The 144,179-nt window shown below is 45.5% G+C and overlaps 1 protein-coding gene across 1 annotated transcript; it reads left to right on the top strand.

Annotated features, from left to right (window-relative positions):
* The first annotated feature begins 22,791 nt into the window (after positions 1-22,791).
* LOC119172553 (group 10 secretory phospholipase A2) lies at positions 22,792-120,170 on the top strand. The gene is made up of 4 exons (XM_037423710.2): positions 22,792-23,767; positions 93,947-94,238; positions 115,890-115,999; positions 118,529-120,170. Exons 1-4 carry the CDS (start codon positions 23,677-23,679, stop codon positions 118,696-118,698), a joined length of 663 nt encoding a protein of 220 aa, XP_037279607.2. The 5' UTR covers positions 22,792-23,676; the 3' UTR covers positions 118,699-120,170.
* Positions 120,171-144,179: the final 24,009 nt, after the last annotated feature.

The following is a 144,179-nucleotide window of genomic DNA, read 5'->3' as shown; positions in this document are numbered from 1 at the left end:
ACATCAGAAGCCGCATTCATCAGAGCAAGCTGCAACAACAGAGGAACAGCGGAACTTGGATAAGCAAGTGATTGCTCTTCTGCGACTCATAATTAATGCCATTCGCACGGTCTTAAACAACATGCGCACAACGTCAGCCAAAAGTGCACTTCAAGTACTGGACGCTCTGAGTCCAGTACTGACGGCTCTTGAGTAGATAATGGCCCACCAGCCACTGTCTTTCAGGGAAGAGGTCAAAAAAGCAACAATTTTTCAGTGGAATGCACGGGGACTGAAATCACGCATTGCAGATTTCCGTCGGTTCGTTTCCACCAATATGTTTCCCATCATCGTCATCTGCGAGCCAAATTTATCGAGCGCTATTAGACTCTCCGGATACGAATCATTTATGTCGGCTTGTTATAGTGGAAACAGCAAGGTCCTGCTGTTTATTCGACGTGACCTGACCTATATTATTCGGCCTGTACCACCTGACAACGATAACCAATACATATGCTTAGCAGTGAAGAAAACGGGTCTTACTGTCACTGTTGTCAGTGCATACCTGTCGCCATCAAGTAGATTTGACCACAGAAGACTAGGACACATCCTATCATCCACTCCTGGCCCATGGGTGATTATCGGAGACTTCAACGCCCACCATACACTATGGGGGAGCCCGAAGATCAGCGCAAAGGGTAGAAGTCTGATAACGTTTGCTTCAGACAACGAGCTGTGCTTGTTAAATGATGGCAGCTCAACATTTTTACGTGGATACAGCAGTTGCCTTGACTTGGCTTTTGTTTCTTGAGGTCTCGTCACATGTGCCGGATGGTTTGCGGACATAGAAACACATGGGAGCGACCACATTCCCACATATGTCAAGATCAGAGGATTATCACCTTGCAAAGTACGCGAAACTATCCAAAGAGTGGACTGGACCAAGTTTGAATCCCTCATGGAAGAACGCTGTCAAGAGAACACCTCATTTGACTTAGAAGAGGTGGTCAAGTCCACAGTGCAAGACACAGTGTGCACCCTCACATGCTCTTCGAGAGTAACCGAATTTGATGCGGAATTATAATGACTTCGGGCTCTCCGACGGCGCGCGGAACGAAGGTACCGACGCACAAAAGCAATCGACGATTTATGAATCGCTAGTCGTCTTCAGAAGAAAATACAACGCCGCAAAAACAAGCTAAAGTCACAACGTTGGGCAGCCTTCTGCGCTTCGATAGATCCTCGCAAGCCTTTATCACACTTGTGGAGGACAATAAGAGGGCTCCGGACATCTCCCATTCAGCGGTCTCCATTCAAGGCTCCAGCCCTCTCTCAACAGAGATCGGAGGTCGACGTGGCAGAAGAGTTCTGTGCCAACTTATCTGGTCAACTCACAGATCGCAACATCTCCACGCTCTCACGTGGTGGCACGACATCACACGATCACCACATGGACCAATTTTTTTTCTATTCATGAGCCTAAAGCAGCACTGGCTTTGTGTAGACGGACATCAGCACCCGGGCCTGATGGAATATCATACAGATCACTGTGTTACCTTGGTGAGTGTGCGAGGAGTGCCCTCCTCGAGATATACAACGATTCGTGGCGAGAGGGCACCGTCCCAGTTAACTGGAAGACCAGCCGTTTGGTTCCATTACTGAAGCCTGGCAAGTCACCATTGGTGCTCGCATCATACCGCCCGATTACAATGGCTACTTGCTTGGGCAAAGTGATAGAGAGGATGGTACTTGGACGGCTAGAATGGTTCCTGGAGCATCACAACATCTACCCGGACGCTATGACGGGATTTCGCCGTGGCCGGTCATCAATTGATAGCGTCATAGACCTGGTCAGCTACGTGAGACACGAAAAAGGCCGTAAGCGTCTCTGCGCTTCTTTATTTCTTGATGTTAAAGGGGCGTACGATAACGTCACACATGAAGCTGTCCTCACCGCCCTCAAGGAGGTAGGAGTGGGTGGTCGGATGTTTCAGTGGCTACGCAGCTATCTCTCTGAGCGATCTTTTTCGTGAGAACCGAGGATGGTGACACTTCGCTACATTACAGCCACCGTGGTGTTCTCCAGGGTGGCATACTTAGCCCTGTACTATTCAACCTGACGTTAATAGCTCTCAATGAGCATCTGCCAAGTACTGTCAGATTGTCAATGTACGCGGACGACATCTGCGTTTGGACGTCTGCAGTAACACGTCTACAGCTGCGAGCGCAAATTCAGAGAGCTGCCACTCAAGTTGCTATTTACCTCCGTCAACGAGGTCTGGAAATTTCCTCAGAGAAATGTGCACTAGTGGCATTTACGCGCAAACCAATGCATAACTACAGCGTTCTGATAAACAGCGAAATAATACGTCACCTCCAATCATACTAGTTCCTAGGTGTTATAATTGACAGAGACCTCTCATGGAGCCCACATGTATCATACATGAAAAGGCGATTGACAGGCATCTGTCATTTGTTCAAGTTCTTCGCTGGAAAGAACTGGGGAATGTCCACAACTGCTATGTTCCGACTATACAGGATTCTTTTTTTTAGATTCCTTCGGTACAGCCTACCTGTGTTAACCAACGCAAGTAAAACAAGCATACGAATGCTTCAAAGTGTCCAGGCTCAAGCACTCCGGATATGTTTACGCTTGCCCCAAAGTGCGTCAACAGCGGCAACTATCGCCATCACAAGGGACAACCTGATCAAGACCCACATTAATGTGGAAGTGCTGAGGACACATATACGACACTTTGCTCGAACCCCTCGACATCACCTAGCCTCTCTACCAGTGATCCGACCATGCACATCTTACTGCAAAACAGTGACTGCACATGGTGAGTCGATCCCAACTTCGTTCTTTCCTGCCGCTAGACCTGTGACTTCGCCATGGTGCCTCGCTCAACCAATGAATAATATTACCATACCTGGCGTCCAGAAAAAGGCCAATTTGTCGTCACCGGCTCTTAAACGGCTCACACTACTTCTCTTGTATGAGAAATATCAAGACTCCACACATATCTACACTGATGGATCGGTTCAGCCGGACAGCTCTACAGGAGCAGTAGTGATACCAAGGTTGGCCATGACAATTAAATTCAAGACATCTCACGCAACAACATCAACGGCAGCAGAATTGGCAGCACTTCGTGCCGCGTTGCAATTTGTAGTTGATCAACCTACACGCAAGTGGACTATTTTCTGCGACTCGAAGGCGGCACTGCAGTCTCTACTATCAGCCTTACGCCGTGGACCACACGAGCAGCTGGTACTAGAGATAGCAGAGGTTATACACCACCTGACTGAGAAAGGGCACCAAATTACATTTCAGTGGTTGCCCAGTCTTTGTGGAATCATCGGCAATGAACGGGCCGATCAAGCTGCCCGCTCAGCCCACACAGAAGATCATAAACTGCGACTACCACTTTCTAGGACAGATGCTGCACGAAAGCTCCGCAGACTTGCTCGCCAGCAAACCACATCGCAATGGAATCAGCCACACTTCAAGCATGCCCGACTGTACTCGCTTGACCCTACGCTAAGTCTTCAAGTCCCGTCGAGGCTTCGCCGAGCAGACCAGACCCTGTTACGTAGGCTGTGGTTGGGCGTTGCGTTTACCAACGCCTATGCTTTCCGCATTGGGATGGCCGACACCGCAGCCTGTGGCCACTGTGGCAAAGAGGAAACCATTCAACATATTCTTTGTGAATGCCTAGCGTATAGTAAACAACGACTATGCCTTCGCAAGGAACTCAAGAAATTAGATGATCAACCTCTGTCGGAGCAGAGAATTCTGCAGTATCGTCAGGATGCGACTTCACAGAAGAGGGCCCTGAAAGCACTACTAAACTTTTTGTGATCGACCGGCCTTACTGAACGGTTGTAGCTAGGACGCCCTTCCTGTGTGTGTTTTCGTTTTTTTATGAGTGCGCGTGCGTTTTTTTTTTCTCTATCCAACCCCTCTTTCTTGCCCCTACTTCCCCGCCCCCAGCGCTGGGTAGCAAACCAGATGCCAATATCTGGTTAAACTCCCGGCCTTTCCTTTCTCACTCTCTCTCTCTCTTGACAATTAATTGGACAATGCCGTGGCTGATAGTTTAATCTGTTGGCCATGCCCGACTACTAGTCCAGTGCGTTGAATCTCACCGCTGAAAGCACCTCTGCATTGGCTCAGCGAGCACAGTGATCCCAGGAATACTTGTGCAGTCCCAACACGGATCATATTGGAAACCCGCTTGTGTTTGTAAACACGGCCAGCGTACACGCTGGACACCGGCCAGCTTTCCCTGTGGTATTGGGTCACCTGCCGTCTTCTTCCAGCCGGGCATGAATTCCAGCCTTTCTCGGTCAAGCGGTTCGTCTGAATTGCCGCGAATGATCACGGAAGTGCCGTTCAAGGGGAACGAACTTGTTGGCTCACGTATCCTCTGCATCGCGCCCGGGTGCGCCACTTTCCTTCGTCGTTGCGCGCGAGCTCGCAACGCTGCTAACTCGGGGCTGACGTGCACTGACCCTTTCTCAGAAGGCAGGTCTACGCAACGTGGCTAATGAAACGGGCTCGCGGAACTGTGGAAGGCCGTGGTAAGAGCTGTATTCCGGTGATCGTAGATAAGCCAAAAGGGGAGTCCCCGATGCTTAATTCTTTTTGCCCCGAGGAGAACATAGCGCTCCAAAAGAGCTGTTGCCGAACTCTGCGTACCAGAAATCGCATTTAAATAGGACCATGCGGGATGAGTAATCGAACTTAAAAACAAACGAAAGTAAAATCACCATTGATAGAACTACGGTTGGTAAATTCAGCAGTTTAACGCACTGTGACGCATTTATACATGTTCTATGCCACGTTCTGCTCCACTGCGCATGCCCACCACATCGACACTATGCGTAGGTTCACAATCGAGAATTGGAAAGTTGGGTGGCGTTGTGGTATTACTGGATGACATCTTTCTACCGTATTGTAGCACGTGTCAAAAATTTTAATTGACCTGATAACACGATCTGCTTAAACTTGCACACAGCCAGCAAATATCAGTTCACAAATCTCCGAAGCAGTGAATGTGTTATGCATATGTTAAGGATAACAATGAGCTGAGGTAGTTCGTACGTATTCATTTTAAAATACAGGGCACGTAAAACAGACACAAGAAGGAATTCAGGAGATCGCAAACGTCTACAACTTATGATGTGCACAATGGCGAAAAAGAAAAAAAGCCACGAAAAACTATCTGCGCATACGCGTGCAATATACACGACATGCTTATGCATGAATATGCCCATGCAATCTGGCACACGTGGTTGTTTCCGTGAAACGCATCTTGTTTAACGTTTAGGCTAATTATTCTACGGTTGGCTGACGCGTACGCTACCACTATTATCGTTATGTCGTGCCTCAACCATGAGCATGTGTTTTTTTCTTTCATTCCTCTTTCAGTGCTAACCTACGCAACCATCTCATTTCGGCGTGCACTTATTCTCGGCAACACAAAAAAGTATTGCAATGCTAGCATCCAGTTAGCCTTTTCTTATGATGCAATAATCGTTGGTAATTGCATCGGCCCATACGTCACCCCTTTTGTTATCTCCTGACCATTTTTTTTTTGTTTCCGTGTGTGCACGTCCTGTCTTTTAAAAGGAATGAAAACGTTCTGTCATTGATTTCTCAAATGCTAGCTCACAGAGACATCATCGAAAATTTTTTTCGTGGGCTTTCGGCAGGAGCTCCCGCAATCGTTTTCCCTGTGCCTGTAAAATTAACAACGACATTGGTGTGCTAAAATAGAACCCCCGAATGAGGGGCGTGTATGGCGCACTTGTATGATAGGGCTAAGTCTCTCACGTTGTATAATACAGTTAGGTTACTGATTTATTTTGTTTAAGCTTGTTTAAACATTCAGTGTTGCTACGAGTGGACCTACTGCAGATGCCCTGTGATAATAGCACTCATTTACGGAAGTCATTTACGGCATAACTTGGGTCCGCTTCGTAACGTTGTGCTTCGTAAACTTCCCATGTATAGCAACATTTCACTGAGAATAGCTGATTGATTGAAAGTTTATAATAGGTTGGCAAAAAAAAAACCCTCAATCAGGCACACTCTAGAAGTATATTTTGCTCTGAGAGCTCACTCATACTCAAGACTCACTGAAAGCACCAATGAGGAATCAGCATTCCTCATTGGTGCTTCACATGTCATCGATTTTCATGGAACTTGGGATCTGGATGGATATGTGGGGTTTAACATCGCAAAACGAAAATATGAATATGAGAGACACCGTAGTGAAGGGTTCCGGAAGTTTTGACCACCTAGGTTTCTTTAACGTGCGCCCAAATCTGAGCACATGGGCCTACAGCATTTTCGCCTCCATCAAGAATGCAGCCGCCACAGTCGCAATTCGATCCCGCTACCTGCGGGTCAGCAGCCGAATACCTTAGCCACTAGACCACCATGGCGGAGTGGTACGTGGAATCTGCCTTTTTTTTTGTGTTCTTCCGTCTTGAGTCCCGTGCTGCACGTTTCGATGTGGTTGCCGTTCTTTGCGTGGTATTCCAATTCCTTGCTGTCGCAGTTGTTGCTTGGCCCCTACGGCGATACTATGTGTTTTTCTTTGTCATGACGCCGGCAAGTGTGTTAAGGAAGTTTTGCGGATGCAGTGAAACAATCCTGTTCGTTGACCGCGAGTGAAAAAGCGGCACTTACAATGGCACTAGACCAGCTTGACAACCACCCCTTCAACAAAAGCGTCATTCTGAAGGACTCGTCTGGACGAACAATATAAATACGTCGCTACGCTTCCTTAGAGGCACCGGATGCAACGGCACGCGGTGAGGGTTCTATGGAGTGGCAGTGACATTGCCTCAAAGTTTTCGTAACACATATGTATATCTATGAATGGACTCCTTTCTCCTCATATTGTGTCATTCTTTCACGCCTAACATCTCTATATGTGCACGGTATCCAAATAGAAATCTGCTCTGCTTAACCTTCTTTCTTTTGCCTGTCTCATGCCCTCTCTCATTATTTCTACTCACGAAGATTAGGTAATACGAAGCAGTGAACAAAACTTGTGCCCTCGACACTCGTCGTCACACCGAGTCATTTGCGCCACGAGACACGAAATATGGCCGTAACGGTACCCGGGCTAAGCCTCCCTCCAGCCGCTTCCTTCAGGGGAAATCGTGAAGTAGAGGCCATCGCCACCGGTTCCGCGAAAGTGGACTGCAGCAGCGTCGAGGAAGCGGCGCGGTCCTCTCCCTGCCCAGCCTCGCCGGCTTACCCTGAGTCACGGTCGCCACGGCGGCCTACTAGACGCACGCAAGGCCACTCTGCATTATCGTTCATCACGGCGTGCTCTCGCGGAAACCAACAAGGAAGAACAGCTTGCGGTACGTACGTCACCGCATCCCCGTGGGTCGGCAAACACGTGCGATTACACTGTTGGAGAAGACTCTCATCAGCCACTCTCTCCAACCGGAGCGATTCGTTCGGGCGAGCTTGAATATAGTCAGTACTTCGCCTCACCTCTTGGCAACAGCGTGTCCTGATTAGTATTCCTCTGTGCAAACGCCGTCCTAGTGTCGTGTTCCTCTTTGTTGCGAACCCGTTGCATTCTCAGTTGTGGCTCTGTGATCAAGTTCTTCTTCTCTTGAGTCTGACGCGGCTCGTTTCTTTTACATCCGTCATGCCGTGTTCTCACGAAGGCGGTAGGCTCTAACGTTCGCGCTCCGCATTTAGGTATACTGGTGAAAAAATTCTACCAGGTCAAACTTAACTATGATAACACTGATAGCATTCCTCTTCCCTGGCACTTCTATTTTGTGTTTTTTACCGTTTTAAACATTAAGTCCTGCAATCGAAATAAAGGTCTACCATTCCAATCTTCTTGCAAGCAGTTCGTCATCAAAGCTGATTAGCCAGTGTGTGTGCACTAGCGCACTCGAAGTCGACGAGAAGTTGAAGGACTTGTGGCCTACTACACCAGCCGATAGAAAATTCTTTGCGACTAATGAAACGTTTAGAACACTAAAATTTAAAAGCTACTCAAGCGTGTCCTCTACTACCTTCTTCCTCTTTTCCTTTTTGTCCCCAAACTATTTTCAAATGTCACGAAATGGCGTAAAGCATTACCCTAACGCTGTTTTCGGCGGCTTCAAATCAAACCGAAGAAGTATACGCAGCGTTCCGTACAAGAAACGTCACTGAGCATGGACTTCAAGCAAAAAGCACAGTAACAGTATGCATGCTGAAGTTAAACACTAAATTCTCAACATACAACATCCTTTGTCAAAATCGCACTGTGGTTCACCTGTCGTACAACAACAATCAGTTGGAATTAAGCTTTAGTAGGATGACATGTAACAGTTTCCAAGATACTTTTGAACTTGCAGATACAATCCAAGCCTTATTCATAGCAGACTTTTTCAAACAATCATTGCATTATAAACAGCTTGAATTGAACTCACCAGCTCGCATCCCTTTTATGCCAGGCTTCGTTCTGGACACATATATGTCATCAACTATGACGTGCTTTCGATGGATTGTCTATGATCACTAATGAAAACTACCGAGCGCTAATAATCACCACACTAGTGACCAGGACCATACTAGGCCCTTGGAGTGGCCGTTTTTGGACACACTGGTCAGTTAGATGAATTACCCAGAAAACAGGAGCGGCGATTCTCAGCCACCACAGCATGAAAGCCTCCCTATTTCCCAAATGCTGATTTCCCGCAGACTGAAACGTACAACACGCACGTTAGTAGCGCTATCTTACGGTTGCACAAATCAGTGAACTTCGTTTGTCTGCAAACTCACTCTTGAGTTGACTCAGGATCACTCATACTCAGACCGAGCCGTTAGTCTGAGTCAGAGTGAGTTATAGTGGGTCATTTTTTGGTCAGTTTGTGTCTGAGTGAGTCCTGTTGAGGCAGCGTTTAGTGAGCCTAAGTTCTAGGGGGGCCTGTTAGGTTAAATACTGATGAGCCTCATTTCGAATAAACCTAAAGCGTAACATATACTTCTTGGGTGAGTATGAGTGAGCTTCATATTTAATAGCTGGCTTATGATTCTATCTGAAGCTTTATTATCCTCCCTATTTCGGCTGACGTTGGTGCTCGGGCATACTAACACATATCGCAATTAACGCACCAGTGCTCTTGCGCCACCTCAATGTTTATTGATTAGTAACGGGAGATAGGAGGGGGGGGTACAGAGACCTACCATTCTATACTCTTGCATCGGACGTGTTTTTTTTTTTTTGCATGGGATGTATTTCTACATCTTTACACGAGATAGAAATATCTCGTGTAAGTCATATATTTTTTTAAAAACGTCCTTTTTGCTTCACAACCACTGACAACTTGTATTTGAAGCTACGAGATGAAAAGGCATATCGTAGAGTGCCAGATTATGTGAGGTAATGGCTTTCAAAAACATTGGCATTGGAACTTAAAAGGCTAATTTAAAGCCAGTGCGTTTATTAGTCGACTCAGGCTCACTCAGGCTGAGGTCAAGCTATGAGTCTTCGTCCGTATGAGTTGGCGATCTTGAGTCCACGTGAGTCCGGTTGAGCAAAATGTTACTGAGTCTATAGTTAAGAGGCCGATGGAATCCCGTCTGGTCGGAGACAAACATAGTGCAAAGTAACAAAAACGCCGACCAAGGTGAAATACACAAAAGTTAAAAAGACGTTTCGGGTCCCCACACGGGAGCCTTGTTCACAGTGACCGCAAATGACGTAGTGCGCTCTTCTTATGCATGTTTCATCACGTGTTGCTGACGTCGCGCGTACACAGGGGGGAGTGTCCCGATATTTATATTAAACACATGCGCAGTAGTTTGAATGGCCAGAGATTCCCCGTGCAAACGTGGTAACAACTTTCTTTCCGTGGCAATGACTCAGGTATTATCCCAGTCGATAGCGTGCCCAGTAGACGTAGACGCATACGTTGAACAGAAATATTGGGGCACTCCCCCCTGTGTACGCGCGATGTCTGCAACACGTGATGAAACGTGCATAGAAGAGCTCACTACGTCATTGGCGGTCACTGTGAACAAGGCTCCCATGTGGGGAGCCGAAACGTCTTTTTACCTTTTGTGTATCTCACCTTGGTCGGTGTTTTTGTTACTTCGCACTGTTACTGAGTCTGAGTTCATGGGAACTCTGTTGAGGAAAATTTCAGTGAGTCTTGAGTATGAGTGAGCTCTCAGAGCAAAATATACTTCTAGAGTGTGTCTGATTGAGGGTGTTTTTTTTTCCAACCTATTATCAACTTTCAATCAATCAGCGATTCTCAGTGAAATGTTGCTATACATGGGAAGTTTACGAACTCTATGGGGATAGTAAACACCAGCGAAATTGTTCACGCGTGCATATTTGCGTTGGGAAAGTAGAAATAAAGGAACATAATAAACAGAGCAGAACAATATGGCCATCATCGCTATAGTGCTGTGGACACTCGGTAGCTTTCAAAGCTTCATAAAAGTATTCATAATATTATCTCATCATTTGGTCCCTCTGAATTGCAGGGGAAGTAGCACTGGTACCTAATGATACACACACACTGCAAACTTATCACAAGCCCATGAATGCACGACGCCCTGCAAGTGCTGTGAGCGTCTCCGCAATTCCGAGGACCAACGTCAGGACTGGCCACACGCGCCCACATTGACCATATTGCCGAAGGCGCACGTGCATCGGGACAACAAAGCATAGCGCTGTTCTGCCGCCAGCATCACGAGTGTATACACGGAAAACCAAGCGAAGTGCTTCCGCAGCGACTCGGCAGACACCGGAAGCCGCCCGAGCGTTAAGGGCCACGAGAAAACCAATAGCCTCGTTTCTCCGTCGCGGGAGAGGACCTCTCTGCTTTGTTTGCGAGACGCTTTTTTCGCTGCCCGCCTAGAAGCACTACTTCCTGGTCCTTATTCCAGTCACGAATGATCCGGTAGGGCCCCGCTATGTGGGTTATGCAATCACTCTTTCTGCAAGACTTACGCGACCCTTGGGTTCCTCGCCGGGTAGCTGACAACTTCACCGCAAGTGCGCCAGGGTGGCTAAGCGCAAATATTTGAAAGGCGGTGCAAGTTAGACTCACTGTACCAACAAAAAGTCTCTGAATACTTCTCCCAGAGCCAATTTCCGGAATTAAAGAAGAAAATGATTTTCTATACGGAACCGGCTATTTTGCCCGCGGAGGTGGAGCAGTGGTTATTGTGATTGGCTGTACGCACGATGATTGTCAGTTTGATTCTAGCCCTAATGGTCTCATTTTGGTGGAGGCTAAATGATTGAGGCCGGTGTACTCTGGGCAATGTCCGTGCACGTTAAAGAACACCAAGTGACCAAACTTACGGAGCCCTTCAACATACGGCTGCTCTCATAATAATATCGTGGTTTCCACACGATTAGGAGAGCTGCCAAAAATATTATTACCCTGACAAACCCAGTTATTATTATTACCGTGTAGTCTTTTACGGTTGTTACGGGGAATTCCTTGTAAAGGTGAGAAATCACAAACAACTTTCATCGCCACACTGCACCTCATGCTCTTCTTTATGTCCTTTTGTTTGCGCGCTTTCGTGTCTGGCACGAAAACTGGGTGGTTTCTGAGGAAAGCGTAACAAAAAAAAAAGCAGCAACAAGGCCCACCGCAATCGCCTCACTCGTCGAATTGCTTCCCGGCGTGGAGGATCACCAAAGAGTGCAGTATTGTTGACCGAAACGTTTCCGCTGCGACCAAATGCACACGTGCCTATTTTTAGGACAGAACGGCGCGGGGCTCCGCAATTCTTGTCCTACGGTTTGTCTGTGTTTTCCGGGAAGAAAAACAACAGTCCCAGAAGAAACAGATGCGGCGTCTCGGCAAACAACGAAGGCTGTTCGAGCAGCGCTAAGCATTGCATTGTCACGGAACAGCCTCGGTCATAAAAAGAAGACACCTTAGACGCTGCGACGGACGAAGCTACTATATACGCAATGTCGTCGCAATATAAAGTTCTTGCAGCAAGACTTTTCTAACGCAAGTGAATAGATTGTATGTTTTCGAAGAAAACAATTATAGCAATAATATTAAAACTTATGAGAAAAGCAATTCTTATGAATTTAAGTCTTAAATAATGATATGATTGTGACAGACGCCTTAGTAGAGGGCGTTAGCCAAATCCATAACGTGGAGTTCCTTAGCGTGCACAGAAACCTCAACACAAAGGACCACACAATTCCGCCTACACTGACTCCAGTATACATTCGAGTCTGCAGCAGAACAGCATTTCTCCAGTCGATTACAAAGGGCACTTTACACCTCCCTCGGGTTTTAGTCAATGTACGAAGATCGTTGAATGAAGCTTCCTATATGCCAGTGAGTATTCTGTCACTGGTGCTTTGCGGATATATGTGGATATCCCGATATGGGGAGGAAACGGGCCACGCACACTCGAGTTTATTCTTTGCGCACGCTAGAGACTTATCGTTTTTGTACAACGTGTAAAGCACGCATCAGACCCTGCGTGTTGTAACCAAGTCTGTCCTTTGGGGTAAAGAGAATGACAGTAACTGGCCACAGCATGCGATTATACTCTGATAAAATTGAAAAGATTGTATAATATAGTGACCGATTGAAGCATTGTTTGCACGAGATAAGAGAGATTTGTATTTGTAAGTCCTGATTAAAAGTAGTAAGCCGGTAGGCTGAGCAGCTTAGCGGAAGAGCCTTGAAGCCTGAAATACAATACTTTGCTGTACGTAGTCGCCTAGTCTGATGCTGTCATGTATTTCATAATTAGTCCTCAAAATCAGGGAGCGATAGAAATAAATAAAAGGAAGAGACAGGGAGGTCAACCTAGAAGAACTGGTTTGCTACCCTTTACAGGGTGGGGAATTAAGGGTTGGAGAGAGGATCGACATAGAGAGATATAAAATAAATTAGAAAAAAAAAACCACATGCGCACACAATCAGGGAGTTCCGATCACAGTCGTTTGGACAGGTCGGTTGAACGCAAAAAGCGCAGGAGCACCTTCATAGCCTTCTTCTGCGACATAAAGTCCTGTCAGCAGCGCAGGATTCTTTCTTCCGAAAAAGGCTGGTTGTCCAGTTCGTCTAGTGCATAGCATAGTGACTGTTTCTGCGAGCAGTATTGCGAGCATTCACACAGAATGTGCCAAGTTGTTTCGTCACTGTCGCAATGGTCGCATGCGGCAGTGTCGGCCATTCCTATGTGGAACCCGTACGCATTGCTAAATGCGACACCCAACTATAATCTGCACAGCATTGTAGCGTCTCGTCGGTGAAGTTCCGGAGGAATTCGAAGACTGAGAGTTGAGTCTAAGGTACATATTCCTGCATCGGTGAAATGTGACTTGTTCTATTGCGACGTGGTGCGTCCGCGAGCAAGCATGCCGAGTTTCCGTGCAGCGTCAGTTTTGGAGAGCGCAATTGATATTTGATCGCTTTCAGTATGGACAGAACGGGCAGCTCGATCGGCCCGTTCATTGCCAATTAAGCCACAATGATTCGGAAGCCATTCAAAGGCTATTTGATGTCTTTTCTCAATGAAATGGCGAGTCGTTTCTGCAATCTCGAATACCAGTTGCTCGTACGGGCCGTGGCCTAAAGGTGATAGAAGAGATTGCAGTGCTGCCTTTGAGTCACTGAAAATTGTCCATTTTTGTGGCTGTTGATCGCTAATGAATTGCAATGCGGCACGAAGAGCTGTGAGCTCCGCTCGCGTCGATGTCGTAAGGTGAGAAGTCTTGAATTTGCTTGTTCTGTCTTTTATTGGTATAACAAATTTATTGGTATAACAGAATTAGAGGGCGTACGATACGGTTCAGCTTAAATTGAGGACGACGCAGCGAGCAATGGAAAGAAAAATGATAGGTGTAACCTTAAGAGACAAGAAGAGAGCAGAGTGGATTAGGGAACAAACGGGGGTTAAGGATATCATAGCTGAAATCAAGATGAAGAAATGGACATGGGCAGGGCATGTAGCGCGTAGACAGGATAACCGCTGGTCATTAAGGGTAACTGACTGGATTCCCAGAGAAGGGAAGCGGGTTAGGGGGAGACAGAAGGTTAGGTGGGCAGATGAGATTAAGAAGTTTGCGGGTATAAATTGGCAGCAGCAAGCACAGGACGGGGTTAACTGGCGGAACATGGGAGAGGCCTTTGTCCTGCAGTGGACGTAGTCAGGCTGATGATGATGATGATGATGATGATGACGATACGGTTCAGCCCCTCAACTCTGCGCTGCTAACTATAGTCAAAAGAGCTGCATGGTAAGAAGTAGCGCTGCCTCCACGGCCGCCTTCGACGTTTGCCAAGGCATGGCGTGGGGAGTGCACTCATTCGTTCACTGTTCGCAGCATTCGTTGTCACGTGTACATACGACTTGACAATCACCGCAGATACCGTGACTACAAATGGTTCGCCGTGTTTTCCGCATTACCATTCCATCGTTAAGCAAAGCTTTGCGCCAATTCAAGGGCTCATTTTTCTTTCCTGGACTCATTATAACAGGAACAAACAGACAATGATGCGAAAGATACCTTTTCTTGGCATCGGAGCTGCTTCCTTTTCATTCACATTCCATAATTACTACTCATCAGATGCCGCTACACTCTCTGTTGCTCTTGACGAAGAGGTATCATAAAGGCTGGTCCCGGCCGGTAAATAAATATATAATAAATATATATATATATATATATATATATATATATATATATATATATAATGTATTGCTGATCACGTGCTCCGCGCACTGACTGGTAGACGGAATGATGTTCTGTGCTGCATTACGATGGATAGAAGAACAGTATAGCAATGCTATTGTTCTCATCAAGCAAAAAGTATGCATATAATCACGACCTGCTGCGCCTTGTACAAGCACTGACTGCAGTTCGTGCTTCTGGCGAATATCCCGTACGTCAGCCTTGTGCTCGATTTGTCGGGTCGTCTTGATTTCCGCGCAATCTGGCTGATTCGTTGTCCTTGCATTGTTCGTAGAGGGAAGCCCTTCGTAAATGTAAGGACATGGGCATGGGCATTTGGGGCACATGGTTCACTGTACTGATTACGGGCTCCAGTCGTATCTCATTTGCACTTTTTCGTTTAACCTTTCGGGCTAGAAGGCAGCAGTATACCAAATATACGGCTTGCTTGACCGCTCAATACTAGAAAGGAACGTATATTCTGAAGTTTTCGCAATCGACTGAGACAGCTACCAGGCTTTATGGGCTCCAATGTTAAACATCCTGATTATCGCAAAACTTCTGAAGCGTGACCTCCTTAGACAATTGACATCCATATTCATATCGTCCACAATAGGCTCCTTCTGAAACTAATTAGTAAAGCAGCGCAACTCTGCGCGAGAGGAAACCTAGGTAGCCAAAGTTAATCCTAATTAGAAAGCTAAGGCGTGTCTACGGTGTGCAAAATTTAAACAACGAGCCATTTAGGTATGCTTGTTAGCAAGGGAATAATTTTTAACTATAGGGCTTTCATGTCCCAAAAGAAGAATATTATTGTGAGGGACGCCTTAGTTAAACACTCCGGAAATATAGATTGCCTAGAGATCTTTAACGTACTCCAAAATCTATCTACCTGGCCTATATACTGCAATCGATTTCGACACAGCTCTCGTCCGCGAATGCGGAAAACATTTTCAAGATGCAGGTAATCATTGATGAACTACAATCAAAGGTTACAAAGAGCGATTCCGGGGTTGGGCTCGGTAAATAGAAAGAGATTTCGAGAATTCAACACAAAATAGACGACCTCGAAAACCACTCACGCCGGTCTAACCTACTTTTTTTACGGAGTCGCCGATACTGACAGTTCCGAGCTGTGGGAGGCCTCTTAGAGAATCGAACAATAGCTCTGTTCCAATCATTTTGGCCTATCTGTTTCCTCTATTTCCATAGGGTCCACCCTCTGGGATGTTTTTCACCGGATAAAAAGCGTCCCATCATTGCTAACTTTTTCAACGAAAAAGAACTTGAGTCTATTTTGAGCAAGAGCTTAAAATTCAAAAACACAACACTAAATGCAGCACGAGACTACTCTGAGGCTGTGCATGACAAAAAACGCAAATTACAGCTATTTTCTCAGAATTTAAGAAATGACGGTGACTGTATTTGTTTTGTCTTCAATGAGTTGTTTGTTAATGATGATGGTTACATATGAGAGACGGAATTTAACAGTGCTAAACTACTGTCAAGTCCTAACACCACTTGACGCATCTCAAACGCTCATCCCCCTGTGTTCTCGTATCACCAATAAGTATCTTTATATCAGGCAACTGAAGCAGACGTATCATCAACCAATGCCTTTGACCACGAGTACGACTGTCATCGTTCCCACGCTTACACCGGAGGTAGCCTAAGAAAACAAAACAAAAAAACAATATCCAAAACCTCGGGAGTCAAGGCATTGTCAACCAACCAATCACACGAAATAACTTTTGCAAACGTGGATGCGTGCAGTATAATGAACAAACTAGATGCTTTAGAATTGTTGCTTATCTGCCTCAAACCCGATTTCTTGGCCGTTACTCAAACTTGGCTCACAAGTGATATCGAAGATGCTGAACTAACACCCCCAAACTACGTGATAATACGCAAAGATAGACCAACATGAGGTGGTGGCGTGGCTATCTTTATAAGCAATAGCATCCCTTTCACAATAATACCAGACGCATATGGTGCAGAGGCCGTATTTTGCAAACTAAAATTCACAACTCACGTTATACTTCTCGGGTGTGTATACCGTGGCCCTTCAGCGAGCCTTGATTGTATGGATGTGCTACGTATATACGGCGTCACGCATCAAATTCCTGAGTCATCCTGGTGGGTTACTTTCATCTGCCTGACCTCAACTGGGAATCACTGCAGTATCACAGCGCCTGGTCAGAAATTATTTGCAATGTAAGGCTTTCTTTAAGCTTGTCGCAAAGAGTGACGCAGCCTACACGTGAACAGGACCACAGCTCGAGTGTGATTGACTTAATGTTTGTCACTGATCACTTCCCAATATATGAAGCAAAGATAGAAACAGTAGATGAAATATCAGACCATAAAACAACTTATTGTAGAATACCTATATATGACAGCAATAACACCTGCTTACGTGGAGGTGTTATTTCCAGACTTTAGTAAAGCTGATGACGTAGCAATAAATGACTTACTGTTCGATGAATTCACATCATTTCAGGAATTGGCCTCTGACTACACTGCGACAATAGAAATGTTGTGACATCAATTCAAGAGAATTGTTCTTCATTGCTTGCAAAATCACGTTTATATAAAAAAAGAAGACTAGAAACATTATTCCGTGAATCGCAGGTGACGTTATACATGCAAAAAAAGTGAAGCACTTGAGAAAAAATCTAAAAGAGAAACCAAACATTTACAGCCGACAAAACCAGAGCGCAGGCATAACTGACATGAAAAATAAAATAAAGGCAGCTAAGTCCATTTATTTTAGGAAACACTACCTCAGTTCATAATGACTACCCCACCCAAATTTTGGCAATACATGAATGCCAAGGTCCGTCAAACGACTCAGGAAACGCCCGAGGAAAATGCCCATTCCGCAAACGCATTAAACGGCTATTTCAAATCAATTTTTACAATTGATGACGGTAAACAGCCTCACGTGAAAATTAGAAACGAGAGACCTATTCAGCAATTATTCGTTTCAGAAGCGTCAGTCTTTAACTTACCGTTTAACTAGGATGGAAAAAAAAAAGTTCTGCACCAGACAATATACCCAATGCACTCCTGAAAAAATATGCCGAGTGGACATCAAAATACGTATGTCTGCGTCTGCTTTTTAACCGATCACTTTCGCTGTTTACCGTACCAAAGGATTAGAAAAAATTCAAAGTGATTCCGATACATAAATCCGAAAATAAAAAAGAACCTACTAATTACCGACCCTTATCATTAAAATGCACGGTTGGTAAACTGCCCAAACACATTATTTTTAAGCACATAACGGAACACCTTGAATAACACAAAATACTGTCTTTTTTTCAGCGCGACTTCCACCAGGGCATGCCTAGAGTAACACAACTGCTTGAAATGTTTCATGGCGTCTAATTTGGCACCGATCATCAAAAACAAATAGATCTTATTCTACTGGGTTTCTCGAAAGTATTCGATGAGCTGTCGCATAGCAAACTTATTTCCAAACTACAGCTTACTCTTAGCAACGGTCAAATTATTTTCTGGATCATAGATTTTCTTACAGACAGGTCGCAGTTCGTAGAAATTAACCTCGTCCAATCTTCAGTCGTGCAGGTAACTCCTGGCGTACCGCAAAGTAGCGTGTTGGCGCCGGTATTATTCTTAACTTTTGTTAATGATCTGCCTTCATCTGTCGATGTTGGATGCAGGTTATTTGCAGATGACTGCATCCTGTACAAAGAAATAAACTCGTACGATGACCATATTGCTTTAAATACAGCCTTAGAAGCAGTTTAACTTTGGTGCAGTGATGGCGAATGCACATAAAAAAGTCTGCGCTCTTATCCCTAACTAGGAAAAGGTATTCATCCGATTTTAATTACATCATTATTTCAGCCTCTCTTTCTAAAGTGGCCAATCATAAGTATCTAAGTGCCATTTTGTCACATGACCTACGATGCGACGCTCATATTTATTACTTCACATCATCCACACTAAAAATAATGTTATTTATAAAAAGGCCATTGCACCAAGCACCACCAGACACAAAGTTACGGGGCCTACAATACACTTATCCGCCCCATCCTGGAGTACGCAAACACTGCCTGGTTCTTCTACACCAAAACACTTACCAGCAAGCTCGAAGGTGTTCGACGAAAAGCACTTAGGGTCATTTTCAACAAATTTAACCAGACAAATTCGCCTACAGAATTGCTCAATGCTGAAAAACTAACCATGAAAAACCGGGCGAAATTGGCACGTATAAAGCTAATACATCGACTATTACACAGTCATCTAAACTTACACAAGTCTCGCTACATAAGGCTATCCGCAGTTAGAACTACCCGCCATAATCACTCAATACCCTTGCCCCTTATAAATTTCACACAGACGCTTTAAAGTTCTATGCTTCCCACTTGCGATCATTGAATGGAATAACCTGTCCCCCTCCTTTACGAGTAGCACATTTTTAGCTACTTTTTCAAAACTAATATAAAGCGACTTGTTAGCCTCTAAAATTTCATACGGTGTTACGCTTGGTTGTTTGTTTTTTTTAATGCCCAAGCAAAGTGCCAACATGTTTGAAGTTCTGAAAAATGTGCTGGTATTGTATTTTTCCCCTTTTGACAGTACCAAACAGCTTTCTTACTTGGTTCATCTGTTATAATCCCTCTGATAGTGACAGTATGTATAAATAAATAATAAAATAAATTCAGCCTTTCTGTCTCCATCGAAAATGCGATTATCGCGGCCGTGTTTCAGTCTTGTGATCTTCGGGTCAGCAGTCGATCATTGTTATCACTAGACGACCGTCACAGGTATCCGCAAGGAAAACGAATCAAATTAGCTCATTCCGACGAAATAACACTCAAAGTTATGAAGGCTATGAGTTGTTATTGAAACAGTCAGGTTGTTTCCGTTGACCACACAAATGGCAATGAAACAAATCCGCTACACGTCCAAATGCAAGTATCACGTTATTTATGGGAACCCATTTTATTAGTTGGCTCTCATAAGTAAAAAACATGAAATGTGAAGTAGGGAAATGCCATTCCACATAACTGGAGAATCTTACTCTCAATAAAAATAAAGAGAAATGGAAATTACTCAGGCTTTTTTTTTTAAGAAAGCTTCATTTATTTCTTCAAAATATGAAGGTGGGTATCGGAGAACACGGAGTCTGACAACGCGAAGTGTCTGACTATCTTAAGAAACACCTTTCGTCTTTATTTGTGGTCGACCCGTTCTGTGGCAAAACTTCCGAGGAGCTAACGCAGTTTCTGAAGGAAGACTGTGAGAAGGTATACTGTCTGGTTTCATTATAGATGTCCAGCAATTTTTCTAGTCATTGCCGCATGACAGGCTACTTGTGTGTTTAAGGAACTGCATCAGGGATGACAATAACGAACAGTAAATCCAGCGAAAGTGTGGTGTGTTGATGAACTTCTGTCTGCCTATTTGGCTTCTACCACGATTTGTTGGAAATGTGTTTTTTTTTTCATTAGGAAGGCTGGAATATGTATAGGGTCGTGTGTCGCACATGCATTGCGTCAAACATTTTTCAGCATGGTTGATCTGGAACTTGAATGCGCCTTAGAAATTGTTGTAGTGAAAGTGTTTAGGTGTGTTGATGATTACCTGGTATTGTTGGAGGACTACCGGTGCGTGGATACAAGGGTGGACATCTTGGAAGTATTTAAAGAATTAGACGGTGAGCTTTAATTCACATGCGATGTGCTGAGGACGCATTGTTTTCGAACCTGTCTTAAGTTTCGCGGCGATTTATGTGCGCTAGATGTTTGCTTGTCGTAGCGCAAAGTTCTTGATTGATATCAGATCTGGAAGCTCGAAGGTTGTGAGAGATGCTGTAGTGGTTTCCTGTCTAAAGCCATCACTCAGAAAGTCGTGTATCTGATTGATTAAAGCTTCGTAACATATGTGGAGTGCTTAAGGGATTCAGGGTTTTCGGGGCACCAATTGGCCTTACTTGCAGAAAAGGTTTTTTCATAAAATGAAAAAGGAAAGGAGGCGCATACATAAGCGTTCGGAAAACCAACGCGATCGATTAGTTTGCATTCCGTACCTTCACTGGGTCTCTCACCGTTTGAAGACGGCAGGGAACAGATAAGACTTTGAAGTGTCTTTTTTTTTAATGTGGAATAAAGCATGGTCAGTTTTGTCCGGTGGTGCACAAGAAATTGCATATGCTAGGCAAGGAGAACCCCAAGTGCGACTTCAAAAACCGGGAAAAGTTAGCCGACTGGGGTAGGCAAGTGGATTACATTTGTGTTTAGAGAAAGTGGGTAACGATTTAGAGTACTAGGTGCTCTACATCATGCCTCTGTTATGCGGGAAAAACTACGTTGAGCAGACAGAGCGCTGCATAAATAAACGATGATTTTTCCACAGAGCCTCCTTGAATGGACCACCATGTTCGACCCTTTCGCTGCACAGCAGAGTCAGCGGCTGTGTACGTGCTACAAAGGTTTAAAGAACAAATACAGCCAGAAATCGAAGCGTCGTCCTTTTATGCATGTTATTCATAACGACGGCGCTGCGCAAGACTTGAGTTGTGATCTCGTAGCAGCTTTCGCTGTAAAACGGGACAGAGCCGAAGAGAGCGCTGGCAGACAGCGCTTTTTTTTTTTTTGAAATCTGTTCACGCCGGTAAAATTCTCTTTTTTACAGTGAAAGCTGTTATGAGATCACAACTCGAGTCTCGCGCAGCGCCTTAGTTGTCCACCGCCGCCGCCGTTGTCCGTAACCACATCGCGCAAAATTAGAAAAAAAAAATCTAGCACAAATGAAGCAGTGGGACTCCAACGCGTGTCCGCTGGGTGACAGCCCAGTACCTTATCACTGAGCCACAACGGTGCTCGGAAGTTGTTGGCAAGCTTGCCTTTAAGCAGGCTTGATGTCTGGAAAGCAAGCACGTCTGTACGACTTAGAAAGCACTTTAAAACAACAAAAGAACAAGCAATCATCACACAACATGAATAGCGTACCAAGTGGCTCATCCAATGCTCCAACACAGTTCAAAAGATTCTTCTTGCTCCCCTATTAACTGTGGCACATACCCACTTCAGCCGTAATTCGTCATCGTCGTCAGCCACTCCATCAGCAATTGGCACAAAATTCCTTGCAAGTGTTTAGCGGATACCACGCTTCTCAGAAGAATGACAAAAAATAGCATAGCAAATGCTGGCCCACTACCCCCCCCCCCAAAAAAAAATTAATGCTCTAGTGATTATCGAATAAGTGTGCTTGCAGTTTTACCCAATGAGTGTTTTGAAAGGCTCTGAATTTTGAAAGGCCCCGCTGTGACTGTGTGGCGCCTTGCACGCGGGCCAGGCGTTTTTTACCTTACATGTTGTTCCGCTTTCATAACCGACATCATTGGGCTATTGGTTTCAACAGGTTCTCGTAAGCCGAAAAGGTAAACACCGGGGTTATACAACTGCCATGACGTGATTTGCGCTGAATATAGTATTACAGTCCCGTACTTAATTTCAGGAAAAGCAGCCAGGATGGTGCAGCAGATGAACTGGAATGACAGCCTAAATATTGATGTTCTGAGCTTGGTCGATATGTATGACGGATCAAAATACACATAAATTACCGGACTGCAAAATGCTTCCACATTGAAAAAGTTGTTGGATTGTTGCAAAGCATTGTGCAAGCAACCAAACATTTCTGCGCCCTTCTAGAGACGCGTCGGTTGCTTATAGACCAGAAACACTGTAATCGTCACTTTGTCATCGAGAAATTTACTATAACCAGTATAGGCATTTTCCTTCAGGCATTATGCTGAATTGGCTCTGCCACAATTTCTTCATGGTAATACTCGACTAGAGGAATCTTCTACATATTCATCAGTGCAGTTCAGTGAAAAATTGGAGCCAGAAAGACGGGTGACCGATTAAAATTTGCGGGTGTCCAGAGAGAAAACGCCGGGAAGTCGCGTTCTCATCGCAGACGTCATCATCCCCACCGTAACAGAATCACAGTGGCCTAGGAAAGGGTGAGCGCACCAACCCCGGTGCGGCGAGCGTGAGCAGCGGAGCGAGTCCCGCCGAGGAAGAGGAACCTGGCAGCGTCGGCGAGCGAGTGCGATGCAAACACAGCCCGCGGCCGAATCTGGGTCACTCAGCTGCTGCACTCTTCCACCGGCGGCGTCTTCGGCCCGTTTCGCTTTCGGCTTCTCACTGGTCGCGCGCGCGGAAGGGAACGGTGCAGCAGCGAAAACGGGCCCCCGTCCACCTGGATCGCCAGCGATGCGCTTCACGGGCAGCCGCGGTCACTCAGCCGCGGGTGCGCCGCTGCCACCGGGCACCAACCCGCGCCTCGCTGACCGACGAGTCGTGCATGTTGACGCCTGCGCGCTGTGCCTTTCGAGTTGATCAGCTTTGACGACCAGCTGCTTGGGGGTCGTTACCTACGGCTAGTCAGCAAGGGCACCCTCAATAGTGATTGACGCAGCGGTACCGGGCAACAGGGTGATCAACGTCGTTGAAAGAATCGTCTCGAAGCTTATTGTTGCGGAGATTTCTTGAAGACTGCTGCTGTACGGCCTCCCGATTTTTTCGATAGCACTGGAGAGACTGTTCGTGTTGCAAGTTGGACAGTACAACTGAAAGGCCTCCCAAATGGCGTGCCACTCTTCTGAGGAACTCGGCCGGACACGATTGAACAAGAACCGCTGCGTCTTCAGCCGGCACAAACAGTTCTGCACCAAGCTTCCATACAGATATACGGAGTACTGAATACGGGATATTGTCGCCCGAGGTCAGCTGTACCGGATCACGAGCCTTGAAAGGACGACGTCGGCAAATCTGAAAAAATCGTGCAACACTCGGCATCTTGCTGCTGTAGTGTCGGTCTCGCTCACCGCTGACGAGCGGCGCCTTCTTCGATTATCCGGTGGTGTTGCCTCCTTCTTGTTGTCATCGTCGCGAGCCAGACGTGTGGGTTCTGTGACAGGGCTTCGTCGGCGTCTGCGCGTGGCTCTCGAATGTACCAACTCACGTGGGCCAAGAGGGCGCGCGGGCCCCTGAGGCTGGCCCTGGTCTTGGGAATTGCGCTACTGACGCTCCTAGTGGCAGGTAAGTTTTGGCTTTTTTTAATTCTTTGCTGTCTGGTGTGCAGTGTTTTTTTTTTTAACACAATCAGTTTTTTTATGTTAATGCAAGCGGTAATGCTTCTAAAATGGCCTAACCATTCAGTGACAACCCGTTTTTACCATGATCCAAATGTACAGCCTTTAAATTTTTCTATAGTCGAACCTTTTTATAAGGATACAGGTTTAACGATATATTGGTTATAGCCATGAGAATCTGCTGCACTGTCAACTTTTGTGTGTTTTGTACGGTGAAATAAACCGCTTTTAGCAATGCCCGCATGTCACATTATCGGTTATAACAATGAATTCCGGCTGTTGGCTGTCCACGCCGTAAGGTTATAAAACACGTAATCCTCCAAAATTAAGGAAAAAACGAAAAGAAAATTGGCAGGATATCCACGGAGTGAATGATGGAGAGTGGCGCGAAGCATTCGTCCGTCCATTCGTTCTTGCTTCCGTCCGTCCATGCCTCCGTCTGTGTGACCGTCCATACGTCCATCCGCCCGTCCGTGCGTGCGTCTGTTCATGTGTCCGTCGCTGCGTTCGTCCATGCACCCGCACCTGTGTCCGTTAATGCCTCCATTCATGCATCTGTCTGTGTGTCCATTCGTCCATCTATTCAACACTCCAAGAACCACCATCTCGCATCTTTTTCATCATATATTCCCCATATAGAAACACCGCCATCCAGCGGACATTCCAAGGACTAAACGAGAGGTGGCACGCGCACACTTTCTTACGGCTTGCGCTGCGGGTCTACTTCCCACCTTTAACCACCTCGAGTTCATGGCATTTACTAGTTCATTGTATTCATGGCACTGCGGCCCAACGCTCGCTAAACCTTTCTAAAACCAAGGAGGTTACGCCCAGCGAGTATAACGTAGCAACCTTTTCCTGTCAGATAGTGTTCAATGTACATGCCAATGGCTGCTAATGGGGAATGAGAGACAGGAAAATTCAGCTTTTACTTTCTTACGGCTTGCGCTTCGTATCTACTTCCCACATTTAACCACCTCGAGTTCATGGTATATACTAGTTCATTGCATTCATGGCACTGCGGCTCAACGCTCGCTAAACCTTTCTAAAACTAAGGAGGTTACACCCAGTGAGTATAACGTAGCAACCCTTTCTTGTCAGATAGTGCTTAATGTACATGCCAATGGCTGTTAATGGAGATCGCAGCGTGCGCGTTAACTAAAAGCCGGATGCCCCTGTCTCTCATTCCCCCTTAGCAGTCATTGGCATGTACATTGAGCACTATTTTTTATTGTTCAGCAACACACAGAAGAAATCTCTCACCGGCACCACCTTGGAGGTCAAAATGTTATACTTGTGACACACTACAACGGCCACGAGAGACGAACGGGTGCCGCTATAAGGAGCTTCACTCCTAAAATGCAAATTACGGAACCTCCCTCACGACCCAAACTTGTTCCACGTCCCTTCAAATTGGTGGTATGTTTTGCCACATCGCGTCAAAATTGAACGGCAAAGCTTGCTTTCGAAATTGGCTATTCAGGTGCGGCGGTGGCTTCTGTTAATGCACTTTCGGAAATGCGATTTGACAAAAACGTTGAGACTTGGAAAAGTTTCAGCACCCAAAAAACATCACATGTTGTTATGTGTTGGTTCTACAAGGCTTCAAAAAGCGCCGTGAAAGCATTCGAATTTTCAAGTGTGTTTGAAAAATCGGCAGCTTTGTTCTTTTTGGTTTTTTTTTTTCATTTTTTGGACGCCACGATTGCATTGCCCGCGGTTAAGACAAAAAAAAGGTGGTTTGCCTACTGACGAGGTCCCGCTAGTGCTGGACGTAGCAGTGGTAGTGCTAAATAGACATTCACAACTGAAAAGAACATTGCATATACAATCGAAAAACATTATTACACGAAATATACATATTCATAAAAGCAGCCATTAGCTTGACAACAGAACTCTGCACTACAAGATGACTAGAACAACAAGTAATACTCTCTGACATGGTTACCGCATTTGAACACAAGTAGGTTAAAAAGAAAAGGAAAGATTAATAAGAAAATCTTGCGAATGCGCTTACAGATATATACACATACACACACATAGATATACGTACATACACACCCATATATACATGCACACACACACACACTCACACACACGCATATATATATATATATATATATATATATATATATATATATGTGTGTGTGTGTGTGTGTGTGTGTGTGTGTGTGTGCGTGTGTGTGTGTGTGTGTGTGTGTGTGTGTGTGTGTGTGTGTGTGTGTGTGTGTGTGTGTGTGTGTGTGTGTGTGTGTGTGTGTGTGTGTGTGTGTGTGTGTGTGTGTGTGTGTGTGTGTGTGTGTGTGTGTGTGTGTGTGTGTGTGTGTGTGTGTGTGTGTGTGTGTGTGTGTGTGTGTGTGTGTGTGTGTGTGTGTGTGTGTGTGTGTGTGTGTGTGTGTGTGTGTGTGTGTGTGTGTGTGTGTGTGTGTGTGTGTGTGTGTGTGTGTGTGTGTGTGTGTGTGTGTGTGTGTGTGTGTGTGTGTGTGTGTGTGTGTGTGTGTGTGTGTGTGTGTGTGTGTGTGTGTGTGTGTGTGTGTGTGTGTGAATGAGATCTAACAGACAACAGTGCCAAGGAATGCATAGGGGAAGTTATTAGACCAAATTGTAATGTAATTGTTAAGAAAGGAAAGTGCGCACCTTAAGTGTAGCGTGACTGCTTTCACAAATGCTGAAGCAATGAAGCACTGAACTTCACCCCTCAGGCTGCACAAATGCAACGTGCGGTATGCCATCGCGGGCGTTTCTTCGCATATCATCAATCATTTACTGCGCCCCTTCGCGTCGCCCTTGCTGTTTCCTCTCGGTGCACCTCTGAAGATTCTCAAATGTCCTGTTGGAGCACCTAGCATACTTTTCGCGTCATCGTCAACGCACAACTTTTTGTATACAAGCTGGACCCGCCAAACAATTCCAGCCACATTCTACGAGAAACCTCAACCCGTTAGACGGGCGTGGTTGGAGAAAAGGAGAAAACACCCATCGTTCATTCCCACGCTTTAAAATCCCAGCCAACAGTGCTACCACTCGGCGGGCGTGGAGCCTAAAATAAAGATATCTCATGCTGGGACGCTTCAAAAAATGCAGGGAACAGTAGCCGTGCTTGCAAAGCGAATGATGGTGGTGGTCAAAGTGCTTTTCCTCGACCAGCCCTTAGTGGTGCATGTTTCTTGATTTCGTATCTGTCCCTCTGCCTTTGTCTCTCGCTCCGTTCGCCTCGGATTGCGCACCATCGCCACGAGTGAGTGAGATTTGAAAAGTTGAAGAGGAAGGTGGCCCCAGAAGGGCACCGGCCTGCGGTACACTCTGGACGAGGAAAGCAAGCAAGTTGCAGCGAAAGGAAACAAAATATCCGTGGCAGAAGCGGCGCGCTTGGTCGGGACGTGGTCAGGCAGAGTGGTAGCAGCAGCAGCGAGCCAAGGAAGGGGAGAGACGTGGCTCCGTGAAAAAGAAAGAAATAATAACGAGATATCAGTGTGCGCGTTCCTAGACGCGCCCATGCAGGGCAGCGAACTGCGCGAGTCAGCTGTGGCGGCGAGGTCGAAGCAAGGCCGTCTGCACTTCTCCCTGCGAGGAGGCAGCCACGAGCCGCCCATAACGAACGCTGGCAAAGTAGGATCGCACTCCGTCCGCACGTCAGTCAGGACGACAGCTGTCCGATGCTCGCCGAGCGCTCTTATCCTCGAGTGCGATGCCCCAGCAGCAGTCGGCCGAAGAAGGGAGAGGGCGCGTTGACGAATTCCCGCCGCTCGTAAGCGAAAGTTGAAGGAGGCCTCCGAAGAAGCTCTCCAGTGAAGGGTGGTCCAGAAGTGTCTGCTTGTTTCTTTGCTTTCAGCCAGGCGCACCCGCTTTCTTTCGGTCGTGCACAGGTTGTCTCGTCTTCGTGACCGGTACTTTTGTCACCACACGAATGGGGGCCTCGGAAAGGAAACACGCACTTGTGCATCCGATGATGAGAGAGTAACAAAGTAGATTTCGCTGCTCTATTTCACTTCGATCTGGGTGACGTAACAGCGGACACGTGTAGCGCAACCACAATGCAACATGTCGGCCACATAAAGTGAAGGCTGTGTTCTTCTCAATAGAATTAAAACAATTGTTGGCGTTCAGCGTCCTAAACTCGACGTGCAGCTGCGTTTGCAATAAAATCAAGGTTAGGCAATAATCAAGTGAGGCCGCATGGTTCTAAGAATTGAGCAGTGAGAAAGAAGGTGAAAGCAGAAAAGAATCACTATCATCATCATCGTCTTCTTCTTCTTCTTCTTCACTATCATCATCATGAGCAGCAGCAGCCTGACTATGCCCACTGAAGGGCTAAAGACTATCCCATGTTCCGCCAATAAACTCAGTCGCGTGCTTTCTGCTGCCACTTATAGCCCGCAAGCTTGATCAATATGTGGGGTTTGACGCCCCAAAAGCACCATATGATTATGAGAGACGCCGTATATTGGAGGGCTCCGCAAATCCCGACCACTATGGGGTTCATAAAGGGCGCCCAAATCTGAGCACACGGACCTACAGGATTTCCGCCTCCATCGTAAATGCAGCCGCCGCAGCCGGAATTCGATCCCGCGACCTGCGGGTCAGCACCCGAGTACCTTAGCCACTAGACCACAGAAAGCGGCGGGGCTTACCCGCAAACTTCCGAATCTCTTCTGCCAACCTAACTTTCTGTCTCCTCCTCACCCGCTTGCCTTCTCTATGAATTCAGTCTGTGATCCTTAATGACCAGCGGATATCTTGCCTTCGTGCTGCGTACCCCGCCCATAACCATCTGTTCTTGGTTTTGGCTCTGATGTTCTTAACACCCGTTTGTTCCCTGAAGCTCTTTTCGTGTCCTTTAAGGAACTAGAAACCGAAAAAACAACAGCTGGGTAGACTTACATGGGGGTTTCCTTCTCGAGGTTCCTCTGTCTACTACGGTCAGATTTGCCTAGTGAATATTGTGAACGTGGAATCCAATCAGTGAAGGCAGCGATTGGAAATATATATAACCATATTCGCCGAAAACGTTACTCAAAAGTTATAGCAGTGACACATAATTGCACGCTAACATACACAAGCTTTCACCTTCCCTGCCTCCATTGCTGTGATCGGAGGACTGGCCGCCTTCAAAATCGCAGTGATTGATGTATTGTTGCTAGACCACTCCTCTCTGTGATTCCTTCGTGTGTGATAGTATGGAAATAAATATAATATGTAATAAGTAAATACATAATGGATTAAATATTAGCAATCGCTGGACGCCAAGCTCACCCCCACGGTCCCTACTTGGGACAAGCTAGGTGGCACGTGGTCTCCGCTGCGTCTTCTCAGGACCAAAATAGAGTTTTAATCATTGTTATAAAGAATTACTGTGTTTTATCTACATATGTTTTTGCATTCTGTGCGTTGCGATGAACAGGTCCTTCAAACCAATAAAGGTGCTATCTTTAATAGCCACCATGGAGTCATATTACGTGTGCCGTACCAAATCACGATGGATGTTTCCCCAGTGTCTTAACATAGCGGCGTAGCTGCCAAGTTAATCAGCGGCCTACGCTAATCAGTTAGTTGAATGAGCAGGATAACATCTACTGCAAAAAAACTACCCAGTATTCAGTAAAGAAGTATTTCATCGAACTACAGATAGAGGTCATTTAGCTTGGTCAGCGTCCCCAATGCAGAGCAGTTACCACATGCTCCTAACTTTGTGATTACAAAATAGTTTATGTTCTTTGGCTTCTACTTGCGCATTTTCTGTTCTTCACTATGACTTCTCAGGAATTTGATTGGGGCTGTATTCTTCCGCTATACAACACCCTCACTATTGAGGAACATCCTCACTACATAGGGAGAATAAACCCCCGATCAGTTCACGCAATTCTGAAAACGCAAATTTTGCAAGCTTAGATCCGCCGGCAATCTACAATATACTGAATCCTAATCGCCCCGCTGTGGTGGTCTAGTGGCTAAGGTACTCGGCTGCTGACCGGCAGGTCGCGGAATCGAATCGCGGCTGCGGCGGCTGCATTTCCGATGGAGGCGGAATTGTTGTAGGCCTGTACGTGTGCTCAGATTTGGGTGCACGTCAAAGAACCCCAGGTGGTCGAAATTTCCGGAGCCCTCCACTACGGCGTCTCTTATAATCATATGGTGGTTTTGGGACGTTAAAACCACATATCAATCAATCAATGAAACCTCATCGTAATTGTCAAAAAGAAACACCGTGATTGGGACCTGTAGTGCGGTGCAATGTCCATTTTTGATTACAGGCAATACATCTAGTGAGTTGAGCTACGCCACAAATACCGACAAACCCTTCGGTGCAATGTAATCAAGAAATCTAAGCTAACGTATTGAGCACTACATCGATGCAAACCTTTCAATGGTGCTAGTTGATCATCAGGGCCATTGAGTGCAAAACTCTCATGCACTGTGCAAACGCTGCAGAGATATCCTGAAGATATGGTGCGGAAAACCAGTGGTATTTTTCGTTAGATTGAAAAAGCGCCAGGCCTGCATGGAGGGCGCAGCACAGTCACACCGAAAGCTCGAAGAGCGTCCTTTCAGAGCCGTTTCTAAGCACTCATTGGGTAACTGCTACAAGAATACTTGCTTCATGCCCACTACGTCATTAATAATAAAAAGTTTAGGGTAGTAGGCTGGCATTGGCTATGTTATTTTTCGTCATTCGTCTGAGAAGCGTGGTATCCACTTGTTGATGCAGTGGCTGACGATGACGGCGTGGTATACACTTGTTGATGCAGTGGCTTACAACTATGAGGAATCATGCATGAAGTGAGTATTCACCACATATAATACCTGAACAAAAACAAGCTTTTGTAATCAGTTGGAGCATTGGACAACCCACTCGTTACGCTATTCGCATTGTGCGACGACTGCTTATTCTTTCATTGCTCTTGCCCCGCTGCGGTGGTCTAGTAGCTAAGGTACTCGGCTGCTGACCCGCAGGTCGCGGGTTCGGATCCCGGCTGTGGCGGCTGCATTTATGATGGAGGCGGATGTGTTCAGATTTGGGTGCACGTTAAACAACCCCAGGTGGTCAAAATTTCCGCAGCCCTCCACTACGGCGTCTCTCATATACATATGGTGGTTTTGGGACGTTAAACCCCACATATCAATCAACCAATCTTTCATTGTTCTTTCATTAGGCCCGGTACATTTTTCACTATAAATAAACGATCTTCCCAAACAATACAGTGTTCTGAAATATTAATGTACGCTGATGATACAGCCATAATATTCACAGGGAATAGTCTGTCAACAATGCAAGTCAATTTAATGGCCGAATCGATAAACGTAAGCGACTGGTTTATTCAAAATAAATTGACACTACATCCGGGAAAAAAGTATGTCGTCTTTCGATCGAGGAGAAGCAACATAGACATGTCAGTAATGCGACTTTTCCTGAATAACAATCTTATTAAGCAGGTAACTTCTTTTAAATATCTGGGAGTTATTGTTGACCAGCATCCTCACTGGGAAGAACAAATCCATAGCGTTTGCAGAAAAGTGGCATATGGTTGTTACACACTAATTAAAGCACGCGAATGATTTCCCCCTTGTGTGCTTCGGATGTTGTATTTTTTCTTTTGTCACTCTCATATAAGCTACTATATAGAATCGTGGGGAGTAACATATGCGAAGGACCTTGTACCACTTCTACGACTACAAAAGAGGGCCCTAAACATAACATGCGGAAACCTTAGGAATCCAAATAACATATTTCAGGAGCAACGTATCTTATCAGTCTCGGCACTTCGTGATTATAAGGTTGCCCTTTCTGTTCACAAAATCATAGGTTGCAGCTTTCCCCTCTCCTCCAGTCTATTCACCATACCAACGCAGAATACTGGACACGCATAGAATGGCAATATTAATTTACCAGCTTATTATAACTTATATGGGAAACGTTTATTGGAATTGCATGGAATGAAAATTCACAACAAAAAACCCTTAGAAGTTAAGGTAGCACGCAACTTTAAGCTCAGTGCAAAAATAGTTTGTTTGCAGGATCAATACTCATGAATAGTTCTTTTTTTTTCTTTCCGTGTTCCATGGTGTATCGAACCTTATATGGTTACCTAAGTTGTAAGGATGTGGTTCCGTACCCGACTTATTACATGAATGCTTTATCATTTCTTTTCCTTGTTTTTTAGTTGCGTAAATATGTATAATAGTTCGTTTAAATAAGTTTATACATGCATGAGTGAATATGCATATATGTATATTCATATGTAAGTATATATATATATGTGTCTCCACATGCGTGGGCGTGTAAATATATTTGCTCCGTTAATCTGTTCCTACGTATTCTAATATGGTCCGAACACTAGCCAATGTAGGCTAACGGTCCAGCTAGTTTGTAATAATTCCTCAAGTTCTGTCAATAAAATTGAAATCGATCAAATGGAAAGATTATAAATGTATTAAACCTCTTAAAAAACGCTTTATAAGTCGTATTAACGCGATTGTGTTCCCTACATGAAGCTTGCCTAAGGCAAGTCTGCCGACATGTCCCAAACACCGGCGTGGCTCATACATAGAATACTGTACTGGCACCCAGTGGACCCGAGTTCAATCCTCACCGTGTCATTGATAATAAGGCTTTTTTTTTCAATAGTTTCACCATACGAGAGCGGGAGGCCCAAGCGACACGGCATACACGCACAGCGTTTCTCACGTCTTTAAATGATGATCGATTGGGCGAATTACACGGAAGATTCACGGTTTACCGATGATTCCCTCCGGAGCTTTGCCCACTCCTCATAAATTACCCCATAGATATACAGCGATTGTTTTTTTTTTTTTCAATAATTTCGCGCGATGTGGTTACGAACACCGGCGGTGGTGGCGACAGCGGCGGCGGCGGACAAGTACGGCGCTGCGCGAGACCCGAGTTATGATCTCATGACAACTTTAGCTTTGAAAACTTTACCAGAAAATGCTTACTTGAAAGTATGAAAGCGAGGAGATTTCAGGGGTGAGGCTCCTTCGAGTGTGGGATGTCTCCCTCGTAGCAGTGTGTTGTAGTACTAGCCAGTTCTAGTTAGTTTTATGAATTGCTCACTATAGATGACGATGTGTGTGTATGTCCTTAAAGAATGTTGATACTTAATGTCAATGAAAAATGTTGGCACTAAATGAAGGAAGCGAACTCAAAAATTGTCAAGCAATTATTTAGACAAGAGCAGAATACCAAGCGAAAAGGTAACATCGGTTAAGAAGAAGGAAAAGGAAACGGAGAGGGAGATGTAGAAGATTGGAATGCTTATAAGATCATCACTGTAGGCCTACCGAACTTTCAAGCAGTAAATTGCAAAAGAAAAGATGCACCATGATTCTCGGAGCAGTTCTCTGCTCTTCGAGGCCAGAATGAGAGTATTGCGCATCAAGATGTACCAAACCAAATACGAAGGCACAGACACAGTATGAAGTCCACGTGGAGAGAAGGAGGAAACGGCTGAACATTTGATAATGCTCTCTAAAGGGCTCCACCCTATATTACAAGATAATGATGCGGAATTTTCCAAAGCATTGAGTTTAGTGACAGTGAACGCGAAATAGACTTTAAACAGGTAGAAATAACCAGGAGGAGCCTAACTGATTGGTGGCTACAATCCAGGCGCGAGTGAAATTGAATCATTCAACACATAGGGATAGTACTTAACTTTATGGCTAAGTGGCGTGAGCTGCTGCCCAATCTAAAGGGCACAGCCGGATACATGCGTAAATCTTTGTATCTAACATCACTAAATAGCGTTAGTGGTTTTCATATAGTTGACGGGCGGACGGACGGACGAACGGACAGACAGACAGACAGACAGACAGACAGACAGACAGACAGACAGACAGACAGACAGACAGGCAGGCAGGCAGGCAGGCAGGCAGGCAGGCAGGCAGGCAGACAGGCAGGCAGGCAGGCAGGCAGCAGACCAAATTTTTTTTGCTTCGAAGGTCCCGAAAAACTATAGTCTTCAAAAAACTAGAAGAAAAAGTTCTGCAACGGGTAGTCGAATCAGTGGCCTCGCGATCTTCAGCAGATGACGCTAAGCACTAAGGAGGGAGAACTATCGTGTCTTCAGCATCACCAGCGAGATGCGTTGATCTCCCACGCGTACTTTGCACCGCAGAGGGAGGGAGGGGGACGGTAGACGCTCACGCGTGCCTGTACTTGTCTCGTGGTGGGGAGAATGGTACGCCCTGAGCTTACACCGAAACGATTTTCTTGTAGTTAACAGGTGCACAATTGCCACTGCACTCGCTGCAATGTCTCCGTTTGCGAAAAGGGCACGTTTTTCAGACACAGCGAAGTAACAACTAAGACACTTATTCGCGTTCATATGTACCTGTGAGTTTACGTTTTGTGCGTGAGCAACGCGGGGCACGTTTTGATCTGCTTGCCATTGTGCTTGCAATTCTTCATCGTCATCAGCCACTGCATGAAAAACAAAATGCGCACAAAACTTGTTGCAAGTGTTTAGCAGATACCACGCTTGTGCGAAAAATGACGAAGGCTGGCACAGAGAGTACCTGCCTATTACACAATGAATATTAGCGTTGTGGGTACCCTGCAGGTGTGCTAAGAGAGTTAAAGAGTGTTAAAACATGCTGAAGCAGAATTACGAGTTGGGCAAGTTGGTGGATGTTCATCGCAGAATATTTTACAGCGCAACAGGTTAGATACGGACTTCACTGTCCGTATCTAACCTGCTGCGCTGTAAGATACTCTGTGACGGGGGTTAGAAAAAAAAAGCTTTTAAAGGCCGCTCTTCTATATTTTGCTCTGTCAGCGCTGCGCGCTCAGCACCGGTCTGGCAGTTTTTCTCTTTCTCTTGGTTTTGTAGAAATACTCCAGGACATTACTTTCACTCAAGCAGGAGAGGAAAAAAGAAAGCACAAACATGCCTGAACAATCCTGCATAAAATGAGTATGATGCGTAAAAAGAAGCAGGAAGCCCACTTCGACATCACTAGCACAAACAAAAAAAAAGTGGTGGGTCAAAGCAGCCTTCAAATCATTAAACTTCTGTTTTCCACACCCACCCCTGTTTCGTGAGTGGTTGCGCAAGTCTCACGCCAAGCGAAGCATAATATGGACACACGCTGGAATGATATGTTGCTCTACCTTAAAGGGGTGGTGCCACCTAAGTTTGAGATTATAACAAGCCTGTTCTGGGCTTTCTATGTATGCAAGGACGCTCAACCCAAATGATTAGACATAGCCAATGTTTAGAATTTTTCTTTATTTGTTTATAAGGTGTGCTTAAATGCTCATTGTAACGATTAAAACGAATCTCTAGTCTGATTCACACCGACACACACTACACAAAATGCTGAAACTGGAACAAAGTATTTGGATACGTTACGCTTTAATGAAGTGACCTCCAATTAGCGGGGACTCAGTTTTATTGCACCAGGCAATCCAAGAGAGCATCAGCTCCAAACTTACGCTGTTTTTTTTTTTCAACTTGTTGCTGAAGTAGTGACTTGCCCGTGTTTTGCTACTTGCTTCGAATTGTCCCACGAACCTCTGAATGTGACTCCAAAGAATTTTATTTTGTTTGCACACTTCTAGTCAGTTAGCAGCCTACTCGGTTACCGTAGCGGTAAACGGGACAGGTTGGACAAGTGGGTCCGCCTAGGTGGCCTAAGAGCAGTCGAATGACAGAAGCTGGATAGGTGGGGCCAACTTGCTGTGCTAAGAGGAGCCAGAGACGAGAGGCCAGATAGGTGGGGTCACCTTGCTGTCCTAAGAAGAGCCAGATAAGAGAGGCCAGATAGGGGGTCACCTTGCTGTGCTAAGAGGAGATAGAGAAGTATTGAATTGTTGTTGTGTGAATTTTATGTATTCTACTTCACTGGTTTTGTGAATTCACGGCAGCAACACAGTTCTGAATGCGTTGTGTTTCTAAATAATTTCCCCATTGTCTATCCTCAAAAACAAAGAGACGCGCGTATAATAGCAATTACACGAAGTGTCACAAGGTGTCGATGCCATCGTCCAGTCACCTGAAACTCCTTAAAGAGCTCTGCTTATACCGGAATCCCGTCCACGCTTATATGTTGTATGAAGTAATTTTAGTGAGTTTGGTAGCGTGTGTGTGCGAGAGCAGACGATGCAGCACAGCGTTCTTCAGAACCTCGTTGACCCGCTTGTTCGAGCTTCCAACACATCATTGTCCAACTTGGTGTCCAGAAACTCACACCGATGGTAGCTCGCACAAATAAGGTGATATCAAACTATTTAGGAAGAATGCATGAATCCGGAAGCGTGTACCGTGCCTCCGCAACGTGAAACGTTTTTACCCGTTGAGACTTGGGCAAGTTGGTAAGACATAGGAACATTTCAACCTAGAAATAGTTACAGCGTGACTACGGGAGCAATAAACAAGGACAGAAAAGAGCGCAATTGCTACTTGTGCTTGTTGCAGTGCTCTTTTATGTCCTTCTTTATTGCTTTCGTACTTATGTTGTAACTATTTCTAAGTTCCGCTGTTCGTATAATCATATTACAAGGTTGCGGGTATTACAAGGTTGCGGGTTCGAATCCCGGCTGCGGCGGCTGCATTTCCGATGGAGGCAGAAATGTTGTAGGCCCGTGTGCTCAGATTTGGGTGCACGTTAAAAAACCCCAGGTGGTCGAAATTTCCGGAGTCCTCCACTACGGCGTCTCTCATAATCATATGGTGGTTTTGGGACGTTAAACCCCACATATCAATCAATCAATCATATTACAAGAAACGTTTGACAGGCACGGAAATACGAATATTAAAACCACGACGATAGTTATAGCACGAGAACAAAACGACGACACAGAGACGAGAAGGACACGTCTCTGTGTCGTCGTTTTGTTCTCCCGCTATAACTATCGTCATGCCATACCAACTAGCCCAAGCTGCCACACTTCAAAATTAAAACCACCCCTTGGAATTGGGCGAGCTTGCAGCGAGAAAGCTGTTTGCAACTTAGCTACGTTGTTCTGGGCATAAGAGCTATTTAACGTAACGTACAAACACGCATTCAATGCATTCAATCAATAAATAACTAAATAATATATTTTCTGTAAATGTAACAAAAGTATGTAGAATGCCACTAAGTATGAGCACAAACTAATTGTAACAAAACAAGCATTACACTAACATAAATTGATTTAAAAAGACGGATAAAAAAGCAGTTATTATGAAATGATTATGCTGAGTGCAATTAAGATCGAAGGTTGAACTTGATTTTGTGGGAAGTAGAGAGTCCTAATATGGCATAGTTATAAGTTTCAGGATTGTGCATTCGCCCCGCGGTGGTGGTCTAGTGGCTAAAGTATTCGGATGCTGACCGGCAGGTCGAGGGACCAAAATCGGCTGCGGCGGCTGCATTTTACGATGGAGGCCAAAACGATGAAGGCCAAAACGATGGAGGCCAAAACGATGGAGGCCAAAACGCTTCATACATCATAAGTGCTCAAATTCTGGTGCACGTTGAAGAACCCCTGATAGTCGAAATTTTCGGTGCCCTCCACTTCAACGTCTCTCATAATCATATGGGGCTTTTGGGATGTTAAACCTTACATATCAACCAGCAAACAATGACAATAAGATATTCGCTTACCAAAGTAAATAAAACCGAAGTGTAATTATGAATGCACAAAACATGCTGCATATACCTCTCATTGACATTGTAAGCGGAGTCATCCCTGACTTGTGAAACGCACTTAGCTCCGACGAGGACTACGCCATCTACGCTCAAGATTAACGATTAACGTTGTCTTCTCTGGTTGGGCGGATCGTTGCAACGATGAGTTTTCGAAGACTAGTCCTTTCAATGGTGCGACGAGAGGCCGTTGCTCCAAACGGCCACTGTGCCTGTTGTTTGCTGTCTTTTAGTGCGATTAATTTAAATTTACTCTCTTAACAAGCAATGGGCCATCCAGCAGGCCCACGAAGCGACCGCCAGGTACTCCCTGTCGGTCCCTACGTGGGAGACGCCCGCTACGCGCTAAGCGCGTCCTGCAGGACTGAAATAAAGTTTTTTCATTCCATTCCATTCTCTTAACAAGCATATGCATGTAGAGGGGGGGAGGGGGGAGGGTCTCATGACTTTGATATACGTGTACAAACGCTTATTAAACTACCACCGATAGTCACGGCACAAAGGAAAGCTCATGCATGTGCCCCCTCCCCCCCTCTGTCGTGTCTGTGTCACCCCCCCCCCTCGAAAACTATTTCTGGCTACGCACCCCTCATGCGTAGAACAAAGGAAGTTGAGCTAAGAACGTACAAGCTGTACAGGTTAAATGTTTTTACAAGAGTAGCGGCCATGTCTCAACTCTTGATGTGTATTATTAAACCCTTCATATCCACAAAAGGCAGAAGTTACGATAAGAAGTTTGAAGGGAAGAAAAATTTTTCAACACAGGGTGTCCCTGAAGCTATAAACACATACTATTTACTCCCCCCCCCCCTCGTTACAAAAGATGCAGCTGAAAATTATCATCGTTATCATGACCTTCATTTGAGCTAAATCACTTTCGCTGTGAGAGCACTTCCACGTTGCCGAGTGCCATGCGCTTGCGCTTCGACAAATTAGGACACATGAATTACGGAGGTAATATGAAAAAGACAAGAATTGCCGTAGAAACAAGCAAGAAATGTGCTCCATACTATGAACTTTCGAGTTAAATGCTTAAAATGATTTTCCGATTGCCGAAAGCTAAATATCTGAGACTGCCTTCCCAGCCCTATATACAAACCCGCAAAATTTGCATCAATTGCATGCGATAAGATTCAATCAATCAATCTATCTATACGCGAGTTTTTTAGTGACAGAGAGAAATATTAGGAATTATAAAATATACAGACGAGGGTCCTAAAGTTCGCGACTGCAAATGGACCCTCGGTTATGGTTACAAATGAATAAAACAATTATAAGCAGCAGTCTGAACTGAAATATCAAAACAAAGAGTTGACAACAAAAATGGAAACCAAAAAGGAAATAAACTAAAAACAGAGCATACAATGAGTACAATATAAAGAAGCACAACTCTGGTACAACTGAATAAACAAGGAATGCATAAACGGCAATGAAAAACGAAAATATATGAAACGAAAACGCACATCATAAGTACAATATATGGCAATACATGTCTAGTACATTGGTAGCAAAAGTAACTTCATAAATTTAACAAACATTGTCTCACTGAAATTTTGAATCAGATGAAGGAAATTTTGCATTTCAGTGATGAGGGCACGGCGGGCATGCGAGCGCAGCTGCATAGTCAAAATCTTCCCTAGATACAAACGCACACATAATATGTACACTAATCTAGGCCGTGTACCGTTGTTTTTGCAGCAGTACCACATGGTAAACTTTTCCTTACATGGTACCCAAGAGCACCTTGCACTCAACAGTGTGAACTTATCACTCAACAGTGTGAACTTATAGAAAGAGTTTCTAGAAATTACGAGTAGCGTATCGCTGAAGCAAAATGGAGACATCTTGTAGTGTGCAGCTTTAGTGCACGCTAATGCACTCTTGGTGTTCTAAATTACCCTCAACTATGGCATCTCCCATAGCCTGGGTCACGACGGGACGTTAAACTCTACAAAACAACAAAGCCGTAAAGCATGCACCCGACATTATACCTATATCTATGAGGCCCAGGCCTAATGCGGGCCTGACTCAGGCTCAAGCCCGACTCGAGTCCGGCACGGGCCCGATCACACAATTCTTAATCCGCGGCCCCGCCTAGCCCACGGGCCAGGCCAGGCCGGGCTCTGTGAACTCGTTTACTGATACGATATGGCGGGGCAGACGCTCAAAGCAGCACGACACGTCCCGCCATGTGAACTGCACACCGAATAAGTGGTTTGCAGCTGCTTACTCATTTTAAAGTGCTTAGCCATAATTCAGCGTGACCATTATCACCAAAAGTGTATACAGTACGAAAGGAAGGAAAATAGGAGGAAAAGAACGGCCGGGAGGTTAACCAGTCTATAGGCAGCCGGTTTGCTACCCTGCGCATGGTACCGGGATGGGAGAGATGAAAGATTCTTAATGTGCTGTGTTTATCTCTCTTCCCACTCCCCTCTCTGTCTTTCACAGCGCATATGGTGTGCATATATGCTTTCGAGAACATATTACCTTATAGATGCGTAGTGGGTGTAGTTCGCTAGTTGGAAAAATGATTATGAAATATGCCATAATGGTTGCCTTTCACCTTGGAGTTACCAAGAACCTCCTAGGGAGTTGCCTTGGATGAATACATTTGGAAGCCTGTGAGCTCTAATGAGTTCATTCACTAGTAACTATATCATGAAAATAATCTTATCTTCATGGCCAATGGTTATTATAAAGATATGTGCGTTGTTAGCAAAAATAATAGAGCAAGCACTCCGTATGTCTAATTATAGGCAATAAACCTCCCAACGAGACAAGGCTAATTATGGCAATAAACCTCTCCCCCGGACAAAACTAATCACGAAAATTGTTGTTGCGGTTGATAGAATTGGCATCAAAAAGAAGCTGATTTTATTCCTGTGGTGTACCGGTCAATAAGAAGTCAAAGAGGGTCGTCGGCGCTAAATAATGTAATACCCCCTTTGCGATAAGGATCAGTGTCATAGGCTGGGCTCTGTACACGATGTACTTGGCATTTTGGGGAAAAAATTTAGATTTATCTCGTACAACAGTGTTTATCGAGAAGAATTTCTTAAAGAGGCGAGAAGAGTACGTGAAAGAGATGCTCTCCTTGTGATTGATTGATTGATATGTGGGGTTTAACGTCCCAAAACCACTATATGATTATGAGAGACGCCGTAGTGGAGGGCTCCGGAAATTTAGACCACCTGGGGTTCTTTAACGTGCGCCCAAATCTGAGCACACGGGCCTACAACATTTCCGCCTTCATCGGAAATGCAGCCGCCGCAGCCGGGATGTTAGTCCGAACATGTTCAAGTGAAGTTGGCAAAGTGTGTCATAGCCGCGGCCTTCCACGCCCGTATTATACTGTCCTTGCACTTCGGGTGGTGTACAGGGGCGCTATGCAGGATCGCCCAAGTTTCGGGAAACTTGGGATATTCCCGAGCTGACGAAAACAGATGAAAACAAGACGAAATTTCTAATCCACCCCTCAGTGCGCTGCGTTCTGTTGGTTACGATGAAGCCAGTCATCGCGTCAAGGATGGTCGACTAAAGCGGGGGGTGTTTTTAAACTAGAGGCATCTTCTTTCATTTTTTTTTCTTTCCCCTGAATGCAGAAGTGCACCCTTTCAATAAAAGTGTCATAAAGTTTTTGTGATGATATTTTTTAGAAGCAGGAGTGTTTTATTTATTTTGAAGATTTTAGTGCTTGCACTAAGTCTGTTTTAGAATAATAAGCATGGTGGCATCTGAGATCAGTATCGGCCCAGCGTCTTACAACGTCGCGACTGCAGCTATATCCGAGGCCACGTGTTGGTCTGTACATTCAAGCGAGGCCACGTGTCCACCTATACATTCAAGCGTGCTGTTTGGCTGGTGCGTGTCGTCTTTGTTGTGATCACGCACTAGCCCCCGAGCACGTGCGGCTGGCTAATTAGCTATTTGGCAACACGGTAAACTTGGCTAGTTAGACCAGAACATGCTATGACCAAGATAATTACGCTAAGTCATAGTAAGACCAAGGTAATTACGCCACATCTTAAGAAGACCGTGCTGTTGAAGCCATGTAAAGCTAGAACCGGGCTAAGTAATTCATGCTAGTTGATCAGCTAACTTAACCGTGCTAATTAATGCGACGTTCATCATGAGCACGCTGAGTAAAACCATGCTAACTAGCCCTTATTAATATTATGGCAATTAGTATCCTGCTGATCAGCATTACGTTTGATAGCTTTGTACTGATTACGGTTTTGCTAACTGTGTCTGAGATAATTGCCTTTTAATTGAAGACTTTCTAATGAAGACAAGACAGCTCAGTAAAAGGGTCATTAAGCCCCTGTCAATGTGTTCAATAAAACTTGAGACAGAGCTTATGTGGTCTTCACTTCGAAGCCGATTATGCACATGAGTATACGACGAACTTGAAAAGCTGTAAGAAGCTAGGTTATCTAAATCCCCTCCATGGCTCCAGCCTTGCACAAATAGTATAAGCTTACCAAATTATTTTATATGCAAAGAAGGTGCCGCTTAGCGTTGACCGCATCAAACGCTTGGCAGTCGCACCGACACCATCATAGTCCCGAGCTGAACTCGGGCCTTCTCAGAATCAAGGAGTTTGTAACCGAGTTCACGCGTCAATCAGTTTGATTGAGAGACACCCGCGGCGAAGATCGGGTACGCCCACCTCGTTTGCTCTTGCCCAGGAGCTGTACTCACGTCAAGCGGCATGATTTATCTATGAGCTTTATCGCGCAGGCTATGCGCACACGCACGCAGAAGTGAAAGTGGTATCACCACGTGGCTACGATGTTTCCAATTCAAGTTCACCGCGCTCGTGACGTATCCAATCAGAGCCGCATCGCCGCCATGATGCGAGCTCCCCTGGTGACCACCTGTGCTTATATTTATCGGAAATATTGCCGATAATTTATAGCGCTGCGGGTGAACCCCTGCTGTCTTTGAGAGTGGAAATTTCCATGCTGCAGTCTGAAAGAGGACAAACGCCCATGAACACGCCTGTGAGAGGCGTGGGTGTAGTTGTGAAAAAGATAGCGCGACAATCACGCTGACGTCGCTGCACTGTTAAAATGTTGAGTGAGTTGCTTCGCTGACGTGTTCGCCCGCGGTGTTTCTTTGATAACCGCCGCAAATATCCCACGTGCATTTCTGTAGCCATTTTTATCAATGCTGCTATCCCGCTCTCCGCACTGTCTTCATGCCATGGCCACCGCAGAGCGAGCTCGGAGCAAACTCGTCTGCCCGAGAAGCTTAGGCCATCCTGCACTGCACCCCTGGTCCGAGTCGTGGAGCATGAAGAATTATTAAAGAAAAGAAAACTTGATTATCTTCAGCTATGGTGCTGGCGTAGCACTTTGAGCATCTAATGAAATGTAAAAAAAATGCTTCGTTCTAAGAAAATTTATTCCAAAATACTCTCGGGACACAAAATTTATTGAACTTAAACAATGCTTATTTTGGGTGTGCCATGCGAGCACGATTGAAAGTAGAGCGAGTTGGTCCGGACTCGTTGCTTAAAAGTTCAATGAACCGCAGCTAACCAAAGAGGAGGAGGAATGATTAAGCGGAAGGACAAGGAGGTTCGCCACTTCTCAAACCAGCTGGCGTAGCTAACAGAAAATAATTAGTGACGGGTAGCACGTGGTCTTGTGTTTATGACGTTTCTTGCCTTTTTTTTTTTTTTTTGTGGCCATCCATCCGAGAATTTTTAAACAATGCAATGTGATATACCAGTTAAAAGCAGCTTAAATATATGTTTGCCAAAGCAGTTGGAAAAAAGAACGGATGCTGCTTTATTGCTAAATCCTTAGGGATTTTTTCGCATGGAGACCTCTAAGGAGGCTTTTAAACTGCTGATAAAGCGGCATTAGTCATGCTGCCGAGAGGAGTGGTCAGCGAATGGACTGTAAATAATAATGGGAGAACAAGGATGGTTCAGACTTGTAAAACTATTGCAAGAGTACATGTTCGCTGGTAATTCTCGAAATTTCAAATACCAGTAAAATAACCTGAGTCCATTTTCCTCTATTTTAATTAGCATATTCATGACTAGCAGTTTATAATATCTTTGTTTCTTATATTAGAAAAAAAGCACTCAGTGAAGCCTCAAGCGAGAATTATAGAAACGCATTTGTAAACACTGTTGAACGTTTTCATATTGTAGGAAAACTCAAAAACAGAGGCAAGTCCTTCGCCGCTAGTAATCAAGTAATCCGATGTGCTGTTTGTAACGGCGTTTCATGAATCTGCGCAATAAATCATAAAAAAGTAATTTTTATAAAGCTCGCTCCAGAAAACAACCGCACTTCTTTAGAACTGACAAAGCAATTGGAATTCAATCGATAAGCGAGTTTCTTTCTTATTCTACTTGATTATAAGGCGTAATTATTTGGACAACCTCAACGGACGTTGAACTGTAGACACCTGAATAAAAGGTGTGCTTAATCTCATTACATTTAACAGACCTGAGACCACACTATGCCTACTCACATATAAATAGCTTGTTTGCTTTGTATGGGCGCTAGAAAACTTAAATACGTGCAAAAACGCGCAATGATCTCGTTTGTTTGTTTTTTCTTCGTCTTTTCGTAGCTTTCAGCGCTCTGCTCTCTCGTACAATAGCGTTACGGCAAGGTATCTTCCGTTGTTCGCAAGTATGCAGCCGTCGTTTTATTTTAATTCAGTAGATTCAGAACTGTACAGAATGTGTCACAGCGCAACATAAATATGCCATGTATACTCTGTTCTAACTACGTGCATTCACGTTTGCAGCATTCGCGTTTGTAGGGGAGAAACGAGCGCTAGCGTTTAAGGTGAAACTTCGCCAGCCGACATGTATCGTCGATGAAGTTCTCGTTTCTCACATTCAGTGTCAGTGCCTGAACTATGCTGAGCGTGTTGCTTCCTAGTAATGCGAAGTCTCAAGATTGGAAATACGCTGCCTATAACATCAGACTCTGGAGTTTTGCGGACACACAGCGCAACCTCTCGGTGCAGTTTTGAGTAGCGCAAAGCCCAACTTCCTTGCTAAGTTTGCTGCGCAACCAGGTGCAACTACAGCGTACGAAACAACAATTGAGCTAAATATTAGGTGTATTTGCGCATTGAACATTTGGAAAAAGAGCTACGAATTTCTCTCCGCTAGTCGGACCTGTCACCGAACGCCAAGAAATGCTTGCTGGTTCACTCGCCAGTACGACGACAAAAACGAGAGCAGGCGCAACAGCTCGGCGCTCTACAAAAAAAAAGACCCCAGTCGACGCTAGTGTTGCGTTGTCGATTGCCACGGACGTAAATGGCTTAAGTTTTACTGATTCCGCAACGTTAGCGATGAAGAACGGTGAGAACGCTGGATGTGGGCCGTTGCGAACGTGTGGGGTAAGCGAATTAACGCGTTCTCCACAGCCGTTCGCATGAATAAGTGTGATAATGTAGGTCTCCTGTTATTGTTTTCAGTTGCCTTCACGGAGAACCGTGGAAACTTTGATTGTGAAGCCTAATGAAGCCTCTGGCTGCAGTGCACGCCGTGCAGCCGTAGACAGCCGACGCGCGCGATAAACATCGCATACGCCGCGACCACTGATAATCTGAAGTGTTCGCCACCACACATGCAGCATTACGCACGAAAAGCTTTCCAGGCTCCAAGTTCCAGTTTTAATTAGGAAATGGGAGCACGTATGTCTTACAGGTATATCGCAAAATTATCACGACCACAATCAGATTTTTCTTGCCATTGGTCTCCGCGATGGCCGGAGCTACCTTGGAGGCCTCGGTTTTGCCTTTCGTTGTACTCCGATAAAGTAGACATGCATGTATCCCCATCTGCAGTATATTCAAACGGATGACAACCGTCAACAGGACATTCCAGCATGCGTAATAAAACAGTTCAACGCACAGGAAGTAAGACATTGATGAAGAATGCAGCAGCACAGGCGAAAATCAGCAGGGCTATATTCGTGCCGAAGAAAGCGAGCTTCGTAAAATAGATTGCTCGTGTACGTGCACTTCGTCACTTTAGCACCATGTGTATGCCCAAGTTTAACGCATTTAGGCGTTAGAAAAAGTACATTGGAGTGCTTACTTCGCCCTCGATGTCATGCGATGCTCGCTTACACTTATACTGCCAGTTGCAGTATGCCGAAAAAACTGAAACATTTTTCGCATTGTACCCGCAGTTTGTTTTGATGAGTTTCCTACTTTTCTGAAGTGAGGTTTGATTGACGGAAGAAGCTTGCTAGGTCCTTGATTACCAAGAAACAGCGCCGCAAGATCGATGAAACAGGAGGGCATATGTACATTCGCTTGCGGATGGCTCTCCTTGCACTACCCATTTATAGCCAGTGCGGGGATGGTGGCGGCATTTTTCGCAGCACCGCCTGGGCAGAGTTTGACGTCTCTATACACGTATTGCTGGGTAGTTCGTATTCTGTGTCAATCAGCACCCTTTTATGAAACTCGATGGCTTCGTGAAACGCCAAAAAGTAACGCTTGACGGTTATTTTGTGAAAGCAGACGCTGCTCCCAGTGCACACTTGACAGCTGTCGAAAGAGCTACAACATAAGAGAGAACTTTTGAAAACCGATCGGAGCACGATGCGTGCGTGGAAACCACGATTCCTGACAACGACATTGGTCCTTACGTGTTTAACAAGACAAGATGCCAGGAGTTGCAGGGTAACGAGACTATACGACGATTGCTAATTGCTAATGGCGCCATGGAAACCAGGCGCTAACTACACAGCCTTCCCTCAATGAGTAAGACCAAACTGATGTTCCAACCACACTGGCAAGAAATACTTTCCTGGCTGGTGTATTTCGAATATCAGGAGGAAGCTCCCTGCAAGACATGTGTGCTTTTTTGGAAAAGAAAGTTCAGGCAAGGCAATTCACCAAGTTCTTGGTGCTTTAATCCTCTCTTCGTTCACACGTTGGACAACGCACTCCGAAATTTCACAATCCACAACGAGTGTCACTGTACCACAAGATCGGTGCTCTATACCCGATGAATTCGCTAGAAGCCCTCGAAGGAGAGTCAATCGCTGAAAGGATTCAGTCATCAGCGCAATCAAAAAAGGACCTAAACGAAAAAAACTGATCTCCATCACAGACACCGTGATCATGTGTGGGTGACAAGGTAATCATGAGAGACGATTGTGAGAACTACATTATGATTATGAGAGACACCGTAGATGGGCGCTCCCGAAATGTTTCCACTTTGGGTCTTTAAGGTGCACCCAAATCAAAAGACATGCCTCGAGCATTTTCGCCTACATCAAAAATACTACAATGATTAGATTCCACCACCTGTGGGAAAGCAATGGAGCACCAGAACTTCTGGAGCACCGTGGCGGGTAGTAAAAAAGACGGTTTCGGTAAAATCACTACGTGCTAATTTTTGTCGAGCTGTAAGGGCGCATGTTCAACTGATTGGCATATATTCCTGAAAATCACTTTCGCCCCGTCGCAGAGTGTTTCCGTTCTGTCCCGTTCCGCTCCCCTTGCTTTTCGGTGGCACCTTTAACTAACAGATGTGGTTCGCGGATATGAAAGGTGTGAGCGGCACTACAACAACCCGAGTTTGTATGCACGAGTTCGTAAACTTCGGGTAACATGTGTGGCAAATAATATAGCGTGTATTGCGCCGGATAATATTCGCGCCTATAGAAAAAGATAATAAACAGTATTCCGTTATGTCATGTGTCTGTTTGCTGCGTGTAACATTGCTTGCCCACAGTTATTTTCAGTTCTTGTAAAAATTATGGTTACTATGTATATTGTTCCTAACATTACATGATGCCCCGCCGCAGTGGTCCAGTGGCTAAGGTGCTCGGCTGCTGACTCCTAGGTCGCAGGTTCGAATCCGATGGAGGAGAAAATGTTGTAGGCCCGTGTGCTCAGATTTGGGTGCACGTTAAAGAACTCCAGGTGGTCGAAACTTCCGGAGCCCTCCACTATGGCGTCTCTCATAATGATATGGTGGTTTTGGGACGATAAAACCCACATATCTATCAGTCAATAACTTTACATGATAACATGTCCGGTGATGTTTCTTCATTTTGTGCATTTCCTGCGAAAATTTTCGGAAAGCGTTTGAACCCCACCCCACCCATCCCTCTTCTAGCTACACCACTGCTCTGCAGAGCTCCCACCTGCTTGCGTCGCATAGTTTCGCAATCTGCATAGTTGCTGTATTAGGGACCACAAGAAGCCACATGCACTGCGTGCGACATTTTTGTTTAAAATTCTAAGAATGCACGGTCGAATTGTCTTTAAAAGACAAGTGGTTTTCTTTTACCTCCCACCTGTTTGTTACCCACCATAGTTGCTTTCTTTTTTCCTTTCTGCCCCATACGTCATTTGCTTCCATGGTCTCTGCCGCGAGCGACAAGCCTGCAACCACAGCAGCGAGCCACAGGCAGCCAAAGTTCACTCGCTTCATGACACCAAGACGTTCGGTTATCGCTGACTAGGCAGCCAACTCTCCTGCTTCCGGTTCTTGCGGGAGATCACGCTCCGGACACCCGACACACCGCGTTTGAGGGAGAGCGCTAAAGAAGCCGCCAGCCAATTCACTTCGGCGCTCTAATTGACAGTTTATTTATTTATTTGCATTTCACCGTGAGGCAATACGTAGGGGAGATACACATAATAGTTTGACTACATAGTTTTCAACAGAAACAATAGATTCAACAAATAAAACAGCACTCAAAATTTTAAGAGAAGAAAAAAAAAACACTCGAATATTGGCGAGCGATACAACGTCACAGTCATGCATTTGTAAACACCCACACGTTTCGAGACAGCAAACCATTCTTAGTGGCAGTGATATTGTAGGAGTTGTTACAATAAAGAAGAAAAGGATTCATTATCAGTCTCAATGACTAGATCATCCGGTAGACGGTTCCATTCCTATATTGTTTTTACGAAAAAAGAACTACTGAAAGAGTGGGTTTTGTAACGGTATTCTAATATTTTTCTTGAATGGTCTTGACGATTAGAGACGTACGTTGGTGTGAACAGAAAATCAAGAGGGTTTATGGCATTTCCATTATAATATATACAATGAAGAAATTTAAGCCTGAGTTTCTGCCTTCTTATACCATCAGTGTCTCCCATTTCAATGCTCGTTTCATTTCTGTGATGCTTGCAAAAGAATTATAGTTGTTGCTAACAAATCTGGCTGCTTGGTTTTGAACTTTTTCCAATGCGTCAATCAAGTATTGCTGATGGGGATCCCAGATTACGCAAGTATACTCTAGAATAGGTCTTACATACCTGAGATAAAGGGTTTGTTTCACGGTCTGTGAAGCATGCCTAAAATTTCTGCGTATGAAGTATAGCATCCGGCCTGCCTTGGTCGCAGTTATGTCAATGTGTTCATTCCACTTGAAATTGTCGGGAAAATAGACGCCCAGATACTTTTAATAGGATTCATTGCTAATTATTTAGTTATTTATTTCGTATGATGTGTCTAGTTTACTAATCCGGTTGGTGAATGATACACAGCAACATTTACGGACGTTTAGACTCATTTTCCACTTTTGGCACCACGTTGATAATCGGTACAAATCATGCTGCAGAATTTTAGCATTCTTGTGCGATTTAATCACTCTAAACACTACACAATCATCTGCGAATAACTTAATGGGGGAGTTAATACCATCGACTATGCTATTAACATAAATTAGGAAAAGCAAAGGACCTAATACGCTCCCCTGTGGTACACCGGTCGTAACAGTTGTGTCGAAATCTCTTAGTCCGGTCGTATATTAGGAAAAAAATTGCCCGCAGCTTCCCTCGGGGGAACACTGAGGAGGATGCGGACCATATAATTGGTTAACGGGGTGTTAAAGTGCGACTTACTTGGGTCGATGGCTAAATTGGTTAACGTGGTTGTGAAATGGGGTGTTAAATTGCGACTTACTTGGCTCGATGGCTAAATTGGTTAACGTGGTTGTAGGAGGGGGTGTTAAATGAGTGAACACGTACACACGTATGCGAAAGGGCGGCGCTGGTCGAAGGGACGTCGATCATTGTGTTTGTGGATTCGTTGGAATTCATTTCACCGCGACCTTGGACGTCGACGCGCCGTACAAACCAACCTACGAGCGGCAACTGAGCGAGCGAGCGCCGACCTTGAGTATATATACAGCACGACGGCGCATGCACTGTCAGCTGTTGAATGTTCTCGAAGCGCGACGCCACATGCGCGTCCACTGGAGAATCAGGAGAATTGTAGATGTCGAACACGGTGTGTAGAGGAGGAAGGGTGCACAGATGGTGAAGGAGTGAAGCGCGCGCGGTGTGTAGAGGAGGAAGGGATGCACAGATGGTGGAAGAGTGGGCGACGGCGCGACGGCGCATGCGCGCGCGTCAGCTGTCGAATGTTCGAGAAGCGGTGCGGACGGCGCGGACGGCGCGGACGGCGCACTACAAGGCGCGAGTATAAGATGCTTCCGCATCTAATAAACTTATCAAATAGGGGAGACAGTCACGCCAGACAACAATATAGGCATCTTTAAAGAACAGCGAGGACGGTGGCTCGCACGCTAATGGGCGTTGGCGGCTTCTCGGGAAAAAAGGATGGGGCAAAGAACCGTCTTCTTTCGAGCGCAAAAACATTGTGTACGCTAGCGACAGTTGACTGCTGACGAGTCGACATGACAGTTTTAATTTAGTTTTAATTTATGTAACGCTACCCAGCCTGATGTATTACCCCTAAAAGCTGCTAGAGTTTTTTTCTTTTTCATTGAATTGTGCAATAATAGAAACTTGCTGGAGGCTTGCTACTTTCCTTCAACAGCCCCACTTCGTATGCACTTTTTGTAGACTATGATTTTATATGTCCGCCATTTTTTCCACTTTATGGTGGTAAAATATTTCGCACTCGTTCCTTTAAAATCCAAAAATAACATGCAGTGTAGCACTGCGTACATGAGAGAGCCAGCTATGACTCCATTTATATTTTATATTGCCCAGCAGTTATTTTACAAAGATTGTGGTTATAAGAGGGAAAACTAGAGAAAAGTGAGCCCCGTAACTGTCTGCATCAGCGTGCGACACCTCAACAGCAGCTCACAAGGGATAGGGTGAGGAGGGATTAAAAGGATATAATTAAAGGTATAGAGTAAAGGCAGATGCGCTAGGCCAGCGAGCGACAACATGAGAGAGATAGAAGGTATAGGAAAGACGGAAACACGGTCACGGGAGTCTGAAGACGGGGCACCACTTGCGAGAGCTCTTTGCGGCGACAGGAGATGGTGTAGGGGTAATCCAGTCGGCCAGAGCTACGCTATCGTCGTCGTAGGGGACCGGCGGCAGGAAGTGGCGTAGGACCACCCAGTCTGCCTGCCAGAGCTGCGCTGTCGTCGGAGATCACGAGGACACAACCGGTCGGCACGGAATCCAGTGTGCGAGTGAATTTGTGTTACCGGCGTAATTTATTCAAAGTATCCACAGACCCAGTGAAAGCTGTGACCCTAAAATGTGCTCTCAAAACTTTCTCGATAAACTCTTTTGTAGGCGGCAGACATCTTCACAATAGCTGAAGAATTTCGGTGCCTCGTTTATGCTGAAGGTATAATTGGATTAAACGGGCCGGGCCGGAGCTGGGCTGGACCCAAATCTTTGAGACCCGGGCCGGGTATGGGCCATATCTAAGAACACCAGGCCGAGCTCGAGCAGAAAAAATTGGCTCGTGCAGTACTTTACACCTGTATTCGCCGCAAGGTGGCTTGAGTCTACTGTCGACGAATAAAGCGCATTTACTGAGCATAAGGGTGATCCGTGTGACTTCCACTGCATCATTAATGCTCGAGGCTGGGCTCTATTTTCTCATTACTTGTGTGAGAAGCGCAATCTGCCAATCAATGAGCCACCTGCTTTTGGGCACAGCCGCGCTTTGCATTTTTACTTTATGTGTACGTGTTGAATTATGCTCTGTCAGTACCACAATATAGTGTTGCGCCAGTGAGACAAGCTTTCACTTCTTCATTTAGTGACTACGAAAAACTACTGAGTGTTTCTGCATGAGTAGATGAAGGAGATATTTGTGTTTCCTAACTTAATGAATACGTATGCCGTAAATGCATGCACCGCTATAGAAATGCGTGGCCTGAGGTGTTTTTTTACCGCTAAACGGCCTTCATAGACTATCATGTATGCTTTACTGTATCAGAAGAACTTCGCAAGCACCAAGATTTTACGAGACAGTGCCTCAAAATTTCTGCGTTCACACCTAGAAACATACTATTTTTTCCGTTTCGGACGACGCCAAAGTACTATAGATGTGGTGTGCTTGAACTACAAAGTGCGACACACATTTATGAAAGTTTAGGATATGTACAGTACTAAGATAGCACCTAGCGCCATACCAACACAGGAATTCACTCATTTATTAAAATGCAAACAAGTCTCGGAAGGTGAAGTGTTGGTGTATATTGCATAGGCGCACGTTTGACTCTGTGCTAACACAAGGGGATAAACTGCCCTCTGGGGACGTGCATGACGTACTTACTCGTGCGAACACGCAGGGACTAGCAGACGATGCCGGAATCGATCCACATCACCCAACCGCGGTGGTGTGGTAAGAGTGCTTCTCACAACCAAAATCGAAACTGGAAGTGAAACCGACAGCGGAAAATAACCGACGAAGACGAAAGTGTGCACGGGGTCAGACGAACGTGAGCGCGTGAGCTTCGGAACAGCGACGGGCAGAGGAAGATCGCGGCCAGCTAGCAAGAGCGCTAGGCGTTGGGCCTCAGGGGACCGAACTAACGAGCGGGTGTCACCAACCCAACCGGGACGAGCGTGGCATGTTCCTGAGGCGAGTGGCGGTTCCGGGCCGGGCCTGACATGCTGTTCCTGTGGCGGACGAGCGTGCGGGCCAGGGCAAGCGGCTGATCCTGTCTATACTCGGGTCCGGCACAACCAGTCACCGAGATCGTGGCCACGGTGCCACGTCGTAGCCGGTCCGGCACAACCGCCAATTGAAGGTGCGACCTCGGTGTTGCGTCGGCCGCAGCGTGGGGCCGCCTGGTCCAGCACGAGCAGCTGATGGTCTGCTCGTGAGCTCCCGTGCACTTGGCAACCTTCCCGTGGCGAGGTTGCGTCGTCGACGCCATCGTCTTCAGCGGGAGCGTGAGTGGCACCCGGCGGAATTAGACTTCCGAGTAGTGAGGACGCGTGGGTTACTCGCGGGCGCGTAGACATAAGGACTGTATGACTGAATTACGGAGCCAGTGTGTTGTACAGATAGCCACAGTGTTGTGATTTTGTGTGAAGTCAATAGATGTTTCTCTTGTCCTTGTCTTGGGTTTCTGCGTCTGAGGGCCCAAGAACCACCACAGGTAGTCTACTGCCTAAGGTACTCGGCTGCTGACCCGCAGGTCGCGGGATCGAATCCCGGCTGCGGCGGCTGCATTTCCGATGAAGGCGGAAGTGTTGTAGGCCCGTGTGCTGAGATTCGGGTGCATGTTAAAGAACCCCAGGTGATCGAAATTTCCGGATCCCTCTACCATGGCGTCTCTCATAATTATATAAAGGTTTTGGGACGTTAAACGCTACATGTCAATGAAACGATCCACACCGCTAGGTTTCGTCCGCTCGCCGCTATTCGCCACGAGATTGGGCTGTAGGGGGCAGCACCGTCCCCGTGAGAGTGTGGATAGACGATCGATGGCGCGTATCCAAATACACGCAGCGGCGCTTCGCTGCGTGTGGTTTGAGCCTATTGTTGGCGAATGAAATGCGTTGACTGTCGTTTACTGGTAATATTTACGCTCCTCTCTGCCGAATCGATGCACGAATCCCATGCAAAGTCACTATTACTAGCAGGTCAAGCTCACCCTGGCTGCATGACTGTACGCTTTCGCACTAAATTACGCCTGTGCGGTGTTGTTTGTGCGCGTTTCATTTATGTTCTACCTACTACCCACTTCTTTTGCACGACTCAACTTATTAACATCTGTCTCATTTGAATACTATAATAGAAAGAGAAAGAAAGATATCCTTCACATCGGCGCGACGTGTTCCGTGCCACTGTTCACACCGAATGCAGACGCGCATTTTTAGCGTCAATTGGTTCCCCATAAAATGTGGGACAGTCGATAAGTGAGCCCGGAAAATTTTGTGGCTGACAGCGCTTTTCGTTACATTGACGTTTACTCCGTACGCACACTATCATGCACCAGTAAAACTAATAAAAGCTTGAGAGAGTTCTGCAGAAAGCTCTCATCGAAAGATTACGCGCATATGACAGTGATAAAACAAAAGTTTGCTTATTTCGTGAGGAGAACGTGTTTGATTTTTCATTTTTTTATCGGAAAATGATCATTGCCTTCCGTCAGCCAATAATAAGGCCACATAAGCGCTCAAGGCAGTAGAAATAAAAAAAAGACACTTTCCGTGGAACTGAACAATGGTAGTGTAAGGTACGCTGTCTGAATTATTTTTGACCGTCGCGGTTTTTTTAAGGATTTTTAAACTTAAGCGCACAGGTGTTTCAGCGTAAATTTTGCTGCGTAATTTCGCCCAAGAGAAAAAGGGCCCTCGGCAACTCCATTTTGAGAAGAGTTTATCTACGGAAGTGTCACACTTTACTTTATAGACTGACCCCTCTGTAGTAGTACCATGGGCAGATAAACGTAAGTAAATCTCAACGCATAGTCGAACTATATACAGGGCATTAGTTACATGCCTAAAAACAAAGTGCAAGTGTGGGGCTTTGAGCCTCGTTTTTGTTTAGAACGAAGTCACTCAAACGTTGCATTCACTCACCATTTATTAGTCATCATGTTTGAGACGATGCCAAGCGCATTTGACAATGTATTCAATATTATTTATTTATTTATTTATTATTTTTATTTATTTATTTACTTATTTATTTATTAGGTTTGGGTACATAGAGAACACGAAGAGAGAGGAAATAGGGAGGGTAACAGGCTGACATTTACCACCTATAGGAGCACAAAGCCTGCCTGCTCCTTCGGGAAGGCGGGGAGGGGGGCATAGAGTAAATCTGGAAAGAACGAAGGAGAGAGAAAAGGAAAGTTTTAAAAAAAGGAGGGGAGGAGCACGCACACGCAAAAAAAAATTAAATGGTCACATGAAAAATGTCTAGAGACGTCATGATTGGACATTCCGCTGCAGCACAAAGGGGCGCGGCTTTCGACTCGAAGCAGAAAGCAGAACCCACACTGGTAAATGGAGGGTACGACGAAAATACACAACACTTCTGAAAGTTGTACATCGCGGATCGTATCGCGGTGTATTACCAGCCAAGCAACACAAAATACTTTCATACATCGTTTCAGGCATATGTACAAGCCATACACTGGCGCTAACATATCCGAACAAACCACCCTTTGCGAACGTGTACGACGAACTAGTCCTCCATGTAAACGCGACGTGGCTAGCAAACAACACAGGGAGCAACCCACACTTCACTGTTCCGGCCAGTTGCCGCCAGGCGGCGACTCTGCTTGACCTCGCAGCCAGTAGCTGCCGACTATGTTTGATATCGCGGCCTCTTTCCGGGGAAGTTTCCAATGCTGGTGTGACTCGGCGGCAGATCTAATAGTTTATAAGAACCTGGGCTCAATCGTGGCTCGAACCCTGAATTATGTTTTTCAAAGTTTGCGAGCGCAAGCGGGTTTTTGCTCCACAGGTCATGCTTTTCGTAAGATGAAGTACTTGAAGCTTTTGCTTTAATAATTAAGATGATTTCTGGTACAGGGTCCCATATTACCAGACAACAAGATGAGCCATTTTCAACAATACGCTCTCATCCGGTACCGGCTCAATTTACTCTGCTCGAGATGCGAGACGGCTATCAACCAGTATGAAGCACAAAAGAATGCCTGACTTAAAAACAAAACAGTACCTGCAGACGGAGACCGAAGCATGCATACAGCATTCTGACGCTGCTTCATGGCGGCGTACTCTGGAGAGGCGTCGCGTCGTCGACAATGGGTGACTCGGCTGCGTAGCCTATAATGTATATCCAGTGACGAAGAAGACACGCGATCGCTTTCGCTACTGGCGTTACTCGCGCGTACCGCCCGGCTGCTGGTGGACAGGGACGCGCATCGCTGCGCATGCGGTTGCTCTTCCTCGACTGTTTTCACCGGTGACCGCTTCGGCTACTGCGTCCAGTGACGACACCGCGTGCAGTGAACCCGCTCTATCATCTGGGCCGCAGACAACTAGAGAAGCCGTAGAGGATGCTTGAACTGTGACTGCACGTGAATGTACACGATGCCTGACCATAGAAAAAGACAAGTTAATAAGTGACTGAATAAATTATTTACTGAATTATTGAAAAATGGACGAATGAACTGCGCACACACATATATATTCGGAACCGTACAATTTATTTATTTATTAGAATACCCTCAGGGCCCGTAGGGCATTACAGAGGGGGTGGGTACAGCATTTTATAACACACAAGAAAAAAAGACAAAGAAAAGAAACAAGTGTCAGATGCGCAAATCACGAAGGCAACATAAATCAACTAAAAATGTATATGTAAGAATTCAAGCACATACAAGACAAAGATAGATAATGGAAACTGCGTATAGTTACAAACATTGCTGAGAAATTGCAGTCTTGAATAACAAAGGGTCTCTTATTGTTACAACGGAAGAGGGAACCAGTAAATCCCAAACCAGAAGACATCTTCAAACGCAAGGAAGACTTCGCATTGCTATAGAAACGAGGCACCGCTATCTACCAAACGCACAAAACTAAACACCTGCACTAGCAAGTGAACGTGTAATCCTAAGAAACCAAAAAAATTGCCCGCAGCTTCCCTCGGGGGAACACTGAGGAGGATGCGGAGCATATAATTGGTTAACGGGGTGTTCAAGTGCGACTTACTTGGGTCGATGGCTAAATTGGTTAACGTGGTTGTGAAATGGGGTGTTAAATTGCGACTTACTTGGGTCGATGGCTAAATTGGTTAACGTGGTTGTAGGAGGGGGTGTTAAATGAGTGAACACGTACACACGTATGCGAAAGGGCGGCGCTGGTCGAAGGGACGTCGATCATTGTGTTTGTGGATTCGTTGGCATTCATTTCACCGCGACCTTGGACGTCGACGCGCCGTACAAACCAACCGACGAGCGGCAACTGAGCGAGCGAGTGCCGACCTTGAGTATATATACAGCGTGACGGCGCATGCACTGTCAGCTGTCGGATGTTCGAGAAGGGGGAGAAGCGCAACGGCGCAAGCGCGCGCGTCATCTGTCAATGTTCTCGAAGCGCGACGGCGCATGCGCGCGCGTCAGCTGCCGATGTTCTCGAAGCGTGACGGCGCATGCGCGCTACATTATACAGCTAGCGAATGTTCGTGAAGAGGAGAAGCACGCGCGGTGTGTAGAGGAGGAAGGGTGCACAGATGGTGGAGGAGTGAAGCGCGCGCGGTGTGTAGAGGAGGAAGGGATGCACAGATGGTGGAAGAAGGAGGAAGCTTGCGGACGGCGCCGCACTACAAGCCTCGAGTATTAGATGCTCCGCATCTATAACATACAATCTCCAATTCTCGTTTGTTCGTAACGCAATAACATTCCCTTATCATTGCGCTGCACCCACGGTACATAGCTGAAGAAAAAACACTAGACGAGCGTTTGTGCAGACTTCTAACTGTTCGTTTTTAAATGCACATCAATGAAGCAAAGCGAGTCAAATAAAAGTTCGAGGATTACGCTTAGACAGCGATGAGTAATTCAATGGTTGACGTCTGAATGCGATTAAGTCATAGGTTGCCAAAAAATGTGAAGCTCACTAAGACCACAACCGCTAAATGCCGTAGTTCAGGCAAGCTCTCCCTTGCACAAACGCCTCTCATAAGTCCTTGTCGACGCTCGGCATGTCTTTGTAAGCGCGTTCTATCCTCCGTTACCAATGTAATAACTTGGACACCTCGACGCTACGCACAGGTCCAGAACACCAGAGAGTTTATTCCCACGTCGATCCCTTACAGCTTTATTAACGCCAGCCACAGCGACGTCATGAGGTGACGTGTACAATAGCAGATGCTGGCCACCATTTTAATCATTCTTTTACACTATAACTCCCTAATACTAAGTGACATTCGAACTCACGATAACTTTCCTCGACCGGACCTTCCCAGCCGCACTGAAACGTCTGTCAAACTCAGACTCAATCTCACCAAAACATTACTGACTGAGATTCACTCAGACTCAGGTTTACGGCACAACCTCAATATGAGTGAAACAGGGCTAGTGGATTGACAAGTTCCTCAGCATATGGTTATTTCTCTCAGTATAGCATCCATGTTTTTAACATCAATATATAGCGTTATAGGTGCTATAATTACTACCTTTCAATCTCGCACTTTCAAATATAAAATATGAAAGGCTTCCATCCAGCAAGGGCCTTTTTATTGAAAGAGATGACTCCCACGACAATTTTTGTCAAGAAACTTCTTGTTGGTTGCCCCATCGCAAAATCACGCCTAGGTCAATAAATATTGAACTAACATAACAGCATTTGCACGTTGAAGTACGCACAGACGGGAGTATAGGTTTGAGTCGGCTCAAGGATGATATTTATGCTGAAGTTCAGTAGATAGGATCACAAAACGGGAAACAAAACTTGGAGCTCACTCAGACTCAGGCAGCAGCTATATCTGTTTTGCTTATTTTTATTTTTTTATTTACACAAGCCCCTACAACGGCACGAGGGCAATATTTCAGGAGAGCAACTCAGCAAAAAATCGATAGCAAAATATATGCAAGTTCACATAGAAACTTGACAATATGAGCTAATTACCAAGCGTTGGTCATAGCGTATAGAAATGGCAGCACGTACAAACACGGAAATCATCTTGAATGCTGGCAAAATTTCATCAAGACAAGCAACGAAACCAAAAAAGGACCAGCAAAAGCAAGAAGACCAGTAATTATTATCTCAAAGGTGATTACAATATAAAAACGATTAGAATTAGCACAGTGCTTTATAATTAGGTATACCCTTTGGAAGTCTGTTCCATTGCATGGAGGCGTGATGACAAAAAGAACCTTGAAACACATTCGTGCAGGAGTGCATTTCCAGAACCTTACACTCATAATGAACGCTTGTAAAGTTGGAGTCAGGGGGAATGTCCAAGTTTTCATTCACTCCTGTGAGCTCAGAGTAAACTTGAAAAAAAAAGCTGCAATTTAATGGTACGGCGGCGTTGAGAGAGGGTTTTCCAACCAAGGCTTTCTTAAATAATGAAACGCTTCTTTATTGGTGAAATTCCCTGTGAGAAGCCTCACAGTGTGATTCTGGATACGCTCAAGGTTATCAATAAGGCATGAGGTGTCGGGGTCCCATGCAGCACAACATTATTTAAGAATTGGAGAAACATACAGATTATATAGTTGTTCTTCAACATTTTTGGGTGCACTGTAAAAATTGCGCCTAACGAGGCAATGAATCCTACAAGATTTTAAGGCGACTTGTTCAATATTTCTACTCTACGTCAGAATTTTGGTAAAATATCCCCCACGATATTTATAATGTGGCACCGATTCAAGTGATAAATGATACAAATAATAGTTAGATCTCAGAGGGGAACGTTTGCGGGTAATATATATATATATATATATATATATATATATATATAATGATTCAATTGACCAGTTAGTCTTCGTGAAGGTATGGTAGATATATAAAGATAAGGTATATATCTGGATAAGCACGAAAAAGTTGTTCAGATAACGAGGCATAGTCAGGTAATAATATTATACTTTTCGTGGCTATTTGTGGGCTGCTCTTCGTGATATGATATTGCTACTGCCAACGACGTAGTCATGGTAACTTATACCTGGGATTACATCTACATCGCGGAGCAACGACTCATAGTTGGCGAAACCCAAATCCCAAATGCCGAGAGAAGAATGAATTTTTCTCGTGCAATTAGAAACTAATTGGAAAAGATAATTAGTGATGAGAAGCTCCACGAACAAACAGAATAGTGAACTAGAACTGGACAATTCGGGTTAACCATTTTTCCAGTCTGCTAGAGGCATATCAAAGCCTCCTTCAAGAATAAAGTCGCAGTTTATGGTATTTAGAAATCACGATGATTCTTCAAATGATTCAGGGTTAGTTCAGCTTGGAAGTGGGTATAACAAACCAACTGAAGAACATTTTTCATTGCTCAGTCGGACCTTGCACCTGATGGACTCGGGGAGATGAAAAGTAGCGCACAATTTATCCCTCTGGAAAATATAATCAATCATAATGAAAACAGCGCCATCTTGTGTTTTTTATTAGATCGGTAAACATCGCAACCACGTGGGACAGTTTTAAAGTTAGCAAGGGATCCATGCAACCAAGATTAAGTTATAAATACAATTGAATTTTGCACAGCAGACAGCAAAGCAGCAAATTCATTCAAGTTATTTTCCAGGCTGCGACAGTTAACCAGCATCATGTTTAAAGAGAGATTACGAGAGAAGACACGTTGATGACTTGCGGCTTTTTCATTAACAAGTTGCTTGCCGTGTGTCTGTCTCTTGAATTCCATCACCTTTTGTAAAGCTATATTATGAACAATCGTTTTATTTTCCTTAACAAGTTTATCTAAGTGCAGTTTGTAAGGAAGTTTCAAACCTTGAGCATACTCAGTCAGTTTAAAACGCGCACGCTTGGTAGCAGGGGAGAAATCCTCGCGAAATACATGTTATTTATCCTTCAACTTGTGCCTGAAATACAAAATCTGTTCTTTAACTTTACATCTCGAAAATGAGATGTTACTCGGTCGGTGTCTACCTTCACAGTACTTTCCTATTCTGTGAGTGTATGCTTATCTTGTGCTGTGACAGGCTGATCAAGCTCATCCTTAAAAACACGACAGCAGTTTCTTCGGGTTCATGCCAGCTTTCATTTCCATGGTCAGGTAATCCAAAGACTAGCAAGTTGTTCCTGCAAGACATGGTGCTGCTATCCTCGAGAGACCCCGTAACTTCACCCAATTACCATAGATTTAAGATTAGCTCACTTTCACTGCAAGAAGATAGCCTTGAAGAGCAGCAACAGTATTCTGGAGTTCCTGAAGTGAAGTAGCTATAGCACTCTGCTGTTTCTTTTCTTCTTCTAGCTCTGTGAAAAGAGCGTAGTGGACCCTACTCTATAGCCTGCGAACTATATCATAAATACCTTCAAGACTAGCACTTTAGGTTTTGCATCTGCTAGCTGAACCTGGGCTAGGTTCTACGTCTCCGGCGACTAGTAAGAGCTATACATCAATGGCGCGAGTTGTAAACGCACGCAAATACATGCATTTTCTCAAGCAGGTAAATTGACATTGGAGGCGCGACACTGCTATCAAGCATCGATTAGAATACTGGTAACAAGACGCTGGATTTCGATAACTAACCTGCACGAAAAGGCGAGCTAAGCTTACATCAGCAGTGATGTAACGCCCCAGCAGCAGTAGGTCGAAGTTTTGCCTAAATAGCGCCTCTGCCCCCACAGTATCAGTCGACGAAGGTGGTTGCCAGGCCAAATGCCTCAAAGAATCCAACGCTGGCATTCGACCGTTGCTTTGCAGAAAAAATTGCGTCAGTATGGGCTCGCACGCATTTGTCCACGGCGTCGAATCAGAGTGCGATGATGCGCCTCCTCTTCCAATGAAGAATCCAGGAAACGGAACACAGGGTTCCGCAAAGAACGTGTATGAAGGTAGGCTCATGTGGGCAGCTGTGTCACGTCAGCCATCTTGCGCTTAGGGCTCACTTAAACTCGATACCCTTCAGAATTTCGCTCAATCGTACGCACTCAGACTTGGACTGACTATACTTTTTCACAAGAGCTCGAACTGAAGAAGCCCAAAGTAATACTGACCTGGTGTAAGCCAGTTTTTCACTCTAGGCTTGAATTGAAAGCTCGATCTGACTTCACTTAAGTCTGAGTGAGTAAATTCATCAGTGAGTTTGCTGACCAACGCACAGTGTACAGCCTTAGAGCCCTGTTCACGTGCTTTAATAGAAGAAGTGGAATGAAATCAAGAGTTCAACGAAAACTAGTCTAGCAGGAAGTAATCACGATAGAAAGCAAAAGGTAAAAAGAATGCTTTGGCAAAAAAAAAACTTCCCCAACATCTTTGTTATGAAATATTTTGGGTCGGCAATTTGCTTTTACCTTTTGACCAAGAGGTGGAATACCGAAAGTTTATTTCATGCTTAAATCATGCAACTACGTCTGCGCCAATACCGTTCCAGTAGTAAGGCGACTGCTATTGCACTGACAACAGTTTTATGTGCCCCTTCATAGGTTTATAAATATGGCGGTATATGATCATTTATGTGTCTGTATGGCCAACCTTTCTTTATCCTGCTATTCTAGTGGTTTTTTTTCTTAGAGACACGTTTTTTTTTCTTTTCCTAGTTCGGAATGTGTCTTTTTTGCTTCCTATTCAACATTATAAACGAGACGTACTGAAACCCGAAAGCTTGAAATAAGAATAATGTTATTAGAGAGAAATAAGAAATGAGCTTTATTGGGTGGACAGACTTCATCCCATAAGCATTTCAGTTAGGTAAGGCTCCCTGCTGCCGCTCGAGAGCTGTCCACCTACCATTTTAAAGACGATAGCCTATCTTGGGGTCCTTCTACTCAAAAATATTGGTCTGTCTGTCTGTCTGTCTGTCTGTCTGTCTGTCTGTCTGTCTGTCTGTCTGTCTGTCTGTCTGTCTGTCTGTCTGTCTGTCTGTCTGTCTGTCTGTCTGTCTGTCTGTCTGTCTGTCGGTAGAATTGTCTTTTTGTCCACCCGTAACGGTACTGAGTACTCTAAACGGCACCAGACGATACCCAAAACGGCCGACCCCATCCGCACACCCACCAATGCTGCTCAAGATTCAGCGTTCATACTTGTGCAATTGTCAATTAAATATTAGGTAGATCCCACGTACCTGAGAATCCACGTTATGCGAAGCATTCGGAGGGAAGTTGACCGTGTTAGAATTTTTTTCATTGAGCCACATATCATGAAATGACCCTAAATTTATGTGCAAGTGTTGCACGCCCAGATATATATTCAAGAGCTGTACATGTTTATATAACCATTTCTGTGCTTTTGTGCAACGATGCGAACTGAAACATGTGCATTAGCAACGCCAGAAGCTGATATGAAGCGCTGATGCTCGCGAAGATGATGGCAGCGGACACTGCTACATAAATCACCTTCAGCGCATGTTACCTAACCACAATTGACGTTAACTCGACGTGATAGCTGTATCAAAGGAGTACATATGTAATGTTTATAAAATTGTGCAGGCAACACTGACCACTATTGACGTTTCACGAAGATTAGCGTCTATATTTGAAAAGTAGTTCCGAGACCTGGCGTAGCTCTGTGGTAAAATACCTCAGTGCCACGCTGAATGCTTGGGTTCGATTCCAGCTGGAACTCTGATATTTATTCTTTGCATTCGTTGGGTCAACGCTAGCGATGTCAGGTACTTTTTAACGCTCGCGCGTTATAAATTTGACCATGTGTGTTTTCGTCGTTCCTCGGTAGATACGAAGTGTCAAACGCCTGTGGCACATACCCGCATACCAGCGACACATACCCGCCCGAGGGTATGTGCCACTGACTGGCGGCAAGTGTTTGATGACGTTTGCGACAGGATTGTGACATTATTCATGTCTTGACTAGCGCGTCATATTCGTCAAATCATTATACCCTCCCATGCTAATTTTCGATCACGCCAAGTAAAGGGGGTGACCACGAGGGCGCCCAAACGTAAGCGGATAGATAGATAGATAGATAGATAGATAGATAGATAGATAGATACGCTCAAAGTCGCCGAAGTTCGCCAAGAAATGCTTCGCATTTAAAAGCAAGTATCGCGCATACCTGAGGCACCATAACAAGACGTATATATTCTGTATGTGCTCCTTTGACTATAAAATGCATACATAAGTAATTACCGTAGTGTTTATCACGCTGCGCTGACCATGCAACGCTTGCACGCAAAGGAAGGTGTTTCCAACGCTTTTCTAAGACGACGCGGTGGTGGCACCTACCCGTCGCCATGCGTTTTATTCCTTATCACCTCTGAGACGGGTTTGCAGGCCCGTATCAGAGCCACGCGCTTCGTTTTCCAAGAAAACTGTCATATGGCGCTCATGTCTCATGTGTGACGTGACTTGATGCGCTCGTTCGCCTCCGCTGGACGCTCGGGGCACTCTAAAGCAGTGCCTCCAGAATATCATACACCAATTTTCTTGCGCAGAACATCAAACAAACGTTTTCTTTTTTTTTACTCTCTGCAGCCGCAAGAATATCGTCTTTCAACGACGTTCGCATATTAACATGCAGATACGGCGCAATTTTTTTTTACAAACTCTTGCATCAGCGGCATGACCTCATTCTGGTAATTTAGTTGTTCCTCTTCCGGTTCTACTATTTCCGACCTGTTGCAGCCCGGTAGTGGTGATGTCGGTGGCACGTGCAGGTCATCCTTGCAACACATCAGCATACGGGCACAGAATGTTGGGCGTTGGGCATGCCTGGCGGACAGAACATGCAAAATGCACTTCCGCCTGTAAGTGTCTCAATGTAAAAGCTTTTAAATGCAACTCACTTTTTAGCGAGCTTCGGCTACTTTGACCGTATCTATCTATCTATCTATCTATATATATATATATATATATATATATATATATATCTATCTATATATATATATATATATATATATATATATATATATATATATATATATATATATATATATATATATATATATATATATATATATATATGTATATATATATATATATATATATATCTGTCTGTCTTTCTATCTATATATCTATCTATCTAATTATCTATCTATCCACCTCTAACATTGAGCTCTTCTGGCCGTTTTCATAATGGTATCTATTCCAAAATGGGTATGTCATAACATGACTGTACGACGAGTATAACTATCCGGTCATAACATGAAACTTATGGCGCGTATCTCATGAATGTCATGATTTACACTTCATGGCCCTGCTGCTCTTGCATAGTTACGTTCACATGACATTGCAAAACTGGTGTGGTATGACATGACTGCATGGCGAAAAAAAGTGACAGACTCTTACGTGGAAATCAAAACATGCATGCCATGTAAGTCATGACTACACGCCACGTTCATGGTGTGCTCGGGGTTGTTTCGCTAGCTTTGCATATACCAAATTTGGTATTACGGGACGTGAACGGCTGACGAAGGTATAGGACAGGTGCAAACATGACAGTCATGAGGTGCGCGTCATGTAAGGACATGACTACATGCATACAATAATGATGCGCTCTCAGCCGTTTCGCAAGCTTCACGTTTACTACAATTGGTATTACGGGACGTAAATCACACGTCCAAACGGAATAATCATGAGATGCGTGTCATGTAAAACACGACAACATGCTACGCTCATAGTGCACTCGCGCCTGTTTCGGTAGCTTCACATATACGAAATTTGGCGTTACGGGACGTGAATGGATGACAAAGGACGTGAATGCATGACTGGTGCAAACATGATCAACATGATATGCGTGTCATGTAACATCATGACAACATGCCACGCTCATGATGTGCTCGCGGCCGTTTCGCTAGCTTCATATATACCAAATTTTCGAGTACTTGACGCGAACGGACGACGAAGATAAACTACACATCCAAACATGATAAGCGTGACATGCGTGACATGTGAAACATGACTACCTTATACGCTAATAGCGGGATCGCAGTGGCTTCGCTAGTTTCACATACACCAAATTTTGTATCACGTGACGTGAATAGACAACGAAGGTATATGGTGCTTCCAAACATAATAAACACGGTTTGAGTCATGTAAAACATGACTACATGCTCCACTCATAGCACCCTGGCGGCTGTTTTGCTAGCTTCACATGTACCTGGTATGGCAGGCACTCCTACATGCGACTACTGCAGAGCTGAAGAGACCATCGAACACGTCCTGTGCAGCTGCGCTTGCTACGACACACAGCGATGCCAGCTCCGGATGGTTTTGAATCAACTTGACCCCGGACCATTTTGTGTGAAAAAGATACTAGGACCTTGGGTATTTGCCTCAGTTGCGCAGAAAGCAAATAAAGCACTGCTACTTTACCTGAGCGACCGCCTGTAGACTGTGTGTGCTCCCCGAGTGTGCTCGTGATTGTGCGTACCTTCTCATCTCTCTGCAACCTCTTTTCTCCCCTTTATCCCTTTCCCAGTGCAGGGTAGCAAACCGGATGTGCGTCTGGTTAACCTCCCTGCCTTTCCTTGCATCTTTATTTCTCTCTCTCTTTCTCTAAAGCGATATATCAACCTTCGACGTTTGTGGTTCGCATACCATCAATTTTCTCTGTACATGAGATCTGCCAGTTTTTTCCCGCTGTTCTAGCTTCACACTACTTTAGGTCATTTTTGTGCGCAATGAATTGATGGTAATAACTTCATTTACACGTCCTGTACAGGGTGTTGCCAACTACATGGCTAATCTCTCGTCAGGACTGGGAGGTCAAGCCTCCTAGCCCTGTCATGGGCGTACTGAACAGCCAGGACTTGGGGGATATGGTGTTGAGACTTCATCATCTCTGTAAATTGTCCCCGGAAAATGCCAGGTCCAAGTGACCCGCACTTCCCAAGCATATGCTCAAACCTGCACACATCTTTCTTCAAAGCCTTGCAAACAGCATCCACATTTTTAATATCGTACCATTTTTTTGCCTGTGCCCTGAGCAACAAACTGTATATTTATTTGTCTAATGTGCTTGCTTGGGCTTTGTATAGTCTACTGTGAGGGCACGGCAGACTCTCTCCTCCCCAGGTAGTAATGTTTAGTCATTTCATTATATGTCGTGGGTGTATACTGTTGTAGATTTTCTAATTCAGCAGAATCAAAGCCACATGTGAAAGCGGCCGGGTCCATGAGTTCGCGGGGCGCTCTTGGCAGATTTATTTGGATTAATGAGAATTTCATCGAAAAATACAAGGTGCGCTGCGTATGTGTAAGTGTATGTTGAATGTGTATTATTGGCCTATTTAGGCCATTGTTTCAATGGCCTTTTTTAGGCCATGAATGTGTATAAATGGCCTATTTAGGCCTATTTAGGTCATTGTATCAATGGCCTATTTATTCTAACTGCTTTTGGTGCGATTTTGCCCTCTTAAAGGCTCTGATAGCAGGTTTTGAGTCACTGTATATCTGGGCGTATCAATCGTCTGTCAATGATAACGCGACGGCAACCTGCTCAGTGATTTCCGGTTTAGAAGCGTAAGCCTTGGCGCAGTTCGTACACCTTCCTTGGTGGTCCACTACCACCGCTGCGAACTCAGTTAGGTCATTATATGAAGCTGAGCCAACAAATGGCTCAGGAGCCCCCCTGCCTCCTTTATTGAACTTTTCCCATAAAGACTTAGCCTGGGCTAATCTTCTGGTGATGCTGAAAGTTTGGTGATATTTATTGGCAATGGGACTACGATGGTGCTCTCAGCAACGTCCTGTGGTATCTTGATGTATGTCTCCTGGTCGATAACAGGGTTGATCGTGTATATATTGAAAATAGATCTCCCAGTGCATTTCGTAGTGAGTTTTGCTATTTGCGACTTTTCTGGAGCCTCCGGAAATTTGCCTAGTCTTGTTGAGTACCACTTAATTGAGAAATTTCGAGTGCTGGTGCGAAGCGGGAGACCCTGTGCACTATTCATGACTTTCTTGGTCACCACGTCGAGCTTCTTTTTAATTTAGTTTGAGTCCAGTTATACGTAGAAGCCGCATATAAAATATGACATAACACGAAGGAGTTGATCAACCTGATAAGATTATCCTCTTTCATGCCTTTTTGTCTCCCTGCAAGTCACTTAATCATCCCGTATGCGTTCTCTGTCTTTCATTTTTTTATTTTATTTCAAAGTTTATTTCAGGAATGCATACGTTTACATGAATAAAATTCTACAGTACAGAGGAGGTCCCGAAGTTAGAAAACTGTCGGCGGGACCTCCGTTAGAGAATAAGTCAAGTGCGAAAGCAATGCAGCAAGCAGTGAAAAACACTTTGTACGAATTAAACAAAGAATGGTTAAAATTTCATAACAACAAGGCAAGAAAAGTTCTGTGTAACATCAAGTGGTATAGTGAGTAAAAGAAATACTAAAGTTAGGAGTAAGGCACGACGGCAGAGTTTAGAAAACACGTTTTGTGATTAGGTACTCTTTAAACATTTTGCGAAACGAATAGAATGTGGGACATAACTTTATTTCAAGTGGTATGTTGTTCCATACGGATACACCTGTAAATTTAAGAGTTAGTTTTCCATAAGTGCTACGCACTTTAGGGAAAAGGAAATTGTGACAGGCTGAAAACCTGGTGTTATTAGTATTGACAAGATGTTGTGTGGATAGCCCTGAAATACATAGACCATGATAAATGAGGCGGTACATCAATATAGCTAACTTTAGAGTGAATAAAAGATTAATTGGAAGCACGGAAAAATAAATAGAGATGCGTAGAAGGCGATCAGACGTAGTGCCCGTTTCTGAAGATGTAGAAGGGGCTCCAGGTTACTGGCATATGTATTACCCCAGGATGAAATGCAATAGGAAAGATGGCTATGAATATATGCATAGTATAATGATAAAATAATGCGTGACTGAAAATAAGGGCGGGCTTTAATGAGAACATGAATGCCAAAAGAAGCTTTTTTTTAATATTGAGAGTACATGATAGTTATATTTCAAATGCTTGTCTAGTATTACGCCTAAGAACTTCACATGATCCGATACGGAAATAATATGGTTGTTAAGAGATACGGAAACTGGTGAGGGAAATGTGTTCTGTGCGGATGAAAACACCACAAATGTAGTTTTAGAGGGATTCATATAAAGATGATTGTTAACACACCATTGATAAATATTACAGAGATCGGAGTTTAAGCTACTTTCAAGTTCAGCAGTTGTTTTCTGGGATGTAAAAATAGTAGTGTCATCGGCGTAAAGAAGACAGTTAGTATGGTTAAGGGAACAAGGTAGGTGGTTAATAAAAAGTAGGAATAGAAGAGGGCCTAAGATTGAACCTTGAGGGACGCCCATGGTAACTGGCTTAGCAGATGACGCAATTTTATTGACATAAACTACCTGTGAGCGATTTGTTAAGTAATAGCGAATGAACTGCAAAGCGGCACCCACCATTGCGAAAGATTCAAGTTTACACAGAAGGATCCGGTGGTTAATTGTGTCGAAAGCCTTCTTGAGGTCAATAAAAACTGCCCCAGTAAGTAATCCATTGTCTATGGCTTGTTTAATTCGGTCAGTAAAGCTGACCAAGGCGAGCTCTGTCGAGTAGCCAGGTCAAAAACCAAATTGGTGGGGAGAGAGTAGGTTAAATTTAAGCAGATAGCACATCAAACGCAAGTAAAAAAGCTTTTCGATTACTTTGCTAAAGAAAGGAAGTACACAAATCGGACGGTAATTATTAGTTGACAAACGATCGCCCTTTTTGAAAACAGGTGTTATCTTTCCTACCTTTAAAGCATCAGGAAATGCACCTGCTTTGAACAATTTGTTAATTATTTCAGCTAAAATAGGAGACAGTTCACGTGCCACGAGCTTTATCTTAGACGGGTGAATGGAATCTAAGCCTGGCCCTTTGGTTTTAAGAGATGACATGATTTGAAAGACTTCGTCTGCAGATGTAGGACGTAAGTAAAAAGAGTGAGGTGAACGAGATAGAATGGGAAAATGAAGGTCAACTAGTGAATTGGGGGAGTTTGATGCAAAAGTATCACTGAAAGCATTAGCTATATCGAGTGGCTCGGTAAGGGAACGTCCATCAACCGTTATTTTTGATAAGCATGTGGTCTCGCTGCTGTTCAAGAATTTTTTTATTAACTGCCAGTTTTTCCTGGTATCATTACCGTTCTTATCTATTTGTTTTTCATAATACTCGCGTTTGGCCCTCTTGAGCAGCATTGAAAGTAGATTTGAATATCTTTTTAAGCGCGTTTTTAGAGAGCTGTTTGAAAGCTGAGATTTTAATTTTTTTCGCATGTTTTCCTTTTTAGATATGGAATGCGACCTTGAAGATAATTTTCTTGAGTGCCATGTGGTTCTTGCCATTTGCATGTATAAAAAAGCCCAGTACCCTCAGCGTGTCAAGTCTGGGCATATGAACCCCGTTTTCGGTCAATATGTGTATGTCGCTTTCGCATACCGCCTTCCAGCCCTTAGGTCTTTCCCCTTTCTGTTTCTGTAAAGTAACAACTCGGATTAGTGTGGGGAGCACCTGAGACCAGTGGGCTTTAAGTATTCCTTCACTGCTTGCACCGCTTCTGTAAGTGCACCCGTACTGGTTCTTCACTACCACCAGTACATCAGCATACATGGTGTGGTAAATGTTGATGATATTACTTACTTTCGTGGAAATGCCGATCATGCACAGGTTGAAGAAGACGGGAGAGATTACCTAGTGTTGAGGGGTTCCGCGATCAGCGAGTTGAACCGCATCTGAGTTGTTGTCCCCTACTCTTAACCTCACTCTACGTGCCCCTAAGAAAGACGATGTAGTTATACATTCTTAATCCAAGTCTAATTTTCTTTATCGTTTGAAGGACGTATTTGTCCTTGATGTTATCAAATGTTTTCCCCATGCCTAGTGTGAGGATGGCGTTGGTATCTCTAGGGTACTCCATAATATTGTGCTTAATATACTCATAGCATCTCGAGTAGAGTAATGATCAGAAGCCTAGCATAGTTTTTCAACTTCTGAGAACATTTCGTACTGCTGCATCAGTTTATTTAGTACTATCCTTCGGCCAAGAGCGCGCAATAAGCGTAGGATGTAGTCATGTTGTACCTGACACACATGTCATGATTACCATGTTTGGACGTGTTATTCGTGCGTCTGTTGAGTACCGCCTATTATGCAGCATTTCCACTTCAGAAGTGCTCGCATGATAGAAACAAAAATGTAGAAAGTCTTAGTTAAATTTTTATTTTTACTGGCACATTCAAGTCAAGAATAAGTTGTACCAAATTTTCATCCGTTCATGGGACACAGATGCCCTAACCGAATATAATAAGTACAGAAACGTCTTAAATTCAGAAATAAGGAAAGCTAAAAAATATTTATTATAAAAAATTATTTCAAAGAATCCACAATGATCAGAATAAATTATGGGAGGTCTTCAATGGGCTTATGAAAAAGTAAGGAACAGTATACGATGAACACCTGAACAAATAATGGTGAGACATGCAGTGGTGAAAGGTTGGCAAATGTTATGAATGAACACTTCATGAATGCAGGCTCTTACGTTTCAACGCATGTAAATAGGGATAATGCTCCAACTACTGATATGTCTACTATGCCTTATTCTATTTTTCTCGTACCCACAGACTCGGCTGAAGTAGAAACCTTAATTGGTAGGCTTAAAAAGGTCACAGCTTTGCCGTAAAGGTGAAGCAATGAACGCAATAGCAACAAATTGGAAGGTTATGTAGAAAGGCAAGCAGATCTAAAAGTGTCCCGCATTTCTCACGCACAAATGACGCACAAAACGTGCTCACATGTACAGATGAACGCGAATAAGAGTCACAGTTGTTACTTCGCTGTGTCTGAAAAGCGCGCCCTCTTCGCAAACGGAGAGTGTGCTATGATTTCAGTGACCTTTGTCCGCCCGGTAACTACAACAGAATTGTTCCTGTGAAAAAATTGACGGCAGATCCACGAGGTAAATGATGATGAGATTGGGCGAAGCTCCTGAAAGTAATACCGTGAAATCTTCTTCCGTTAATTCTCCTGGCGATATGCGCGCTTCCTCGCCGCTTCTCATTTTCGAACGTTTTCAAGATTTGCTTCGTGACGTTGACGTGCTGCCTCGGCCTCTCGTTCCCGTACGGAAGGATCTTGCCGACGCTGACGTGCCGCTGCAGCTTCTTGTTCACTATACCGTGGGATCTTACCGACGCTGCCTTGTTGATGTGGCTTCTTGTTCCTGTACAGCAGAATCTTGCCGACGCTGACGTGCCGCTGCAGCTTCTTGTTCACGTACGGGGGGGGGGGGGTCTTGTCGACGCTGCCTTGCTGATGTGGCTTCTCGTTCCCGTACAGCAGGATCTTGCCGACGCTGCCTTGCTGATGTGACCTCTCGTTCCCGTACGGAAGGATCTTGCCGACGCTGACGTGCCGCTGCAGCTTCTTGTTCACGTACGGGGCGATCTTTCCGACGCTGCCTTGCTGATGTGGCTTCTTGTTCCCGTACAGCAGGATCTTGCCGACGCTGCTTTGCTGATGTGACCTCTCGTTCCCGTACGGAAGGATCTTGCCGACGCCGACGTGCCGCTGCAGCTTCTTGTTCACGTACGGGGGGATCTTGCTGACGCTGCCTTGCTGATGTGGCTTCTTGTTTCCGTACAGCAGGATCTTGCCGACACTGCCTTGTTGATGTGGCTTCTTGTTCCCGTACAGCAGGATCTTGCCGACGCTGACGTGCCGCTGCAGCTTCGTATTCACGTACGGTGGGATCTTTCCGACGCTGCCTTGCTGATGTGGCTTCTTATTCCCATACAGCACGATCTTGCCGACGCTGTCTTGCTGATGTAGCTTCTTGTTCCCGTACAGCAGGATCTTGCCGACATTGACGTGCCACTGCAGCTTCTTGTTCATGTACGGTGTGATCTTTCTGACGCTGCCTTGCTGATGTGGCTTCTTGTTCCCGTACAGCAGGATCTTGCCGACGCTGCCTTGCTGATGTGCCCATCTCGTTCCCGTACGGAAGGATCTTGCCGACGCCGACGTGCCGCTGCAGCTTCTTGTTCACGTACCGGGGTATTTTGCTGACGCTGCCTTGCTGATGTGGCTTCTTGTTCCCGTACAGCAGGATCTTGTCGACGCGGCCTTGTTGATGTAGCTTCTTGTTCCCGTACAGCAGGATCTTGCCGACGTTGACGTGCCGCTGCAGCTTCTTGTTCATGTACGGTGGGATCTTTCCGACACTGCCTTGCTGGTGTGGCTTCTTGTTCCCGTACAGCAGGATCTTGCCGATGCTTCCTTGCTGATGTGACCTCTCGTTTCCGTACGGAAGGATCTTGCAGACGCCGACGTGCCGCTGCAGCTTCTTGTTCACGTACTGGGGGATCTTGCCGACGCTGCCTTGCTGATGTGGCTTCTTGTTCCCGTACAGCAGGATCTTGCCGACGCTGTCTTGTTGATGTGGCTTCTTGTTACCGTACAGCAGGATCTTGCCGATGCTGACGTGCCGCTGGAGCTTCTTGTTCACGTACGAAGGGATCTTGCCGACGCTGCCTTGTTGATGTGGCTTCTTGTTCCCGTACAGCAGGATCTTGCCGACGCTGACGTGCCGCTGCAGCTTCTTGTTCACGTACGGGGGGATCTTGCCGACGTTGCCTTGCTGATGTGGCTTCTTGTTCCCGTACAGCAAGATCTTGCCGACGCTGCCTTGTTGATGTGACCTCTCGTTCACGTATGGAAGGATCTTGCCGACGCTGACGTGCCGCTGCAGCTTCTTGTCCACGTACGGTGGGATATTGCCGACGCTGCCTTGGTGATGTGGCTTCTTGTTCCCGTACAGCAGGATCTTGGCGGTGACGTCACGCAGCTTCCATCCGACTTCTGCCTCGCGTGCTCTCACTTCAGGGTCCTGTCTGTGAGCGCACGCCGCCGCTGCCCTGCGTGCCCGCCTTTCGGCATCCTTATCCATGTGACCTCAAACCAACGGCAACGAGCATCGGCAACTACAAATTTGTATTGATATGGTTTTGATTATAAAACCATTCTTTCACAAAACACGTGGCGTTTTTCGTTAAGCAGCTGGCGTCTTCTTTTTGTTTTGCTTTAGAAACATCTGCCGTCTTTTCGGTTTGCTTTTAGACAACATCTGGCATCTTTTGTTGGTTGATTTCATCAATCAACGGCGTTTTGAACAAAACGTTTTATTGTTTAATCACGCACAGGAGAAATCTCACCAGGCACTACCTTGGAGGTAAACAATGGCTGCTACTGGGAATGAGAGACAGCAGAAGTCGGCTTTTAACACTTCCACTTCTACTAACGTTTCCTACTGGAACGTGCCAATGGCTGCTAATGGGGAATGAGAGAAAGAAGAATTCGGCTAACGCGCACGCTGCGAATTTTTTTGTTGTTCAACAACGCACAGGAGAAATCTCCCACTGGCACCACCTTGGATGTCAAAGCGTAGGACTGGTTACACACTACGACTACGACTACGACTACGACTACGAAGGACGAACGGGTGCCGCTATAAGGAGCTTCGCCCCTAAAACCCAACGCCAGGCAAGACGTACTGATCCTCCCTACCGCGAGATAAGGGCACCCGATTTAGCGTTGGTCCCCTCCTTTCCGCTGGGCAAAGTACGCGTGGAAGAAGAGTGCGCGCGCCACCGTGTTGTGAAGATGTGGTGACGGGTGCTCATTGCGCCATCTTGCTGGCAATTCCGAAAACTTGATAATTCTACTCTAGATGCCCATCTGCAGCGGTAAGTGGAAGATTTTAATAGCTTGTCGTTTGAAAGCTGAAAGAGATGCTTCTCCGTGGCGCAGTGGTTCACGCGTCACGTTCACAATTAAGATTTCACGTTTGGGTCCGCGCGCTGGAGTCTTTTTCTCAATTGTATTTTTTTCTTGTGTTCATATATATATATATATATATATATATATATATATATATTGTAACGGAGAGTAAAGAGACAACACCCGATTCTGGGCCAGCTTTTCTTATTCTCCCTTCTTCTTCCTCGCTCGCCTAGCATCTGCGTCTGTGCCAGAGTGCCAGTTTCGGCCTTCGTCGTCACACTCGGCCATGACTGCAAGCATTGTCGATGGGCCACACGACAATGTTCTAGTGTGTGAGGCTAGCTGCAGCAGTTGACATTGCTTCAGGTGGGCGGGGTTGGCTGCATCGTCGTGGTCGGCCCCGACCACGCTGGAAGTTTGTCGAAATTGGCTCTGGCGGCCGACACTGGCTATGTCGCCTGGGTCGTTCGCCATGTCGTGGTGGGGACTGGGTCCTGGTTGGTCCCTTTGTTGATGATGACTCCGTGAGACGACATTGACTGTCGCGTAGCAGTCTACAGCCTCGGCCACGGCGCGACTTTTCAGAGAAAGTAGTTCGACTCCGGTTTTCCTTTGGTGGACCGAGCAGGCATTCTCGTGGTATAAGTTTCCTGCGGTGGTGTGGTTTTCTTGGAGATGGTTCTGGCGGGCGGCCCCAACTGGATCGACATGGTCGCAGGTTGATCACAGAACGCTTTCCTTTGTCCTACCACATTTTAGAAAACAGGGCAGGAAATGGTGGATCCGGCAACGAAACGCGTAGCATCTTATGCAGCCGTCTGCGCAATTTTCTGTGGCGTGGCTCCTGCGCCGTTACTTGCGTAGTCCGTGACTTGCGCAGCGTTGTCACCATGGGGCTCCCGGACGCTATAAAGTCAGCGATTCTTGAAGCCACGCTGCGTACTGGCGGGAGATCCTCGACGGAAGCCGTTTCGAAAATCAGAGACTCTACCGATTCAGGCAGTGCACGCGTCGCACGCATATCCTCTTCCGTCTGGTCAGATGGAATGTTATTCGACTCAGCAGAAAGACCTGTCTCATTAGGTGGTAGAATGTTCAGTAGGATGGGGGCCGGTGCCTCTAAGTCAACCGGACGACCTGCGTTGGGGCCTGTTGCGGAGCGTTGCGCAAAGCTTGCCATCAGGGATCCGCCGGACACAGCTGCACCGTCGGGCCGGTGCTCCTCAGGAGCTCTAAATGCGACAGCAGAAATGTCTGTGCAAAGCAGAGTTACACAATCCTGATTGTTCCCTACATCTTGGTCACCGAGAGATGACAGGATGGTAGCGGCTCGAATCGCATCCTCTAGGTCTGGCTTTTCCCGAGTTCCGTCCTGAGAGAAGGTAGAGTTACATGGGCAGGTGGCATAGGGAATCCGACCGAAAGCAACTATGAGCTTGAAGCTCCACTCCGCCCATCACTGCTGCTTCCAACCTTCATACCGGTGCCACGCCGCTGCACCTTCCCGAAGACGGTCCATGGCCACATACCATTTTAGATCCTCTGTCCAGGCCGCGCGCATTGCTAGCACGTTGACGGTTGCCACCCAGCTGTCGGCGTCGTTCCGGACCCCGTCGAATTCCGGCAGTTCGTAGGTGGACGGCGATGGTGGGACGGCACGTGAAAATGTGGATATCACTGAGGCAACGCCGTCGAGCTGGTCTGAGAGCTGCAGGAGGGTGCCCCAAAGCTGCCTGCTCCAATGGGCTTGCCTTAAGGTCGTGCGACGCAGCTACATCCAACACGGCGTTAGTGGCACGCAATTCTGGCAACACTGTAGGAGCTCGATCGGAAATTGACGCTGTCAGTTGGTTGGTCTTGACGCGGAGTAGTGCGATGGTACGCCGCAGCTTCGAGGCGCTGTCATGTGTGAAGTCCGAAGAGTCCGTGATCGCGGTCTTCGAATGAGTAGCGGTTGCAGCACTCACGCCAGTGAGGTTGACGAGCAGAGAAGCCTGGACGGCGTTCCCTGGCAGCTCATGTGTTGAAAGAGCGTGGCAACGGGAATGTAGACCATGGGAAGCGTGAGCGGCATTCCCAAAGGACAAGAGCTGGGGCGGATCGCTGCCGCGAAACGGTGGCAGGGTGTCAATAAGGTCAAGCCCTACAACCCCAGGGGAGGCCTGGACGCCGTACACTGGTGGTTTGAAGGGTAGCTGAAGTGGCGGGTGGGACCCCATTGCCAAGAAAGCGTGAACGGCGTTCCTCGATAGAGAAGTCCGTGATGCCGACGAACCACGAAGACACGTACCGGTGGCTTCCCGCAGAGGGTTCACTTGTCGGCTTGCCCTGGCGGCATAATCCATAGCCAAGGACGCGTGGACGGCGTCCTTTGTAAAATGGTACCGGTGACGGGTACTGCAGCCGCCGAGGAGGCCTTGACGCCGTCCCCAAACGGTGGTGGAAGTGGCGGCAGGTGAACAGCTGCCAAGGAGGCCTTGATACCGTCCTCAAGCGGCGCTTATCGCAGCTGTCCTGGATGACGAAGCCGGGACGTAAGCCTTCTTCGTCGACTGCACCATTGTAACGGAGAGAAAAGAGACAACACCTGATTCTGGGCCAGCTGTTCTTATACCCCTGTCACACGGGCACCCGTGAAGACCGTTTAACTCCCTCGTCTACGACAACGAAGATGCGGTCGGTGTCACACGGCCACCCTTACGCAAACGAAGGTGAACGGAGCATTTCGCAAAGAACGTTCAACGATCTCCCTTCGCAGCAAAACGAGGTACTCTCGTCCTCAGCAGTCTAGAGGTGAGAGAAAAATTTCGAGCACTAAGTGGCCGCCGTGAAAGAATAATACATTTTAGCAATATTAAACGTTCTTTCGTTGTAGTGCTCATTCACAACGCGTGTTTGTTTACAATATTTACGCCCGCCAGAGTTCACTTGCTCTCAACACCGATGCCCTACACATCGTGCCTCGCGTGTCGGGCCGGCCAGCGCCAGCCGATTAACGTCATTACCAGCGCAATATCGCATCACTTTCTCACGTCGTCCGCTGTGTCACTCATGGCTGAAGAACACAAAATGTGCGCTCACGAGGTAAGGAAGCACAAGAGCTTTCGTACCAGGCATGTACACAGGCAACAAAACAACTAAAAGCACAACGTGGCCAGCATCACTAGCAGCATTGCTACATTTAGCAAATGCGTTTTTATGTGAAATTATTTTTAATGGTTTGTTAGTCGCATACCTACTTAATAGTGCTTTTTTGTGAAAACCGCATAACGAGGATTCACAAAAAAATCAATAGGGATCAAATTACAATACTTTTCCGAAAATCAAACAGCGCCAGCTGAGCCCCCTCGCGGCAACTGTTACAACCTTGTCATTGCCGTGTGACACTGCCACAACTCCTTCCCCGTCGAACCCCCTAGGGGAGATTTACGTTGACGGTGTTCAACGGAGTTTGGTGGTGGCCGTGGGTATTATTCTCCCTTCTTCTTGCTCACTCGCCTAGCATCCGCGTCTGTGCCAGAGTGCCAGTTTTGGTCTTCGTCGTCACAATATATATATATATATATATATATATATATATATATATATATATATATATATATATATATATATATATATATATATATATATATATATATATATATATATATATATATATATATATATATATGTGTGTGTGTGTGTGTGTGTGTGTGTGTGTGTGTGTGTGTGTGTGTGTGTGTGTGTGTGTGTGTGTGTGTGTGTGTGTGTGTGTGTGTGTGTGTGTCGCTGGCGTCGACGCCAACCCGGGCGGATAAATCCAGCGGATATTTTCAATACGATTGCTATCGAAATATAATAATGTTGCGTCATGAAATTGATGAAATAGTTTCTGTCGTGTTGAAATTGCTATCACCGCTTATGTTTGGAGTGTTAGCTTACATTATCAACTTCACCTTCACTAAATGCATATTCCCTGCGCATATAAAATTGGCAAATGTCAATGCAGTATATAACGGTGGTGATATAAATATTTTAGCGAACTATTACCCTACATCTGTGCTTCCAGCAATATCAAAAATTTTAAGGTGCTAATTTGGATAGACTTTCATCTTTTTTGGATAAGCATCAGATAATAATGAAACTCAGTATGGTTTACAAAAAAATTATTAACGCAACAGGCACTACCAAGTACTAAAGATAAGACAATCGAAAATATGGAAAATAAAAAATACACACTTGGGCTCTTTTTTGATTTTCAGAAAGCATTTGACTCCATACAATTCAGACTATTGATTACTTAGTTATCCAGGTACTGGTTGTGTGGAGTAGCAGTACCGTTGTTATAATGTTACTTGGAAGATCGTTACCATTTTGTACAAATCAACAATGCAATATCCACAAAAGTAAAATTAAACCAAGGAGTGCCCCGAAGACCCTACTTAGGCTAGTATTGCTCCTTGCTCATAGAAATGATATTGCCAATATACCTCACTCCACAGAACCTATTATGTAGACTGATAATACGAATGCTTCCTTTACATCATACAGTTTATTATCTCTTGAAGTAAGCATAAATATATATAGGTCACCTTTCGAATCCGTTTAAGAAAAGTGAACTGCACTTGAATGCGAAAAAAAACAACCTGTAATGTATTCCGGCCTATAAACAAACCTATCAGTAACATAACTGTAATATTTGACGGAAATTGAATCACACATGTGAGGGAACCAACATTTTTTTGAGTGTGGTTTCAGGAGCAACTAAATTGGAGCACACATGTAAACCTTTTAATTACCGCACTGGCAAAAATAGTTCTTTGTTTCTATAGAATAATGCACTTCATACCACTAAGGTTAAATATAAGTATGTGCTACTTGCTTTTACACTCTAAAGTGATTTATGCGATGCTAGTTTGGGGAACATTGCAAAAAAACCAGAAGCTAATAACTATCCAAAAGAAAATGTTTTGAAAGAGGAAACATAGAGGATTTGCGAACTGCATCAGTATTCATCCAACAGTCCGTGCTCAAGTTACATCAATTATAAAATTTTAAATTGCTGTAGTTATTTCAAAAGCAAAAGTTACACGAGGCAACTTGTACCGAAACATTATACTACCTGATGACTTTTACAGCGTGAGAACAGAACAATAACTAAGGGACAAGCAGACGAGTGCGACCAGCTGTCATACCAACTAGCCCAAATCGCCACGCTTCTAAATAATTTATTTTATTCTTTGACCTTTATTCAAGAATTACCCCACGTTATTCTTGGGCGTTACAGCAGGAGGGTTTAAACCAGACATACAAATAGGTCTTCATTTGCACAACATACAGTTTTTTCAGCAAGCTTGTTCTATTCGGCTACACACTTCGTAAAAAAATTCGTAAACACGCGCGTCCTGGACCGGTATTCACAGATTAAGTGTTTGTGATCATTACGCATAGAAACATAAAAAGGTGTATTTAAATCATTATTCTTGTTTAAGCCTACCTGGTTGTATATAACTTTAAAAAACAGTTTCAAATTATACTACACTTTGCGAGGGCAAAAAAAAGTGAGCACCGAGACCAAAAACCAATTATGGAAAACAAAGGGTTGTATACCAAATATCTCGCATGATGAATGCTCGAGCAGATAAATTGAACTTTAAAGCTTGCAAAGCAGGCTTTAAAAAGCAAACAAAGAACTTGTTAATAACCACTTGTACACCTTACCAAAACGTTTAGGTGGAGTTTTATGCATCTATCAACCTTAAAATTATTCATTACTTTGTATTTTGACTGTATAATTGCACAGTTGCACCTCAGTGCATCGGTATGCACTCTCTTTCCCTCAGTGTTCGAGTTTTTTGTCAATTTGACTTGGTTATGTACCTCGAAGTGAGTGACGTCTAATTTTGCGAATGTGCTATTTATATTTTTATTTTTATTTTGTGTGAATTTAGTATGTACACTTGCAAGCATTTGTATTGAATTTCTATGTGAGCAATGTATTAAATTTTGTCTGTTTTTGTCCTTGCTAATATCAAAGCTTAGCACAAACTGCGGAGGGACAAGGGCGTTTGTCAGGCTGATTGCCTTTGGCCCTTGCCCCTGGAGTGAGCCCTGTAATGTGCTTACTCTAAATAAAGTACTCTTACTCTTACTCTATTTACCTTTATTGTCCATTCACGTGGCGTACTTAAAAATTTGTATATATGAAGCAAGCGAAACACCTGAGAACTCGCTATAATCTGTGCAAGTAGTCATGTTCTACATGACACGCATGTCATGATTATCATGTTTGCACCAGTCACATACCTTCGATATCCTTTCACGTCACGTAATACAAAATTTGTTATATGTGAACCTAGCGAAACGGCCGCGAGCGCTTGAGGAGCGTCGTATGTAGTCATGTTCTTACTTGATGTACATGTCATGACCCATGACCATCATGTTTAAACATATCATTTACCTTCGTCGTCTGCTCCCTTCACGTATTACAAAATTTGGTATATGTGAAGCTGGCTAAATGGGCGTGAGCGCATCATGAGCCTGGCATGCATTCCTGTCCTTACACGACCTGCACCTCATGATTGTCATGTTTGCACTAATCACACACCTTCGTCCTCCAATGATATAACGTAATACTAGATTTGGTATGTGTGAAGCTATCGAAACTACCACGAGCGCACTATGAGCGTGGCGTGTACTTATGACTCACATGACAGGCATGCCACGTTATGGCCCGTCAATCCTGTTTGCCATGAAGTGATATCGTGCCATACAAGTTTTGCAATATGTCATGTGAATGAAACCATCGCAAGATTAATTGTCACACACAGGTCCCGTAAATTAGGGAGGCGATCGCCGGGCTGATTCCAAGGGCCGAAGTATCGGCCCCCCGAACCGCAGCACGAAAGCGTGGACAATTTAGAAGTGGTCCTTTTTGGCGCGCCAGCGGACGCCGGCTGTGGCCCAAAGAACAAGTCAGAGCCGAGAGTTGATAAACAAACAAAATTATATTCTCAATAATGGCAGATCGCAAACAATACACAAGAATGCACACTCCACAATAGTTGAGTACAATGTGTCACCAAACAGACAATGTACTACACAGTACAATCAACCACACTTGAAACAACGGACACAGACAACAATACGCACTACAATGCAGTCGCATGCATTGAACAACCAAGACACTTAAAGACTAAAGAGATAGAAAACCTATTCAGTCCAAAGTTCTTGGAACAAAAGTCTGAATGATACTCTTCCGAGAATCACTCACTCAAAGTCCAGCGTTGCTGTCGTTCCACAGTCCTCGAAGTTTCTCTTCCAGGAAACCTCGCCGAAGTTTCTCTTCCAGGAAACCTCACGTCTTCAATAGGCCACTCTCCAAGCTTCAAACTTCTTCGCCGGAAACACGTCGGCTTCCCACACGCAGCCGTTGCCACGCGTCTTCACTCGATAGCGGTAAACACACACTCTTGCCTGTAGCTCGAGTCGTCACCCCTCAGGTGAAAATCATCTTCTTCTCCTGGTTTGTCTCCACGGACAAAACCTTCGCCGACTACACGGCAGAATCCCTACGCGCTCTGGCGCTAACTTCCGTCTTCTCCTGCTTTGTCCCTACGGACAAAACCTTCGCCGACTACACGGCGGAATCCCTACGCGCTTTGGCGCTAACTTCCGTCTTCTCCTGATCTCTCACCTCGGCTGCTCGATTAAATACCCTCCGCGCGAGATTCCAGAAGGTTCTCGTCATTTCGTCGGCGCGATACGCAGCGAAGGTTGGGGAGAGGCGCAAGACTGTACGAGGGCCGTCCCCGACAGATGACTCAACGGGGCATAACACGCCCCTTTCCTTCTAGAAATTTCGAGTGCTTGCTCGGCCGCCGATGTGGGGTGAGGAGGTTCGTCGGCGAAGCCACGCTTCCGAGGGGAGAGAGTCGCGCGCCCTGGGAGCCTTGGATGTTTGTTTTCTCTTTTTTTGTTCTTTTATCGTTGGCCTCGCGGCGTCACTCCGGCGTTTCGTCGCGAGACTTTGGCGGCGCGCCCTTTTTGAGCGCTCGTTCTGTGACACTGCCCCCCACTTTAAGAATATTATCTCATAATATTCAAAACCACACAAACGAGCGCGAACAGTCACCACACACTCTGAAAGACTGTAACACAAACTGTCACTCATGACACTTCACATTCACAATAGATCGCTCAATACAATCGTACATTGTAGTTCAATTCCACAACTCATGAAGTATAGCTACAGTTACCTGACTACAACACTTCATCACACATTCCAAACAATACAAACGTACAAAGTTCAGTCCTTACAACAATTATACAACACTATACATCACATCATCGCACAGAACACTTTGACTCGCTCGACATACACTTGTGACGCAGGATAACAGGAACATTAACACAACATATGTCACTCAGCCCTGCCAAACACATTCCGATTCCACCTCAGCAACTATCCTGTGTATTTCGAGCTGCGCTTGCGTCCTTTCTTGCGGTGCTCGCTCGATCTCTTCTTGTTTTTCCTTGTTCGTTTTCGTTTCGGCGAGCCTTTTCAACGACGGGGTCTGAGGCGGCGTCTCAGCCATCGTTGTCACATCTGACACTGTTAACGGGTGATAACGCTCAACCGATCCTGTCACCCGCTTGTTCATGTCACGACATTGGACCTGGCTGGCCGACTCCGTCACCTTTACACTGTCTGTCGGTTGAGGTCGTGCCGACGTACGTCCAGCTGCCCAGCCCGTGAACTCATTCAACACGATCGTCTTCTCATTCACTGTCTCTTGCACCGCGGCTTCACCTCGGGCTCTAGTGAGATCCGTCACGGGCTGCTTCTCCACTGTATCTAGCGGTCGCTGGGTTGGCGAGGGCTCTATCTTAGGGTCTTCTCCCAAACATTCCGGATCATTCGGTCCTCGCACCCCGTCGATGTTTCCGATGACAAGGTCGTACAGGGGGGTCGTCATGCATAAAGCAGTAACCTTCCCGCTGAAGTACGGGGTTTCAACCTCAATTTCTGCTTCGGGAAGCATCCGAACCGTACGGTCAATTAGGCAAACCGGTTTCGTTTTGCCTGTTACCTCACTTTCCCGTACCAAATTTTTCCGCACGATAGCAGTGGAGCTGCCGCTATCTCTTAACACCGTAACCTTTTTGCCCGCAACTTTTCCAGACAGCGTTGGCATTCCCTTCGTAACACCGGTTGGCTGTTTTGCCATTACAGCACCCACAATAGAAATTTTGTCCCCATTTTTCAACTCTACGAATCCATCTGTGATGGCATTATTACCGGATTTCGGTGCCGCTTGCACACAGGATACCTGGTGAGTTTGACTCGCTCCGTTATGACATGCGTCTGCTTTGTGCCCAGTCTGACCACACTTAAAACATTTTACTACCGTAAGGCTCGTAAAGTTAGTACGACAGATGCTCGCGCGATGACCCACTCGGTTATAAAGAAAACATCGCGGAACACTCTCCGGTGCACGCTTCTTTTGTTGGGGTGCCGAATTTTTCGAATCTTCGGGACACTCCTTCTTGACCTTAGCCAAATGAGTTCCACCTTGCGCTTCCAAGAATTGATCAGCCAAATCAAGCATGTCTTCAAGTGACTTAGCTCTCCTCTCTTTTAAGTACAGCGACAGGCTTGGGTGGCAACTAGTAAGAAACCGTTCTCTAATTAGGAGCTCTCTAAGTTCATCGTACTCCTGCGCTGTCCCTGAAAGTTCAATCCAACTGTCGAAATAATGGCAAAGTCGGGCGGCATACTGCGTAGCCGTCTCCCCATCAACTGGCTTTCCTGTCCGAAATCTGTCCCGGAATCCTTCCACAGTAAATCTAAATCGCTTCAGCAAAGCAGCTTTCACCTTTGCATAGTTGGCTGCATCAGTCGGCGTCAGCCTGCCGTACACACTGAGCGCTTCACCACTCAAGCAGTACTCTTAGCAGTTGCCCATTGATGTTCCGGCCAATTCTGGCTCCTCGCAATCGTCTCAAATCGGCGAAGGTACGCGCCAAGGTCGTCCTTCCTCTCATCCAACGCTACGAGCAGCTTGCTTGGGTTCAAGCGGAAGCCGTGGTCCTCCCGTTCGCTGCTTTCAACTCTAGCTTGGACCGGAGTTTCACTTCGCTGTTGCAAACGGAGCCGCTCGAGTTCCATTTCGTGCTGCCGCTGCCGTTCCCTTTCAGCCATCTCCGCCTCTCTTTCTTCTCTCGCCCTTTCGGCTGCCAACTTCTCTCTCTCCAGCTCCAACTTCAATTGCTGCTCTCTTTCTTCCCTGGCTCTCTCAGCTGCCAACCTCTCTCGTTCCAACTCAGCTTATTTTTCCGCTTTGGCTCTTTCGACTGCCAGCCTTTCCTTTTCCAGCTCAGCTGCCTTTTCTTCTTTGGCCTTCTCTTTTTCTTCTTTTTCCTTCTGGGTGACCCACTTCCGTAGTTCGACGCCAGAAAGACCCATCTTCTCACCAAGAGCTACTAACTTTTCGAGATCCATCGTGTCTCGCAAATGAAGTCTTGCCGCGTGCAAAAATATCTGCGTAAATCCTTCTATCGGAACACTCCCCTGCACTCGTTAACGAGAACACTGAACAACACACAAAATCGTTACGATAGCAATATCAACAACTCGAGGCTCTTTCTCACTACTTTGGACACACTGTGCACCAAAAGGTCCTGTCGCAGACGCCAGATTAATTGTCACACACAGGTCCCGTAAATTAGGGAGGCGATCGCCGGGCTGATTCCAAGGGCCGAAGTATCGGCCCCCCGAACCGCAGCACGAAAGCGTGGACAATTTAGAAGTGGTCCTTTTCGGCGCGCCAGCGGACGCCGGCTGTGGCCCAAAGAACAAGTCAGAGCCGAGAGTTGATAAACAAACAAAATTATATTCTCAATAATGGCAGATCGCAAACAATACACAAGAATGCACACTCCACAATAGTTGAGTACAATGTGTCACCAATCAAACAACGTACTACGCAGTACAATTAGCCACACTCGAAACAACGGACACAGAACACAATACACACTACAATGCAGTCGCATGCATTGAACAACCAAGATACTTAAAGACTAAAGAGATAGAAAACCTATTCAGTCCAAAGTTCTTGGAACAAAAGTCTGAATGATACTCTTCCGAGAATCACTCACTCAAAGTCCAGCGTTGCTGTCGTTCCGCAGTCCTCGAAGTTTCTCTTCCAGGAAACCTCGCCGAAGTTTCTCTTCCAGGAAACCTCACGTCTTCAACAGGCCACTCTCCAAGCTTCAAACTTCTTCGCCGGAAACACGTTGGCTTCACACACGCAGCCGTTGCCACGCGTCTTCGCTCGATAGCGGTAAACACACACTCTTGTCTGTAGCTCGAGTCGTCACCCCTCAGGTGAAAATCATCGTCTTCTCCTGCTTTGTCTCCACAGACAAAACCTTCGCCGACTACACGGCGGAATCCCTACACGCTCTGGCGCTAACTTCCGTCTTCTCCTGCTTTGTCCCTACGAACAAAACCTTCGCCGACTACACAGCGGAATCCCTACGCGCTTTGGCGCTAACTTCCGTCTTCTCCTGATCTCTCACCTCGGCTGCTCGATTAAATACCCTCCGCGCGAGATTCCAGAAGGTTCTCGTCATTTCGTTGGCGCGATACGCAGCGAAGGTTGGGGAGAGGCGCGAGACTGTACGAGGGCCGTCCCCGACAGATGACTCAACGGGGCATAACACGCCCCTTTCCTTCTAGAAAGTTCGAGTGCTTGCTCGGCCGCCGATGTGGGGTGAGGAGGTTCGTCGGTGAAGCCACGCTTCCGAGGGGAGAGAGTCGCGCGCCCGGGGAGCCTTGGATGTTTGTTTTCTCTTTTTTTTTTGTTCTTTTATGGTTGACCTCGCGGCGTCACTCCGGCGTTTCGTCGCGAGACTTTGGCGGCGCGCCCTTTTTGAGCGCTCGTTCTGTGACAACCGTGACATGTAAATCATGACATTCGTGGCATGTCATAAATTTTGAGTTATTACTAGGTACTTATGCTCGTGATGATGATTTGTGGGGTTTAACGACCCAAAACCACCTTATGATTATGAGAGACGCCATAGTGGAGGGCTCCGGAAATTTCGACCACCTGGGGTTCTTTAACTTGCACCCAAATGTGAACACGCGGGCCTACAACATTTCCGCCTCCATCGAAAATAGCACTTATGCTCGTTATACAGTCATGTTACGCCATATCAATTTTGGTATAGATCCTATAATCGGAATGAAAAGGTGAGCTAAATGTAGTAGGTGGATAGATAGATAGATAGATAGATAGATAGATAGATAGATAGATAGATAGATAGATAGATAGATAGATAGATAGATAGATAGATAGATAGATAGATAGATAGATAGATAGATAGATAGATAGATAGATAGATAGATAGATAGACAGACAGACAGACAGACAGACAGACAGACAGACAGACAGACAGACAGACAGACAGACAGACAGACAGACAGATAGATAGATAGATAGATAGATAGATAGATAGATAGATAGATAGATAGATAGATAGATAGATAGATAGATAGATAGATAGATAGATAGATAGATAGATAGATAGATAGATAGATAGATAGATAGATAGATAGATAGATAGATAGATAGATAGATAGATAGATAGATAGATAGATAGATAGATAGATAGATAGATAGATAGATAGATAGATAGATAGATAGATAGATAGATAGATAGATAGATAGATAGATAGATAGATAGATAGATAGATAGATAGATAGATAGATAGATAGATAGATAGATAGATAGATAGATAGATACGGTCAAAGTCGTTGAAGTTTGGTAAGAATGGATTCGCATATAAAAGTAAACTTATTCTTACATATTTCCCTCTTTTGCTAATACACAAATAGTGGGCGCTTATATGGGCCCTAAACACTAAATCAAATCTACAAAAAATATCAGTTGTGCAAAAACGGCTAATAAATATATTATATTGATCACCTTATGGACGAAAAACAAGGATACTTTGTGCAACGTGAAATCCTCAATACTTTTAACCTATACTGTTATATATTTCTATAGGGATATAGAGTAGATTTTACAAAAAAAAAAACACCAGCGCCGCTAACGCAGTCTCACCTTTTTCAGACTGTTTCTTTCTCACTAACCACACCACCACGGAACACACTAATTTAAACAAGCTACTGGCACCAACTATTCTAGATTTACATTCATGACATACCAATTAAGATGTAATCTTTCATGCGTATTTTCGCTAATGACTGCCTTGTTCATCTTTCCATAGAGAGTAGTCATGATCACCGATTCCTCTAAAGGGTCCTGGATCGCATTCATGACTTGTGTACAACCTGGCTAATGACTCTTAAAATTTCAATGTTTAAAACTGTCTCATTTACCTGTGAATCAGTTCACGCGCTCTTTCCGTGCAAAATCAGTATACCAACACAATGGCTTGAACCACATCGTATCTACGCATTCGACTCACGCAAAATCTTTCTTGAGCTGGTGATATAACTACCATTTCTACTAATGCTTCCGGACCTCCGTCGCAACCTACAATCTACTACTTCTCACGTACGTAAGCAAGCATACCAAACATTCTCCTACGCCAATTATAGTACACATCATGCATTTCGTCATCTCATCAAAAATATTTTAAGCAAACGTCAGAAGCTATCCGGAACAGGTCCGGTCATTTTATCACGCGTAATTATAATATCTTGTCTAGTGTAACGCAGCTAAAGATCGAACTTTCACTCCGCCTATTAACAACACGTCGTGGCATTGCCATTTTGTCTCGTTCACATAAATATACCAATGTCACTCGATCACCGCTACCACAATTACAACGTTCCTCTCACTTGTCGCAAGAGTATACACAATGACTTCAGCTACTCCTGCGTCTATTACGGCACCAGTAATGCTTTTTACCACTTATCCCTCTTACGTGCCGTGCGACTATGGAACGACCTTCCTAATAGCATTGCCTTTCATCACGAAAAGAACATATTTCGCGAGTATCTTCTCATCTATCTCTTTGATAAATCTTATCTGGTTCATCTCCTGTCATGTTTTTTTCAACCCCTTTTTCTTTTTTTTTAATTTTGTTGTACTGGAATTTTTTTGACAAGAAGAACTGAATTGTTTGACTAGAAATTATTAGACTGGAGACCGATCATTATTGTCCTGGAAACTATTTTGCTGTATTTGCCATTGTTTGTTTTCTATGTAATTCTCATTGTTCCTACTTTTGTGTACCTACTTTGTTCCTGATGTCATTCTAAATTGTTCTTACTTCGTACTGACCCCCTCCCCACTTACACAAGGCCTGCAAGAATAAGTAGGTAAGTAAATAAATAATCAAATAAAGCTACGGACGGTCTGTGCTTCTCTACCACTAGCCACTCTAGCCCCGCCATGGTGCTCTAGTGACTAAGGTACTCAGCTGCTGACCCGCAGGTCGCGGGATCGAATCCCGGCTGCGGCGGCTGCATTTCTGATGGAGGCGGAAATGTTGTAGGCCCGTGTTCTCGGATTTGGGTGCACGTTAAAGAGGCCCAGGTGGTCGAAATATTTGGAGCCCTCTACTACGGCGTCCCTCAAAATCATATGGTGGTTTTGGGACGTTAAACCTAACATATCTATCAGTAGCCACTCACAATAAATCAGCTCATCAAGGCGCACATTGGTTTTCCGGAAATCAATAACCTAAGAATACGCAAATTCCTAGCACCGAGAAATCAGGGATGGCTTTTCCTCGTCAAAATACTCCTACAGTAGTTAAAAGACCATGACCATTCTATTTTTTCCTCTCTACTATTGACTGAAACAACGTGTGCGTAATAACGCAAGGATATTTTGTGTAAAAATATATGCTTACCCGTGTGTGTCTAATATTGACTGAAATTACGTGTGCATGATTACGGAAGGCTATTTTTGTCTATACCTATATGCTCGCTGGTGTGTGTGTATTTAGGTTATTATTGCATCTCTATGACCTTTTTTTTTTGTTCTTGAAGAGCGAGTCGTCATGCTGCCCATAATTTTTTCATACTTTTTACTTTTTCACGTTAACTTAAATCACTCTAATTACTGTTATCGCTGTAGTTGTGCTCATGTATAGAACTATGTGTGTGTGTTCACCACTGCCTACATCCCCCTGCACATTTCCTTCAATCCACCCGTACCCCAGAGCGGTGGGAAGGCACGCTTCGCAACAGCGCTCCCAAGGTCTCTGAGGGGCCCGTTCAGCGGGCCTGAGCTGTCGCACAAATTGCCATAGCTGTCCCGTAATAGGGACCCTCTTTTTTTCTACTTTTTTGAAACTCGACAAAAAAAAACGTTTTCATCATCGTTATCGCAAATGGCACCACGCCCTTTCCGTCATCCGGGAACGGTACCATGTCAAGTCGATGCCGTCGTTTGCTTTAATATGTTTCTTGTCCCCATGGTCGACACTTTCACAATGGCACAGTCATCATGGGGCTCGACTGCTGTTCTGCAGGTCGCGGGATTGAATCCGGCCCACGGTGGCCGCATTTTTGAGTGAGCTGAAATGATTGAGGCCTGTGTACTTAAACGGAGGTGCACGTTACAGATACCCAAGTGGTCAAAATTTTCGGAGCCCTTTTCTCTAGCCCCTGACATAACGTATCAGGGTTTTAGAACGTTAAACCACCTCAATTATTATTACGCGCCTTTTCCATGTGATTTCACTTTGTTGTATTAGGGAAAATAATCAAGTAGAAATAAAACTCACTAAGTAAAGCGATTGATGGGATATAAATTAAGTTAGTCATGGATTGCGCAAAAACATACCACAAGGAGGCAGCATACGCTTGTTCGAAGATCGTAATAAACAATCATTACCGTTGCATATGCTGCCAGACTATATTTGCCCGACAGCATATGCTGTCTAATATATTTTTCTAAACTCGAAATAAAGCCAGACAACTACATGGTAAGGGATTCTTCCAGGCCTTCCCGTCACAAACACAGCTGTAGCATCAAGCCAATTTTCGCAAGAACTAATTTATACAAACACTCTTTTTCCCCGAAATCAATCTCTGAGTGGAACTTGCTGCCCCGAAACTCTACTCTTCTTTCCTTTTCACCATAAAATGCGCCTTGTGTTTCCTGGCTTTCACAATACTTGTTTGATTTAACAACTTGTTGTGTGCCTAAGAGTGTGGTGCTTTGCTTATGGATTGTTGCAGTGGGTGTACTCAGCCCTCTGGAAACGAGTATAATTTGATGGTGATTTCTATGTTTTTCTTACATTTCGTGCATACCAGTATAAATTTTGTTGTAACTTTGTTGTACCTTTATTTTGCCTTCGAACTTGCTGTACCTTTCCTGCTTGGACCTTAAATGGTTCGCAGTATATGATAAATAAAAATAAAAAGAAAAACTTGCAAGACGCTTGAGCGTCGCCTGCAGCAGTAAAACACGATAGCATATTAAGGCCGCGTGGACGTCGCCTCCTCAATTCCTAGCAAGTTCTCACTTTGCAATAGACACCTCAGCCATGCCACTAGGGAAGGGTTCCATGGTATCCTAGAAAGCCTATTGCAAACACTTCTGCGAAGTTCCTATGTACTACACAATTATTCGCAGTTTCGCGAATCGACGTCAATAACGAGTGTCAACATGTGCGAAAGGTGACTTGGTGTGCAAGTTGCCTCGTTTCTGCTGATGATGTTAATCATGCCTGAGCGTTTTGTAATGGGTGAGGTTTTAAACCAACCACTTGTTGCGCAATCCACATTTTTTTAACAACTGGTGCAAATATACGCTTCCCCCACGTAATACAACAAGCTTTAAGGAGTCTCTCCACAAAACATGACATTCGAACAAAATATTTTTACCAACTTGTGGCAACATTCTCATAAAGAAACAAGGTTATGTATGCCTCTTTTCGCTGAGACCTGACTTCCCACGTCTACGACTGTCTCTGAAGAGAACCAACTCCACGTAGCTGAGAGTCGGTGCGCTTTATCTGAGCACCTTGAATCTCTTAGGAGTAGCGAAATGACTCAGGCATAACACTAGCACTTTTGAGCGACTCACATGACTCATGTCGGGAACATTTCTAAGTAGGTGAAATTACACACACCGAAGCGTCAAGCAACTCTAGAACGATTTTTACTTGGTAATGATCTAACATGGTTTTGGTAATGCTCCATCATGCGGCTACTGTTGGAAGCAAGTAAGTATTTGCTTTAAGCAAGTTTAATAATATTTGTCGTTGTTCGCCGTGACTGCAAAAAAAGTGTTGGTTCAATTTTATGATTATTTGATTAAAACTCATCAAAATAATTCATGCAGCTCATATAGTAGAGTATAATGGGGAGCGTTAAAAGCAGGTCTGTAATTTGCTATCAAGCAGTTGAGTTATTTTCTTCATTTTTATGCTTGTATCAGTATAGCAAACTAAAGCGTGTGACTGTGATGAGCCTATTTCACAAGCTGCAAAATACACTGCAGAAGTACGCACCGTGTTTTCATCTTTATTTCTTGAGAATATGGATAAATCAAAAAGTGGTGATCGCTGGAGGCAACCGACTTGTGACTTTTTGTGTTGTTCTTGTTCAATGTGAGTTGTCATGAAAGAAGTTATCTGAAAAACAGTACCTCATATTCGAATCAAAAAAAAAATTTACAAGGAAATATATTTGAGAGAAATCTGTCTGCTTGGGTGAAATCATAAAAATAAAAAGTCTCTACAGCAAAAGTATCTACACCAAAAGCTTGAATGTGCCAAGATTCTGAGTATTTTGTTTTGTTGTCGTTACCTTTCGTTTCGATCACCCGGCTTTAAACAACGACCGAAATCGTTTTTGACTTCTTTGCATTGGTGCTACTCGCGTGTTTTTCTCCGACGTCTTGTACAACCAAGCGGATTGCAGAACCGAGTGCCTCGTTGACGAAGCAAACAGCGCTGATGATTTTCCCAATACGAGTGGCAAGGCAACAAGCCACAGCTGCACCTTCGTTTCTGTGAGTGTGGCTGTCAAAGTGCAGACATCGCGGCAGCGAACCGGGATCCCGAGGACAACCAACATGCGCAGACTAGTTACTTCGACTTACTGTGACCTTTCGTGCAACACACGGTAACTGCACACACATGCGGCATGAGTGCATCGCTTGAATGCTTTGTCAGTAATAACAAAATAATGCACGAAAACAAGGCGGTCACCAAGTTTTTCAAGTGGCACAAGCTATGAGTGAATGCATGAAGTCAGCGAAAGAAATCAAATGAAACAACGAAAAATAGGAAAAGGTGCATAGAAAGCAGGCAATAGAAATAGCCAAAAAAGAAGCAAGAAGTTCACAGAATTAATGTATTACAAAACAGAAATCTCACAGACACAGAGAAAGAATTGAGAGAAACAAGCAAGGCGACGCATTTTAGGCTTGGCAGCACTATGTGAGGCTGCCATATCATGTTTTTTTTTTACTCTTTTTCACATGTGGAGGCATGCTTCACACTCAGTATTGATGCAAACTAGGACTCACACAAAAACGCATCTCAAAATGACGTCTCGTGCTTTTAGCAGTGCAGGCACAATCTGCGATCATCGAAATATCACTCTTGGCAGTCGATTGCCTCTCTCATACTGTGGGAGCTTGTACAACAGCGCGCATGATGGTCTCGGCTCCTTGACAGACGGTTTTAGTGGCTGTCGGCACCAGCCCCGGGAACGCAGGCTGCCATTTAAAATAGCTGGCAGCCTTCTTCCGCAGTGTAGGTGCAAGCACCCAGCTGAAGCTGTATAATTAGTGCCGACAAAGGTGATACATTCACCATTAGCCGCAGCTCGTTCTGGCACCGTCGCGTACGTTGTGTAGCAGAACAGAACGGCACTGAACGCTAGCCACGTGATGCATATGGTGCATATACGGCGGCGTCTTCAAAACAGAAACCAATATAAACACCCGTCACGAGACTAAAATGGCTCTTGCTGAAAAGCAGACTAAAACGTTCTGGTTCTACGTTTCAAAAGGTGCGGTATCGAGAACCGAAGGCCCTGAGAAAGCCATGATTCTCTTTTGACACTCTTTTTAAGTGAGAAACGCGCGTGACTCGGTGGTAGAGCAGCTTCTTGCAACACCAAAGTCTTAGGTTCGATTCCTAATCCAGCTGGTCATTTTGAACTATTTATTTATTAGCTTCTTATCTCGAATTTTCGCTCACAACCAACAAGGTTGACACCGGAATTTTTCGTGAAACGATTTATGGAACTATCTTGGGTTAAAATACTCGAGGCTACTTTTTTTCCGACCACAGGGCAGCTAACATGTTTTAGTTAGCATTCTTTGAAGATAATAAATACGTGCAATTCATGTTTTTGCGAAATATTACGAATATAACATTTATCTTCTGTATCAACATGTCAGATCACGTCATATGACTTTTCATTTACTAATTATTTATTTATTATTTTGGGCATACACATATAAAGGGTTTGCCTGCGAGGTAACCCACATGGAAAGTTTAAACCTCTTGATTAGGCCTTACCACAGAGGGGCAGCAGGAGCAACGGATTAAGAAATAATAAATAATCTTTGTAACATAATAAGTAAATTGGGATATAATCATTAGTAGGGCAAGCATGTGATCACTAGATAGAGTAGCAAAATCACGATAACATTGAACATAATGTAATAATGCAATCACAGTAAAAACATCGTGATGGCGATAAAGACTTGATGGCGATCAGATATTAGAGATTACTATTGATGATAGTTTTTGCGCGTTACAGATGTTTGCTGCAAAGCATATGGTCCACTGATTACTGCACATGTCATTAGAACAGAGAGGGTTACGATGTCATTTGCAAAAGTACACAGGAATTCGACTTAACGGGAACCGTATCGGGACTTAGCCAACGCCCGAAATAGACGATGCCGTTGCACCTCAACCGCAGGTTTGCTGCCGGCCATGATCGAGCGCCGGGCGCTCTCCAGGCGTAGGTCCGATTCCGGTGGCAGCAGCCGGCTGCTGAAGAAGCAGGCTTCCGGGCTGCGCCATGAGGGCCTGCTGCTGCCCGTGGCTGACAAGGGCGAGCGGCACCGCGCGGGTGCGCGTGCTCGGCGCAGCATCGTCCAGTTGGCCAGCATGCTTAAGTGCGTGTCCGGCTGCAACCCACTCAGCTACCGAGGCTACGGCTGCTTCTGCGGCTACATGGGCGACGGAACGCCCGTCGACCACATCGACAGGTACGTCTCCGTAGGTGGTCGTTACGGTCTTTCGCCTTCTCTTTCATTCTTCAGCACCTCGTTTCCCCTTTTCCAGTACAAGGCTGGAGGTCTCTTTTAGTTAAGAGCCCTGCATTTCTTTTACCTTTCTGTGTCTCTTCCTTTCGCTCTCGAAGAACGAGATGCGGACTTCTGTTTGGCACAAGTGTGCGTTAAATAAATCTTGCATAAAAATTTATATAAAAAATCTTTTCGTGAACTTGCCTAATCATCGATGGCAGTTCCAGTTCACATTTCGGTTGCACGGCGCAGCTTCACAATATTGTGTTTAATGCAGTTTCAAGGCTACATGCGGAATTTTTTTTCTCCGTGGTTTTTGTATTTGAGGGTTCGGTTTTCATAGATGGGTGGGTTTTACGTGATAAAATGCTGTATTATTCAATACCATGCCTCAAGATCTTCCTATGAAGCTGTGGTTAGTCAAAACTGGCTACGAAATTCTCTACCTGACTTGGACTGATTCAGTGTATAATTATACGTAACGTGTTCCAAGTAGTCGATTGCTTGTGATCAATGAAATTCTTTTGTAATTTTGTAATATAATCAAGTTCTTTTTGCAGCATTCTGAAGTACTCAATGAACGTTTTTGGCAGCGATTCCATGGACACTCTCGGTGGATTTTTGCCGTCGCAGTAACCATCAACATCGTGTCTTATATATGTACGCTAGGCAGTAGTCAGGAAGCCCCAACCAATCGTTCAAATAAAACAGAAAGACGTTTCGGCCCCACTACGAAGGTCTTGTTCACAACTTTTTTTGTGAAAAATGCCTCCCTAGCGAGGCTTGAAACGTCTTTCTCTTCTATTTCAACGATTGGTCGGGGGGCTTACGAATATCCGCCATGAATTTTCCGACCAGACAGGCTTCCATAGAACTTTCGACTTCACATGTATGCATATACTTAAAAAGGCACGAAGAAGAACATTGTAAAGCCACTCGACCTGTGACCCCTCGACCCACAGAACATCACGTTGGACAACTTGAACCAGCGCCCCGCACCCTCCGGCATGATGAAGACAAGCTAAGTATACGCACCGTTTACCCCTGACTGTACGCAGATCTCGGAAGAGCTTGAGCGTGTTCTCTTTTACGCAATTTTTCGACCTTCCTTTTTTTTTCAATCTGAAATATGTCTCTACACGCACACAGTAAAGTGGCCCCTTCGCGCACCCTCTAGTAAAGTGCAACAAAACAGTCGGCCCCATATAATCTTTCACTACAAAAGTCGTCGAAAGACAATAGTGTAAAAAAAGGAAGCCTCCTCATTGAAAAGATATCAAGCAGGGCGACTTTGTTGCCACGAGCACCGTTGCATACACGCGTCCATTGTCGGCCATTCAAAAGCAGTCAAGGCACGCCTCGCACGCTCCACGCGTTAGTCACTTCATCATCATTTTTTTATAATATTTAACACACACCGGAGGTTGAGGTGGCGAGTCCTAGAAGGTACAGTTTCTGTACAGGCCTTAATAGCTCAGAGCGATCGGGTATTCTTACTTTACATGACCAAACCATATCACCTTTATTTTGAACGCATTCGCTTACTACGCCAGTTTTCAGAACAATCTGGCAGCATCGTCCTCGTGAATATTCACCACGACATTCTTCTTTACGCTGTCAAATTTCGATGCTCTCCTTGAGTGAACGCTCGGAGTGTGAGGCGATATTGACGAAGTCATCACTTCCACAGTTTTTCTGAAATTAGATGCCTGTTAACCCACAAACTGAGCAGCTCTGTATTCGTTTTCATCCGTACATCTGAAGTGTTAGATTTTAACAAAGGGATGGCTGCCTAATAAAAAATGAGGCGAAGTCAAGATTGCTGGTTCTCTGGGGGATGAATTAATGTAAGAAATTGGTCTGGAATTAACATCAGCTTCATATTCTAAGTTCTCAATTGCCGTGAATCAACAGACGCCTTGCCCAATGCATCATTAAGACACATCGGGACTATACGAACTAACCGCTCCCAAAAACCACCCCACCAAGGAGCTCGGTATGCAACAAATGTTCATGGGGTGCTGAGAAAGGAGCAATACCAGCTCACTTCTTCCTTCCACAACGGCTGGTACATGTAAGCTGATTCACGTGCAGTTTTCCTAAATGTAGCAGCCTTGTCTGAGTATATTATTTGCGGTATACTACATCTTGCGCAAAATCGTTTGATGTCATGAGGAAAGCGTTTGCGGTAAGCCCAACAACATACTCAGGATGAATGGCTCTTACGACTGTGCATGTGAACAGTACAATGTACAGCTTACCATCTTTTAAGTCTCTCACAAACACTGGCCCGCGAACAAGCGCGTGGACCGTGTCCTTGAAATGACCAAGCTTAGTGTTCATCGCCGCTAGTCCTGCAACTTCCTCGTGAGGGCAAATTTCGTTTAGTACTAGCTTCCACATTTGATCGGCTGCAATGAGTAGGCTAAGGCCGACTTCTGTCTCTAGGCCACGAAGTGATACAGAGTCAGTAATTAACTTGTTTTCCGCAACCAGCTTCTGCACAAAAGAGTGTGATGAAGAAGGTTCAATAAAATGATCACAAATAAACGGTACCTCGAACGCTTCGTTTTCGTGCTTCGCGCTGTCCAACTGTCTCATCAACATCACCTTGGCTAAGCTGAGTTGCTTCTTTGGCGCACAACTCGAACCACCAAACGCTTTCACTTCTACTTCTACCTTCTTAAGTATCGGCAGACTTCGTTTTTGCGATATTCTACCTGATGAACATCTTTGACTTCCGTTCTCTAGCATTCCCCTTATAAAGCAAGAACAGTGGCTTCCAAGAACCTATACTCGAAATGTCGGCAGCAATACTTCGGTCTTAAACAAGCTGTGTGGAGGGGCTTGAGTGGCATCACGCAAGCTTGGGCTAGAGCGTTCTCTTGATTTCTTAGTTCGTGCATAGTTAGGGTCACAAACAGCTGTTGCGTGCTTCTTTTTACAATTAGCGCATCGTATGCTGCGGCGGCAATCTTTTGAGTGGTGACCTGATAATGTGCACTTGAAACATCTACCCGATCTGGTAGACGGCTCTTCTTGTCATGCAGACTTTAAGTAGTAGTGCACGCCTACGTAGTATAGGCCATTGAAAGGCTGAAAAAATCAAGTACCCGTCGTTTTAGAGCGTCTGTGCAAAATTAAAGTGGTAGACATTGCACTGCGCCTCCTGTCACGCCTTCCTTCAGGTGTGTCGTGAACACAGGACTCGTGTCGCCCGCATTTCTCACGGGCTTCAACCTCCAGCCACGGATGGCCAGACAGCTGCTGTAGCTATGACTCTGATGAAGGAGTCTCGTAGGGCCTCATCGGTGAGTTCTGTTGCTTATAGTGTACTACCACAATGTCATTAGGCATCACCTTGACCAGAATCTCGAGAAGCATCGCAGCGTATCAAACCTGCGATCGTCGAAGTGCTTTGAGACCTCTCGCGTTTATGGTCACCATGTGCAGGAGGTTTCTCAAGGCCGTCACAAGAGTGGAACTTCGTACGGACTTGAGCGTTCTAAGGTTCTCCAAGTGCTTTTGCTCGATGATTCTCGCGTTTACGAAACGGTTGGTCAGGGTTTCGATGGCATCTGCATATGACGAGTCTGTCACTAGAATTTCCCTCGATTGATTTGGCCGCTGGTTCAGCCGAAAGGGATTTCAGGTAGTGAAATCTTTCGATGTTGGTCATGCCAGCGTTTGTATAGACGGCATGCTTGAACACGTTCCAGAACGGCTGCCACTGTAGCACTGCTTCATTGAAGTGCACAAAGTCACACTTTGGTAGCCTTGAAGCACCGGAAACCAGTCTTGAAGAATCATCGACTGAACAATGAACTAAACTTGTACCTGGGTTTACACCATCGTTCAGTATCGGCAGGTCTAAGACCACTGTCGTTTCAGGCTGAAGTTGCTCGATATGTTAAGAGAAAAGGGACAATGTTGCTGCTGCGTTGTCTTCATAGTCCGAGACTGATAGGTAGTCCTCAGCAGCTTGCTCCCCCTCAGGAGTCCCTTTAGCTCTTCATTCAGCACGCGTAGTCCGTCGTTGCAGTTCTTCAGTCAGCCGCGTAGAACTAGAAGCGCCGGGGCCCTAAACTAACTCGTTTGCCATTGATGCGATCCATCTTCGTAGGTATGGAAGTCATTTCGTTGTGGGGCCGCTCGTTCCACAAATTCTGGGTTTCGGTACAATCAAATGTGGAATAAAGGAAGCCCCCTCGTTGGAAAGATGGAAAACAGGGCTACTTTATTTCCCAGAGCACAGTTGCATAAACGCGTCTATTGGCGGCTGTTCCAATTCAGTCAAGGCACGCCCCAAACGCTCCATTTGTTTTTTGTTTTGTTTTGTTTCCCTGGGAGGTTGGCTCATACCCACTCAGGGGGATTGGCCAAGAAAGTGTAGTGCAGTTTTTCTGTGATCATTTTAACTATGTGCAATGAATTGGTATTATAATAAGACTAATGTAAACATAAAAACATCATAAAAAGAGCAAACGAAAAAAAAATCAAGTTGAGCAATTTTGAGATTTGAGGTGTTATGTTTACCACTCAGCTGCGTTTACTTCACTCTGCCCTTGAGAGTAATAAATATTTTTTTTGATTGAAGATCACAAAGGTATACGCTTGGTTGCCTAAATATAATCGCAAACGGCATTGAAAGCATCCCTGTGGCAATGTCGCAGAGCTGAGGCGCCAAAGCTTAGCGCCGTTTCCGCCGTCAATCTAAGGCCTATTTTCCGAAATGGCATAACTAGTAACCTTTTTCTAAGTATCTCGCAGCGGCGACAATACAAAAAATAATGATCTAGTGATTCCATTTCTCCGCAGAATGCGCAGAGGGGTGATGTTGTCTGACCAGCTCTGTGTAGATACAGGTTTAGGGGGGGGGGACACGACATCGAAATTTAGTAATTAAGACTTCGAGCTTTCTGGACTGACTCCAGTGGGGTTGCCATGGAAACATAAGGTGGTTATAGTCTGTCCATGTAATTACTTTTTCTATCGTATCAGTGGAGATGGCTGATTTTCGATATCTTATAGCCGTGATATATTCTACATCTGGCAGTATGGACAAAACTGGCCCATCAAGTGCGGCTCGTGCTAAGGAATCGGCCAATTCATTTAATCTTAATCCACAGTGACCCAGAACCCATAGTAATCTCAGGAGTCTTAACTGCGGCGGTACTAATGTTTTGAATGTGTTTAGAATTCGAGAGTTCTCTGAAGCTGTCAGAGCTGCACAAACTGAAAGAGAATCCGTCATTATTATTGCATTGTTTTGATTTGATGAAAGTTTTTGAAGAGCTAAAATAATCGCCAAGAGCTCCGCTTCAAAAACTGGAGTAAAATCAGGCAGTCTCACTGAAAAGAACCAGTCAAGCAAATCAGAGGCAATGCCTACACCTGCCTTTTGATTATTTACGGAAGCATCTGTGGCTATTATATTTTTAGTTTTTGCATGCTCCAAGTAATCTAATATTATGTTATTTAAAAATTTGAGGGATTGTAATTTGGCGTTTTGGGGGAATATATCATCATACTCAATAATAACATGACAATTCGAGTCATTAGTCTCAATTACATTTCTAATGTTCACATTTATACTTTGTAGATTTTTTTGTACAAACATTATCTGAGGTGTGTGAAACCGTGGCCAATGAGCAAGAAAGAAGGCGTCTGAATTTGCGATAAAAGCATATTGAGATCTTCTTGCCGGTAAGCTATAAAATTTTAAAAATGCTTGTACGGTCAAAATTCGAAATCGACAAAGTAGTGTAGGCAGGCGCGCTTCCTGGTACAGTACGTTGATAGCCACAAATCTAGGGAGTCCCAGACACATTCGCAGTGCTTCTCGCTCCAAGAGAACAAGAGGTTTCGTTTTATAAGCAGGGCCACCCGAGAATAATATGCAGCCGAATTCCATGATGGGGCGCATGTACATCTTGTACAACGTTATCAAGGTGTGCCTCCGTAACCCATATTTCCGGTTACTTAGCTTGTGTAGTAAGCCTGAAGCCCGCTGCGCTTTGGTAGTTATATACTCTATGTGTGGACTCCAGTTAAGTTTGTCATTATAAATGATTCCCAAATATTTTATAGAGTCTACTTGCTGGATGGGTTCCTGTTTATATAGTATTGAAATTGAAATTGGTTCTGCAAGCGGAAACGCCATGAGCGCGCTTTTGTTGACATTTAACGATAACAAAATCGACTGCAACCAAATTTCTAACATGTTAATATATGTTTGTAATTTAAGTTGTAATGAGTAAATACCACAGTCAGCAGCAAAGAGTGCGATGTCATCAGCATAAATGTAGACAGTAACTTCTTGATCTGTTGGAATTGTGCTCATTAAAGCATTAAATAATATTGGAGATAAGACTGCTCCTTGGGGAACTCCGCGCGTTTGTTTAAATCTAGATGAGGAACATCCATCCTTGACGCAGTAGAATTCTCTTGATTTTAAGAATTCTGCCACCATGCGCTTGTCACTTCATTGTCATTTTCTTTTAATACTTAACCGGCTATCCTGCATATTGCCACCAGCACGTAGTGGGTCGACAGCAAGAGCAGCTCTAAATGTGAAAGAAAAAAAAACATCGCGCGCGTCTTCTCTGCTCGAGAGCCAGCCACGACTCAGTTAATTTTTCTCCAACTGAGTTGGAAGATACATTAACTAAAATTGCATTAGGATTGCAGAAGAGATTTACATCAAAAATCAAAATAAAGTGTGCAAAACCGTCATTCGGAAATTATTTTATTTAATTAAGTAGGGATGAACTTGCGCACGTCGTTCGTATTCTGCCAAACACAGGTCCTGGACCAGATGGCGTCACTTCAGAAATGTTAAAAATATTATTCGACATCTTTCCTGAAGACCTCCTCAACGTTGTCAACTATTCACTTGAAAATAGTTGGATACCTCCTGACTGAAGACTTCCAAAAATAATACCGCTTCTTAAAAATCAGGGACTAGGAATGCAGATAGATAACATTAGGCCAATCGCTTTAACATCACACGTAGTAAAGTTAATAGAAAGAATACTTTACATTAGAGTTACGAAGTTTATAACAGATAATGTGATACTCAGTGCGTGCCAGATTGGATTTAGACCAGGTTACTCTATATGGTGGGCGCATGTTGATTTAGAGGCTCGTATAAAGCTTGCTCGGCACAGACGACAATATGCGGCCTTAGTAACCCTTGATTCAGCCAAGGCATATGACAGTGTTGAACATCCTATTCTTATCAATGTTCTAAAAGAGCTTACGTTCCCGCAGTACATAACAAATTGAACATACGAATTTTTAAAAGACAGAAGATTCTATTGCTTCCAACGAGGTGTTTCCACGCCAAACGAGAGTTGTTCCTCAAGGCTCTGTTCTATCGCCTGTGCTATTTAACATTTTGTTAAGTTCAATACCACTGAGTGATAAGGTACAAGCACATGTATATGCAGATGATATCGCGTTCTTTGCATATGAAAGTGATATTTATTTACTACATTCAACTTTACAGTGTTATTTGCAACATAGGAAACCTGGTTTCAGAAAATTCATATGAACCTGAACGTAACTAAAGGTGCTATAATAGTTTTTCCATTGGACGCACCAGTTACTATTTCTCTTCAGTACCATGAAAAATAATTCCCCAGGTTAACTGTCTCAAATATCTGGGTGTACTGTACGATCAAAAACTGAGCTGGCGTGACCACATTGAATATATTAAAATTAAGGCTACACGCGCTGTTGGAATGACAGGTAGGCTTGGCCACCTCCGTTCCGGTCTTCGCAGAGATACGCTGATCATGATTTATCGCATGTACGTTCGTCCGATTCTTGAATTTAGGTGTGCACTATTCTCTGGTGGACCAGCATACAAAATAAACCCCCTGATTCTCTTAGAGCGGGAAGCTCTACGTAGTTCTTTAGGTGTGCCAAAATTCACAGCTAACAATGTTTTGTATCAAGAAGCTCGGATACCCACCCTTGCTTTCAGATTTCGTATTTTAACAGTAAAAGCCTATTTCAAATTTTCTGAATCCACTTTAAGAAGGCGACAGTTTGTATTCTTTGCTGAGCCTCGTGTCTTTTTCAATGAGCATTGGTCCCGTGTATATAAACCCCAAGTGATATTTGTTCAAACACTTCTGTATGCTCTAAATGTTAATATATTCGAGATCACACCATCTGTCAAACCAATCGGTCAAGTGCAAATAAAATTTGACGATATCTTCCCCATGAACGCTAAACACTTGCCCTCTAGATATTTGATTGGTTTATTAGAACAACACCTGTCTCAATTAGGTACTAATATAGTAATTGCAACGGATGCATCTATGAGTGGCGAGAAGGCAGGTGTGGGTATTTTTTCTCTCTCATTATTCTGGTCATTTTCATTACGCCTCCCAGATTATTCACCAATATTTGAAGCGGAATTAATAGACGTTATACTAGTTATTCGTAATCTTCCTGTGACTCATTCAACAGCTGTGATAGTGTCTGACTCGTGTTCTGTGTGTTCATTTTTATCGTCGTCGTTGACATCTGCAGTACTAGAAACTTTTAAATCATTAATCCCAGCAAACATTTGTCTAGTGCGAATGATATGGATGCCAGGCCATTGTAGTATATTTAAACGAGATGGCTGACACACTTGCGCGAACATCTCTTGATCTTCCGATTGTGCCAATCATGCCTCCTACAGCTTATATAACAGCAGCGAAGTTTAGAAAACTTTCCCTTCTTGAAGACTTATCAAAAATCATGATTCCGAATCCAGATTTCTCGCACCTGCACTACACATGGAATAATAAATGATGTCCCACGCGTAAATTGGAAGTCTTGATAACAAAATTACGTTGCCGTGTACCACCTCTTAATTTCTACTTAAACAGGTCTGGTCTGGTGCCATACCCTCTGTGCTCAAGTTGTAACGAACCTGAACATATCGACCAGTTTCTTATCACATGTCACCGTTTCAAAAAATCAAAGAAAAAACTGCTTCGAAATTTTATTCAGAAAACTAGGAATATCACTTGATACTCCCAATATTTTGTCTTTTGGGGCCACTTTATTGGGACACAGCGACCGGAATATCTGCGGGGCTCTCTGCGAATTCATATATAACACAAGAAGATTACCTTGCTGAGTCAGCGATCAGCTCTCGAATTTTACAAGCCACACTACCACTTATTATTTAGCTGATACACTGCAATGAATCAACTTTCAGGAGAATTTCATATAAGGATTCCACCTCAGATGTTCAACAAATTCTCTCATTTCTCCACCCTTTTTTTTCCTTTTTTTTTACATCGCGTCAAAATAATTTCATAGTCAAAACACAGTAATCATAATCCCCTTGTCTAGAAAACCTAAAGGTATAGACTTGCATTAACCACCGGCTTCTTGGCCAATCCCCCTTAGTGGGTGAGACCCACAAAAGAAAGGAACAAGCAAGCAAGCAAACCAGCCCCGACTGACGCATCCTCCTAGAGCTAGCTACTCGGTGGTTTAATAAATCGCCCAGTACTTGTGACTCATCGTGACAAACTGATGGAGTTGCTGGGTAGTCTCAAGGATGCTGCAGACCCCCCCCCCCCCAGGGAGCCATGATACGAGTCCAGTGCCAGTCGATACTCCCGTGCATCGGACCAGCCGCCGAATCAGGGGATTGGCTCCGGAAGTCGACGATACTGCGTCGACAAATATGACCAGCGCTTCGGTGCAAACCTCATCAACCGGCACGGGAAGCACGACGTCGAACCGCTACACGTCGGGAAGACCATGGGCCCCGGCGACGTTCCATGGCACGGAGTGCCAGGACGTTGAGGACTGGTTGGCAGACTTCGAGCGCGTAGCCACCTTGAATCAGTGGGACGACACGGCGAAACTGGGTCGTGTCTATTTCTATCTCGAAGACGGGGCACGTACGTGGTATCAAAATTGAGATGAGCAGCTGACGACGTGGCCCGAATTCTCTCGTAGACTTCCGCAGACCTATGCCAGTGCTGATCGCCGAGAACGAGCTGAACGAGCTATTCTGGCCCACGTCCAGTTGCCAAACGAAACTGTGACCACGTATGTCGAAGACATGACGCGCCTCTTCCGACGGGCCAATTCAAGAATGACGGAGGACAAGAAGTTGCGTCACTTGATGCACGGTCTCAAGACCAGCTTTTTGCCGGCCTCGTGCGAAGCCCTCCGAAGATAGTCACAGAGTTCTTGTCCGAGGCCGTCACAATGGAAAAAAGGCAGCAGCAGCGATTTAACCAATACGACAGGCAAGTCAGTGGCATGTCCACTGCCGACATTTTCACCGCCACTAGAACCAGCAACGACTGTCTACGTGAACTCATCCGTGATATAGTACGTGAAGAGTTGCAAAAGGCTGGTGTAACACCTCATCCTCCAGTTAGCTCTATCGCAACTGTGATCAAGCATGAGCTGCACCAGGCCCTCCGGGACACTTTGCCTCCTGATACAACTGCGCCAGCTCCTGCTTAATACCGCCGTGAGACAACCTACGCGGAAGCCTTGAAACGCCCTGCTGCATCGCCGCCGTTATTCGTTCATCCTGTTCCTGCTGTTTCACTTCAGTCAGTGCAGCACATACCCTACTACGAGGGCACGTACACGCCACCGCCCTTGCCCTTTGTCCCTGGCGCTTCTGTCGCCCATCGTCCGGTGCAACCAGTTCAGTACATCGACGATCGGCGCACGTCTCCTCGGAAGTGTGATGTTTGGCGCGTACCTGATCACCGGCCTCTGTGCTTTCACTGCGGAGAAGCTGATTACTTGTACCGCCAGTGCCCATATCGCCGTCTTGGGCTTCGCGGCTTCTCTGCGTACTCACCGCCACCTCGTTATGGCCAGAGACCACGCGAAATTGAAAACTACCTCTCCCTGCAGCATGCACAATGCCTGCCAGGCGCCAGTCGCGCTCGCCATCACTGAGGCGATTTTCATCAACGCCCCAGCGGCATTCTACCGCACTATCTCCCAGCCCCCGCCAGAAAAACTAGCCGAAGCGACCTCTGGGGGCGGGGTCGCTGAACGTCGAAGCGCTGAAGATCTCCTATTGACGCAGAATCGTACATAAACTGGTCCGACATCAACTAGAGCTGCAAAGGATAGCCGACTTTCACTTGGCATAGCAGTGACAATTGATGGTTGTGCAGTTAATGCGTTAGTGGACACCGGTGCAGACTATTCCATACTGAGCGAGAAAGTGACAACGCAGCTGAAGAAAGTCATCACGCCGGGGCATACCTCGCAGATTCGGACAGCTGGTGGCCACGTCGTTACTCCACTGGGCACCTGCAAACTAGAGTACAAATTCAAGGGTATACATTCGTATCAAGCTGCCTTGTTCTACGCGAATGATCCTATGACGTCATTCTGTGAGTGTACTTTCTACAGCAAAATCGAGCTATCATTGATCTGCGAGAGCACCGCGTCACATTCTCAGCCCAACGAGCAATCAACGTGCAGGATGACGGAAGGCTTGTCGACGTACTCCGTATTTCTGAACAGAGCGCGACGCTTCCTCCCTGAGCAAGTGTTTTAGTCGACGTAACATGCTGTGGTTTGGGCGATGGCGATGTGGTGGCCGAGACACAGCAAGGCATCTGTGTAGCTAGACGTGTAATACACCTTCGTGATGGCCAATCTGAATTGCTCGTACCAACTTTAGCAACGAGCATCGACAACTTTTCCATGGCACATCGATAGCGTTTGCCCACGAAGTAGCAAACGTCACCAACTGTCTTACGTCAGAACTAGTGGATATCGCAGACACGTCAATGAGTAATATTGACATCAATCCTGATCACTCCACCGATAACCAGACTACGCTACGAGCGCTCTTGTTCGAGTTCAGGTCTTGCTTCGCAAGGCTCAAAGATCAGCCAGACGTCCATCACTCAACACAGGATTATCACGTACGAGGACACACGCCCGATACACCAGAACTCCTACTGCGTGTCGGCTAAAGAACATGAAGCGATACGTACGCAAGTCAGCGAGATACTTGATGATGGCGTTATTGAACCATCTAACAGCCCGTGGTCATCTCCAGTCGTACTTGTCAAAAAGAAGGACGGGTCGCTACGCTTCTGCGTCGACTACCGAAAGCTTAACAACGTGACCAAAAAGGATGTGTATCCACTGCCACGTATCGACTTTTCGCTGGATAGACTTCGTCGTGCCCATTATTTCCCTTCTCTCGATCTCAAAAACGGGTACTGGCAAATCAAGGTAGATCAGCGAGACCGTGAGAAAACAGCCTTTGTGACTCCAGATGGCCTATACCTATTTCGAGTACTCCCTTTTGGCTTGTGTTCAGCACCGGCAACTTTCCAGCGAATGATGGACACTGTCCTCACAGGGCTCAAGTGGCAGACTTGTCCTGTCTACCTTGATGATGTGGTGGTCTTCCCTGCCACGTTCGAGCAGCACCTTCACCGCCTGCGCAGCGTGCTGGAGGCTATCCGATCGGTGGACCTCACACTAAAGCCATAATAGTGCCACTTCGGCTATAAAGAACTAAAATTTCTTGGACACGTAGTTAGCGCTGAAGGAGTCCGGCCTGATCCGGACAAGCTTGCCGCTGTTACCAAATTACCAGCTCCTGTCGATAAGGAAGCCGTCCGGCGCTTCCTTGGTTTGTGCGCCTGCTATCGCCGGTTCATTCATGGCTTTTCACAGATAGCAGAACCTCTGACTCGTCTCACAAGGGATGACACGCCGTTTGTCTGAAAAAAGGAGCAACAAGCAGCGTTTGATGAGCTGCGATAGCGCATGCAATCAGCGCCCGTTCTCACTCATTTCGACGATGATGCTGACACGGAGGTCCATACTGACGCTAGTAACATTGGTCTTGGTACAGTGCTCGCGCAGCGTTAAGAGGACATCGAAAGAGTGATAGCCTATGCCAGCTGCTCTCTATCCCGTGCCGATGCGAATTATCCCACTGTGGAGAAAGAGTGCCTCGCAGTCGTGTGTGCAATCACCAAGTTTCGCCCGTACCTTTACGGTCGTCCCTTCAAGATAGTGACGGACCACCACGCCCTCTGTTGGTTGGCAAGCCTGCGCGACCTTTCAGGACAGCTAGCACGGTGGAGCTTGCGGCTGCAGGAATTCGACGTCACCGTCGTCCATAAGTCCGGCCGTAAGCATGAAGACGCTGACACACTGTCATGCGCACCCCTTCATGTCGTCAGTCGGGAAGCAGAGGAAGGCGAAGGCTTCCTGGGCGCCGTTAGCGCATCAGACGTGAGCAAATGGCCGTGAGATTACGCAGAGATTCGTCCAATCATTGATAATTTAGAGGGCCAGGGCGCAATCATACCACGTCATTTATCCCGCTCGTTGACGTCGTTATGCCTGCAAGACGGTCTGCTGTACAAGAAGAACGCTCGTTCGAACAACCGTGCTTACCTCCTGGTGGTTCCTTGAGACATGCGAGACGACGTCCTCTTCGCTTGCCATGACTAACCCACATCCAGTCATCTGGGCTACTCAAGGACACTTGCCAGAGTGAGCGAAAGGTACTATTGGCCAGGAATTTCTGCAAGCGTCAAGAGGTACGTCAAGAGCTGTCGGGAATGTCAGCGCCGAAAGCAACCACCTGTTAAACCAGCTGGTTCGCTTCAGCCCATTGAAGCACCCTGCACGCCGTTCGACCAAGTCGGCATGGACATTCTCGGGTCATTTCCCCTGCCTGCGGACAGCAACAAATGGGTGATCGTCGCGACCAACTATTTGACACGCTACGCTGAGACGCAGGCGATCCAACGAGCCACGGCTTCTGAGGTAGCTCAATTTTTAATGCGCCACATCGTGATACGACACGGTGCTCTTTTCAGTATAATGGACAGAGGCACGGCATTCACGGCGCAGCTTATAGTCTAAGTTTTTAAACTGAGCAACACCAGACACCACAAGACAACTGCGTACCACCCGCAAACCAACGGACTTATCGAGCGACTGAATAAGACCCTCGCAGACATGATCTCAATGTACATCGACGTACAGCACAAAACATGGGACCGGATCTTGCCTTACGTGACCTTCGCGTATAATCTCGCCGTGCAAGAGACCACGTGATTCACGCCATTTCGGCTTCTCTACGGCCGCGATGTGCAGGCCATGCTAGACTCTATGCTACCGGGTCAAGACGGAGACGAGTTGGCAACTGACGCCGAAGAATACGCAGAGCGTGCTGAGGAAGCCCGGCAGCTCGCGCGTCTGCACATCGGCCAGCAACAGCAGGCAGACGCACGACGCTATAACACCCGCCACAGAGAAGTGTTTTACAACCCCGGAGACGAAGTTTGGGTGTGGACGCCCATCCGCCGCCATGGCCTTAGTGAAAAGTTACTGAGCCGGTACTTTGGCTCATATAAAGTGTTACGCCGCGTCAGTGACGTGAACTATGAAGTGGTTCCGAGCTCAACACCGCATGCACGGAACAGGACATGACCGAGGCCGGACGTCGTTCATGTGTTGCGCGTGAAACCATTTATTGTGCGTTGTTCGTAACTTTTTTCTTTACCGCACAGCGTTCTTTGTGTTTTTTGTTTATCTTTGTGAACTTGCTGTCTCGTTCATAGACTTTTCCTATGTTGGCACGCTCTTCAATTTCTACTTTCACTTTATCCGAATTTCCAATTTTTTTTTCACGTGCCTATGTCGTAGCATCGCGGTGCTGCAATGTACTTTTCTTTCCTTTTTTAGGACTTGTTTTTTTTTTCGGAAGGGCGGATAACGCCACCAGCGCGTAGAGGATCGACAGCAAGAGCGGCTGTAAATGTGGAGGAAAAGAGAAGATCGCGTGCTTCTTCTCTGCTCGAGAGCCAGCCACGACTGACGCATCCTCCAAAAGCTAGCTACTCGGTGGTTTAATAAATCGCCCAGTACTTGTGACTCATCGTGACAATATGGATAGAGTGGAAAAAAAACGCTTATTTCATGTTCTGCGTGAGAAAATCAGCAAACGGGATTCTGCAGACACTGTGGGAGACATGAGTGCCATCTGGTAGTAATCTCAGAAAACGTAAAATATGGCCTCCAATATAACGAGCACGCGGCATGTGCGTGCAATCTCGGGGGCCAGAACGTGTATAATGCAACGCGATGGATAGGCGCCACCGCCATATGGTCTTAGCAAAGCGCAGGAAACGCCCGGTTTTTTGTGCATAGCATCGCAATGTCAGCGCAACGTAATAAACTCTCCGCTCCTTAGAATTACTTATGTGTGCTTTTATATTATAAATAAACACGCCACAAATATTGACGCGTTGAGGTTGAGTCTCAGACACGCGAAATATTTCCTTTTAATTGACGACACGCACAAGAATGAACACCATACGCACACGAATATTTGTGGGCGCTGCGGATGTGCTCGGATTTTAATTGTTTTGGGTAACAAACAGGCAAGTCGACCGACACAGACCAAAATTATTGTGTCCGTGTATTTCAAGACTATCGTCTTTGAATAGAACCCCGGGCACGTACACCTTCCATTAGACGCCCCAGCGCAGCAGATGTGGAGTGGTCACATCCTTCCCGCATCACCGTCTCAAACAAGCAAGAAATATTTTGAAATGTCGATAATATAACTTTTCTTGTAAATTATTACCGGAAATAAATTACTCCACGCTCTGTCAGATGAGGGTTTCCATACAACCTTTTTTTTTCATCTAATCGTTTGTACATGCGATGCATTGCCCTGAGTCGCAATAACAGCGAAGCGCAATGGTTTGCAGAGGACATGGACGCTAGTGTCGGGGCATTTCGAGTTATTATTGGTTTTTGCACAAGGTCTTTCTAAGTTAGAACACCACCCATTCCTCCAGTGCATGGATTGAAAACCATTGAGAAAGTGTTCAGTGTGGCAACTGACCTTTTAACCAGGCAACGCAGAAGAATCAACGACAACACTTAAAACTCGCCTTCGAGGTTAACAATGTTAACCCTACGTCACATAATTCATAATAAACTACCCTGTATTCACGCATGTCTACAGCCTTTTTGATACCATGCAAGCCAGAGGGGTTCGTTTCAGTTGGTGTAAACTTGTGTTATTCTTTTACGGCAAACCACTTTTATAGGAAAGTAGTTTGGGGTGTGCAAATATTAGAGCTTTCGAATATTTTTAAAGAGCGTTTGAAGAGATTTGGTCGACAGCACAATTGTCTACTTTTAAGCATGGCTAAGTACAATTCACCACCGTTACGATGCCGCTCAATATATTTTACGTACGAGAGGCTAGACTGCATGGTCTATGCCTTTACAAATCTGGTTCAGTTCCGGCCTATAGAAAGTTGTCTTTTCATCTACTTTTCTTTTTTCCCGTTTACATTACATCATCACCATCATCCGCCTGGCAACCCCCACTGCACGACAAAGGCCCCTACATTGTTCTGCCAGTAAACTTGGTCCTGTGCTTGCTGCTGCCAGTTTATGCACGCAATCCTTCTAATCTCATCTTTCCACCTAACTTTCTGTCTCCCTCTTCCCGCCACCCCCTTGCCTTCTCTGAGAATCAATTAAGTTACCCTTAATGACCAATGGTTATCCTTACGCGCTACGTGCCCGGCCCATGTTCATTTGGTTTTGATTTGAAGTATGATATTTTTAACCCCAGATTTTTCCCTGACCCACCCTGTTTTCCCCTTGTCTATTAAGGTTGCACGTATCATATTCCTTTTCATCGATCACAGTGTCGACCTCAGTTTAAACTGAACCCTCTTTGTGCGCCTCCAGGTTTCTGCTCTATAAGTAAGTACCGGCAAGATTCAGCTATTATACACCTTAATCTTAGAGGTTAGTGGCAGTCTAACAGTGATGACTTGAGAATGCTGGCCGAATGGGTTCCAGCCCATTCTGCTTCTGCTAGTTACTTCAATCTTGCGTTTAGGCTCCGCGGTCACTAGCTGTCCTAAGTAGACGTACTCTTTTACAACTTTAAGTGCACTGCTACCTGTTCGAAGTGCTTTTCTTCCTTGAGGTTATTGTACATTACTTTCGTTTTCTGCAGATTAAGTTTAAGACCTAACTTTGTGCTTTCCTTGTATATTTCGGTAATATTGATTTTCTATTCAATCCCTGAATTACTCAGCAATGCAATGTCATCGGCGAAACGTAGGTTACTCAGGTACCCTCCATTAACTCTTATTCCTAACACTTTCGGTTCGAGGCATCTGAAAACTTCCTGTAAGCACGCGGTAAGTAGCGTAGGAGAAATCGTATCCTCGTTTTTTACACACTTCTTGTTTGGTATTCTGTCGCTTTCTTTATGGTGCACCATAGTGGCAGTTGAACTTCTGTAGATTTCTTCCAGGATGTTTATATACGCTTTGTCAGCACCCTGATTCCGCAATGTCTGCACCAATGCTGATATGTCTACTGCATCAAATGCTTTCTTGTAATCTAAAAAGGCGATGTGGAGTTGTTGATTGTATTTTGAGCATTTCTCTATGACCTGGTTGATGGCACGAAGGTAGTCGATTGTTGAGTAGCCTGTTTTGAATCCTGATTCTTCTTTTGCTTGACAGAAATCTTATGTTGTCTTATTTTTAGCAATTCATCTGTAAATGCCTTTTATACGACACAGAGCAAGCTAATCAGCCTGTTTACTTCAAGCCCTTATCGTTCCCTCTTTTATGCATGAAGATGATGCCAGCATATTTTCAAGATACTCGTACTTTCCTTGTCAGGTAACTTCTCAAAAACAGGGTTGCTAAATTTTCAAACACAATCTGTCCTCTATTTTTCAGCAGATCTTATGGTACCTGATCATCACCATAACCTTTGCCTTTTTGCATTTCCTCTCAGGGTTTCTATAACTTCTTTTGCCATTACTTCTGGGATGTTAATGGGGTTACTGCTGATTCTTACTTTGTGGTCGTGGTTGTCCCGGCTACTGTACAGATCTCTGAAGAACTCATTCGCTACTTTAACTATCCTAGCCATTCTGGTAGTTACTTTGCCTTTCTTGTCCTTCAGTGCACACGTCTCGTTTTTGCCTGTCCAAGATTCCTCTTCCCCGCATCGATGCTTCCTTCGTTCTTTAGTGCATGTTCGATTCTTTCCATGTTAAGCTTTTTTACATCAGATACCTTACGCTTAATCATATCAACTTCAACAGCTCTATTTTGTCTGTTGTGTTTGAGCTTTTCATGCTTTGACATTTCTTGATCAGGTTTTTTGTCTCCTGGGACAGTTTGCTACTGCCTTCTCTGACTATCGCACCTACAACTTCCACTGGACACTCCGCAATGATAAGCAAGATTATGTTTTATTGCGTAAACGCTAAATCCGGTTCACTCGATCAGATTAAGGAGTATCTGTTCTGAAACGAGACTCTGAATTCGTGTACTTTCCCTCTGAGTGCTAGCCTATTGATAGGCTTCTTGCGTATCAGTTTCTGTTGTTTCTTTTTCACGTCTAAGCGAATAGGAGACCTTACCATTCCATGATTTCTGCATTGTAAGTTGCCAAGCACTTCCACATATTCCATGATGCCTGGGTGTGCACTTAGTATAAAGTCTATTTCGTTCTTACTTTCGCCATTAGGGCTTCTCCGTGTTCACTTACGGTTCACTCGTCTTCGGTGAACAGTATTCAAGATCCGTAAATTATTGCGTTCTGTGAATTTTACTAACAACTCCTCTCCAGCATTTCGAGTATAGATTCTATATTCCCCTACTGCCTGGACTGCAGCCTGCTTCTTTCCTACCTTGACACTGATTTCACCAATCAATATAGTATACTCTGTTTTTACCTTGCTTAATGCCACTTCCATGGACGTCTTCATAGAATTTTTTAAGTAATACGTCATCATGGCTAGATGTAGGCCCGTAGACCTGCACCATTTCATTAAACATTTACTGCTCGAACATGCTATACTTTCTTTGGTAGTATTTCTTGTTCTCATTAATGCACAGAAGTAGAGGGGAAGAAAAAGAAAGAATGAAGATCGCCCAGGTTGGCACTTCCTTCATCACTGTAATCGGCGACAGTCAAATATTTACAAGATTTCCACGATCCATTTGTGTTATGCGCGTCCAACTAGAGTTTCCCTTCGTTATGACGTAACGGATCGGACGAACGAATAAAAAGTTCAGCCCCCAAGCATACACCGCATCGTCCCCTCTGGTCGTCATTCGATGCAATTCAAGTTTGTCATTGTGCCGCACTTGACGTGCCCCGGAGTGTGGGCGGCTCGAAGTTTAATGAAAGGCTTTATCGCATTCTGTCGTTTCCGCAACGTGAAGTAGCAATCATACCCCTAGTCGAGATCAGTGGAAGCAACATGGTGGAGGCATGAAAACAAAAATGCCACCCGCATCCTCCCACTGAGAGAACTCGAATAAATGTGTCGTGATTTGGGGGAGGGGGAGTATCACGTGATTGTTGCGTGATTGGTATCATTTGAGCATGCTTAACTGTTGTTTCGTTTTTGTTATTCTTATTTATTAATTGAAGAATAAGCGTTGCCTTCAACGTCAAGCGAAAGCTAAGCAAAGACGTCCTTGACTGAATTCCGAACGCGCAATCCAGTGCCTACATATACGGGGTGGCCAGTGAACGGTTCTGAAGCGCGAGCATGCAGTCCTTTTCAGGGGCGAAGGCGAACCTCTTTAAAGGGGCACTGACACAAAATTTTGCGCTCGAGATAGCTTGTAGGGTTGATTCCCAGGAACATTCGTCTATCATCTGCACAATATCAGCTGCGAATATAGCTGGGAAGGTATTTTAAAAGGATTTCGAAGTTTTGCGAGCGCTCGACTCCATCGTGCCATTGACACCATCGAAGGGGACCCCTAGAAGACCCCCTATTTCCCTCACGTCACCACGCTACAGTCCACAAAACAAGTTATGATGACGTCATATCCGTCATTTTTCTTTTGCCGCGTTTGTTACCGCAGTCTATATTTCTCGGTGGCTGGTTGCGAGTGCGTGGCCATGGCGCAGGCTTAGAAATTTCCGTTTTTGGCGATATTACAGTCCTGTTTCCTATTCAAATGTAATTCTTGATGCGGACCGTATGGAAGGGGGTCAAAGTTCGGTGTGCTGACGTGTCCAAAAGCTGCACACGCTGGGTGACGACAGTAGCACCCAGTTTTTGGAGCTCTCTCATACCGAAACTGAAACCGATTCATAATAAGGGGCCTGCAAATAGTTATCTGTCGCGTGATGCAGCAAACGATGTGTCGTGTCATGACTAACAAGTCCCCAGCAACACATTGCAGCAGAAAAACGCGAGGCCAAAGTTTTTGTGTTAGTGCTCCTTTAAGGCGTGGGTCATGCGTGTGCTCTATGTAGTAGCCACCTCTCATTTTAGTCCTTGGAATGTCCATGTGACGGCGGTACTTGCATATGATGAACATATGATGAAAAGATGCGAGATGGCGGTACTTGGAGTGTTCACTAGATGAACAGACTTCCGGCCAGACGGATGCACAGACAGACAGACAGACAGACAGACAGACAGACAGACAGACAGACAGACAGACAGACAGACAGACAGACAGACAGACAGACAGACAGACAGACAGACAGACACAGACAGGCAGGCAGGCAGGCAGGCAGGCATATGGACGGATGGAAGTGGCCTGCGGATGATTCACGGTTTGCTGACAAAACCCTTAGAAGCTTCGCCCCACTCATATTGATTCACTCAATGTATATGCTGTGATTTTATTTTTACTAGCGCACTGCCTGCATCGGCCTTGCGAGGCCAGCTACAGTTTCGCGGGTGTCTTCTTGGGCCGGCACGAGACGTGAGCATGCCGCACAATACGCGACACGCGAGCATGTGCAGTATGGGTGTGGAAAGCACCGACGCCAAAGCACGGCATTGTGCGGCTAAACAATTATCCGCATTTAAAAGGCCAATGTGGCCTCATTGGCGGAGCCTATGTATTATTCTTAGACTGTCACCGACTATACTGTGACGCTTTCATTATTATTTTCTTTCTGGCTGCAGCAGCGTGTTGGAAAAGCAGACAACTACATTTCAAGGTCACTTTTTTGTCCGTGCATTTTCATTCTATTGTAATTTTTCAACTACTCTGAAAGGTACAGGAAAGGGTCTGTATAAAGGCACAGAACACCAGAAAAATTTGTGCGGAGGTTGTGTGATCAACGATTCCAGGCGTAAAATCGTCATACTGATAAGGTGGTATTTTTAGGTGCTATTCAGGAGGTTATAATTAACAAGGTGAACAACTACCAACGAAGAATTCAAAATTCCAAGAACATCGCTTCGGTATATATGGCACCGATTCGCAACCAATTTAACTTAAGGTAAATTCAATGCAGCATGAGATGTCTTAAAGAGCCCGCTTCCTGCTGACGTCGCCACGAGCCTCACGCTTAATGGGCTATATTCACAATGATTGACTTAAGTTTATTTATCTGTCTGTCTGTCTGTCTGTCTGTCTGTCTGTCTGTCTGTCTGTCTGTCTGTCTGTCTGTCTGTCTGTCTGTCTGTCTGTCTGTCTGTCTGTCTGTCTGTCTGTCTGTCTGTCTGTCTTTGTGAGTATTCGTTTGTGTTCAGCCTCCTACACGGCTTTTTGAATGTATCGCCGTCCCTGTTTTGTGTCGCAGTTGCTGCCTGGAACACGACTGGTGCTACTCGCAGTCCCCGTGCTCCAAGCTTTCCCTGTACCTGCTGCCCTACGACTGGCACTGCCTCACGCCCGGCTTGGCGCACTGCGGTCAGGCGCACTCCTAGCTCTCTCTCTCTCTCTGCGGACGTCTTGATCAACGCATTCGTGTCGAGGCTAAGTGGTGACGCGCCAACGCGTTGCTAGAGCACCGCTTTCACAGAAAGTGTCTGCTCAGCTAAAGCTTTGCGTTCACAAAACATTTGCTCGATTATGTCATTCGTTTTCTTCTGGCGACCACTTCAGAGGGCAATCGTAGAGATGTGGTAATGTGTGGTAGTCATACACAAAGATTATTTAGCCCCTTTCACTTTGCCAGTCACCAGGACTTTAAACGTTTGGGTTTCGTCTATGCAGAAAGAGCATTCCTTGGGGGAGTCTGGACACTGAAAACAAGAGAAGAAGGCCGGGGGAACAAGCGCATTTTTGTAAAACATACTGTAGATTTATTTTAATACGAATCATTATCAAAAAAGGTGTTTGTGCATTTGAATGAGCATCAAAGATTCAAAAAAGTTTGCAATGTTTTTACTCTACAACTGTCATTATTGACAAATTCTATAATATTTTATCAGACCACTCAATTCTTGGTCAGTACCCAGGGGGTATAATTCACAGTAGAAGGTGAGCAAGAACAAGTACTGTGGGGCTCACACGCTAAAGATTGTGTCTGGAACTTACCCCCCATCGGGTTCAGCATGTGTAACTACGAACGAGGGCGCAGGTTTGATTTCCGCCCACTCAGGCTACATTTAAATGATAGCGAAATATACAAAAGATCTCAATGCTTTAAATAGGTTAGAAATGGGTGGAAGTTGAACAACCTTACGTCCTAAGAATATTTCGGAGTCTCCCCCCCCCCCCCATTGCAGCGCGCCTCATAGTGATATTGTGGTTCCTACACGCAGAACCGCAGCTTATATTGGTGACAAATCGGCCAGGGCTCTGCTGCAGAGAAAGTAGCCTTCTCCTCCTGTAATAGCAGAGAGACATAGGAGCAGCAAGACCCCAGCTGCTCAGACTTTACAGAATTCTGTTGAACATTACTTGCATTTGGGACGCGTCGTGAATCACACGTAGTATCTGCCAGTCGAAAAAAAGTGCTTGATGCAAAGCATAACTATGGGGAAATGTCGCATGCAGATTGCTCTGGCCAAAGGTTCAAAGACGGCTAAAAATTGAGAAAGTAAATGCTGAACAGCGGGAAAGGCCACGGACATAGAGAAAAATAGCGTTCATGTCGTCTTTTCTCCTCTTCGACCACGTCTTTCTTGCACTGTTAACACCGAACAAAAGGAGCTCTGCCACTGTTCGCCATTTACGACGCTCCCTACTTGTTCTTACCGCTGTTAGTGCACGCAAAACAATCTGTCGTACATACAGCACAAACACAAAGACGAAACCACACGTGGCGTCGTGGCATCGACGCCAGGACTGCAGCGTTCACTTTTATAACTAATGCCTCCATAATAATTGCTACACCAGCTATAGTACTATTCTGTTACAAGGATATGAACAAGCTTTTTGCCGAGCTCGTTATTGCCATTTGCCCGGAGAGACCAGTTTTGATTGCCTATGAGCATACACTGGCAATACGTACGTAGTCATCTGCTGATATGACCTTAGCGAAAATTGCCTAATGTCTCTGAGCTAACAAGCGAATAATGATTACAAAATATGGTAGAAAAATTCGGTCAGGCTTTACCTAAAAAGTACAAGCTAAGAAGAAAAAATTCGTTTAACTTTTTTTTTCATTCTTCATAATACTTTCGACTATAATAAAAATGTCCCTCTAGTATGAAGAATTGAAAAAAATTACTACTCATTTCTTACAACGAGAATATGCGCCTCTAAGAACGAAAGCGCACGTTCACTGAATAATATTGTCTCCAGTTGGACGCACTTTTGGTGGTGCATGATTAGCGTTTCTAATTAAATTCCTCCGACGTATGTTTGAATACAACACTCAACTACACAAAGTAATTGACACACGCTCTATTAATCAATGACAAACACGCTATTGGTGAACGTTTGCTTCAGCACAGAAAGAATATCAGCTGGAAAAGTGAAAATAAGCTCAGAAAGCGCAGCAATCCATCGGGAAATTTTTGAAGTGACAAGGTGACAAAAATAAGCCCGAATCTATTTAAAAGTCCGTAAGCGAAAAAAGCCCTCAAAAAGGAACCCACCCGCGGTAATCCGTTGGATGTGCTGTTTAAAATTTATTCTCTGTCTTTTTTCCGCATGCAGCTTACGTCTGACACCTATATCTTTGTGAGTTGTGGAGTGTCTGTTTTGAGAATCGTTACGCATGCAGTTGGACGAACACATGGAAAACAAGCTGGGCAGAAAGAGCAATGGTTCTGTCAATATAGTTTTTCTGTGTGTGTGTTCGTCCCACTGTATGCGCAATGATTCCCGCCACTGTCAGATATGTATATCCATCTCATAGTTATTTTCTTCTTTTTTCTATTTCGAAAGCGTGCCCTTCGGCATAGTAATTTGTCTTTCTTCGCTGAAAAATGCGGGCGAGCTCTCAGTGTCCTCAACGTGCACTTTTTGTTTCTCCGTCATTTGCAGCGCACCCGTCATCACTGAGTCCACACGCCCACTGCGGTCAGCAGCTGTGCCAGTGTGACATAGACTTCGCCAACTGCGTCAGCCGCTACCCGTGCCCTCGCAGAAGGGCCTCGTGTCAGCACAGCAAGTTCGCCGCGTTGCACGGATTTCTGCACGGAAAAAAGAGATAGCAATTAACGAGCCCTGCCCCTCTCCATTGGGGACAGGGTGCCGACCGATACAATAATGGACTGCTGTATGCTCGTGGACCAACACCCACTGCACTGCTGGTGCCTCCACATTTGAGGCCACATGGCCCTACGCCGCACAAGAGACGAAAAGTCAAAGGTCATCGGCCTTCCGGTCATCCATCGGCCCGCCGACCTGGCTGGAGGTACAAAAGGCCACGGCAGGGCTCCACACCCTGGACTTCTATGTGGTTGCCAACTAACCCTTCTGTCGCCGCAAACAAGACTTTCCACGGGAAGTCGCGATCATACGCCGGTGCCAAGAAGACGCCGGAAGAGCCGCCAGCGAAGACGGAACATGAGAAATCCACGCAGATCGCACTAATCGATCCTCGAGAACTCCTACCCTTACCGGCGAATATTAGTGCGGTTCCACCCGAAACGCCAGGGCCACAATATGTGTTCCATGGGAGCGATGCCGTCAGCGCAGGTACTGTTTTGCTGAAAGAACATTCGGAGGAGCTGACCACCGCGTTCCCCGAGACACTTCCATCTTCGACTGCAAGCGTCGTGACGTCGAGTGACATCGCAGAGGACCCTCTCATACCGGAATTGACGTCACCACCTCCGCAGAGGCCCACTGCTCTAAGAGAAGCCTTGAGTGACCGTCAGGCAATGTTTATTAGAAAGAAAGCGCCACTGTACGGCTCTCACTCGCCAGGAACTGGCTTCTTCTTGGAAGCTAAATTAACTAAGTACCCAAAAGGGAGTGCACAAAACGTACCGATTACACAAACGCCCGAGCAGAACCAAGACTCTGCGACTTCAAGCACGACTCCGGTGAGGCTTTCGAAGGACAACGTGAGCGCACTAGCTCAAAATCAGTCGACACCAGCAACAACGACTTCACACAGATTTTCTCTCAGTACCACACGACGTGCTGAGCACACAAGCGCGGTGCAGTTTCCTGTTGCCGAAGAAAGTTCTAGTGACATACCGCCATCACATGAGCCAAGAGCTGCAGATCCCTCTGGTAAGGCCAGTGAGCAAGCCACTGAGTCTTACGAACAGTCAATGGTGAGAAAGCAGCTAGGCGCTCACAGTGCTGAAACACAGCCTAGTCCGCGCTGAACCACTTGCAGGGTCCGTCAGGCCTACCTCAAAATTGTGATTGGTTTGCTTTCTGTGGCGTGCACTGGGCCAGGTAGAATAGACATTGTGAGTCGAAACCTTGATAGCTTTTTGTTGTTAGACAATTCACTGTCAAAGACTGTTGTACAAAACTGTTATGTTTTTGCAGTGAGCGCGTGTTTGTGTTATATGGCAGAAAAGAGAAGAGCTAGGACCATTGTATTTGCCAACCTGTGTATTCTGCACTGTTATGCGACACAGACATTACTGTCGTACTGTTTTAATTATTTTAATGCTTCACAAGCTGCATATATTTCATCAATAAATGTTACTGATCCATTTCATTCACTTAGTATCTCTTAATACTAATGTTACCGTTCCGTATTTTATTCACTTTGCGAGACTTTCTTTTTTCTAGGAGCCATAGTGGGAGTTGTGGATCCACCGTATGGTCTTTCGAAAAGAAGTTTCTGCAGTGTTGCTGTTTCAATGCAATGATGTGGCACCTGACTTGTTATTGTAGGGGCCCACTTACCGGCAAAGTCAAGAAGCTGCCACAAATAAAATTAGACGTTATTTAACTATTTTGATTTTGTCAGAAACAATAGAAGCCGATGGGCATCTAATATGAACCTTGTTGCTGATGATTGCGGACGCGCGGCAACAAGGAGCAGAGCGTCGCAGAGGACAAAGAGGAAGTGGAGTCACGAGCAGTCGAATAAACACGGAGTGCTTGGTGTAGGGCTCGGGTTTCTTATTATGCGACAAACGTTACACAGAAGCTTATATTCCGTCCAGGCCTCACGGTTTTCTCAATTACGCCATGGGCGAAGTCTGAACCTCTCTCACACTGCTGCAATGATCGTCACCATTATTATTAGGAGAATAGTCAGAATAATCCTCGATTCAGGCTTCACTGGTGAAGTTGTTTTATGAAGCATTAATTAATTTTACCTGACAGCAGGCGTGTCAGTCACAAAGCCCTTTTGCGGGAGGTGATCAGATAAGGATGGAGATGGGTTATGCTACTACCAGACATGACACCTCTGTTTTGGGTGGGTTTATTGGTACCGGTTGTTTTATATTGTCATGTTCTAAACAAAGGCGACTTTTACAAGGCGGCTTCACAAGTCGAAGTCCCAAGAGAAGTCGACACAGCACAGCCAAAACAAAGGCACGGACACGAGAACTACTGCGCCTCCATCTGCCTATTTCTCGCTGGCAGATGAAGATAAAGTGCGTCGAATTGCTCCTCCTCCCGAAAGAGCATCGCCTCAATGCTAAACAAAGCACTTGCGATAAATATAAACAAAAATTTATGTCCGGAAAACCATGAATGTTACAATGTGTGGTACGTGCACAACCTCCGGCCGCGGATGTTGGCATTGTGTTGGTTGGCTTCCGTCCGCAAGGACATTGTAGTTGACGTCACTAACTTGTCGTAGAATCTTGTCAGGGCCCAATCACTGGCTGAGAAGCTTTTCAGAAAAACATTTGCGGCAAACGGAGGTTCAAACTAGCACTTAGTAACCCCATTGGTAGTCGACTTGCCTGTGACGGAGGTTGTAGCGCGGTGTGTCGATGCACTGTTTTTTTTTATGTTCACCCAGGCCAGTTGGCGCGCACCCTCGGCTCGTTGAACAAAATATTCAGCATCTTCATCAAGATTGTCGATTCTGTCAATGACGTTTGGGAGCATTAAATCTCACGTCGTCTGAACATCACGACCATATAGCACGAAATGGCGTGGAGCGTGGGGTCTCTTGCGTAATGGTATTATACGCGAATGTTACGTAAGGCAGTACCTCATCCCACATCTTGTGCTGCACGTCTATGTACATAGCCAGCATATCAGTCATCGTTTCGTTCAGCCTTACAGTTAACCCGTTTGTTTGTGGGTGATAGGCTGTAGTTCTGCGATGCGTGTTGTAACTTAGCTGGAAGGCGTGTTCAAGGAGGAATGCCACAAACACCGTTCCTCGTTATGTGACGACGCAGGATGGAGCGCCATGGCGAAGTACAGCACTCTTTACAAAAAACTGAACAATTTCAGAAGCTCCATCTTTCGGAAGAGCCTTTGTTTCTACACAGCGGGCTCAATAATATGTGTTGACGATTATACACGTTTTTTCCGAAGACTACAAGACAAACGGCCCCAGGAGGTACGTGACGACCTGATCTAAAGATGTTCTGGCTGGCTCAATAGGCTGAAATAATTCCGTGGGCTTCACAAATGGGAACTTTCGGCGCTGGTATCCGCGGCAGGCTCGAACGTCTTGTTTAAAGCAAGCGCAAAGTTACGGCCAGTAGTAAGACTTGTGTACCTTAGCAAGGACTCGAGTGATGCCCAAGTGGCCAGATGGAGGGTCGTTATGTCACACAAATAGAACTTTGTCATGAAGCCCTGCTGGAACGACCAACAGATAAGTTTGCTCGCTGGTAGGAGCGTTAATCTTGTACAACACACTTTGTCGCAAGTAAAAGGATGACAATCCGCGAGCTATATGCGGGGGCACAGATACGTTGCGGCCTTCAATATGTTCAATTATAGGTCGCAATCCAGCATCCACAGTCTGCTTTGTAGGTACGTCTGGTATGCTTACGGCTCCCAAAAAAGGCCATTTATCTTCGAGGTTTTGAGCAGTAGGCTCAACTGGCGCACAGGACATCATGCCTGCATCTACGTGTGCGTTACCTGACTTACACAGGATAGTGACGTCATACTTCTTCAGTCATAGGTTCCACCAGGCTAATCGTTCGGAAAGATCTCTTACGTTCGCCAACCGTCCCAGCGAGTGATGATCCGTCACTACTTCGAATAGACGTCCGAAAGGTAAGGCCGAAACTTAGCAAGTGTCCATGCGACGGCAAGGCAGTTCTTTTCCGTGGTGCTCTAGTTGTACTCTGGTCGTGGCACGGTGCGACTTGTGTAGGCGATAACTTTTTCAAATTCCTCCTGCCGCTGCATGGATACCACGTCCAGGTCATTGTTACAGGCGTCGGTATGAATTTCTGTTTTGGCATCCTCGTGAAAGAACCCAGGAACAGGTGGTGATTCCAGTCGATGCCACAGCTCGGTGAACGCCGTTTACTGTTCAGAGCTCTAAATAAACGGTGTGTCATCTCTGAAGAGGCGAGTAAGTTGTTCGCAATCTTCGAAAAATTTCCTCTAGAGCGTAGGTCGCCATCATCATCATCAGCATGACTACGTCTACTGCAGGACAAAGGCCTCTCTCATGTTCCTCCAGTCAACTCAGTACTGTGCTTGCTGCTGCCAATTTATATCCGCAAACTTCTCAATCTCATCTGCCCACCCAACCTTCTGTTTCCCCCTAACCCGCTTGTCTTCCCTAAGAATCCAGTTAGTTCTACTAATGACCAGCGGTTATCCTGTCTTAATGCTACATACCGCCCATATTCATTTCTTCTTCTTGTTTTCAACTATTATATCATCAACTCCGGTTTGTTCCCTAATCCACTCTGCTCTCTTCTTGTCTGTTAAGGTTTCACCTACCATTTCTCTTTCCATCGCTCGCTGCGTCTTCCTCAATTTAAGCTCAACCCTCTTTGTAAGTCTCCAGGTTTCTGATCCGTAGACCCGCCGTGGTGTTCTAGTGGCTCGGTACTCGGCTGCTGACCCGCAGGTCGTGGGATCAAATCCCGGCTGCAGCGGAGGCGAAAATGTTGTAGGCCCGTGTGCTCAAATTTAGGTGCACGTTAAAGAACCCCAGGTGGTCAAAATTTCCGGAGCTCTCCACTACGACATCTATCATAATCATATGGTGGTTTTGGGACGTTAAACCCTACAAATCAATCAATTCTGCTCCGTAGCTAAGTACCGGCAACACGCAGCTGTTATATACCTTTCTTTTGAGGGATAGTGGCAGTCTACCTGTCATGATTTGAGAGTGCTTGCCAAATGTGCTCCACCCCATTCTCATTCGTCTAGTTACTTCAGTCTCGTGGTTCGGCTCCGCGTTTATTACCTGTTCCAAGCAGACATAGTCTTTTACAACTTCCAGTGCACTATTACCTATCTCGAAGCGCTGTTCTTTTCTGGGGTTATTGTACATTACTTTCGTTTTGTGCAGGATAATTTTAAGACCTACTTTTCTGCTCTCCCTGTCTAACTCCGTAATCATGAGTTGCAATTCGTATCCTGAGTTACTCAGCAATGCAATGTCATCGGCGAAGCGGAGGTTACTAAAGTACTTTCCATTAACCTTTATGCCTAACTATTCCCATTCTAGACTTCTGAAAACCTCTTTACAGAGCGTAGGTAGTATGCACATAACCCAAGGAACTGTTGAACGCTTATCTATCAATAGGAGTCATGAAGGCTGCTTTAATGGCTGTTTTACTGGGGGTTAAAAAGGACGCCTTCCCCACTCACAACATGGCGAAAAAACTGCAGTTCCTCAATACCGAACTTGCATATTTTGGCCGTTCGGGTGGCCCCGAGTATTTTTCTTAGCCAATTCAGATGTTAGAAGGTCGCTGTAAACACGATCACGTCATTAAGTAGACAAGGCAGCTTTGCAAGTTTTAGTCGGCTAACACTGTCCATCATGCGCTGGGAGGTAGCTGGCGCAGAGAAGAGACCAAAAAGGAGCACTCAAAATTCGCAGAGACTATCCGGCATTACAAGAGCGGTTTTTTCGTGGTCGCGCTCATCAACCTCGATTTGCCAATAGCCGCTTTTCAAATCAAATGAAGAAAAATACTTCGCTCTCGGTAGCATGTCAAACTAGTAAATGGCAGCGGGTAGAAGTCCTTTTTTTTTGTTACGTTGTTGAGCTATCTGTCATCCACACCGAAGTGAAGCATACCATCTTTTTTGTTGACCAGGACGACTGGTGATGACTACAGACTGTTCGAAGGCTAATACCATCATCGTTCATCATTTCATTCACTTCCTCTTTGATTGCTTGACGTTCTTTCTGCGAGACACAGCATGACTGTTGGTGGATAGGTCTCGCATCCGCGCGATTGCGGGGTAATAATGACGGAAATTGTGTCAGCTGTAGAAACGGCAATCCATAACACTAGGAACCGCCTATTATTAGTGTGTTCTTTAACGGCGTTTATTTGCAAATTTATTCAGCAGCACCAGGGAGAACCGAAGATACATGTATGCTCGATACCATCTGGTATACTTATTTGGTATCTTGTATCTGTAACTTCATGATACCTGCAGCAAATGCGATATCAGCGTCTGTATTTCTGAGACATTCCTGGCACAAATGACTGTGGCTTTATAGAAATGCAATAAAGACCATTAAAGTTTAGTGTAAATTTTTCGTAACCAGAGCAAATTCTTCGGCAACTAAGAAGCTTTTTTTTCTGAGAAACCCGTACAGATTTCCTTGCGGCTTAGTTCCCCAAGCAGGTGTTTTTCTATTTATTCATTTTTGAAGCTTAATACAGATCACACACTAAAAAAATAAGGCACCATTCTTCGGGCTTAGTGAAAAACAAACACATCCTGGTAACAGCAAACCCTGCTGTGAACAAGTGAGACAGATTTTGTACTTGAGCACTACGTGTAGGGCTTACAAGCCGAGCGTGCGGTTGGCATTATATCAAAGGTCCTATCATCATACAAACACCCCGTTCTCTTTCACTTCGGTGAGTGCTTAGCGTTAATATACCGAATCTAGAGGAAAAGCTCCCCAGGGGTTTTTGCATTCAAAACTATAACCGCACGGGGTCCACAATGATGGGACAACACTCAACTTTCAGGTGATCTCACTCGCATCTCGGTAAAACCATTATCTGTAAAACGATGCACAAGCTCTCCGCCAGTGCATGCTACAATCACACCAGGCATTTTCATCTGTTTCGTGACTCTCTGTTTCATCACACTTAGAGACAGTCACATAAAGTTGAGTTGTTGGCTCACACCAACAGACAACACGGAAGACGAGACGCTACAATTCAGACGATGTGCGAGCAAGCCTTCGCCTTCGGCTGCACCGCCATGCTCTCACCCTCAAATACTGGTGCGGTACGAAGATGGTGGCACCATCTAATAAAGATAACTTCAAACGCTCATTTCCGCTCACGGTAACACGCTTGTTTATGGTTTATACTGCGAAAATTGGAGTGCTTCAATCTGCTATATTCAGCACTTCTCCAAAGTACTGTAATGACAACAATGACAACATACCAAGATGCTGGCCCTATGGCACTCATGTGGCTTTACCAGCCAATATTTTCCTCCAGAGTCTGTTATATTGCCTCAATGAGTGTGTGAGCCACCATCTGTATGCAATCTAACAGAAAATAGGTGCTAATGACCGATAGCTGAAATAAAGACATGCAGGAGCTGCATTTATATCAGAGGCACTTCTTGCCTTGGAGAGACGCTATGAGCGGCCGCAGCGCTCTACTGGCCGTGGGCATAGAGCTTATCCACTAACTCTACAGGGAAAGCTTACCTAGGGGCCATGCATTCAAACATTTACCTAGAGTGCACTATTCACCTTAAGATCCATGGAGTCGTATCCTCTCACGTTTCACATTAGAGCGGGGACTCCACTCTCATCCGCTACCCCTTGTATATCTAGGGAAGCGTGTCCTGGGACACGCTTCCCTAGATATACAAGGGGTACAAGTTGTTGATCAGGGCTGTACTTGATCTACCTACAGCCTTTGTCCCAGACATCTTACGCCGCTCGGCTGCGCTCCCGTGGCGCATTTACCTAAGAGGCGATTAGGAGGTCGCGTCGTCGGCTCCCTGTCTAGGGGCATTCGCGGCAGGTTTTGGGACTTCACCGCATCTGCTGTAAGTCACCTGTGCGATTACCTGCGTGCAATAAATGGCTAAAATACTCATTAGGTACTTAAGCGTAGTTACAATATTACCGAAGAGGGGCGCGTACATCGGGTACAGCAGAAGTCTTTGTCAGCCTAATGCTTGCTGAATATGGTCGATGAAGGCGTGAGGCACTTTTTGATCCTGAGCTTGACTATCTACTTTTTCTTCAGCTTAGAGTCCACAGAATACTTGTGATAGCTAACACTCTTTTCAAGAGTGAACGAAGTACGCTAAGACACAGAACAGTGCTTTACCGCTGCGTAGCACTCGGCGCTCGGAGACAAGCGGTCACAGCTCTGAGAGACAGAGAGCTGTGCTTCAAAACTGAATCTCAGAAGCAGATGGTTATTCGAACGGTGTCGTTAGCTGCCATACGGAAGATAGCCAACTGAAATTCTTCGTTGAGTTTTACTACGACTGTGGTTTCTACGTGGTGCCAGGCCAACGTAGCAGACGTAAGCGTGCGATTTCTTGCTCTGACGTCATACAGACACGGTTTGCAGCGCCACTTTTGGTCGCACACCAGGCGAATAACCACTTTTTTTTCTGTCATTATGGAACGAAGTGCACCTTGCCAGATCCTGAGACAGTCGCTATATTTGGCGGTAGTAACCAGTTTTAATCTGCCAACCTAGGCTAGCTACACTGTGTTGGCGCTGCGTCAAATAACATCTGTTTTGATGCGTGAAGTCATGCGTTTGTAAAGCGTTGTTTGTGCAGGTGGCCCAATTTATTACAATGAAGTTTTTTTTTTGAGAGCTTGTGCATCGTTTTACTGATAATGGTTTTACCGATCGGCATGCTTTAGCGATAATGCATGACAAATAGTTTTTCTGTTCGCTGGCTCAAAACTCATTCGACGAATTCGAAGCTCGAAGCAAAGTTCCCGCGGTGCTTCGATTCGAAATGACGATACACCTGTGTCCACATTCCTTTTCTGCTCATTTCTGTCATCATCGCTAATGTTTTCGTTTTCGTTTCCCTTCTCAAGTGTGAATGTGGCCTGAGAGTGCTCCCAGCGAAGAGAAAGAAAGCGCCCCAAACGCGAGCGCGGTATACAGGCGCGGCCCTCTGGCAAAGGTCGGCACTTTCAGGGACTACTCCCGCATACTCACTCACCACAATATTCTCAGCCTTCGCCCCCACTCACACCTTCGTATTCACGTCTGCTCACACTCATATTCCCTCACTCACGTTCATACGCACGACTACTCACACTTGTAGGCACTCACTCACTTTATACTCCCGACTACTTACACCCATAAGCGCTCACTCACTTAAAGGGGAACTCCGGTGTATTTTCGACCATACTGAGATAATGTTGTTTTCGAATAGTATTGACAGTCCTCCAAAAGCTATGTTGGTTCACTTTGCCCAGACACTCGTCAGTAATTTTCATTAGGCAATAAACGACGAGTCAAAACAGAAACTGAAAGAAGGAGCTGCTCCGTCATTCATTGCAGGTATCTGATGACGTAATGGCAATCCGTCACTGATGAAGTCAGATCCGCTACCCCCCACCGCGCCTGGCCCGGGCGTAAACAGAGCTCATGTGCCTCTTCTTACGCGCGAAAAGCAAGTTGTTGACATATTCTGACAGTGGCGTGGCAAGGAAGGGTGGTTGGGGGGGGGGGGGGGGGGCTCAAACCTTTTTTCCCGAAACTTTTTGCGCAACACCCCCCCCCCCCCCCTAACCACCTTTGTTTTCGTCGCTTCGCGCTGACATGATTTATAAACGAAGCGATGCTACTATAACAGCATAATTGCTGGGCACTTTTACAGTAAATATGTCTGCATAAGGAAAACGTGTCGTAGATTTTATCAATGCTTTGGCACTCTGTGAGATTTTGGGCAGGAATCTCGGCCGCAATTGTTTTAACTTGACTTGGCGGCGGGATTAATGCTGCAGTGCATGGTGGGCATAGTTGTACCCGCCGGAACATATCTTGTCGGAGTCTATCACTGCGATAATTTTCACTAACCAGAGGTTCATAATATTGGTAAAAGCCAGACAAAGTTTCAAGGTCTGATAAATCACGTTCAAGCATATTACAGTGTGACTCATCGAACGAGTGCTAAGGTATACTCAAGCGAGAGACTAACAATAGAGAGTTTTAGTTCTGCGGAATGGTGCTACGTACGCATCACGCAAGCGCCTTGCGTTACGTGGCGTCGTTTGCCACTGATCGGCTTTTAGTACGCCGTAGTACCCGCGTACGTAACGAGCGTGAAGCGTGTTGCGTCATCTGGTAGATCAAAGTAGAAGCACGTGTTGTTGACAGCCAATGTGAGCCAATCCAAGTGTTATAGCCAGATTATGGCCATATTTTAAGCCACAGAGCCGGCCGGTGCATGCCTTCGATGCCGCCATTTTGCAAAACGAAGTCTCGCGCTGTCGCGAACTTGTTCGAGAGCGGTGCGATCTGCTCATACGTACGCACGCACGCATCTCATGCGTGCGTACGTAGCGGCTGCGTACGTAACGCGATACGTGCGCGTTGCGGTCTGCGCATGCGCACTACGCAGAACGTGGCGTCCTTACGTACGCAATGCCGCCACGTACGCAGCGTACGCAGTACTAAAACTCTCTATTGCTACTAAACCTTCGCAAGTTCTGCTGACATCTAAGCACACACATACGCGCGCACTCTCTCGACAGAATATTCGGCTCATCCACCGAACTTCACTTGTATGCGGGTGTACAATGCATTGATACATATCTTTACTGTACCCTAACGGCTAAAAGCGCTCCGAAGTATTCTCTAGCGGCGAAGGTACCCCACAGGCAAACGTACAGGTCAATCATAATCTTGGAAAGGCCTACTAAGATACTCATCATGTAAATTAAGCTGATAAATAAAAAAGATGGTGACCGTAAACCGAAAGCAGCGCGATGAGAAACGCAGTGCGGGCAGCTGTACATAGTGAGTACAAGCATTATTGCTCATCAGAGTGGCAAACAGCGCAAAGATAAAGAACATAATCTGAAAAATTATACAATAAATTAAAGCCATATAAATCAAATGCGAAGCATCTTTTTGACTAGCCTGTTTGCAATACACCAGTCAGGAAAACATTTCTTTCGAGTGAGGTTGGAATTTCAGTTTTCGCTTGCCCGGTTTCCATGGCATCATTAGCAAACGTCCTCTAGTGTCGCCGTCTTGCAGCTCCCGGTGTCTTGGCGCGGTAAGCACGTAAAGACTAACGTCGCTGTGCTCCGATCGATTTTCAGGAATCCTTTCGCCACACGAGTCGAATTCAGGCAGTGCAGAACTACGGCTGAGAATCGTTTCTTCGGCCGCTGTAGCTTTTTCGCAAGTTGTCGATGTCCACTGGGAGTAGCGTCGTCCTTCGAGCAATAATTAACAAGTGTTACGGCATTTTTGCGTGGCCATCGACTGCAATAGGGACCCGAAGCTCAAGTTTGCGGAGCGACGACAACGCCGCGCCTGGCCCTGGCAGCGAGCTCTGCAATGCTTGAGAGACGCGGGAGAAGTCGCAGGCGAGTCGGTGTGTTTTGCCGAAACGGGAGCGCGTGCGAAACGCGCGCTATACGTTCTGCAGTCGGCGCGGGGAACTTGGGCGCCATGCCGTCAACTTGGCGCGCTAAAACGAGACGCTCACTGTGCGGAGTTGCTTTTCCGTGATGGAAGAAGTGGCCTCACGGAAGCGTCAGTGAGGTCCGAAGTATTGTTGTATTGTGGGCTGCCACAACAATGCAGACAACACCAAGTGATGCTCTCCATGTGCAAAGCAGTATCAATTTCCCAGCAAGTAAAAGCCGGCGAACAAAGCCGCGTTCATGAAAGATAGAACAAGTATAACACGAAAACCAAAAAAACAACAAAACACAACTAGGCGAGCACTTCAACTTGACTCGCTGTGGTTAAGCTTCAGTTTGCTGCTTCGCAGTAACGCCAGTGGGTCATGCTCCCACAGCACGGAGAACAAACATGACTTTAAAGCTTTTCGGACATTTTAATGCCATGACCGTATGAATTTATTTTTATTTATTTTTCAGCACGCCGCAAACGTTTTCACAAGACACTACACGGCTGCCACTACTAGATACCACGTCAAAACAACAATTATATGGTTTCCATAAACGTCCATGCAGCACATCGATAGAATACGGGTCTTCATGTAGGCAGAATGAGACTTACCTCGAAGCATTCGTCATGCCGTCATGCACGGTATTATCCCGGAGAACCTGAGAATGCATTTTGCAGTGGCTCAGGTTTTCTCGTCTTCCATCATCTGCTCCAAATCATAAACTTAACTAACGAGCTTTACTACTTTTGTTAGATTCGCTTCTCGGTTGTCCAGCTCAAAGATTTTTATTAAGCCGCACTGCAGGCACCACATTGTGCGGTGACTCAAACACAGCGCGCGCTCTCTGAACGAGCACGTAAGCGAGCGGCAGCGCATTAGCGGGAAGGGAAAAGGAGTAATATACATCCCTGATTTCTACTTTTCTACCATAAATGGCGCTCTACCGATGGATTGAATGGATTTATTGATATGGCTGTACCCTTTAGATCGGGCGGTGGCTCGCGCCACTAAGCCGTAATACTTAGCGGACCAAAAGCTAGATTATTTTTTCCCTTTATATAGTGAGGTTGAGGACTCGCACTTTGCAGTGAAGGGTTTAATTTTCATTCGTGCCTTCACTCTAGCCACCAACCAGATAACTTCCTTCTAGTTATTTCTACCCGCTTAAAGACTATTTTGCCATCCCCGTCCCTAAACCCCAGTGCTTTGAAAAACTCTGTGCTATCATCGTGAAGTATAGAGTGAAGCCCTTTACAGAACATTATCAAGTGTTCGACAGTTTCCTCTTCCTCTCCACACGCACTGCATACCGTGTCTATTCCTTGGTATTTGACCTGATATGTCTTGGTTCGCAATACTCCCGTCCCGGCCTCAAACAGTAAAGAACTACCTGGAGTATTATCATATATCCTTTCTTTGGCAATTCCCTGCTTAAAAGTTCGATAGATCTCTAATTCGGACTTCTTAATCATGCCAATTCTCCACATACCGATCTCAGCTTCTTTCACCTTCTTCTTAACCGATAATGCTTTTTGGTTTGGCCCCCTGCTGTTTTCTAAGTATTTACCAGTTAATTTTCTGGTTCGCTTCCTCCGTTTTGTATCGACATTCTTCGTGTACAAGTAGCTGAGTACCTTGCTGTCCCAACGCTCCTGCCCCATTTCTCTCAAACGCTTCTCAAATTTTATCTTGCCGCTAGCTTCCCTGCCCTCAAATGATGTCCATCCCATATCACCTTGTACTCCCTGATTTGGTTTATTCACGTGAGCTCCTAAGGCAAGCCTACCTATTCCACGTTGCTTAATTTCTAATCTTGCTTGAACTTCTGATCTCATGCACAAGACCGCATTGCCGAACGTCAGACCAGGAGCATTGTCGGCCATTAGTACTATATCATCTGCGTACATCAATGCTGGTAGTGCCTGTACAATGAGTTTTTCTTGTTCGATGAAAGAGAGGTTGAAGCCCAGTCCACTTCCCTCTAATTTGGTCTCTAATCCTTCTAGGTACATCATGAATAACAAGGGTGACAGAGTACACCCCTGCCTAAGCCCCCGTTTTACCTCTGCAGGTTTGGATACTGTTTTTTTTTTTCACTTTATAACAGCCTTCTTACCTTTATAGATATCGTTTAAAAGATCAGTGACTCCACCTTTCACACCTAGTGTGTCCAGTACTCCCCACAAGTCCTCTTAACCGCGCTATCGTACGCTCCCATGATATCCAAAAATGCTAGCCACAGGGGCCTGTGTTCCTTTTCTGCTATTTCCATGCACTGCGTCAGCGAGAACAGATCGTCTTCCAACCTCCTGTGTTTCGAGCAACTCAGCCGTTGTTACTAACACAGTGTAACTGCAGAGGTCTCAAGAACCACAAGAAGCGGGCTCATTTCCGCCTCTACCCTGAGACCTTTGATTTCCTCGTGGTTGCCCTTCAGGAACCCGGCACGGACGTCAAACTCACAAATTACACTACCTTTCAACACAACCCGGAGACATGTATACTTGTTCACAAGCAATATACCGCCCAGGAAGTCACACTCCCCACAGCACCACCCTTCCCATACACTATGGTGTTGGTGCTGCCCATAAGGCGATCTGACCCACCTGTTGATATTTTAAACATTTACTGTCCCCCAAAGCTTAAGAACGTCACGTTCAGCGAAACTTTCACACAAGCTATGCAGGTGGCAGGAAGGGACCCCTTCCTGATCGTCGGCGACTTCAATGCCCCAAACAGGTTATGGGTTTACCCGCGAGAAGATACGCGGGAAAGAAAGCTTGCGGAACTTCTTTCGACACTTGGACTCACCCTCCACACTGATCCCGCCAGCCCAACACGTATAGGCAACTCTGTTCAACGAGATACTTGCCAGGACCTCACAATTACACGCAACATACGCCATGCCGACTGTTTGAACACACAGAACACTCTCGGTAGTGAACATTGTGTATTAAACACAACCGTGTACATGCGTCCCTTGAAACGTCCAGTTACACAAGCTCATATTCCAGACTGGACAACTTTCAGCACCTCTCTACCTATCGTAGACCCTCTCCAGTCGGGATACGACACCTGGTGTAAATCACTGGCGTCTACACTGAAACAACACGAACGGCTGATACAGCTCACAGAAACTCAAACGGACGTGGACAACCAGCTCCTCCATCTTTGGCAGGCCCGCCGCAGCCTCACCAAACGATGGAAAAAACAGAAACATAATAGACGCCTCAAGAAACGCATCCTAGAACTCGCGGAGCAAGCTCCGGAATATGCTGCTCAGCTAGCCGACACTTACTGGGTAGACAGGTGCAACACGGCTGCACGCCAGATGTCTGGTCGCAGCACGTGGCGCCTGTTTCGGGCTCTCATTGATCCAACACAAACACGCACGAAAACTCAACGTCACTTACATAAGGTCATCCACACCTTTACAGGAACGACAACACAGCTGGCACATACGCTCAGGGGTCCGAGGGTCCTCGGTGGCGCACATACCTGTGCGCCACCGAGGACCCTCGGACGACCGCATACTCTTACGCAGGCAAAAAGAACACGCAGTTGGACACCCCGTTGCAACCTCACGTCCTCCAGACGGCCTTACGCAAGATGAAGCGTGGCACTGCGCCCGGGCGTGATCAGGTTACGGTCAAACTGTTGGCCAATCTTCCCGACGCAGCCTACGCCACGCTCCTCAAATGCATCAATAGCATTTGGGACGGAGAAACTCCTCTCTCTCTTGAATGGAAATTATCTCTCGTGACCTTCATCCCGAAGGCAGCTAAACCTATTGACGTGGAGAACCTTCGCCCCATCTCCTTCACGTCTTGTGTCGGCAAGCTGATGGAAACGATGGTGCGCGACAGACTCTCCGAGTTTCTAGAAACAGCACACTTTTGCGGACACCATGTTTGGTTTCCGCCCTCACAAGTCAGACCAGGACATACTTCTACAAATCCAACATGACATACTAGATACTGTTGAATGCCCCCACAATGACAAGGTAGTCCTGGCTTTCGATCTTAAAGGGGCATTCGACAACGTAAAGCATGAGGTAATCCTTGACCACCTCAGTCAGACCAACTGCGGTTACAAAACATGTAATTTTAACAAATACACCTGACCTTGCGTCCGACATTACCTGCTTACCGGATATAAGTGACCATTCATTACTCACATTCTGTATCAATGCGCCATCCCACACATGTAGCAAAAAAAGAAAAATAATACGGAACTACAGAAAAGCAAACTTTGAGGCCATAAATGATGAACTTGCGGTATTCCTTGATGTTTTTTTGAAGGATTATGATGAGCGAACTGTTCAAACTAACTGGGATATGTTTTCTTCCGAAGTTCGCCGACTAACCGATAAGTACATCCCCACGAAATTCATTACGACTCATGCACAATGCCCATGGTACAACCCAAGCATCAAACGCCTATCAAACAAAAAGAAATGTCTATATCGAGCTGCTAAACTTTCTCAGACTAATGCGAAATGGGCTGCCTACAAAGAAGCTTCTGATAGCTATGTCACAGCTCTAAAAAACGCTAAAGAAAATTTCATGTCGAATGTATTACCTTCCATGCTAAAATCAAATGTGAAACAATTTTGGCGCACTATTAACCCGACGTCTAATGATTCCATCTCTCTCCTAGATATGTATGGTGATTATATTTCTGAAAGTGAATGTGCTGGTGTCCTTAATGAAACATTTGTAAACAATTTTTCGCATAAATCCAACAGGTCTTTGCCACACCTACCTTACTGCAATTACGTCCAAATGCCACCAGTGAACATGGACGCTCCTGGTATTGCCGCCCTTATAAGCAATTTGAAGTTTCATTCTTCACCTGGTTATGACAGCGTTGACGCTAAATTTTTGAAAAATACATCTGCAACTAGCTCAATCATCTTGGCAAAAATTTTTCAGCAATCACTAAATCAATCTATGCTACCTCTTCAATGGAAAATTGGGAAGGTGGTTCCTATCTATAAATCCGGAAATAAATGTTCTCCTACTAACTATCGCCCCATTTCCCTTACTAGCACCTGCTGCAAGCTTCTAGAACATGTATTATTCACAAATCTTGTAAATTTCCTCCAATCAAACTCCTTTTTCACTCCTGCGCAACACGGGTTTCGTAAAACATACTCCTGTGAAACACAGCTCATAACCTTCACTGAAAAACTGCACACTATTCTGGACAGTTCGTCTCAAGCAGACTGCATTTATTTAGGTTTTTCTAAAGCATTCGATAAGGTCTGTCATCAACGTCTACTTCACAAACTAAGTAACCTCAACCTTGATAGAAACGTGCTACAATGGATTGAATCATTCCTTACCCGCCGCACCCAATTTGTTCATGCTAATGGCTTTAACTCTTCTATCAGCAAAGTGCGCTCTGGGGTCCCACAAGGATCCGTCCTAGGGCCCCTTCTATTTCTTATCTATATTAATGACCTCCCTTCAAAATTTTGCTCTAATATTCATTTGTTTGCAGACGACTGTGTGATATTTTGTACGATTAATAATAGTGACGACATTAGAATCCTTCAGTCTGATCTAACCGCTGTTTCTAACTGGTGCCAAACTTGGCTGATGGAATTAAACATTAACAAATGTAAGGTTATGCACGTATCCCGCCACCCCAAGCATCAGTCAACTTATTACCTAAACAACATAGCTTTAGAACTAGTTACATCATATAAGTACCTTGGAGAGCACATTACAACTAACCTCAGCTGGTCAACACATATTGAACATATCATCAACAACGCTAACAGCATGTTAGGGTACTTACGCCGAAATTTTTCTAGAGCCCCATCGTCACTAAAATTATCGCTTTACAAATCCTTAATACGCCCCAAGTTAGAGTACGCAGCATCAGTATGGAATCCAAGCCAAAAAAAATCTAATCGCTTCTCTCGAGCTTGTTCAAAATAATTCCGCTCGCTTTATCCTGTCAAACTATAACCGTACTGCCAGCATATCTTCAATGAAAAGCAGCCTTTCCCTTCCCTCTTTATAATCACGCAGGAAACTTTTTCGGTTAACCATGCTGCATAAAATATATTATCATTCCTTCCTGCGCAACGAACTCTTACCCCAACCACTATACATTTCCCATCGCATTGACCACCGTCACAAGGTTGGCATTAACTATTATCATACAAAATCTGCCACTCAGTCATTCTTGCCCCGTTCGTCCCGTGAATGGAACCACCTTCCCGCTGAAATTGCGGGTATCACCGTAACCAACTGTTCCGTGCTGCCTTAGCCAATATTGTATATGCAGAAATATCTAATGTTTAATCTGTGTTTGTGTGACCACATTGTTGCGATAATACTAATTTGTTTTGTCTTTCCATTTCCTTTTTATGTACACAACGTTTTTGTAACCATGCTACCTCATGTTATGCCTTTGTTCTGTACCACTCCCCTCTGTATTGCCTCTGGCCCTGAGGGTATATTAAAATAAAATAAAATAAAAATAATAAAATTACGTTATCTTACAGACCGTTCAAGCCTACATACGCATACAAGGTGAGGAACATGGGCCTTACATCATCGGCTCGAGGGGAACTCCTCAAGGCGCGGTCCTCTCTCCCCTCCTATTTAATATAGCCATGCTTCATCTTCCCCCCCCCCCCCAATTGGCTTCTCTACCAAGGATATATCACGCTCTTTACGCGTACGATATCACGATCTGGGCCACGCAAGGTAACCTGGGTCACATGGAGTCATGCCTGCAAGCAGCAGCCACTGTAGTCGGCGACTACGCAACCTACTGCGGACTCCAGTGTGCCCCGGCAAAGTCAGAATTTGTACACTTACGTCCCTCCCCTCAGGACACAACTCAGCTCCATATCAGTCTTCCCTCGGGACCGATCCGTGAGGCGAAGTAGATCCGCGTCCTTGGCCTCTTCATACACCACCAACGCAAGGCCGACACCACAATAGCCAAACTTCGCACGGTGGGAGACCAGGTGGGCCGTATGGTTCGCCGGGTCTCCAACAAGCGGGGCGGATTGCGAAGCAGGGATGCAATGTGGCTTGCCCATGCTTTCGTAACGAGTAGAATACTCTTCTCGACTCCCTATTTGCAGCTACGCAAACACGAGGATGACGAACTCGAGGTCATCCACCGTAAAGTTATCAAGCGGGCTCTCGACCTCCCTTTCACCACGTCCAACCAGATGCTTCTGGCCCTAGGCGTGGTGAATACCTACCGGGAACTTCGAGAAGCCCATCTCGTTAACCAATACACGCATCTTGCACAGACCAATTCCGGTCGCCGCCTCTTGGACCGAATACACATCAAACACGATTACTATATTGAGGAATGGATGAGAGTGCCAGAACCTTGGAGACGCGCCCTCCGGGTCCACCCCTTCCCCGCAACATGTCCAAAGAAAACCACAGTGGTCGCTGCCAGGCGCGCGCGGAAGCGTTGCATAGACACTTTGGTCAAGAGAAACACGTGTGCTACGTAGACGTTGCGAGCCCTCACCATGGGGGCTGGTATACGGCCACAGTCATACGCAACACAAACACCGTAAACGAGCTCACTTTCAAAGCCTACAGCGCAACACACGCAGAGGAGATTGCCATCGCTCTGGCTCTCACCTTTCCCTCTTCTAAACATATCATCACCGACTCACGAGGGGCCTGTCGGAACTATCAGCTAGGGTGGGCTTCGCCGCTTGCTCAGCGTATACTGGAACCTAGCTGCCGATACGTTAATCCAACTCCTCGAAATCTGGTTTGGGCACCCGGTCACCAAGGACTCAGGGGTAACGAACAGGCGATCAGGCCGCCCGCGCACTCTCTTCCCGGGCTATCTCCCTGTCTTTGGAAGCCTACTCCCAATCTGACAACTCGGCTCTTTCATTCAAAGATATTACCTATTACTACAAGGAGCACCGGCGCTATTCAGACCCTTGTAAGGGACTGCATCGCGCTGACGAGCGCCTCCCTTTAAAACTGTTTACCAATACTGTACTGTGCCCGGCGGTGCTAAAACATTTCAATTCATCCTTAGATGGCACGTGCCAGTTCTGTGGGGAGGTGGCTGACACCTTCCACATCGTCTGGGCGTGCCAGTCTAATCCATCTATCCCCCCCAACCCCAACCCCACGAGAGAGGACTGGGAGGCGGCCCTGCTCGGCTGTCAAAACCTGAAGGCCCAAAAGGCCCTGGTTCAACGGGCGCGGGTGGCGTTGCTTGCCAATGTATAGCTCCGGAATAGGAGTTCTACCTAGTGCGGCGAGGGTAGGACGCCAGTAAGGCCCCAACCCAATCACCTCTCTGTAACCATTTATTGGTTATTAAATGTTTCACCACCACCCCCACCATCCTGCGTTTCTGAAACTCATTCTGTAGTTCCCCCAGCACCCCCTAATCCTCTATCTATGCCTGCAGTCTTTTCTTTATAACCTGCATCGCCAGCCTGTAGACCACTGATGTCACTGTCAGTATAGGATGGTAGTTGTTTATGTCAGCTTTTTCCCTCTTTCCTTTATAGATCATGCTCATCCTGCTAAGTTTCCATCCATCTGGGACTTCACCATCAATCATTATTTTGCCTACTGCCTCTCTCAAAGCCTGCTCAGACTTTGGGCTTAATGCCTTTATCAGCATAATTGGAATGCCATCTGGCCCTGTTGATGTACTACTAGGAACCCTCTTCTCAGCTCTTTCCCTCTATCGTTGTGAAAATGGAGCCATTGCGCCACTTGATTCATCCTTGTCTATTGGGGTGCATAAAGCACTTCTTTGTTGAAATTTTTCTGTCACCCTTGTTCTCATATATTCAATAGCTTCATCTCCTTCTACCCTAGCACCTTGAGCTGTTGTTATAAACCTCTGCTCTAGGCTCGTCTCATTTCTTAGCGAGTTTAGATGGTTCCAAAACTTCGCAGCTGCCTTTTTATTTTTTATGTACTTCTGCCAGCCACTGAGATCCCTTTCTTCTAATCTTTTCATTGATCCGAAGGGATGCATCCCTTCTACAGCTTATAAAGTTTTCCCATTTTCTTTCAACAGCATTTGTCGGTTCACCCCACTGCTTAGCATGTTTGTGTTCCCTAGGGGCTTCCTGACGTTTTGCTATGGCTCCCTTAACTTCCTCGTCCCAACAACTCTTGGGTTTGTGTCTTCTTTTCCGGGGTGACTTGTCACGTGCCTTAGCAAGCCCTAGCTCAAACAGTCTAACTAGATTCGTGTATGTCCACACTGCTTTATTATTTTCGGTGATTACTTTCTCAATTTGTTTAGTAGCTATCTCTATTTGCCTTTCTGAATAAAAAATTTCCTCTAGTAGCTCATCTTGTCTCCTTCCCACTTTCACTGCTCTTCCAAAACCTAGCTTGATACGTTTCTGATCACTACCCAGAATTCAGGAGCCACCTGAATCTATGTGCATTCACCTAAGCTTATCATACGTCCTATGTGACATCAGTGCGTAATCTATCGTCGACTGCAGCGTTCCTACCTCCCATGTTATTTGCCCTTCACACTTCTCGGTACTGTTGCAAATGATCAAATCATGCCTTTCACAAATATCCATGATCATTTTGCCTGTCATGTTGGTATACCCATGAATATCTTCTATGTGCGCATTCATATCTCTTAGTGTAATTATCTCGCGCTCTCCTCTTAACTCCTCGATGTCCTTTGATATACATTCTACCATTGCCTGGTTTTCCTTTATGGCTTTTGCTCCCGTGTACAAGTACACCAAACCAAGGAGTGTCATTTGCCCTGCCACTTTTCCTTTTAGCCATAAATGTTCCTTGCACTCCTGCTTGACCATTTGCCAGTCTCTACTTTTATGAATGAATGCCCCAATACCACCCCCCTTTCTGCTGCCTTCTGTTCTATTACAATATTCCCACGCGTAGTCTGGATTGTTAGGAGGTTCTTCCATGTCCCTAGGATGTGTTTCTACAAAACCGTATACCATCGGCCTCTCCTCCCTTAGCGGTTCTTCTATCTCTTTCCACTTCAGCCTGTTCCTGCCACCCTGCAGGTTAACATACCCTATGTATGAATTGGCTCGGCACTCGTGGCTACGTCTATTTCTGCCCTGGACTCTACCTATCTTAGATACTGGTGCCACCTTGGAATCGTATCCGTCCATACCCCCGGTCAAACAGTCCCCCTGGTTGTTTTCCTCGTTATTAGACATCCTGCACCCCGAAGGGCCCGCGTGCCCCCCCAAAAAAGCTACTACGCGTCCTGCAAGTCGCCAACCCACCTCATGACCTAGCCGCCCATCGAAGTGAATTTCGTCTCGTTGAAAACCACCCCACCTACGTTCCTCTCTGTTTATTTTCACCACCTCAAAGGCTTTCTCTCGACTCATCCGCCATATTTCTTGGTTTGCGTTGACAACCGCTCTTTGCAGCTTGCCGTCACGCACCGGTACCTACAGTATCGTGCATATCACTACCTGTACCTGAGGAGAAGTGGCGCGCATGTCATCGACCTTTTTCGCCAGTGTTGTCACTAGTCCCGCCGTATGTTCATTTAAGACATCGTTTAAACCGCCTGAAAGTATCACGAAGCTTCGTCTATCAGCTGTAGTGTTGAATTTCGCGCTCACTTGCCTCATGACTGCTTCCAGCTTCTGTCTTGGGAACGTCCCTACTGCAACCCTCTTGTCACCTCTTACCCTCTATTTGATTGCTTCTGCGCATCGATATAAATTCGAATCCTCGGCGATTATCACATGTTGTGACTTTTCAGCTGGAGCGTTCTGCATCTGGGGGTTACTTGCACCTGTGACGCAGGCTGCTTTGTCCCCTCCCAGCCCCACCACTACTTCGCTGAAGCTGGGCCTTGCGACAATGGAACCGGCGGAACCTGTTTTTTCCAAACTTGCTTGCTCTTTATTCTCCGCCGTTCTGGTTGCCGGAGCACTACTGTTCTCACTGTCAACAGCTCCTTTGTTCACCTTGGATAGTGCTTCCTCGGCGGACTTCAGCCTTTTTCTCATTGTCCTCGTTTCTTCTTGCTCTGTCGCCAACGCAGTCTCCAGCTCAGTGATTCTCATCAGTAGTTCACTCTGGGCAACCATCGTTTTCTCCATTTTTTCCTCGACCTCACGTTGCCTACACTTCGCGTCAGCCTCCTCTCTATTTGCTTCTGCACTTGGGTCTATTTTGAAACTCACCTCGCATCCTGAACACTTTGCAGCCTTTTTAATCAAGTCTTTATCACACCATTTGTCCTTATGACTTGTTTCACTCGCTAATTACAAAACACGAACCCTGCCCTACGAAAAATAGAAAGTCTAAGCGCTACTACAAGAACTTGCGTGGTCAATGTACGTGCACCTCCCCGCCGGGGTGGCAAGAGAAAAAACACAAAGAAACAAACACACACACACACACAAACTAGTAAATACCTGGTGACTGACCCCTGGAAAAGCCGTACAACGTAGTAAGTGCTACAAATATTTTAACTACTGCCTTATTAATAAAGGCAAGCTCAAAAACATGCAAAACCACTTATTTCCGCAGTCGATCGGGAGTGCTCAAAAACATGTCCATCCACCGTGCCAGTCCGAACTGAACCTGTCCAGAGTCGCAGCGCCACCATGCATTGCTTTGGCTTCCTATAGAAGGGCGCTGATTGACACAGAACACGAACTGCCCAACAATACGTGTAGGGAGCCTATTTCAAGGCGGTGCCTTCTCAATGTAGGAAGCAACGCGCTCAGCAAAGCTCGGGCAGTGACTTTGAACGCGAGAAATGAGAACTTTAGCAACAATACATGTCGGCTTCTAAAGTTCCGCCTTAAACACTAGCGTTCGTTTCTCCCCTGGCGGAACGATTGGCGGGTATACATTTCTTCCACTTCCCTTCAGGTGCCGATTAGTTCGCGCTCGCTCAGTTTAAGCTCTGCGCCCGAAACGTCTCACGCTTGGGATTGCGCTCCTACGGAAAGCTGGCAGTTTCGGTTGCATTGTGATCCCCTGCCACAAACGTGAATAAACGCGAAGGAATTGATGTCAGCAGTGCAATGCTATATAGCGACTCCTATCAAAATGTCCGAAACAGACAACCGACAGGCATGGGCATGGGTGGTGCACGGTACAGCGTAAGTAAACTTGTGTTGCATGTGCTGGTAGTTCTCGTCAAAGTTCACGCGTTCTGAGAAATTCATTATGGTGCACTATGTTCTGAAGAAGACTGGAGTTCATTCCTTCGTCGCTAGTGAACCGATAACTTGAGATTTTGTGTGGTACGATGTTGCTCCTCTTCGCGCTGGCGTAAGTGCTGCAAACATGAATGCACGTAGTAGTTAGAGTAGTGTATACATGGCCTATCTATGCTGCACAGTGAAATGTTCTGTACAGTTCTGAATCTGTTAACGTGAGGGTAAATAACGGCTGCGTGCTTGCAAACAAAGAAAGACACCTTGCCGCAACGCTATCATTTCAGGGAGCAGAGCGACAGAAGCTACCAAAAAAAAGAAACAAAAACATTACGTGTTATTGCGCGTATTCTCGCTTTTTTTAGCGCAAATACGCAGCGAAAAAGCTATTTCTATGTGTGTGAGCATATAGTCTGGTCCCAGGAGCATTTTTGATGGAGACAACTTTAACATTTCTCAATAACGATGACTTTACCCTCATAGATGGCACACAAAAAAATCGTCTACGATTGGAGCACTTCATTGCTATCGAAAGTCACAGTGCGACTGGAATAAAAACCAAGGTTGCGAGAAAGTCTTCCTGAAAAATAACGAGTGCAAAAGTATAACGTCTAGCATAACTTACAAAAAAAAACTTATTGCGCATCGCACGCATGCTTGAGTGCACGCAGTAAAGTAAAAAAAATCATGACTAAAAGCTATCACGCTGGCCAGGCCTGCTTGACATTTAAAGCTTAACATAAGTATCATTCCCGTAGGCATGCAGTTGCAAGCATCCACGGTAAGAAAATTGCTCAGCAAAGTAAACAAAACTGAAATGTAGTTAAGACTGTACAAGAAAATGCTGAGTATACCTCTCATCCTACGTTGTAAGCAAAGCCGTCCTTGACTTGTGAAACGCACTTTCACCCGACGAGAATCCATCTACTCTTAACAGATATTACAGATTAACAATGTCTCCGTCAATCAGACGGGTCGTCGCAATGATGCGTTTGCCAAGACTAGTTCATTCAAAGGTGCGACAAGAATCAGTTGCTCCATACGGCCACTGTACCTGCCGTTTTCTGTATTTTATTGTGACTACTTCGCATTTACTTACTCTCTTCTCAAGCATAAGCATGGGCAGCGGGAGAAGGGGGGAGGGGGAGTCCCGTTGCTTTGATATACATCTACACAATCTGTTCAAGCTACCACCGATAGTCACGTCACAGAGAAAAACTGATGCCTGTGCCCTCCCCCCGAGAAAAATTTCTGCCTGCGCCCCTGTCATCTGACGCGGGATCAAGCTGTGCCAGCTCGTCTGAACTTACGAGTGACAATTTCGGCGATGATTGCAGCTACTATCTGAGCACGGAGAGACAAAGAGAGAGGAAAGACATTTATTTGGTCTGGGAGGAAGATGATGAGATGCGTATATATCCAACTCCTGACTAGACCCATGTTGGCACGGGGAGGCCGAGCCTCTCCGCCCTCTCACGGGCCTTCCGGACAGCCAGGAGCTGGACGTCGTAGCTCGGGTCGTTGATAGCAGCGGTCCACCACGCTTCTTGACATAAGTCTTGCAACGCAAGGCATCAGAAAAGCATGTGTTTTAATGAGCTAACTTCTGCGCAATCTGGGCATGTTGTGTCCATCTCAGCATATAGCTTACTCAAGTCAGAACCAAACCCACAGACATTGCTATCTATGATTAACGAAGCCCTCACCGAAAGGTGGAAACATCGCTTTTTTATTTTGACCCGCCGGCACGTGACGCATCTCATATTCCCCGAATCGATTTCCTCGTTCCTCGATATTGTAAGAGTCGACGTC

This window comes from Rhipicephalus microplus, chromosome 4 (genome assembly GCF_043290135.1).
Source record: "Rhipicephalus microplus isolate Deutch F79 chromosome 4, USDA_Rmic, whole genome shotgun sequence".
Classification (NCBI taxonomy): domain Eukaryota; kingdom Metazoa; phylum Arthropoda; class Arachnida; order Ixodida; family Ixodidae; genus Rhipicephalus; species Rhipicephalus microplus.
This window is presented reverse-complemented; position numbering and strand designations above follow the sequence as displayed.

What these genes read in the sequence shown, in the direction of transcription:
- LOC119172553 (XM_037423710.2), top strand. Translation starts at nt 23,677, where the DNA reads ATGTACCAACTCACGTGGGCCAAGAGGGCGCGCGGGCCCCTGAGGCTG. An exon ending in ACTGACGCTCCTAGTGGCAG is followed by an intron (nt 23,768 to 93,946) that starts GTAAGTTTTGGC and finishes CCTCAACCGCAG; the next exon opens with GTTTGCTGCCGGCCATGATC. An exon ending in CCCGTCGACCACATCGACAG is followed by an intron (nt 94,239 to 115,889) that starts GTACGTCTCCGT and finishes TTTGTGTCGCAG; the next exon opens with TTGCTGCCTGGAACACGACT.